Here is a 120,191-nt window from a genome sequence, read left to right as displayed (position 1 = left end):
TGGGGAGACGTTATCTAGGATGGAGGGAAGAAGGCGGCCTGGGGAGATGGTGCAGGAAAACTTTAGGAAGATGGCCTTTCCTGAGGTTTGGGGGTTGTTTCACTGTTGTCTGGTTTGGTTTGGAGGTTTTTGATTAGTTTTGTTTTTGGTTTGTTTGTTTGAGTTTTACGTCTTGTTTTTAATAGTAGAAGAGGATCATTCCTCCAATCAAGGAAACTTTGGTCAGGACATTTGCTTCCCTGACATCTCTGATTCTGGATCAACACATGATGGACTCTCAGGTCAGGAAAGGCCAAGAACATCTCCCCCAGTCTGAAATTAAGACTCAGTTCTAGAACCTGATTCTATGTAAGCTCAGGAGCATCTTTCTTCGATCTAACTCAGCTTCCTTTTTTCCAAGTTGAGTTGCCTTCAATTCTTCTCTTCCCTGAGAAGCAGCTTCCTCCTGCTCCTCTGGCATCCAGGGAGTTCTGTTTCATCACTCTTATAGCTCAGTCTGTCTGAGTCCTAGAACCCTATCCCATTCCTCCATCAGATTGACAGGTCCCTCTGGATTAAGGTCCTTCCCTCCCTGCTCCCTGGGGTTCAGCCAAGGCCTTGGCATCAGGACATTCAGGACAAATGTGAAACAGACTGGAGGTCAGGATGAAGCTCGTGTTGTGTCTTCTATTCTTCAGTGGAGCCTCAGCTTCCCTTGGAACCCTAATGGGCCAGCCAGAGAGTGCCTGGGGGTAGATGACTGACACGGCCTCCACTGAACCAATCACAGAACATAATAACAGCCAAAGTGTTTACCCCACAGGGAACAAGGCTCTGGGGACACTGGTGAGTGCTGGAAGTGGCGCCAGCCACAGATAAGCAGATAGAGGAGTCTGGGGTGTCCTGGGGGGCAAGGGGTGGGCTCTCTGCTACCTAAGAGGAGATGCTATGGTCCATTCTCTCTGGAGAGGGGAGGACATCAGTGTGACTGGGTGATCATCAGGTCATTCAAGAAACTCAGGATTGTGCTTTCCATTATTTCATGAGATTTCTCCTTCTGCCCCATGATTTTAGCCAGTGTTCCCCGCCCCCCCCACCATGAACACAAAAATTAGTTTATAAGTTCTGGTCACTGAGTTTTAAAAAAGGTTTTAAATTGAAGCAGAAGAAACTTACATAGAATTAGCTTTCAAAGGGATCCTTTGAAGTCTCCCTTTTCCTGGAAACCTTCTAAGAAGCTGAGACACTTAGCCATCTGATACCAAGCCATTTCTGCCCAGAGTTAGGTGCTGGCCACCCCTCAGCAGGAACAGGTAAAGTGAAGTCACTCAATCGTGTCTGACTCTTTGTGACCCCATGGACTATAGCCTGCCAGGCTCCTCCATCCATGGGATTTTCCAGGCAAGAATACTGGAGTGGGTTGCCATTTCCTTCTCCAGGGGAATCTTCCCAGCCCAGGGATTGAACCTGGGTCCAGGTAAGGGAACAAGTAAATGACCTTTTCTTATCCTCCAGTGAAGGGTCAACTGGCTGGATGAATCAAGAATTCCTCAACCCTCAGGCTCACCTTAGAGATTATGAAAAGGCAAAAGTGACACATCCAGGTTTCAGAGACATCAGATATGTGAGGATATGGGCAGATCAAAATGTGGCTGAAGCCTGATAAGCAGGGTTCTCATTGCACCTGCCTCTGACAGCTCACTGTGTCACCTCAGGCCCTGTGACCATCTCTGCCATTAGTCCTGAGAAACGGCAACCCCTGGATTGCTAGATGGGGCCAGAAACAGCACCCCTTTGAAACTAGAGCTCAGCAGTCTAAGATGGATGAAACTCATTAAGCAAGGATTTGCCAGTGGGTCTCTTTTGCCCCAGAACACTAGTTCTAAGGAAATTAATAGATATCATGTAGAAAAAAACTGTAGGGGTGGATTCCATGCTGGGTTTAAAAAAAAAAAAAAAGAGTTAAGGAAGCATCTTATTGCAGGATCCATTAATTACACTTAGTGCTACTGCTACCAAAGAGTGAACAACATTCAGGGCTTTCTTGCATGGTGACTGGGAAGTGAAATTCTAATTCTTTTTTTTTACTTTTTAATGTTTTTAAATTTTCTGATATAAGCATTTAATTTTTATAAGTGAGCTTTTTAAAAATTTTATTTAACATTTTCAATTATTACAGAATACTGGCTATCTTTCCCCATTATACAATACATCCTTGAGTCTACCTTACACCTGAAAGTTTGTACCTCCCGCCCCATCCTGATATTTCCCCTCCCCCTTCCCACTGTTAGTATGAGTGTTGTTTGGTTTTTTTTTTTTTTTCATTTTTTTAATTTATTTTTATTAGTTGGAGGCTAATTACTTTACAGTATTGTAGTGGTTTTTTCCATACATTGACATGAATCAGCCATGGATTTACATGTGTTCCCCATCCCGATCCCCCCTCCCGCCTCCCTCCCCATCCCATCCCTCTGGGTCTTCCCAGTGCACCAGCCCTGAGCACTTGTCTCATGCATCCAACCTGGGCTGGTGATCTGTTTCACCGTTGATAGTATACTTGTTTCAATGCTATTCTCTCAGAACATCCCACCCTCGCCTTCTCCCACAGAGTCCAAAAGTCTGTTCTGTACATCTGTGTCTCTTTTTCTGTCTTGCATATAGGGTTATTGTTACCATCTTTTTAAATTCCATATATGTGTGTTAGTATACTGTATTGGTGTTTATCTTTCTGGCTTACTTCACTCTGTATAATGGGCTCCAGTTTCATCCATCTCATTAGAACTGATTCAAATGAATTCTTTTTAATGGCTGAGTAATATTCCATTGTGTATATGTACCATAGCTTCCTTATCCATTCGTCTGCTGATGGGCATCTAGGTTGCTTCCATGTCTTGGCTATTATAAACAGTGCTGTGATGAACATTAGGGTGCATGTGTCTCTTTCAGATCTGGTTTCCTCGGTGTGTGTGCCCAGGAGTGGGATTGCTGGGTCATATGGCAGTTTTATTTCCAGTTTTTTAAGGAATCTCCACACTGTTCTCCATAGCGGCTGTACTAGTTTGCATTCCCACCAACAATGTAAGAGGGTTTCCTTTTCTCCACATCCTCTCCAGCATTTATTGCTTGTAGACTTTTGGATAGCAGCCATCCTGACTGGTGTGTAATGGCACCTCATTGTGGTTTTGATTTGCATTTCTCTGATAATGAGTGATGTTGAGCATCTTTTCATGTGTTTGTTAGCCATCTGTAAAAAAAAAAAAAAATTGGAGAAGAAAGTAGAATACTGATTCCAGTATCAGAAATAAAGTACTGTTATTAAAAAAAAAAAAAAAAACTCAAGGCTTTCCAAACCTTTTTTTAGGTCATAGAGCCCCTCTCCTTGACCACATATAGGAATCAGGGTTTTAAGGAATATACTTTAAGAAATATTGAACAAGTTTTCTCTAGTCCACTATTAAGTAGACAAATTTCCAAATCCAAACAGATTTACAGTATCTCCTTAAAAACCTGAAGGAGATCTAAGTATAATAAATATAATATGCAGACTGATCTAGTTTATAGCAACATGTCTCCAGCTACACTGCCAAAACCAAAGGAAAGTTGCTTACATGGACTGGAGGGCAGATGCCAGCATCACCCCAACACCACTCAATGGAGTTACCATCTGGTGGTAACTGATGTCTGTCCCTACATTGAGGAAGGTGGTACCAGAGACTGCCAGTGCTTACCAAGTGCCCTTGGCTCCTCCCCACTCCCCACCCTCCTTTGGGATTTGGTTGGAGATTGGGGCTGCGGTGGCCAATTAAGTGTGAGTGGCATTGAAGTGTGTCGTTTCTAGAGTGAGGCAGTCAGCAGCCCACATACTTGTTGAATCTCTCTTTTCTCCTATCCTAGTAACTCTGGAAACTGGGTGTTCAAGGTTGACAGGGCTAGAAAACACAAGAGCCTAGGCTCCTGAAACATCCACTGTCATAACCATGTAGATGAGATGCCTTAGACTGGGAATGAGAAATGAACCTTTTTCATGTTAAGTTAAACCACTGAGATTTCAAGGTTTTCCCATGCAGGCAGTCAGTGTTAATTACCTGAATCCAAGCATAGAAGTTAAGTGATAGAAATCTCTCTTAATAGCCAATACTCTTTATCCTTAGTTCCTGTTAGTGAAATGTCTTCTTATCGCTATTAGACCTTCTCTACTTTCCCTCTCACTTCAGCTTCTTGAAAGAAGAGTCTATCCTAGTAATACTAAGAGCTATAATAGTAACAGTGGTTTAATAACTACCATTTATGGAACACATACTATGTGGCAGTCACTAAAGTAAAGAATTCTCCTACATTCTCTCATTAAATGTAATTCTCATGACAGCTTTATGAGGAAACTACTATTATTAACCCCTTTTCACACCTGAGGAAACTGAGACACATGGGACAGAAGTAGCTTGCCTAAGTCACACAGTGAGTGGTGGAGGAGGACCCCAGTTGGGTCTATCTGACACCTAAGATCTAGGCTTCTCCCACAAGCTCTACAACATGAAATCCCAGCTCCTTAGCAGACAAAGGGCCTCTCTGATGTGGCTGCTGCCCATCTCCCCAGCTTCAGGTGCCACTGCCCCCTCCCTCTCCACCTTCGGAACTTCTTCAGCCTTCCTCTTCACACTCAGGCAACCGTGACCTACTTATACCATCTAGTGCCTCTTCGTACAATGCCCACTTCTTCCTCTTGCCTGCCTAGTAAGCTCCATCCTCTCAAAACTCCATAGGTGATGCCTTCTCTGCCAGCCTCCCCTGACCTCCCTGAAGTTCCCACTCTCCTCTGTGCTGCCTCTGATTTCTTATGTTGCCCATATCCCACCTGGGTTATAGTTACATTTTCTTGTGGTTACATCTTCATTAAAATTTCCTGCTAAATCGCTTCAGTCGTGCCCAGCTCTTTGCGATCCTATGGACTGTAGCCCGCCAGGTTCCTCTGTCCATGGGGTCTCTCCAGGCAAGAATACTAGAGTGGTTTGCCATTTCCTCCTCCAGGGGATCTTCCCAACCCAGGGATTGAACCTGCGTGTCTTATGTCTCCTGCATTGGCAGATGGTTTCTTTACCACTAACGCCACTAGGAAGACCTTCATTAAGAGTTTGGACCCTTTTCCTTTTCTTTTCCCCAAATAATTTTTTGTTGACTTTATTCCCATCTTTTATGATAAACTGATTTTCTTTTTCACATTAGAAATGAAAAAAAGTTGTATATATTTCATTTAAATGAAAATCTTTTTTCCTATTTGAGAATATGAAGTGATAATATTTAGATATATACCTAAAGATCAAGTCATAGCCTGGAAATGCCATTGCCTTGCTTCTTTAACAGTACGAGAGGATACATTCATATATGCATTCTAAGCTCTTTGAAAGAAGACATAATCATTTTGTTTGAGACCTAGTTATAATCCTCATTTTGTCAGATTAATCAGCAACTAAAATGATAGATGCAAAGAACTGACTCATTGGAAAATACCCTCATGCTGGGAAAGATTGAAGGCAGGAGGAGAGGATGAGATGGTTGGGTGGCATCACTGACTCAATGGTAATGAGTTTGAGCAAGCTCTAGGAGTTGGTAATGGACAGGGAAGCCTGATGTGCTGCAGTCCATGGTGTCTCAAAGAGTTGGACACAACTGAGCAACTAAACTGAACTGAACTGAGAATAGATAGACAGAAATGAATATATATATTTATATATGTCTGTTTTGCTGACATTATCTGTTCTTCACACAGACCTTTTCGCTGCATATGTATATTCATTTTGTTTCTCTTGACATGAGGATAGGGAAAACCTATTTAACTGCCAAGCACAGCCCCCATTTCTAATAAAGTACTTTATATATAATGGGCAACCAGGACTTATTTGATGGAGCATGGACCTTTGTCTATATTACTATATCCCCAACACTAACTCATGCCAGGCATGTGATAGCTACTTCCTAAATATTCCTTGACTTGACCACCATTTCTTTACTGGCCCCAAGAGTGTCTTCCCTGGGACTAGTTATTCAGCCAGCCAGTTCTCCTTTGGGCAATCAATAAACTGCATATAGTTTATAAGACGGTTTCTTTAAGGTTTAGATTTTGTTAATTGCTTTACCAGCTGCTAAACAGCTCTTTCAGTGAGCTCATTATGTTTTGAACCACAAAGATCAAGAACAAGATTCTGTTTCCACTTAACATTTATTAAGCATGAACTTTGTACCAGGAATTTCACAGAACATCTTCATATTGCCTCATTTTAGCCTACCTACAATCTGGTGGTTAATTCTGCTTATTTTATAGCTACAGAAATGAGGCTCAAAGGGGTTGAAAGCTTTGCCCATGTTCACCACTTAGTTGCAGGGATTGAACCTGAATTCAAGGCTATCAACTTGAACTCTAGGACTCTCTCTGGGTCCATAATGATCCTGTTCAGATGCACCTGTGAGCCCTGGTCTCAATGTGTGCTGGCCTCTCACTTACTTTTTGCTTCCTGTTGCATGCTGCCAGCATGATTTTGGCCTGGGGGCCTATGAGAAAGCTCTGAGCACAGGACTGTTTTGGAAGCTGAGTGACATGTAACAGAGATGGCCCCCATGCTTAAACACAACTCATACATACGTACATGTACATTCACATCCACCTCAAGCCAGTAAAACTTCCCCAAGGATCAAGAGAACATGGGTCATTAATTAAAACGGAATCTGCCTTTGATCTTTGTCCAGAGAACAATGAACAGCCAAAACTTAAGCCCCAGGCTTTCTGGAACTGGCCTTCTGCTGCCTCTTGGCCAATTTTTTTTTTAATTGGAGTATAGGTGTGTTAGTTTCTTCTGTACAACAAAGTGAATCCTCTATGCATATACATATATTCTCTCTTTTTTGGATTGCCTTCCCATCTAGGTCATTTATTCTCTATGACTGTGTCTCTATTTCTGCTTTGCAAATAGGGTCATCTGTACCATTTTTCTAGATTCCATATATATGTGTTAATATATGATATTTTTTTTCTGTTTGGCCAGTTTTAAATTTTGCCACGAGACAAATGTTGGCCTCCTGTCTGTCCCTACAATCTGAATGTTCTCAAAGATGTTTCCATTCACCCATGCATTGACCTGAGAAAAGCGTGACTTCAAAGTTTCATCTGCTGGAGATGGGGTTACAGAGATGAAGCCTCAGTATCACAAAATCCAATGAAGGTGACCATGGGGTCCTGCCATCCATGCAAGGATGTCTTTCACTCAGCTCAAAGGTTACTTTGGGGTTCTTTAAAGACACCGGGCCTCAGGTTCCAGGACATTGACCTCTATTTACAGAAGAGATTTTGCCTAAGAGGTAGATTCCCTTAGGAGAGAGAAGCAGCATTAGTTGTATAAATTTATTGGTAAGATGAGGAAGCAGGGAAGAAAGGCCTGAACGAGGACAAGAACACACATGCTGAGAGCACAAATCCCTTCACCGACGGGCCAGTCAGCAGGGGTTCTCCTGGCTGTAGTCTGCAGGGGCCATGCGAGGTAAACTAATGACCAAGGATTTCCCCAGAGCTGATGCTGATCTAAGAAGAGATAGTCCTTGCAGGTCTGTCAGTGGACCTGTAATTGTCTGTACCCATGGAGCACGTGGCCAAATAACTACCTAAACCAGGGCACAGAAAGGGAAGCAGGAGGACTGGAATTGCCCTTGAAACAAAAGCTTCATCTGTGAGGGGCTTAGAGCCAGGAAAGGGTCTAGTCTTTATCCCTGGCAATTCTGCAGGAAGGGGAGGCTGTATTAAGAAGCCTCTTAGTATGGAGGCAGAAGGATGGGCTAGCATCCTGACTCCTCATTAAGGAAGACTAAGGTAGAGAGTTGCAAGAGAGGAGACAACAGTGGAGCAGAAAAGCAAGGAGATGATGACAGGTGTGATGGAGGAATTTCCTGAAGAAGGGAGTCCAGGAGAAACCAAAGCAAGCTGTCTGGACAGCTGTCTTTCACTTTATCTTGGGGTCTTCTTGGTGGGTGAGCTCAGAGCTAGGGTCTTTCCCGGCAGGTCCTTGATTTCACTTGTACTCCCTAACCTGGTTTTGGCCTCCCCGCGGGGGCTGCAGTTCCCACTGCCAGTGACACAGCCCCCCGGCAGGAAGCAATAGCCCCCGCCGACAAAGCTGGGCCGATAGCCATAGGTGCCGGTGCCGCTGTACCCAAAGCCGGCTCCTGTGCCTGCAGTCCCGGCCATGGAGCTGCTGATGACGGCTGTGGAAGACAGAGGGAGGACTAATAAGTGCGTGTCCCAGGATAGGGCTGACCCGAAGTCCTCTCCAGCCTCCCAGCTCTAACTAGATTAAATGTGTCCGTCCTAAGTAATACTCCACATCAACTGAGGACTTGGCTTTAGTGACATATGCTCAATTCCTGACAGCTCAAGTACCAGGGGAATCAGCCCAGATCCCACAGGACCCCCAAGCCCAGAGCCTTCTCATTCTTTGAACAAACAAGAGTAGCAGGGGCTTCCCCCAAAGAGCAGATGACGCCTAAGCATCATGTAAGCCAGCAAGTCTTGCGTTTAACTTAAGAAGACATTCTTAATTTTTTCCAAAGAATTTCCTGAGTGCTTGATACAGGAGAGTTTTTGCCGGCTTCTCTTAGAAGACCAGGCTGAATCCTTTGGGGCAGCATCGAAACTGCTTGTGCACGATGTTTCTATGCACACCTGGGTCTCACTCCGGGTGAGGAGGTGCCCCTCTTCCTACTCACAGCTTCCGGCAAGCAGCAAAGTCAGGATGGGGGGTGGCAGAAAAGCATGGGGCTGACAGCCTTATGAGTGAGGTTTCTGGGGAAGGGGCCAGAAATGGAGAAATGTGAAATGTCAGAATGTGATGGGAAGCTGACCCCATCAAGGAAGAGGCTGCAGGTCTCAGCACAGGAAGTGATTAGGACAATGTTGCTCTAGCAGGCAGAACCCAGGCTGTTCCATGGAGGTCCTAGTGGTAGGGGACCACTTCCTTTGTGTTCATTAATGGGCTAAACATACTCTTTCAAAGGTGTGAAATACTCACATATGCTCACAGAATTGGTGTATTCTCCAGACATCCTGCAAGGGAACAAAAGCACAGGTGAATCTCCATCACATGGAATTTGAGTTACCCTCACCCCAGCCTGCAACCATCAGCCAGGCCAGCGCAGCCTCCACAAGTCCTCCAGCTGGCCAGGTGGCATTAACAGCCCTGGGTGACTCTAAGCACCTCTCTCTAGTCTTTCCCCTTCTGAGATGTGTGAACCTGCAACCCTGGAGCCCCTGTGGCAACACCACCTCCCAGGGGCCCTCCTGCTGTGCTTCTCATCATCCCACTTCATCCCTGTGGGGCTACTGCCTGAATAAATGCATGTGTAGAAATACTAGCATCAGGAGTTGCCGCTAAGGAACTAACTCTATGATATTAGGACCAATAACTTCTCTTCTCTGGGTCTCATTCATAAAATGATGCTAGGTTAGGATAGGGATTTTCAAGTGTCAACACTTCATGTACTACCCTTTCAATTGTTGCTATGACCACATATAACTCATACTGTTATATGTTTAGTATTTTTCGTTGACTATCTTCTATGGCAAAAAAATATATTTCTCTTAAAAGGAAGTTTTATATCAATAGGGTGCATAGAAAACCAGTGTCTCTGGACCAAAAAAAGACAAAAACAGTAGCAGTGAAAATAAATAAAACAAAAAAATATTTGGCTAGATATTGTCTGCTCAGAGACTTTGAACCTAGAATCTACCATCTCTTTACTAATAGGGATATTTGCAAGTGTCAGGTCAGTGTTAAATATACAAGAACACCACGCTGAAGCTTTCTCCTTATTGTAGTCTGAAGACTGGAAAGAAAACCATAAAGGAAATCACCATCTTATTATCTGACTGGATGCTGTTTAAGGCTATGTTTGTAGGTGACCTAAAAAGTATCTCCAACCCCTCCAACAGTCTGCCACTCATACCTGGGAAATTAAGTCAGAGGATTCCAAAAGTCCTTCCAGCCCTAACATTCTAAGAGCCCTCCCATCACCTACCTACACTCCTCGCCCTCCAGCAGCTTGCGGTAGGTGGCGATCTCGATGTCCAGAGCCAGCTTGGTGCTCATCAGCTCCTGGTACTCACGCATCATCCGGGCCAGCTCCTCCTTGGCCTGGAGCAGGGCGGCCTCCAGCTCATCCAGCTTGGCCTGAGCATCTTTCAGGGCACAATGACCTCGCTGCTCAGCGTCAGTGATGGCCGTCTCCAGGTTGGAGCACTGAGGACCAGGAGGTGACATTGCCCCCTGAGTTCTAAGGTACCTTGAGCCTCCCTTCACTGCCTCCCTCCAAGTGCTCACTGTGGTTGGACCATGCTCTATCCTGCCCCACTTCCTAGAGCAAAGCCACATCCATGGAGTTAGTATCCTGTCAACTTGGAACTGAGAGGCTTGTTATTCTCAGCCCCTTGGCTTTCTGAGAAGGCCTTTCCAATTGTTCCAGGATTCAGGTGAGAGCTAAGTGTGGAAGGATGCAAACAGAGGTTCCATCTGAGAAAAGGAGTTCTGAGATGGAAGACCCTGAGAAGAAGGGACATGAGTGTGTGATTGACAGTTCACCCCTCCCTTGGGAGTGAGCCAGGAAACCCCAAAGCCCCTTCACCTGCTTCTTCACATTCTCAATCTCTGAGCGCAGCCTTTGGATGAGCCGGGTCAGCTCTGAGATCTCATTCTTGGTGTGTTTGAGGTCATCCCCATGCCGACCGGCCGCCAGCTGCAGCTCCTGGAACTAGGGTGAAAGGGGCCAACACAGGAACCTAAGCTCAGCCTAGCAGGTTGTGCTTTTGCCTGGGGAGTGTGGCAGAGGTGGGTAGGGGTCCCCAGATTCACCAGGCCTATCAACAGCCTCCTGCTCAGACATCTGTTCTTTGGCTTGATTTATCTGCCTTCAGCAGAGATGATCTCACTGAAGGTTTTGGCCATAAGGACAGTCAAAAGTCTCACACCCTCTACACTGCAGCTTTGCAACATGCAACCTTTATTATGATACTCCCCTGCCTATAGCTCTTCAAAGTCAAGGTAAAATTCAAACAACTCCTAGCCTGGCATCAAGGTGCCTTGAAATCTGACTCCATTAGGCTCTTCAGGCTCAGTTCTTACTGCCCTCACTCATCATCTACCCAGCTCCCCACCTCTGCCAAACAGTTCCAGGTTCCATAAGGAGCCCATGTGCTCTCAAATCTCTGAGTCTGTGCATGAGGCCCTCCCTCCTGCTAGAAAAGCCTCCCCCATTCATCCTCTCTTTTCCCCTAATCAGGTCCAACTCAGCCAGGGCAGACTCCCTTTCTCCAGGAGGCCTTCACTGAGTCCCTGCTTGGGTGCCCATCTGTGCCCATAGTCCCCGGCATGCCAGTCTGTAGACTTTACCACTCTGTTCTGTGACCACACATTTCAATGTCTTTCCCATCAGAATCAGAATGACTGGGTGGCAGGGACCTCTAGTCTTACTTCTGAATTCCCAGTATCTAGCACAGAGTCTAGCTAGAAAAGAGGTCTGGAGAATGAATGAATGAATGAGTGAACCAAAGAGGGAGCTGATGAGCCACCGATCTATTTTCTCTGGAACTTCCTCCCATCATAGCTCAGCTGAGTTCCAGGCTACTGGCAGTCTTGCTGGACATGGAGGTGCATTTTGTGTGTATGGGAGTGCGGGGGTAGATTTGGTTATATCCTATCACCATGGGTCATGAATTTGGAGTCATCTATTAGTTTCGGATTATTCCTGCATTTGATGTCATCCATTGAATAATCAACAGAGAGTACTCCATTTTTACCCCAGAATATGGTTATCTCCATCACTACCAGCTAAATGACCTTGAAAAGTAACACAAGGGGAACACAAAGAACATGTGACATTCAGAACTCCAGTGACTATGCACTGCCTGTCTGTCTCTGAGGGGTTGGGTTTGCCAGTTGTCTAATATCTGGCTCCAGCATGGTCCAAGAGTCAGGGTTCTTCTTAAGGATGCCAAGTTCCCTGGAAGGCAGGGGGAGCTTCTCACTGTGCTCCTGTGTTTTATCTTTGGTGCCAGGTCAGGTGGCCTTCTGCATCTCTGCATAGCCCTCCTTACCAGGGCACTAAGTCCCTGATCCTGACACCAAGTTGTCTCCTCCTGAGACAGGAGATTAAACTCCTGCCATTCAGCTCCCAAGTCACCCCGAGCCCTTGTCATAAATCCTTCTCAACCAGAGTCACCTCCTGACTTTCTGTCTAAATGCTATGGAACATCAGACATGTAGATTCAGATCCAGTTCCATCATTTATCAGCTAAATGACCTTGGAAAGTTATTTAAACTCCTTAAACCCTGCTTCTTCACCTTCAAAAGGGGAGTAATAATAAGCATTCACAGTACTGTTTCTGGGATGACACTGATGCCATTCTGCTCAGTGAGTGCTTGCCCTGAGCTGGAGAAATCCTGGTGTGAGTAACCTCAAGAAACAAATGAACCCACATCATGTTTATGCCTAATTCTTCTAGAAGGAATCTGGGGTTAAGCACCGTCACTGACAATCCAGAATGATTGGGCCATATAGCCATCCCTGATCCTGGCTGGAGGCTGGAATGTAGAAGGATTTGGGGACTGGGGACTTGAGTTTGAACCTTTATCAAGAAGCCTTGGCCTGAGTTGTCTTCTAGGCCATGAAAGCCTCCCTTCCTCACACCCTTGAAGGTCAAGTCTTTCTGCCCCTGAGGTAGCAAGGGGGCAGGGGGAGGGGAAAGATAAGGCCTCAACAGTTTGGGTTTCCCTTGAGAAGGAACCTGATAAACCTCAAGGACAATTAGGAAGTCGCCATCTTGATCTGAGAAACTAAATTATCTGAAGACTCATTTCCCCACCCACAACCTATTAGAGGAGTTAAGATCTAAGGGACTCAAACCTACCCCTTTCTCCTTGGAGTTGCACTTGAATGAAAAGATAGGAGTGACCTGATCTCAGATGAGATCCCCTAATTTATTGTTATTAACAATGGAGTTGAGATGCTAACTACCCATGTTTTCCTTCTTCCCAGAATTAGTTCAAAACTCTCAGCCTCTAAGGATATGGCTCCTGACTTGCCCCACCCAGTCCTAGTTCCCTAACCTCTGTCTCCCCAAGGTTCATGTTTCTCTGACACACTCATTTGCACTCAGCTGTGTGTTTTCTCTGATGGCTTCGTGGTTCCTAAGGACAGAGCTGCAATCTCTTCCTCCTCTGGGGAAGAGGGGGTTCTTTCCCCTGGCACCCTGGACAATGCTGTGCTCCCAGCGAGCATATGGGCCATGGTGGGTCATGGGATGGGTCAGAGGCCCCGGAACACATGACCTTGGGGATGTGTGCATCTCACCTTGGTCTGGTACAGTGCCTCGGCCTCCGCCTTGCTCTTGAGAGCAATGTCCTCGTACTGGGCCCGGACCTCAGCAATGATGCTGTCCAGGTCCAGGTTCCGGTTGTTGTCCATGGACAGGATGACAGATGTATCACTGATGTGGGACTGCATCTGAGCAATCTCCTGCAGGGGCAACAAGGAAGCTTGAGCTGCCTTTTGTGAACAGAAGAATGTGCCAAGGTGATGGACCTGGCCCAGCAGCGAGCCCCCCAGACCCTCCCAAACAGACTCAAGTTGTGGTCCCCAAAACTTCCAAGAATGGAGTTCACTGGTTCAGAGGTTCCAACACCACATCTAAAATTTCTGGATGGTTTTGAAGTAGCTCAAGAAGAAACCGACCCCCATGACTGTCACCTGAGATAGGTTAGGAGTGCAGAAGGTGGAGGGGAGAGAGCCTGGCCATCACACAAGGGACAGTAAGGACATCTGAGAGCCCATGAATGGGCCAACAGGTTGAGGCTTGAAACCAGATAGTCACAGAGGCAGTGGAAAGAGTGTGAAGATTTTCACCTCCATCCCTGGGGACTCATGCCTAAGACCCGAGAAAATTCCCAAGCCACAGAGAGAAGACAAGCAGAAGTGAGAATATGCTTGGCTGGTGGTCAGTGGGGACCCCTTAGGGCCCCATGGCTTCCTGAAGGATGTGAGAGGGAACAGCTGGTGGCCAGGCTGGAGTGGATGGCACACATCATCAGATGTACCAAGATTGCTGTCACTCTTGCTTTGCTCTACAAAGCTCCCAGCGTCCCAACACTGGAGATTCCCTGGGCCCTTAAAGTTCCTGATGAGTTAGTAACCACTCATTCACATGTCTGTCCTTCCAGACGATTGAGCCAGGATGGGGACAGGAACTGGGGGAGACTTACCCCCTCGTACATGCATGTAAAGAACTTTATTTCTCTCTCCAGGGCATCCACCTTGGCCTGCAGCTCCACCTTGCTCATGTATGCCGCGTCCACGTCCTAGGGGAATCCAGAGAGCCCCTGACATCGCCCTTCAAACCCAGACAGGGGTCTCCCAGGCGCTGGCCCCCCAGACCCAGTTAAGTGACTAGCTGCCCCAAAAAATGGAGTCAAGACACAAGGATCAAGAAGTGACCCCCACCCAGAACTCACTGCAAGACCCTGAGCAGATTCCTTATGCCTCCGGAACTCCTCTTGCCTTATCCAAGAATGGAATCTTTTTACTGCCTACTCTGTCTCAAAGAGAGTATGGGAGAGAGCCCTACCTTACTATGGTCGGTCACACGGTGGTCAGAGCTGAAGGTGGCCAGGGACAGAGTTGGAAGGAGAACCTGCAGCCCTTCTCAAAGCATATGCTGTTTATGTATATGCTTTGGCCCGGGAGTGACTGTCCACATCTGCACTCCTGCTCATTTACACAAGACATGGGCCTGGACAAAGTGAAGTGTGCTAGATAAACTTCAAGGTGTCCCCCAAATCCCTCCACCTTCTTCTGTGGCCCTTCAGCTCCAGGCCCTTCTGCAGTGGGTAGAGACTCCAGTCTTTCCTCTGATTCACCTCCCTCACCCCCTACACTCCTCACCCTGCTGGACCGAGGGACATGTATTCTGTCCTCACCTTCTTAAGCACCACAAATTCATTCTCAGCAGTTGTGCGCTTGTTTATTTCCTCCTCATACCTACAAGAGAAGCATCACGATGAGAAGGGTGTGTGTGGGTGTGGGTGGGTGTGTTCTCAACATGAAGGAAGAGATGCAAAGCCCATGTTATGTACCTTTTAATAGATATTATTTTACATTTTGCAAATCTATCCAATTCATTAGGACTATGTGGCCAGCATCGTGGGCAGGGTTTGAAGCAACCTCCTCCTGGACCTGGGGACCAGATGGCTTGGGTCTAGATTTCCTCTGAAGCCTGGAGAGTGAAAAGGTTCTTCGTCCTCCCACTCTGTCCAAATCACAGGAACACACCGCTGTCCCTCTCTCAGTCATGATTCTTGTGTCACCCCAGCTGCCTGACACCCCTACCAATAACTTCACACCATTGCCAAGTGTGAGTCCCAAGGAAGTCAGACAGTCCCCTAGGACAGGAGGAAGGAGCATGGCCTAAATGTCTAGGATCTGAGGGAAGTGAGAGGAAGCCCAATGGAAAGTACAGCTCCCAACCCAGTTGGGCAGTTCCTGGGAACTTGGGGCCAACTTGAAAGAACTTAGGACCCGAGAGGCTATGGTATGCACACCTGGGCTCTCGTGAATGGGGAGCAAGAGAGCCATCAACTAGCACAGCCTCACCACTGCTCGAAATGCTGGCTGGCCACTCTCTAACCCACCTGGCTGCCCAGAGAAGGCCCTGATACTGTCTGGGCAGAGGATCTCAGGATGGGTCACTCTCACCTGAGGCCAGTGCCCCTGAGGCCAGAGGCATACATCCCAGTGCCTGTGGGGAAAGCCCGGGCCCAGGAGGCAGTCAGCTTGGGTTCCACTCACCTCTTCTTGTAGTCCTCCACCACATCACGCATGCTCCTCAGCTCCGAGTCCAGCCTCACCCGGTCCCCGGACAGCGTCTCCAGCTGCTTCCTCAGGTTGCTGATGTAGCCCTCGAGGATGGGCTCCAGGTTGTTCTTACAGTTGTTCAGGTCCTGTTGCTGCAGCAGCTCCCACTTGGTCCCCAGCACCTGGTTCTGCTGCTCCAGGAACCTCACCTGGAATCCAGCCAACCAATAGTCAATGGCAAGAGGCCAGGGAATTTCTTTCCTGGACAGTAGCTGTGTTCCCTTACGTTACATAGCCTCATCCCTCAGAAAATGATTCTCCTACCCCTTCCCACCCAGGTCCTTTGTCTGACTGCAGTTCTCTTTTGGGGAGCAGCCACTGACGTCAGGAGGGGCCTCACCATCCTCCCTCGCCCCTCATCAAGTTCTGTCTTCTATGCACCTGTCCTTACCTGCCTGGACCAGTGTCGATGGTTAGCCTCATCCACCTTTCTTGGGTAAGTCCTTAGACATGTAATCTGGCCATACTGGCCTTCACGCTCTTGGGGACCCCTTCTCTGGGTTTCTGGTGGTCTGGTGGTCTGGCCTGTGCTCTGCCTACTCTGTCTCCTTCATCACCATCTCTCCCAGCCCAGCCAGAGGCCGGTATCCAATTGATCTGGGGTCTCGGGCCCTCTCATGTTGCCTTCATTTCTGGCTGCCTTTGATCTCAGAGCATTTCCCCAGGGGGAGAACCAGCCTTCTCAATTTGCAATCTACGAACATTCCACCATTCCCTTGCACAAAACCCTCCAGTGGCTCCACACCACCTACAGGGTCAAGCCCAGATTCCCTTCTTGTGCTTTTCCAATGTGCCAGTGCCACTCCCACCATTCTCCCAACACACACAAACTGCATTTCTCCCCACTCTTCAGACAAGTCTCATCAGGCTGCATGTGACTCTTCCATCTCCTTAGGTTGCCTTTCTCCACCTCTGTCTGGCAAACTCCTCCTCATGCATCACTGCCCTACCTCACTATCACCCGTGGTGAGCTTCCCCTGCTCCCCTAAGCTTGGGAAATGTTTACTTCACCAAACATTCCTACCCCTTTGCTCTTTAGTGGTCCTCAAACATGAGAGTGCCTCGACATCACCAGGGGGCTTGTTAAAACACAGATTTCTGGGCCCCATTCCCAGAATTTGTGGTTCAGTAGGTATGATATGGAGCCTGAGAATGTGCATTTCCAACAAATGCCAAGGTGATGCCAGCCCTCTCGGTTCATGGACCCCTTTTAAGAACTGCTGTTCTAGCGTACCACTGATCCCCGTCTGCCTTGCTTTATAGTTTAGGGTGTATTATAGGTTATGAGTCTGTCTTTCAACCAAAGTCTGAGCTGGTCTGGGTCCCATGAGAGGAGGAGCTGGGCCTTAGAATTTCTAGATATCCTAAGTTGCCATGGACCTTGTGTTTCTCCAGGAATTCCCACCTTGTCGATGAAGGAGGCGAACTTGTTGTTCAGTGCCTTGATCTGCTCCCGCTCCTGGGCACGCACTTTCTGGATCTCGGGGTCCAGCTCCACATTGAGGGGAGTCAGGAGGCTCTTGTTGACGATGACCTGGTGGATGCCCCCAGGTGGGCACAGGAATGGGCACATGGGCCCCAGGACCACACTGCCAAACATGCTGCCGGCAAAGCCACTGGCTCGGCCTCGGCTAAACCCATAGCCCCCTGGCCGCCCATTGCCACCGGCCATGTTGAAAGAGACGCTCCGGGCACACCCCAGGCTATACAGGCTCCGGCTTCCAAAGCCCCCACTGAGCCCTTTGCTCCCTGCCCTGTAGGAAGGTGAGCTGCTCCCAGAGAGGACAACTGAGCATCCACTGAAACCCCCCTTGGCAGCAGCTCCCGACTTGTAGGTGAATTGGCGGCTCATGCTGGGGAGGCCAGCGAGCTGGAATGAGATGCCAACCCTTAGCTGAGATGCAGCTTATCAGCCTGCAGTATTAGATGCCTCCTTTATAGGGCTCAGAAGGGAGCCACTGCCCTAATTTGTGGGTTTATTTTGCCTGGAGCAAATCATTTTTTCCCAGCAAAATCAGAGACACACTGGGCAAATAACTTAAACCTCCCACAGTGCTAGGCTTGCAAACCTTGCTCCTGTAATTTGAGTCTTATCTAATTAATGTGGGATAATTAGGCTGACTGAATTATCCCTAGAAAGATCTTGGGAAGTTTGTCACAGCCTCAAGATTGCCCTTTCCCAGGGCGTGGGAGTGAGGGGACCAGATTGCGGGGCTGCAGAGGGGAAACCTTTGATTGACAGCATCATCTGTGAGAGATTTCACGACTGTACCAGAATCAGATGGGCTACATCCAGAACCCTGGCTAAGCTGCTTTTATGTGGTTAGAAAGAGACTCCATGGCCTGGCTTCCCAGGGTTCCTGGAGGCAGTCCTCGTGGCTGGCCTGGGCCATGGCAGATGAGCCCACCAGGAATCCAGGCCCGGTCCTCTGGTTGCAGGGCCTCTGTGCCCTCCCAGGCTAGTCTCCTGCTCCTCTGTGCCAACCAGGCTGCCCTGTACACCTTTCACTACACACACTGACTTTGTTCCTGGACCCTCCCATCACAGCCACTATCAACCTTGAAGTTATGTTATTGTCACCATTTACAGTGGCTAACACTGGTGCAGCGCTTTCCAACATTAAAATAGCTTCTCATACACAGAAGCTCATTTAATTCACTAGACCTGGAGAGGAGCTGTGAGGGTCTACCTTTCACAAATGGAAAAACAGGAACTCACATGTTTGCTGTTATAGCTGAGGATCACATTTCATGAGCCTTTCTTTGTGTGAGTCCCAGAGGAAACAGCAGGCCCTGGTCTTAAGAACTCCTTTGGCTGGTCTTCTGACCCCACAATCGAAGTTCTACAGGCCTTGTTTGTCCAGCCAGCCAGCCAGCCATTCATGTGTTTGTTCATCCATCTGTCTGTTCATTTAACACACTTCTGTTGAGAGTTGACTCTGTCCCAGGTCTTAAACTAGGTTCTGGGGTCATAAATTAATAAGACAGAAGCCCAGTTCACAATTCTAAGGGAGAGGGTGGACATTTGGATTTTAATAGATCCTTGATATTACCCAAGTATATGACCCAAGAGTCTCATAATTCCCAATTCCAAATACATTCACAGTACATACTTTCTCCATAAAAATGCAATTGTTTCACTAGGCAAGTGCTCAGATGAACAGTTTGCCAATCCCTCTTTTCCATTTCTGTGTAGAGATTTTGGCCTTACTCTGTATTATAACGGTATGATGCTTCTACAACTATTGTACCAAGCAATTGCCAAATTCAACCTCCTCTTCTTTTTTATACAAAAGAGCTCTTTTCTAGTTAAGAATAATCATTTTCTTGGGCAGTCTCAATTTCGCTATCAGCAATAGTCCTTAGCAATCTTTTCAGTCTTCTTTCACTAGACACAAAGGTTTTCCCCTCTGCAGTTTCTTCACAGCCATGAAGCAAGGCTGTGCTGTGATGAGGACACAGGGTGTCCTAGCCAGGAGCACACCCTAATTGATTCCTTTCCATATGTGAGTGTCACGATTCAGACCCGTGGTGTCTCAGCAAATCTGTTCAATACAGACTGCTGTCATGGGCCTCGAGCTCTTTCCCTAAGGGCTGAAAGCAAGTGTTCACGCTCAGAAGGCAGTGCAGTGTGTGAGTGCCCTCCCCCTACAGGGGCTTGACTTCCCCTCTCCCACACTGGCCTTCTCTCCTTGGGAACCTGCCACAGAGATACCCTGGAAAACCTTCTCTGATCACATCCCAGTCTAGCCACTCCTCTCTGGCCAGCTTCCCCAAACTGCACCGATTGTCTATGCTAACTCCCTGTCTCTACCTGTGTTCCAGGTGTGTGCCAATCCTACCAAGCAGCCAGAAAGTTTCCTGAGGACAAGATCCAAATCCCATCTTCCCTCTACTCCTCTCTAGTTACTGCGCAGAACTGGGGTGGAGGAAGGGGTCCCAGGAAGTCATGGAGGAGACAAAGAGATGCTTCAGTGACCCCTGAAAGCATTTCTCCTAAGGACAGTATCCTCAGCACCTACCTTTAGATCTCTCCTAAGTGGCTTTTCAAATAGTGGGTCCCTTGCAATTCATATCCTGGCCCTGCCCTCAGTGTCTACTGAGACATTGGGGAATGTCTACTGGGGAATCAACGTCTACTGAACCCTTACCTAATTTTCACGTAGTTACGAAGTCAGCCCCATTTCCCACAGAGGGGCAGGCAGTGCTACCATGAGCCTTTGCCCAAGCCTCTGGGACAGGCATATCTGAGGAATCAGCCCAAAGGAAGCAGAAAGCCAATCCCCATCCCCTTCATGAGCACTAAAATCATGTTGTAAAAGAATATTTAGTATTTCTCGTCCAGAAAAATGGAGCAGACAGACTCTTCTGACACTGCTCTGGCATAAGAAATGGTGTGAACTCACTCCACTTACCACAACTAGAAACCTGGATATCACATATATAATAAATATAGAAAGATCTTAAAGGTGGAGAGAAGAGGTACAGCAACTAGGGGCTTCAGGAGCCAAGGATGGTGAGATTAATGTATAAACACTACTATGTATAAAATAGATAACCAACAAAGACCTATTGTATAGCACAGGGAACTATACCCAATATTTTGTACTAACCTATAGGGTCAAAGAATTTGAAGAGAATATATATATGTATGTATAACTGCATCTCTGGGCTATACACCTGAAACTAACACAACATGCAGATCAACTATACTTTAGTTTTAAAAAGAAAACAAACTGAGAGAACTAAAAGAAGAAATCCAAATCATATGGAGTGTATTCTCTGACCACAAGGAATAAAACTGGAAATAAAACATTTTTTTAATTTTTAAAAAACAAGATTTCAGGAATTCCCTGGCAGTCCAGTGGTTAAAACTGTGTGCTCTCACAACTGAGAGCCCAGGTTCGATACCTGGTTGGGGAACTAGGATCCTACAAGCTGCACACTGTGGCCAAAAAAAAAAAATTGTAAAGAAACAAAATTTTTTCCAAACACTTGGAAACTAAACAATTTACGTCTAAATAACTCATGGGTCAAAAAAGAAGTCTCAAGGGAAATTTTTTAAAAACTTACTTCCAAATGAGATCACATTCAGAAGTACTGAGTGTTAAGACTTCAATATATCTTTTTTGAGGCCACAATTCAACCCATAACAGAGATCAAAAGCACAATCAATCAAACAAAACCCTCAACTTAAGTTTCACACTTTAAACAAAAATTGACTCATAATAGACAATAAACTTAAAAGGTAAACCTAAAAACCTTTTGGAGAAAATTTTCAGTATGCAGGACTATGTATATCTGGAGAAAACTATAATTTTAAAAGATATATGCACCCCAGTGTTCCTTGTAGCACTATTTGCAATAGCCAAGACATGAAAGCAACCTAAATGTCCATCAACAGAGGAATGATTAAAGAAGATGTAGTACATAAATGCAATGGAATATTACTCAGCCACAAAAAAGGAACGAAATAATGCCATTTGCAGCAACATGGATGGACCTAAAGATTGTCGTACTGAATGAAGTAAGTCAGACAAAGAAAGACATATATATATATATGATATCACTATATGTGGAATCTTAAAAAGTGATACAAATGAGCTTATCTACAAAACAGAAATAGTCACAGATGTAGAAATCAAACTTAGAGTTACCTGGGGGAGAAGTGGGGAGGGACAGGTTGGGAGACTTGGACTGACATATACAGACACTATATATAAAATAAATAACTAACAAGGACCTATTGTATAGCACGGGAAACTCTACTCAATACTCTGTGATGACCTATATGAGAAAAGAATCTTGAAAAGAGTGGATATATGTATATGTATAACTGATTCACTTTGTTGTACAACTAAAGTTAACACAAAATTGTAAATCAACAATATTCCAATTAAAAAAAAAACTTTTTAAAGACTTTTAAGAAGAGAATAAGCAATGCAAAAGGAAAAATATGCATATGAAAAGGTTTCTTCAATATTAAGAAATAAATGCTAATTAAAACAAGGGGATATTGCTTCACCCCCGTATTAGAAAATATTGATAACTTGGTACTGGCCAGGATAAAGTGACAAGGACTTTCTTGCAGAATGTCACTACTTTTTGGAGGACATTTGAGCATTATAAACTAGGAACTTTAGAAAGATGTTGTGTCTGAGCAAGTATTCTTTTCCTACTTTGAGAAATTTATTATTCATTTTTGGAAGAAAAGGAAATACGGCGAAAGATGGTTGGTAGTGGTTTAGTTGCTAAGTCGTGTTGGACTCTTTGCAACCCCATGGACTGTAGCCATGGACAGAGGAGCCTGGTGGGCTACAGTCCATGGGGTCACAAAGAGTCGGACACGACTGAGTGACTTCACAGCCACGATTCAACTGTACTCAATAAATCTCACAATACTTCCAGAACTGAAAATTCCTAAAACTTGCCTGTGTCCTGGTTCATTATTTTACTATCAGAAAAGAACTCTCCTAAGTACAAATTCCTTCCACCACTGACTTTTCCTAGTTAAGGAAAAGAGCATCTAATCCTTGCCCTAATTCTCATTCTTTTTCCAGTCGAGGCTCATCCTACTCTGTGTGTGTGTGTGTGTGTGTTCGGTTGCTAAGTTTTGTCTGACCCTTTGCAACCCCATGAACTATAGCCCACTAGGCTCCTCTGTCCATGGGATTCTCCAAGCAAGAATACTGGAGTGGGTTGCCATTTCCTTCTCCAGGGGATCTTCCTGACCAGATAGCAATGAGTAATAGCTCCTGGCTACTCCTGCCAAGGCTTGACATTAAACACACATCACATGCTATGCGTTGCAAATGAAGTTTATTATGCAGACACCAAGACCACAGCACTTTAGATGCAGAGCCAACAAGAGGGTTATATACACAGAAGCATGTTTCCCTGGGGGCACCACCAGGGGAAAGGCACAGGCTTTGAGATGGGGTGCTCAACAGAATACCCTCTGGGAGAAGGACCACCAAAAGGGCAATTGCAAGAAGGGGCAGGGAATGGGGGCAGGGCTGGAAGCACAAACCTAAACAATGCAGACTCTTCCCCTTGGGACAGAGGGTGTTACTGGCTCCAGCTGATTGGTTAGCTGGTTTTTGAAAATATTTCAAAAACCATAGATGGGCATCCCTTTGCCCCACAATGCCGTGAGAGGTGGATAACAAGATCTGACTTGCTGTCAGTTAGATGTACAGAGACAGGCATTCTGGAGGGGGAGGGTCAAGGGCGGGTTCCATCCTTATCTGAATGAGAAGGTCACGCTGGAACTGCCACCTTCACATGAGCCAGAACCACCCCTCTCAGAGCCATAACCGCCTCCTCCAGAGCTGGACCCTCCTCTGGAGCCGCCTCCAGAGCTGCGTTTTCCTCCAGAACTGTATCCTCCTCCAGAGCTATAGCCTCCTCGAGAGCCGCCTCCAGAGCCATAGCTCCCACCACCGCTTCTGGAACCAGATCCTCTGCCTCCAGAGCTGTAACTGCTGCTTCCAGAGCTGAATCCTCCTCCAGAACTGGACCCTCTACCTCCAGAGCCATAACCTCCAAACCCAGCCCTGGAGGCCACGCTTGAAGAAATACTGCTGCTCGTCACAGCTGCAGAGAGAGAGACAGCATTACACCTCAGTTCCAACTGCCTCGGCGCCTCTGCCCCACTCCACCCCCAGGACAGGACCACTCCCCCGCCCCCTGCACTTACACACAGTCACGTTGCTGCTGAGGTCTCCAGACATCCTGCCAGAGAGAGAGAGAGAAAATAACTCTGGGCAGAGCACTTAGGGACTCTGCATACGCGGTTTTACAACTTCCACCTACGACCACCCACTTCAACCTCAAAACTCAGCCACCATGGCCTCACACAGCCTACTTTCTTTGGTGCTGCCAGGTGACAGAGATGGGGACGGGCCCCATGTTTCCAGACACTCTGGCACCCCAAGTCATCTCAATTTCTTGCTCTGATAAAACTGATCGAAAGCAAATTCACTCCTGAACTGGCAACCCATTGTTTTATTTAAATCCATCTTAGGGAGTCTGATATGAAGAATCCAAGCCTCACCAGAAATTCTCAAATGAAAACTCTTCTGTGAACATTCAATTCAGAGAGAACTGCGACTCTGTACAGCCTCCCTGTCCTGCACTCCCACCCCGCCCTCCCCTACTTCATCTGAATTCTTTCCCACTTCATCTTGCAAGCTGGGGAGAGGAGGCCCGGCCTCCAGACAGGTACCCAGCAGCAGCCCGAGCAAAGCCAAAGCCGCTCCCTTTCTGTAATACTGGCTCTCTGGTGGACCGAGGGGCTTTTCCCGTCTAATTGCTTCAGCCAGACTGAATCACCAGGGGTACTGAGGACACTAACAAAGGTCTTAGACCACAGAGGAAGGAAAGGCTCCCTTCGGGAGGTTAACACGTGGTTCTGTATGTCACTCAAGAAACCTGCAAAGAGCTAGATCTGGTGCCTGCTCTGTGGGCATGCCCCAGCCAGGCAGCACCTTCCAACCCACAACATCCCGCCCTGGGTCACAAGGTGGAAGGAGAAGATGCCACACACCCTGCAGACCCAGAGACGATGTTTCAGATTGTCAAGAACTAATCTGTGTTCACACCATCAGTTTTCCCTTTCAGAAAAGAGAAATATTAATTTACTGCTTCATTTAATTTAAAATTTAATCTACCTTGTTAGTCATTCCTCACTGAGAAGCCTACAGCTCTGCAGCGCTGCTCTGTGTCCTGAATCTCTCCAGTGATGTCAGCTGTCAGCTGTCAGAAGGCCCTGCCCCTCCCTCTGCTTTCTCTGCCTCCACCTCCAGCCCTGGCTCCAGGAGAGGAGAAGGTGGACCAGGGTACCCTCTGGCTTCCTGGGGCCCCTCACCTGCACTCCTCGCCCTCCAGCAGCTTGCGGTAGGTGGCGATCTCCACATCCAGGGACAGCTTGGTGTTCATCAGGTCCTGGTAGTCACGCAGCAACCGGGCCAGGTCCTCGCGGGCTTTTTGCAGAGCCTCTTCCAGCTCACTCAGCTTGCTCTGGGCGTCTTTGAGGGCATTCTCTCCCCGCTGCTCAGCATCTGCAATGGAGTCTTGTACACTCTTACACTAGGAGAGAAGTAGAAAAGGTTTCTGTTGGGACAGGAAGTGCAATCTGTCTTGGCAGAGGAGGAGAGGGAGGGAGCAAGGATGTGCAGAAGCCAGGATCACTGGCCCTGGAAGTGTGTCACCAGAGAATTAATGCAAGTTACAAACAACTTGCTAAGACTTGCTGCTGTCTCTGAGCCTCTGTCTTCCTAAGTCCCCTTTGACTGGACCCTTAACCCTTTCCCCATCGTGACCTTTGATGCTCACAACCTAGGACCAGAGTTGTTACCCCATTTTACAGTTGCAGGTGCAAACACTGGTGTGAATGGCTTCATAGAACTTCTGTTGCTTGTGGAGTCAGTTCTCTGCCCCACATTACCTCTTCCAGAGCTAATGTCCAAACCTGGCCAACCCCCTGCAGCACTCCCTGCCCCTGCATCACACAGCCAGCTGTGCAAAGAGGTACAAATGGGAGGTGACACCTGTGATCTTTGATGAGCCATGACCTCTAGCTTCGTAAGACACTGTTCCATTTCACCCGTGAAAGCGAACAAAAAGTTAGCACAATTCTTTCCCTGCACTTAATCCCTACTTGAGAATGAGTCTTGAAAGTGAAAGCCGCTCAGTCCTGTCTGACTCTTCGTGACCCCATGGACTACACAGTCCATAGAATTCTCCAGCGGATCTTCCAAACCCAGGGATTGAACCCAGGTCTCCCACGTTACAGGCAGATTCTTTACCTGCTGAGCCACGAGGGAAGACCAAGAATAATGGAGTGGTTAGCCTATCCCTTCCCCAGCAGATCTTCCCAACCCAGGAATCAAACCAGGGTCTCCTGCATTACAGGTGGATTCTTTACCTACTGAGCTATCAGGGAAGCCCCAAGAATGTCTCTTGATCACTCTAAAATTGTTCTAAGTCTTTAATTATGTCAAGCCCAAGGTTTTTTGTGATCAACATACACTATATTAGAATTTCTCTCTCTCTCACTCACACACACACACACACACACACACACACCCCTGCACACAACCTCCCACGCCACCCTGAGCTGCACTCAGCCAGGAGAACTGTAGCCATCCTAGGGCACAGACCCCACCTGCTTCTTCACTTGAGCGATCTCCCCTTGCAGCCTCTGGATCATGCGGTTCAGCTCGCTGATCTCCATCTTGACCTCCTTCAGGCTGTCTCCATGCTTCCCAGCAGTTATCCTGAGCTCCTCATACTGCATAGGAAGAGGAAGAGTGTTGCAGTTTGGAGAAAGTTCAGGTTGAGCCAAGAAAGTCTGATCTGACCAGGGAGGGTCAATCAAGTTGAGTGGGAGATGGAGGACCAGTGCCGTACTTGACTGAGGGCATTTGGGATACTACAGACACCCTTTCTTGGGAATGATGCCCAATTTCCACTAGACAAATCCAATAACCTTATTGTACACTTATTGGCTGGGCTGGAACGCAGCTCATTAGAAAGAGCTGCGGCTCTCCCTGCCCACCCAGAACGTGCCTTGCTGTGGTACACCGCCTCGGCCTCGGCCTTGCTCCTCTGGGCAATCTCCTCGTACTGGGCCCGGACCTCAGTGATAATGCTGTCCAGATCCAGGCTGCGGTTGTTGTCCATGGACAGGATGACGGTGGTGTCGGAGACACTCTGTTGCATCTGGGACAGCTCCTACAACACAGGGAAGGTCTGGCCGCGACGTCCCTGCCCACAGCCACAGGCAGTGAGGAGGAATTCCCCTCCCCCGGTCCCAGGGAAATGCAGAATCTCAGACTAACTATGTACTGGGTGGGACATAAAGTGATATAGCCATCATTCCCAGTCAGGTAGTACTGAGAATTACGGGGAGGGGTCTGCATTTCTGAGCCTCCTAGTTAACAGCCTTCACCATTTATGCAGCTTAATAAGTGCCCCCAGAAAGAAGCCATTTGATGGCAAATGCCTTAAATTGTACTTCCTGTTGCAGAAGTCATGTGTGTGCACTTGGGCAGGGAAGAGGGGAGTACATTATATTTTGACCTCTGAAATATATTGGATATAAGAAGAAAAACAGGGTGAGTCTCTTCCTAAGGGGAGCTGGGGTGAGGGAATTTGTCCTAACGGAGCTTTACTTCCTGTGACATCAGAGGAGAAAGTTCCTCTCCGCCAAGACCTACACCAAAGAAGCTCCCAGTGGCCTAGATATTGGTCAGTTGAAGTCAGCCACCCATAAACCCCACCCACAGCCCCTTTTCCCCAGTGGGAGAGGACTTCCTTTGGGGTGAAGGGTAGGTAGCAAGGGTCCATTTAAGAGCAGCCTACTTACTGCATCAAAGAGCATTTTTGTGAACTCCACTTCCTGTCTCAGCAAGTCCACCTTGGCCTGCAGCTCCACCTTGTTCATGTAGGCATGGTCCACATCCTACAGGGAAGGTCAGGGTCTCTGATGAGGCTCACGGCCCCCTACCCCCACCTTGCAGTGCTTTGTGTATGGGCCTCTCTACCACTCCTCCTCCCAGTCCCTGTCAGCTGCTCTCCAAAATCCCAGGTACCTCAGATAATCCACAACCCTACAGGACCTCATTCGCCATGACGTCCACAGTGCATCTCTGCAGGGGGCTACATGCCCATGTCACTGCTCACACTCCCCCAAGACCATCAGAGCTCTGATGGGACCGAGCTTTGTCAACCATTCTCTCCTTCCTGCTTGAGATGCTCTGTGTTTCCACCAAAGAGCATAACAGCCTCTGTGGCTTTTAACAGTCCCCAACTCTCCCATCCTATCTATCCATCCCACCTCTCCTGGATTTCACACCAAAGCTTCTGCAGAAACCAGGTTGAGAACCCACACTTCTGCCTTCAGGCTCAAACCTTTGTCAGCCCAACTGACTACATCTTTAAGCAGGCAATCTAAGGAAGTCCCATGCCTTCCTCAGCCCTTTAGAAAAAAAATTAAGTGCTTTCTATGGTCATAGCTTTCAAGATCCAATACAGTCCTTGAGTAGGTAATTGATGGTAAATGTCCTAGCAAAAGTGCAGAAATTGCCTGAAGCTTGAACTACAGAGACACCTTTATTTCCAAGAGAACCAGCCATGGATATGCTTTGCCCTTTCTCTGGCTAGTGCTTTTTTCACTCAGAGGTGTGCTCCAACCTGTCCATCTAGGCATGATGGGCTTTGATGCATCCTCACTCCCTCCCCAACCATGACATCCTCTCATTCACCTTTTTAAGTGTCACAAACTCGTTCTCAGCAGCTGTGCGCTTGTTGACTTCATCCTCATACCTGTTGGTACCCAAGGACACTGCAGTTAGATTAGTACTAGTTTGTTTCCCTTTTTCTTCTTCTTTTCCTACTGGATTCAGCCAAAATACTCCATTTCCTGGGACTATTAAAAAAACACTTTTGTCTAAATTGAAGTGATCCAGATGAGGATGCTTTCCTATATATTAACCATCAAACTTGTCAAAAACACCATCTCTAAAGCCCTAAATGTCTCCCTCCCAAACAATCAGCAAAGATACAGAAGGTTCTCCCCTTTATCCCCACAAATACAACTGGGAGATGAGTGGTTTTCTGGGGCAATGATTGGATGGGCTCAAATCAATGTTTATGTCCACTTAGTTTTTACTCTGCCACTTACTTCTTCTTAAAATCCTCAACAAGATCCTGCATGTTGGTCAGCTCTGACTCTTGTGACATTCTTTCTGAAGAAAGCTTGTCCAAATAACTTTGCAGTTGGCTGATGTACCCCTGGAAGAGGGGTTCCAGGTTGGTGGTACGGGTGCCCACATCGATTTGTTGTAGCAGTTCCCATTTGGTCTGCAGCACCTGGTTCTGCTGCTCCAGGAATCGTACCTGTGGGGACCAGAAGGGGAGCACATGAGCTCTGGGTTGTCCTTCCCACCAGCAGGCCAGGGTCAGCTCTGATTCTCCTTCAGGAGATAGGGAAAACCACGTGGCTTCATCCTCACCGGCTGCATGCCGGATCATGCCAGGCCGAGCTTCTGAGCTCTCTGTCTCCACACTTGGAAAGTTCTGTAGGCTCCTAAATGTTACATCTGGCACTCTCCATGCAGAGAACTCTTTTTTCCTACTTTCCCACCCACTATTTCGTTTGCAGCTGCTTTCAAAACTCCATGCCATCTCCCCCACCCTGATCCTACTTGAATTCCCAGCAAATGTCCCATAAATCCTGGGGAAAATCAAAAGCAAGCTTTCACTGGCACTGCTCCTAAGGGCTATGAGTATAAAGGCAGGGTTCCTCCATCTGGTTTTTAAGAGCCTTGTAAATTTCTTAGACAGGTTCCTCTGCCTTGAAATGGGAGAGAACCCTATCACACTCCAAAGTGACATCAATTAAAAACTTTGTGGTTCATAAAACTAAGAAAGCTTCTCTTGAAGGCAGAAATTTCACTCATTCCTAAATAGATATTTCAGGCTTAGCTTCCCAGAATTTAATAGAGCAATAACTCCTAGAGAAGGAAGAACAGTCTCAGAAGACATTTTACCCATCCCCGCTAAAACGTTTGGCTTGAAATAGTCCATTTCTTGTCTGTGTCAGGTTTTTTTTTTTTTTATGATTTTCAGAATTTTCCATTAGTATTGTTTGTTTAGGCTGAGACAATAAAGCCAAAGTCACAATTAATTCCCAACCGCAGACTATTATGGAAGATGGAGGCCATGAAGCCTGCATCTTTCCCCTATGGATACTGCCGATTACCCAGAACAGTGTGACCACACCTGCTGCTGCTAAGTTGCCTCAGTGGTGTCCGACTTAATGCGACCCCATAGACGGCAGCCCACCAGGCTCCCCAATCCCTGGGATTCTCCAGGCAAGAATATTGGAGTGGGTAGCCATTTCCTTCTCCAATGCATGAAAGTGAAAAGTGAAAGTGAAGTCGCTCAGTCCTTTCCACTCTTAGCGACCCCATGGACTACAGCCCACCAGGCTCCTCCTTCCATGGAATTTTCCAGGCAAGAGTACTGGAGTGGGGTGCCATTGCCTTCTCCATACTGCACCTATGGCTCCTTAAAAAATGAATCTCTATCATTTGCTTTTCAATTAGCACTAAAAGCAGGGCATCCTGAGCCTCAGAGGAAGCCAGCTTCTCATGACTCACCTTGTCGATGAAGGTGGCAAATTTGTTGTTGAGAGCTTTGATCTGCTCACGCTCCTGAGACTTCACGTTCTGTATCTCCGGGTCAATTTTCACATTGAGAGGCTGCAGGAGGCTCTGGTTGATAGACACTTCGTGGATACCTCCACCAGGGAATCCTCCAGGTCCGAAGCCACCAGGACCCCCGAAGCCACCAGGACCCCCAAAACCTCCAAAGCCACCACCACCTCCAAAGCGGCCTCCACCAAAGCCGCCGCCACCAAAACTGCCTCCTCCAAAGCCACTGCCGCCTCCAAAGCCACTGCCTCCTCCAACGCCGAGGCCGCCTCCAAAGCCACCTCCTCTGCCACCAAATCCTCCATAGGAGCCAAAGCTTCCACCTCCTCCAGCCACGCTAATGGAGGTGCTCCTGGACCCTCCAAGGTTAACGAGACTTCGACTGCTAAAGCCACCTCCGCCGAATCCGCCTCCGCCGAAGCCCCCGCCGCCACCGCCATGGCGGCTCAAGCAGGAGAAGCTGGTTCCTGATCGCCGGCTTCCACCGGAGACCACGGCCGAGCCGCTGCTGAAGCCCCGGAATCCTCCTCCACCTCCTCCTCCTCTTCCTCGAGACTTGTAGGAGATCTGACAGCTCATGATGCCTTTGCCCGGAGAGGGAAGTTGCAGGTTCCCGAGAGGAGATCCGATGGGAGACTCGGTGCTGCTGTTGGAAGACTGTCATGGTCCCCTTTTATACAGGCCAACTAGGTGTTGGTGAGCATGGGTGTGGGCCCACGTATGCAAGGGTTTGGTCTGCCTGGAAGCTACTCCTGGTGAGTGATTATCAAGCTAATAGCCATTTAAAAATCTATTAATCAGCTCCATCCAGAAGTTGCTTTGATTGCAAACTTCTGTTTATCTGAGCATCTGTCACGCCATTTGATTTTTGTAAAATCATCAAAAGAGGAGGTCAGGATGGGAGTTTCTCAATCTGGAAAAGAAAAAAAAAAAAGGGCATTCTGCAGAATGCTGCTCCATGCTCTGGACCGATTCAAGGGAGGCCAGCTGCCCCTAGGGCCTCTGGAAGCTCGCCACCCAGTTCTGCTGATGGAAGAGATGACAGGCTTAGAGACTTCGGAGCCTCCTCAATACTAGCCTCAGTGTTCCCCCTTGCTTTTTCTTCTGTGCCAGGGAGAGTCTCAACAGGGGATTTTTCAGAGCATGAATGCGATATGGGGAAACACACAACTTCTCACAGAAAGAAGTTGACCAAGGATGCTTCAAAAGAGTTGTCAGTTTTCGGGCTTCCCTGGTGGTCCAGTGGTTGAGATTTTACCTTTTAATGCAGGGGGTGAGGGTTCGATCCCCTCTCAAGGAGCTAAGATACCACATGCCTCATGGCCAAAAAGCCAGAACATAAACAACAGAAGCAATACCGTAACAAATTCAATAAAGATTTTGAAATTTAAAAAAAAAAAGAAGAGAATAAAGAAAAAAAGTTGCCATTTTGCAAAATATCTTAACTATTCCCTTCCCATGCCACACCAGGACTCCACAGTAGCCAGTCACTGAGAAGAGGAGAATTTTCCTTCCTGTAACCAGGTCTTTATAACTATCGACTCCATGATTTTTCTACATGAAAACCCAGAGAATGAGAGGCTTCAGGGAAGTTCCTCTGTCCCTGGGTTTGTCTAACTCTAGGTACCCAACGAAATATTGCAATAATAGGCTTTATGCAACTCCAAGATCCAAGTGTACATTGATTCAGTCATTTAGTGATCATGTATTACTTGGTGATCATGCTAAGCAGTTTGGAAGCTGGGCTCTTCAATGATACCCAGAGGTGGGTGAACATCAGAAGACCCATCAAGTCACCAAGTACACAGAGTCTCCATGCTTAAACTCAACCAAGGTCCTTCCTTGGTCTACGTGGCCATATACATAGGGGATGCAATATGCAGTACTAGAATTGAACTTAATGTCAAACATTCTGAATTTGAGTCCCCAGTTTTCCCATTTACTGGCTCTGTGACTTTGAATTAAATGCTAAGGTTCTGTATTCTTACCCATAAAGTGGGAAGTTCATTCAAACTGTTTTGAAAACCACGACACACAATACAAGTGTTAGGTCTCATTACTGTTTTGGGTGAAACATAGATATCTTCTTTTCCTTTCACCCTTAGTATCTTATTCTCCCATCTGATGGCTATGACTGTGCACCTCCACAACCATGCCACAAGTTACAGATTTCCCTAGGATTTGTCAGATCCTAGGGCAGAGTTAGCATAAAAGAATGTAAAAACGTACGCTTTGAGACTAAGTCCCAGTTTCATTGTATTTGAGTTAAATGACCTTGGATAATTCATAATACTCTTGAAGTCTTGGTTTCCTCATCTATAAAAGTAAGAAGAACATGGCTATTGTAGAAGCAGAACAAAATAAGCTCATGTGCTATGCATAGTTCTTAGTTAATAGTAGAAACTCAATAAGTATTATTTACCTTCTCACACCCCCTCTCCCAAGTCTCCAATCCTGTCTCAACTAAGTAGCCAAAGTAGGGAAGAGATGGTTGACACTGATCTTTTCAGGATATTTGGTTTGCATTAAGACAACACTGAATTGAGTAAATGAATGTGCTTGACTTTTTTTCCCCAGTCTGGCTTATATAATCATGCATATAAACCATAGGCTAAAAGCTTTAGCGTGAACCTCAATCCAATGTCAAATGTTACCTGCAGGTATCTGAACAATGCCCTAATGGTCCATTACACCACTGAGGCTGTGCCAAGGCCACGCCAGACTTGGTGGGGTTGGGGGAGGGGGGTTCTTAATCCTCTGAGAAGGAAAGGAACAAACATCTGCGGAGCCTCTACCAGGCTCCAGGCTTGTGCCAAGCACACCGCCTCGCCTCCATGCTCTACTGCTCTGTAATTCACCCCGACTGACTCTCCCTCCCATGCTCACTGCAGGGCACCTTCTCTTTCTAGGTCTATTTGCCAGGTTTTGAAAGTCAGGTTTAAGAAGGAAGCACTCTCCTCTTCTCTTGAAACATGAAGGGTAGAATTAATGCAGATTGTATGCTTTAGAACATATTTTATTTCCATTTTAAATTTTACATTTTATATAATCTGAATATGCTTTTCTAGATAACCTGTTTTGCATTCTTTAGGGCAATGAAATCCAAGTTAAGACTCTTGGTTCTGGTTATGATTTTGTGACTGACTTCCATACAGCCCTCAATCTCTTCATCTATAAAATAAAAACATTTATCCTAGATGCCTAATGGGCCAGAACAACACTAACCTCTTGGTATAAAGGGTTTCAAGATTTGCTATCTCTGAGAACAGAACAGGGATCCTGTAGGATAAAGTCCTTCTTCTGGCTCCTCAATTCTTCTTTCAAAGAGTTGCTGGCAAGCCCAAGCCTCTAAGTATTTAGTTTTTCAAAAGCACATTCTTTGGCCAGTGGAGCAGAAAAGCAAACCTCAGTGTTAAGCAAAAACGGAGTGAACTGTTTAACCAGTGGGAAATTGGTATGGATGCTAACCTCAGATTCTCCCACTGAAACTTAATTTCCCCCTCCCTAAACTCCCATACCTGCCTGTGTATCTCTGTTACAGTCACATCACCATCCTCCTTGGGTTACATTGAGCTGCATCCTTGGGCTTCCACAGAGAAGAATATCATCTCCTTTCCTGCTACTGTGGTCTCAGATGTCCCTTGCAGTTCTAGTATTCTAATTGGGAATTTTCTGATTTCCAGCAGATCTGACCAGACAACGCAAGGTTACACATCCCAGCTTTGTTTTCCATAGACTCAACTAATAGTTGAATGAACTCAGCTCCTGTTCATTCATGCTACCTACAAGTCACTGGACGTGTGCCTTGTGGGCTAAAATGCTATCTAGTTAATACTATCACTCCAAAGTGTGCGCCTGTGTGTTCTCATCCATAATATGTCTTCATTCACACAGAAAGAGCCAAAAAATGGTCTTCATGAAAAATTCATGTTGTCCCCACCCGTTGTTCCAGCTAAGCTATTTTCTAAACTAAGTCCTCCCCCTTCTCTGGCATCAATATTCTTGCTTACCCATTATCCATATAACCACCCTGATATGGAAGGATAAGACAGCCATCAAACTCCCCCTCCCATCCTGGTTAAGATTTCAGGAAAATAGAGTCATCATCATTATACTACTCACTGCTTCCCCACAGTTCAGAGATTTTCCCAGATTAAATCTGCCCCCCCCCCATCTTCCTCAACCCCTCACTTTTGGGAAGCCTTCCTACTAATCCTAGATTGCACTGCTGCCATTCACAGCTACAATTCATCTGCTGTGCCTTTACCTGGGAACCTGCCATTTCTTCAGCAGTTACCTATGCCAAATGTCCACTGGAAGATGCTTCCATTCAGATGCTTTCAGCCCACACCTTTCCTCCTAGCCCCAGCTTCCATCTCAATCCTTCCCCATCATTTTAAGCTGCCCCTGTCTTTTGTCTCTTTCAAGGCTTCTGTGTTGGGTTGGCTCAGAATAATACTGGGAGGAAGCAAGTGAAGAAATACTGTCCCCCTTTTAAAAAGTGAGAAAGAGAAAGAGAAAAGCATGGCGGGAAAAAAGTGGAATTGTAGAAGACCAAATTCAAGAGACTCTTGCTCTTCAGTCTAGCAACAAAGTTCTTTGAGGTGCCTTCAGAACTGTAAGCACTGGGATTCCTTGTTTTGGAAGAAATGGCCAAAGGTCTTGATTCTAGTTGGTACCTTTGCTACAGGAATTTTTATCAAGAGGGGGGAAAAAGAGGATAATTGTTCAAAGCTCTCTGGGCAGTTTTTTACTTTCCCCATCAAAAACCATGGGTCTTCCAAACTCTTCTTTTTTCTTTTCCCAAAACTTTATTTGGGAAACCTATCAAGCCTACCTAACATCCATTAGAAGAGCAAATTAACATCCATATTCCATTGTAACATTTGCCATAGCTCTTTATTTATATAAGTATTAATTTTTTTAACTCTTGACACTTTTGAGAGTAACTTACTCTCAGATTATGAAATTTTACCTTCAAATATTTCCTCATGCAACCTGAAGAATAACACAATTTTGCTATATAAGCATGACACAATGATTGAATTCAGGAAATTTAACAGTGGTATGTCATTTTCTGATATATGGTCCATATTCAGAAATTCTCCCCTTATTCCAATTCAGTCCTTTATAGCTTTTTTCCCTTTTAAATCAGGATCCAGTCCAAGATCTCACATTCTATCAGTTTGTCTAGAGACAAACTCTTCTTTAAAAGCATTTTCAGTTCAGTTCAGTAATTCTGAAAATTCAAGTCATTGCTAAAGAAGCAGTGACTGTTTACTGGAGCTAGTACAGTCACTCATTCGAGATGTATTAAATTCATGACACGAATTATATTTTTATGAGCCTTAGACACACTTAAATTCATGAAGCAAATTATATTTTTATGAGCCATAGCTCACATACTGAACCCATCAGGCATTCAAAGCAGCCTATTTGTCCCTATTTAGCAGTACTTTTATAAGGTAAGCAGTTTAATGAACTGGGAAGACCGTGTTTAGTTGTAAAGGTCAGGTCTGTCTGCCAGAAACTAGCCATGTGACTTTGGCATGTCTCCTCTCTTACCAGACTTCCCTCTTCTCACCTGTGGACTGAGGGGTCTAGAAACCAACAGGAATGGGAAGAACATCACATGTGGGGTCAGAGAAGCTGCAGCCAACTGATTCCAGAACTTCGGGGCAACCCTTCACCTTTCTGAGTCTTGATTTTCTTGTCTGTAAAATCAGTGGTCCCCAACATTTTTGGCATCATGGAGCGGTTTTGTGGAAGACAGTTGTTCTGTGGATTTGATTCAAGTGCATTACATTTATTGTGCATTTATTCCTATTGTTATTTATTTATATTTATTTATATTATTATTACATCAGCTCCACCTCAAATCATCAGGCATTAGATCCCAAAGGCTGGGGATCCCTGTGTAAAATGGAGTCACTGGATTACAGACCCCTACGTGCCCCGCCATTCAGAAGTCAGTTTGTGCTTCAAACCAACATTCAGTTCAGTTCAGTTGCTCGGTCATGTCCAACTCTGCGACCCCATGAATCGCAGCACGCCAGGCCCCCCTGTCCTTCACCAACTCCCAGAGTTTACTCAAACTCATGCCCATCAAGTCGGTGATGCCATCCAGCCATCTCATCCTCTGTCATCCCCTTGTCCTCCTGCCCCCAACCCCTCCCAGCATCAGGGTCTTTTCCAATGAGTCAACTCTTCGCATGAGGTGGCCAAGGTATTGGAGTTTCAGCTGCAGCATCAGTCCTTCCAGGACTGATCTCCTTTAGCAGGAGGTAAAGCCCTGACTGCTGAAGCCAACTCTGGGGGAACTTGGAAATCAAAATCCACACTCTGCTTTTAATAATTTTTCTCACAGAGGAGCAGGGAGGCAATAGCAGCAGAAAAGCAGATGAAACGCAGCCAGAGAGGAGGAAGAAGGGCAAGTGTCTATGACTTCAGCTAACAAAGGGAGTTTTAGCATCAGGAACACCTGCCAGGTTGAGCAACTAGGATCTGAATGGCACAATTTTCTTATGTCTTGATTCTCCACTGTGAGTTCCTTCAGAGTTTATATTCTGCTTTTCAAAGGTACCTAGAAACAAAGTTGATTGATAAACTTTGGGCTTCCCCAGCAGCTCAGCAGTAAAGAATCCGCCTGCAATGTAGGAGCCACAGGGGACCTGAGTTTGATTCCTGGGTTGGGAAGATCCCCTGGAGGAGGGCATAGCAACACTCCAGTATTCTTGTTGGGAAAAATCCCATGGACGGAGGAGCCTGGGGGGCTATAGTGCATGAGGTCACCAAGAGACGGACACAACTAAAGCGACAGAACAGCGTATCTCTTTGAAATAACCTTTCACTAAGGCATAATCTATTAGGTACAAAATAAGCTACAGGGATGTGGGGAATATAGCCAATATTTTGTCATAACTATAAATTCAATATAACCTTTAAAAGTTGTGCATCACTGTATTATACACCTATAACATATAATATTGCACAGCAACTATACTTCAATAAGAAATAAAAACACTACTGACGGTTCATTTTAAAGAAGGAAACAAATAGCATTTCATCACCTCCAAATTCTGACTCTAGCAGCTAAAATTCAAGTTTACTGTTTCTCCTTTTATTCTTTCTCTCTCCTTGGTGTCAGAGCTTACCAGCAGACCCAGGAGCAGGTGGAGGACTTGACCTCTTCTTCTAGGACTCCATATTAGCCATAAAACTTCTTCTTAATGATTTTGAGGAAAATGTAATTAATTAATTTTAAAATGTTTTAGATTCTGAGAAGAGTCTGTCTGAGATTTGAAGTCCCCCGGATGTAAAATCTCCAGAATCTTTCTCTTTTGCGGGGGGTAGGAATATCTTTGCCCTTTCTGGCGCTTCCCTGATGCCCTGGTTGTTTAGGTTTTCTACTTTGGAGTGAGGGTGGATTGGGGAGAGTCTGTACAGAGCCCACCTTCCCCACCAGCCCTCCACAGCAGGACCTCAACTGACGCTTAAACACTAAAGTGTAAGATGCTGAGGGTTTCCTGGGCTCCATTTTCCAGGGTGGGCCCCACACTGCCACACCCGCAGTTCAGGGCCCATCCTCTGAGACCTGTTACTATGGCCATGGCATGGGTTCACTGTCCGTACATTGGGTGCCCCCAGAGGGCCAGGACAGTGTCTGTACTTCGCTCTGCAGGTTTAACTGGATGCTATTCACTCTGAAACAGAAATAGCTTCTCTGGTAAGAAAAAGAGATGATGTGTGGATACTAAGTTGCTTTAGTTGTGTCCAACTTGGTGCAACCCCATGGACTGTAGTCCACCAGGCTCCTCTGTCCATGGGATTCTCCAGGCAAAAGTACTGGAGTGAGTTGCCATGCCCGCCTCCAAGGGATCTTCCCGACTCAGAGATAGAACCCACGCCATTGGCTCTGAAACAGAAATAACATTTCTCTGGTAAGAAAAAGATGACAGTGTCAGACTTTTGTGCTGGGATATTGAGGAAGTGTTGTCTTGGCAAGTCCCTGGAGGCACATCATTGCCAACATTTTTCCTTGTCCTATTCTGTGATTCTGAGCAATCACAAGTCCCCTTGTCCGCGGGCAACTGAGAGGAATGTCAAGTGCGGCCAAGCGAGTCTCCCTGGTGACCCCCTCCCTCTTGGGCAGTAGATGCAGCATCCGGAGTTACTGGCCCTTGGAGGGGCCAGGAGTAGTTTGTCACTTCGTTTGGCCTCCTTAGCAGGATCTTAAATATCTCCCATCCCACAGCACTTTGTCCTTCATGGGATGTTGTTTACGTTCCTGGTCTCCAATCTACTAACAGTTCTATGTGATGAGAATTATTACAGATGCGGAAACAGAGGCATGGGGGTCTGCTGTAATGACACAGGGCTTATGCCCAGGACACGTTTTGTTTTGTTCATCACTGGGATCCCAGCATCTCTCCAGATACCAGAGGATCCAGGTCAGTCCACCTCCTCCTGCTCATGTCAGATTTCCCTTTTGCTGAAAAGCTTTTGCTGATCCATCCCAGGGGTGCTACTCCCCCTAACACTGTGCTCCTTCACTTTATCACACCTGTGCCCTATATCCATCTGATTTCTTAGCGCTGATTTCTCAAGTGCTCAAGCCATGTTTATGGGTCTTCAGCCCACAAACTCCCAAGCTGGGATATTAAACTGGAGCCCATGGAGCTGTCCATGGGTGGGCTCTGGGCAGTTCTGGCAAAACTGGCTGCTTGCCTGGGACTGTGCAGTTTCACTGAGGAGACAGATCACAGACAGAGACAGCTCTCCCAGATCCTCCTCAGGGCCCATGACCCAAATATCTCACGCATCACTATCCTGAACTGATCTCGCCTCCTTGTATCATGAACCAGCCCCAGGCCCGACTCCTAGAACCGGCTTCGGCACACTGTTGCCTCAAATGTGCCAGCTGACTCATCTCTCTCAGGCCACTGCTTCCCAGCTGTGCATGGAGGCCACGGCAAGAGGACTTTGCTGCGTCGGGATGCTCAGGGTTTCTGCTCACACCCAAGAGGGTGGAGATGCTGAGCAGGGAGCCCAGAGAAGCAGAGGGCTGCTATGGGTGTAGGCAGTTAGGGGGAGAGGGAGTGTGATAGATTATCAGACAGAGCGTGAGAAAGACGGGTGGTCCCCTGCCCCCTCTCAGGTTCCAGGAAGTCTGTATGTCACCAGCTAAAAAGGACAGAATAGCTTGACATCCTTCCCCTCTATACAAAGTGTGGATTTGGCTCACAGCCCCCTTCACACATCACTGCAGGAGGCAGCAGGGAGCTGCCAAGATCTCTGTAAGAACAAGTGTCAGGGGCCCTCCTCTTTCTCTCTTTGAGCACAGAGGCTCAGGAGGGCTCAGCATTGAGCCCAGATGTGCCTTGACAAAAAGGTTTAGTGGGAGGGGCATTCACTCCTGCCCGGTCCCTGGGAGCCCTACTCCGGGGGCCATGGAAAGTGAGGAGTGAATCAAAGATGCCATTTGGGAAGTTGTCACCAGCACCGTACTGAAGTCACCAGACTCGCTAGGGTTGGTCTTAGCAGTGGTGGGAAAGCTGGGAGCTAGAGAGTGTCCTAGGGGCTGGAGGGTCATCCAGGGGCAGACACTGGGGTGGGCCTGAAGCCCCTGGGAGGAGCAGCACAGAGCAGTAGAGAAGTGGGGGGTAAGTAGCCTGTCCTGCTTTTGATCTCAGTGTTGTTGAAGCAGCGCCAGGCTGTCTGCACAGTATTTTAACAGTTCCCACACCCTTGGGGGCTGTTCTCTTCCTCACCAGTCATCCTCCTCCTGTATTTCTCACCTCCACTTCCCTTCTGCCCAGATCAGCCGCTGGGAGATGGAACTTAGCTGGATCGCAGGATTATTCTGTACCTTCCTGATCCTTGTTCCTGCAGGAGGTTCCTCCAGTCCCTCCCCTCCACAAGACCCTGGTGCATCTCTGGTGTCCTAACCTTTGTGGGGCAATGGCTTCCCCAGCAACAAGTTGAAGACCATCATATTCCAATGCGCTGGCCGCTTAGATGATCCTGGAAAAGCAAACTCTGCCTTTTCCCTAAAGCTCAAATAACCATCAGCCCAGGGACGGAGCAAGTCTCCATCAGTTTCCCTTGAGAGCCAAAGGAAGGAATAACACTGGGCAGTGGAAGGGGGAAGGTCTGGGTTATCCTGATGATGAGGCTGGTGGGAGATGCCAGGTGAGGTTTCCTCACCGGTGTTTTAGCAGCAGCACTCAGCTCTCTATATGACATTGAGAGGAGCACTTCCCCACTGCCGGGCAGACCAGGGCCCTCAAAGGAGAGAGGAGGGCTCCTCATTATCTTTTGCGCTGTGCAGATCCTGGTGGGAAAGTGTGAAAAAGGAGCTCCTGAGGCTGGGCCAAGGCCGGGCCAAGCCTGAGCCGCCTTGTTCTTACCAGGTGGTTGAAACACAGGCTTCCAGACACTGGGTCTGTGGGGTCCCTTCCTGTCTCTCAGGTCTTCTCCTTGACTTCTGTCTCATCATAAAAGTGACCACATTATCCCAAGAGAAAAGAATCCACCTCTGTTGAGGGGGAGGAAAGCTCAAATGCTAAAGCACCCTTGAAGGTGACTCTGTGTACTGGGTGAGGAAACGGATTTGTGTCCCACATCTGGGTTGAATCCCAACCCCAACGCCTATTAGTTTCTTGACCTTAGAAGGATTACCTATCTGTTCATGGCCTCTAGTTCCTCATCTGTACAGTGGGCATAATAGTACTATTTACTTCAGAGAGTTGATATAAAAGTAATAAAATAATTGGGATGAAGTATTAAAATAAATGAAATAACACATGTAGCACTCAGCACAATTTCCAGCAGAAAGCAAATGTTTCTACTTTCTTACTGTCTATAGGTGTGGCCAATAATGACTAGAAATTCCAGCACCATGGTAATAAAATAGAAATGTTACTTTGTAGGCTGCATCTTGTCACCTGACCATGCAGGCCTACCTGAGTCTCACAAGCCCACCTCCCAAGCCCTGCTCCCTGGAGGTCCCAGTCGGGTGGTCAGCTCAGTGCTGCCTGGGTGTTAACCTGACACTCACTGCAGAGCTAGTGGTAATGGTGCTAAGACATAATCCTTCCTTCCAATAGATGAGTGTTTCTCATCCCCCTATTGGGGGATTTTTGTTTTGTTTTGTTTTTGCTTCACCATGTGGTATGAGGAACTTCCCTGACCAGGGGTCAAACCCCTGCCCCCTGCAGTGGAAATGTAGAGTCTTAACCACTAGACCACTAGGGAAGTCTGAATGAGTATTTCTTTAAAAAGGAAGACTCTTGAATGCATCAGGACCCAAAGAATGAGGTTATAGAGAAGGAGAGTCAGGACTCCACTTGTCCCCAAGGAAGCTGCCCCTCCCAGGTCCCCCAGCTGCACCTCTGCTTATGCCCCACCCCCACTCCAGCCCCTTCTCCATAAAGAACAACAGTGGAAGGGATATCAGAGCACCCTCGCAGATGTCACTTCATCTCAACCATCTCCAGTCGCCCATTTCACACAGGAGCAAACTGAGCCTCTGAGATAATGCTGAGATCGGCCTGTGGTCACCAGACAAGTCACATGGCAGACCCAGGGCTTGCACCAGAGTCTTCAGGTTCCACAGCCTTCTGTAAGCCCCACTTCTGCCCACTCCACCCTCTTCTGCCTGATCTCCGCTCTCAACACAGAGCTTTCATGAGGTTGCTCTGCCCCTCTGAAAGGCCCTCCTATATTACTGCCCCTCTGAAAGGCCCTGTCTATATTACTAACAATCAGAACCATATTAGAGACCACCTGATGATAACTTCCTTCCTTTTTAAGATGAAGAGACTGAGTTCAGTGACTTGTCAAGGCCACGTGACTAAGGAGTGCCAGAGCTATCTCTGCCACCCAGCCACCCCACCCCTGACAGCATGGGAGTTCAGAGCCAGAAATGTGCCCAGAAAGACCAACAGCAGGGGCTTAATAAATAGCCCCACCCCAAAAGCTCAAAGGGAAGCCTTTTATGCAGAACAAGGTGCCTGCTTTATCTTTCGTCTCCTAGCGGCTTTCACTTCAGTTGCTCAGATGTAACCAGAAACTCAGTTATGCTGCCCTAAGTGGCCCGCAGACCTGAAACCTGCCCTTGCCCTGTTATCCTTGTTCTGTATACACCAAGTGGTTCCATTGTCTCAAGAAGCTTCCTGCTGGGCGAGCAATGTTCTGAAATGGATTGTGAGTGATATACATGCTCAGGATTTCAGAAATTAATCTAGTTCTGTTTAGCTGGTTAAAAATAACTGCATTAGAACAAAGTTAGTTATTATTTTCTTATTTTCATAATACAATGCGTTTGAGACACAGACTGTCTTTTATGAAGCAAACATTTTAAGAGAATTTTAGTACAACTAAAATATATTTTCATATATTCATATTGTATATATTTTCATATATTCTTATACCACCAGCAGGGCATACTGCCTGTTTGTTGACAGCTTCAAATATTTGTATACCATATAAGTATATTCAAAGAGGTTTGGAAGGCAAAGAGTTATGTATAAAGATGTCCATTTAACGGTTATTGAAATCCCACGGACAAAGGAGTCTGGTGGGCTCCAGTCCATGGGATCGCAAAGTCGGACATGACTGAGCGACTAACACACACACACAAAATCTCTGTTACCCACAATGATGAAAAATAAGAAATAAGTAGGAACAGTGTCCTTCCCAAGCTGCTAAATCTTCCACTGCAAAGATTCCCCCAGGCTGTTAAGGCCTCAAACTGACTGCTCTTTCTATTCACTTGTCTGGGGCTGGCCAGGAAAGGGGCTAATGGTTAGTATCCAGAGTCAAGATAATCCAACCCTTGCTCCATCAGAGCCTCACTAGCCATAGGCTGGTAATTGTCCCACCATGGTGTGGACTGGCTTCTTCCCTTGGTCCTGCCAGGTGCACCCCTCTCCATAGTGGCACGTGGCAAGTCACAAGTGACAATGAGGTAGCAGAGGCTCCTGCCACACCACCTTGTCTCCAAGCCTCACCACCTTGTCTCCAAGCCTCACCATGGCAACGTGTGAGGGATCACTGAAGAGAAGGCAGCCAAAAACAGGGCACTCCCCTGGAGCCCAGAGGGGTTTCTCTAATCCCAAACACACCTGTGCAGTTAGCAGAGTGTGAGTGGAGACACTCAAATGTTAACCTGTTGATCGGAGTGATTTCAACTGCAAGACCATCTCCTGCCTCCTTCAGGGACGTTGGTGCACTATGTGTCCTTCACACTCGCCCAGAACGTTCTCCCAGCTCCACTAGGTGTAGAACAAAAGGCAATGAACTGTGCTGACAACAGGAGAAATTAAAGCTGACACCAAAAGGGACTAATCAACAGCCTCATTGCACACAGAGCAAAGAGGAGGAGAGTAGGAATGTATAGGTTGTTGGATCCAGAAAGCTAAACCAGGGACTGCCCCCGCCCTTGACTCACCCCTCTCACCTTCCAAATAGTTGAGGTTAATTAGGGACTTATAACTTAGAGGATGGGCAAGAACAGCCTCACCTCAATCCTTGTCTCATTCACACCCTGCCATGAACAATCCAAGGTCAAGGACTGAACTTCAGTGTCTTCTTAACTGAAAAAAAAGTGTTCTCCAGATCACCTATCAGATCAGCTCAGACCAAGACCAAACTTTTATACTTTTTAAACAGTTGGGGAAAATACTTTGGAAGTTGACTCTGAAACTTAAGGAGGGAAAAGAAAGGAAAATGAATATGGAGTCTTTGGGAAGGTAATGGGGAAACAAGGAATGAATCTCAAGGTTGGAAGTGGTTCCAACCAGGGTTTGACTCTTCTGAAGCATGCCTGCTTGGGGAAAGGCCAGTCTACTCAAGTATGTCCAGTGGAGATTAACTCATCATCACAGGGCAGCCCCTGCACCATCAGACAACTAGACCTCAGTGAATGTCCTTCAGAGTGACTTATCACTTCCAAGCAAGAACAGCCCTGACCTTCTACTCTGCAACAGTGGTGTGGTCCATCTTCAGTGAGAGTGACCTTCACACACACCTTCAGTCACCTTTGATGGAGTCTCTTCTCTGCCCCTGTTCTTGCCCCTGAGCTCACACTAGCTCTTCAGTGGGTCATTTGGACTTTTCAAATGCTCATGACTGAACTCAACACCCAAGTTCAATCCCTCAGAAGTTTTCAACTCTTTGTGACCCAATGAACTGCAGCACGCCAGGCTTCCCTGTCCATCATCAACACCCAGAGCTTGCTCAAACTCATGCCCATCTAGTTGGTGATGCCATCCAGCCACCTCACCATCTGTCATCCCGTTCTCCTCCTGCCTTCAATCTTTCCCAGCATCAGGGTCTTTTCTGAAGAGAGAGAACTTCCTCCCACCAGAGATCTCTGTACCAAAAAGGATTTAGCTACTTCTTTAAGTCTTTACAACTAACAGAAAAGAGCCAAGAAACAAATCTTTCTATTATGTTTATGCTGTTATTATTCCCAAGAAGCTTTCTGAAACACTCAAATTACATATTCTTCAGTCTCACTGCCCCTGGGAGCTGCTGCTTTGGGGTAACCAGCACAGGTTCCAGCACTGTGTGTAAAGGAGCCTTCGTGCCAGCAGAGGACACTCCAGACTGTCAGGACAGAACTAACAGGGCCTATTGACAAATTGGAAACAGGGCGTGGGCACCAGGGAGCGGTGGGATCACCCTAGGTGAACCTGGGAAGGTCACAAGTTAACTGAGATGGCACCATTTCTCTGATAATGGGCTGGCAGGGAGTGACGCGTTCCCTGCAGCAGATATGGGAGGGGCAGACACAGTGACACATAGCATCCCAGGGCAGCTTCTGCATCCATCCTTCCAAGGAACAACCAAAAATTGGTAGCACCATCCAAATGTCTCTTGGGCATCTTTACTCTCCCTCAAGGAAGCAACATTATAGACCTCTTCTCTAACCTCCAATTGTAGTCAGCCTGTCAGCCATGGCCTCTTCACAAGGAGAGGGGCTTGGAGAGTCCCTTCATCCCTTGGAGGTGGTGGTGTAGTCACTAAGTCATGTCTAACTCTTGCGTCCCCATAGACTGTAGCCTACCAGGTTCCTCTGTCCATGGGATTCTCCAGGCAAGAATACTGGAGTAGGTTGCCATTTCTTTCTCCAGGGGTTCTTCCTGACCCAGGAGTCGAACCCAGGTCTCCTGCATTGCAGGCAGATTCTTTACCAACTGAGCTACAAGGGAAGCCCTGCCCAAATCCCATCCATATTTCTAAGGTCCTCTCAAATTGTAGCTTCCTCAGGAACCTTCCACTCACACTTGACTCTTCTTCCTAAAATGTGCTTGTCTTGGTTTCCATGACAGCGTGCTCTCTTGCTTCCCCCATACACAATGACTGCTCCTTTAGGCTCTTTTCTGATTTCTCCTTCTTACTCTGGTCCTTAAGCAGAGTGGTCTTGGGATTCTGTACTTGAATCTTCTCTCACTCTCGAGAGAATAAATTTCTTTAATGTCAAATGAAATAGAAATTAATAAAAAAAAACAGTTACACAATTCAGGGGTCCATATAAGATATTCTGAGATGGAGATAAGGCCTTTCCACAATCTCTCCTCCTCAACACACAGAGAGAGAAAGAGAGGAAGAGAGAAAGAGAGAGAGAGAGTACAGTTGAAAATATGTGCCTCATATTCTCCCCTGGATGCTCTAAGAATATTCCCATTCCCAAAATGCCCTAAAGCAGCAGTATTAGCATAGGGATCTTTTGGAAATCTGTGGAGATAGTTTTTTGCTTGTCACTGTGATATGGGTGGGTAGGGGTGGGGGGGGCATTTAGTGATTTAGTATGACCTAGCATGATCCTATGCTGGACCTCCTGAATAGCTTTTGAATGCTCCACCTTTTATAATCGTTCAGTTCAGAACCCAACCCATGTCGCATATACAGACACAGTGGCTATGCTCAGTTTGCAGATACACTGAGTTGTTGAGAAATACTGCTGCTGCTGCTGCTGCTAAGTCACTTCAGTCGTGTCCGACTCTGTGCGATCCCATAGACGGCAGCCCACCAGGCTCTGCCGTCTCCGGGATTCTCCAGGCAAGAACACTGGAGTGTGTTGCCATTTTCTTCTCCTGTGTAAATCAAGAGAAGTCTGTATTTTCCCCTCATTAGGAAGTTTATGGGAGTTTTCACCTTTTTTGGAATATTGTGTCATCAAAGGTATTTAGATTGTACATACAGCACACCTGCATTAGTCTGCATTTGTAGCTGGTTGAACACATGGTGATTCTACCTGTCAGTGCAAACATTTTAAACTTTCTTACATTTCCTAATAGAGCCCTGCCTGAGAATACACAAAGTGAAATATATAGGGTATTACTACCAGTTTTTTTTTTCAATTTGTGTCTCCTTTATCTGGCAGTTAAAACGTTGTGTTGATTTAGTTGTGTACAATTGTAAGATATACCATCTAAGTTTTTCTTAGCACAGTAAAAGGGTGCTATTTTATTTTTGTTATAAAAACAGAGGCAATGAGACTGATACCCTTAGAATAGCTAAACAAAGAATATTCTTTTTCAAAATAAACTTTCAGCAATGTCACAGAGTTCCTGTTAAGATTTCCATGCATGTTTTTGATAGAACAGGGCATAGAACTATGAGACTTCCCCTTAGTTCCTCCAAGGGACCAACAGAAGATACCCATTTCAGTTAAGACTGTTCTGGAAAGTTACAGTTTCTAAAATTTAATGCAAAACGGTAGGCTCTGGTTCAAGGCCACCTTTTGGAATTCTCTCTTCCAAGGACGAGTGAACAGCCCCCTTGTGAAAGTTAGTGAAGACACTCCCCCATGGAAGAAGTAAGGGTGGCAGAATTGAGCTAAGCTGAACAAGGATCTGAGAGGCAAAGGCTGTAGGAATTGTTGCTGGATTCTATAGTTAGAATAGAATAGGGGTGTTAGACAGTTGTCTTAGGCCTAGGTGTGTGGGAGAGGAGGGAGTTACTGTGTGAAGAGGAAAGAAGGAGGAAAGTCCTTTCTTCTCCAGAGTAGATGACTCTCAGAACTCTATTGGAGAGGTGGCTGTGTAATAGCCACACATTTATGAAAAGAAACTTGGACCAGTTATGGAAGGAAGTCTCCATCCACTGACTTAAAGCCAGCAACATCATGACCATTCAAGGAAGAATAACAGCCCAAGGGAAGCCCCAAGGCTCCATCAGCCAATGGACAGAGGGAAGGACTCTGTTCTCCCAGCTAAAACACAAGGAGTCAAGATACATGTATCCAGACCCAGGGAGAGGAGGTGTGTGCAGATATCTCTATGAAAAGTGAAAAGTCACTCAATCATGTCCGACTCTTTGCAACCCCATGGACTATAGCCCACCAGGTTCCTCCATCCATGGAATTTTCTAGGCAAGAGTACTGGAGTAGGTTGCCATTTCCTTCTCCTGGGGATCTTCCAGACCCGGGGATCGAACCGGGGTCTCCCGCATTGCGGGCAGACACTTTACCGTCTGAGCCATCAGGAAATCCCACCAGCAGATATCTCTAGGTAAGGGTAAAATGCTAAAACTGGGTCATAGGATGTGGTATGAACAGATTCCACAGGACATATGAGAAAGGAGGATAAGTATATATGTACATTTTTGCTTGTGTGTGCATGGATACCCAAGGAACTGTGGTTGCCACATACAAAAGGATCTTGGTGATGAAAGATCGAAGACTTTTTATCACACAGTTGTGTTAGTGGGTTTCCCTCCTGAATATTATTACTTGAATAAGCTGTGAGCATCAAATCCACACTGGACCTATCCAGGGATGAAATAAGGAGTCTAAGATTTTGAGACGTTATCACTAAGACGAGGGGAACCTCAGTATTTCGGCTGAATAACTCCTGAGGAATTATGACTGGTTTTGTGGTCTTCAAGTTTTCTCCATTTTAGCCCATTTCTCCCATGTATTTTTGGCTTTCCTACTGGAAGTTCTCTGCAGTTCTCCCTCTATTCCTTCTTCTGAGTTCTCTGATGATTTACTCTAACTTTCAAACTTTGATGACTTCAGTTTATACCCCTAGTCCCAATAATTACATGGATAGAGTGGAGACACCTCAAAAGAAGTAACTCAGCATTTCTCCCCACCTGCTGTCTTGCTGTATTCTCTGTTATTATCCAAACCAGGAACATGGAACCACCCTCTACTCCTCCCTTTGCCTCATTCTACCTCCCCAACCCATATCCAATCCATCACCAAGCCCTGATGATTCAATTCCTAACTACCTCTGGAATGCAGATCCTCATCCTCATTTGTGGCCACTCTGCCACCTCTAAGGACTTGAGCTGAGATGCAAGCCTTGTTTGTCTTTTGTCTGCACCTTTGGAATAATCCTCTAACAGGTCTTCCTACCTTCAATATGGGCCTCTCCAATTGGGTCTGTGGAGAAGGAAATGGCAACCCACTCCAGTATTCTTGCCTGGAGAATTCCATGGATAGAGGAGTCTGAAGGTTATAATCAATGGGTTTGCAAAGAATCGGACACAACTGAGCAACTATCACTCACACTCATTCAATCTGGTCTGAGTGATCCCTCTAAAACACCAATCTAACCATGTCACTCAATCATTAAATCCCTTTATTGTCTCTTCCTTATCTGTCACAGCTTCTCAGTCAAAAAATATCTTTAAAAAATGACACTTCCACAAGTAGATCTTCCATTGGCAGACCAAATTTCTTAGGGTATACTCATGAAATCAACCCTGAATATTCACTGGAAGGACTGCTGCTGAACCTGAAGCTCCAATACTTTGGCCACCTGATGTGAAGCAGCAAATCATTGGAAAAGATGCTCGGAAAGATTGAGGACAGAAGGAGAAGGGGACAACAAGAGGACAAGTTGGTTGGCTGGCATCACTGACTCAATGGACGTGTTTGAGCAAACTCCAGGAGATAGTGAAGGTCTCAGGAAGCCTGGCATGCTGCAGCTCATGGGGTCACAAAGAGTCGGACATGATTTAGCAACTGAACAACAAAAATACTCAAGTACATGACAAACTGTGGTTCATGCTCAATTCTTATTCAAGTAGCATAATGTAACCCATTTTCCTTCCTTCAGTTCAGTTCAGTTCAGTTCAGTTGCTCAGTCATGTCCGACTCTTTGCGACCCCATGAATCGCAGCACGCCAGGCCTCCCGGTCCATCACCAACTCCTGGAGCCTACCCAAACTCATGTCCATTGAGTCAGTGATGCCATCCAGCCATCTCATCCTCTGTCGTCCCCTTCTCCTCCCACCCTCAATCTTTCCCAGCATCAGGGTCTTTTCAAACGAGTCAGCTCTTCGCATCAGGTGGCCAAAGTATTGGAGTTACAGCTTCAAAATCAGTCCTTCCAGTGAATACCCAGGACTGATCTCCTTCAGGATGGACTGGTTGGATCTCCTTGCAGTCCCTTAGTAGGTTGTAATAAGCCAGTAGATCCCACAACCCCATTTGAGAACTTCTGACCCCACCATCTAGAGTCTAGACTCTACTGAATGGGTACAAGGTCTTTCTTGATTGAATCTAACTCTTCACCTTCATTTATTGTCAGCAACCTTATGATCCTTCAGATGTCCAATTATTTCATGCAGATTCACTCTTCCTTGTCTTTGTCTTTGCTTGTACTCCTTCTGCCTGGAGTGTCCTCTACCTTAAATGTCATTGTCTGTCTTGACCTTCCTTGTCTGCTTGAAAAACTCCTATTTATCCTCTAAAACCCTGCCAGGCATCACTTGTCATCACTCTCACTTCTGTATGTACCATTTCCATACCTTGTGTGTGTTTCTATCATTGCATGGGTTGTGTGCATCATAATGACACATTGGCATACTTCTTATCACCCAAGCCTTTGAGGGCAAGAACCATGTCTCACTCATCAGAGTATTTCCAACGTTTGATTTCTCCCTGACATACAGTATGTGGGCAGGAACTATTTGTTGAGCTGATCAGGATCTAGATTTTTCCTTTGCTGTCCTTCTAGTACTATTGCATTTGAGTGCTTGATCATGCTCATTTTAGTTCTTTCAGTTCAGTTCAGTTCAGTTCACTTGCTCAGTCATGTTCTACTCTTTGCAACCCCATGGACTGCAGCATGCCTTTCTTCCCTGTCCAGCACTAACTCCTGTAGCTTGCTCAAACTCAGGTCCATTGAGTCGGTGATGCCATCAAACCATCTCATCTAGTTCTTTATATATACTAACACAGAGATTTCATATAGTCCTGTGACCTTACAAGTTTTGATAAGTTTCACTATAAATTGTAGTGGTTTCTGTTTCATGTCTGACCTTACCAAGAAAACCTAGGTTCAAAAGAAATAAGCAAGCGTATTCCCAATACTGACGTATGACTAAAGAAACTTGTAACTTAGAAAGAGATTAGGAAGTGTTTGCCAGAGGGCCAGAATACATCACTATTCATTCAACAGTGTCCCCAGAACTGTAATAAGCCAGTAATGACAAGCCAGTATCTGGTGACTTAGGAGGTCTGTTTTCCCATGGAGGAGAGGAAGCCATCTCCCTCAAGGCCTTCCAACTCCCATTGTTCTAAATTCACGAGTACCAAGACACCCCTTGTGACTAATTTATTTTCCCAGGCATCTTGATAACAGGGTGGGGTGGCTCTGGTATTTCAGCCACTGAAAATACAGGTTTCCCACAAGCTAATACACATATATCCTGGTTCATGTTTCCATCTCTTATATGTTTGGCCTACAAATACTAGGTCTCAGAAGTAGATTCAACTTGGGTTCACTAACAAAATCAATGTTTTGTCCCTATAAGCTATCACTGTGTCACTGTGACCTTATCAAGATACTTCTCCCCTTGGTGGCCCTGACAACCAATGATGTTCTTCTACTCATTTGTGACTCCCTTTTAATTTCATTTAAATACTGTTTGACAAGCTCACAGTTCACAAAGCATTTCTACATTGCATATCTTATCCTCTTGATGTCTAGAGGCAAATGTCCTCACCCCTATTTCATCTACAAGACTCCTGAGACTCAGAATGGTCAAATGACTTGTCCAAGGATCCACCTGTCCCGTAAGCTGTGGATTATCTTCCTTTGTCTGCCCCATAAATACCACAGTGGATTAAACCCAGGTTCTCTGAATCAAAGTTTGTTGTTCTTTCTATCCATCATAAAGCCTCCCTAACTCTCACATCAGTCAGACAGGTAGCAGCTCTGATGGAGAGGTGATCAGGAAGAAGGGATAGAGTTCACTGATAGATACTTAAATGATACTCATATTGATCTATGCCCTCTTTATTCCCTTCAGCCCTGGATAACACTTGAGCTAGAAACATTTTTCCTAATAGGAACCTAGGAAAGTTGATCCTCAGAAAATTGACAGACTTTTTCATGGTTTCTTTTTTTTTCAGCTTTTGCTGGGAAGCTGATGTTCCTTAGAATAAACATCTACTGAGTTATGTGGAGGCCAGTAAGCAAGGTTACAACAACCAGATAATCACCATCATCACCATCACCACCATTATCATTAAAACTCACTGAGGGCTTGTTATATGCTAAGCCATATTCATTCATCATCTCATTCAGTTCTCACAGTAATTTCCATGAAGAAGGCATTATTATCTCCATTTTAGAGATAATAAAACTGAGGTGTAGAGAGGTCTATAAGTTGCACATTATCACAGAGTTCATTAATGGTGGTGGTTCAAACCCAAGAATATCTGATTCCAAACATCCATGCTTCTGGCCACTATGCTATCCCATTGTATTACTTTAGCAGTATGGGCTATATATCCACAAATGAACTTCTTACACTAAGCAGAACTTTGAATGGTGGCCTGAAAGAGAGAGGAGATGAATGTCTAGCTCTCCATTAGCACTCTTGCTTCTTGAACTCCCCATGCCCAAGTCTGTATTCTGACTATAGTAACTGTGGACCCTATGTTACTCACACCCCTCTCATTGTAGCCAAGCGGGACTCTAGCAGAGGGCCTTCCCATGACAGAACCCTCCCCTATGTCCTCAGCCTGCCTCTTGTTTGTGGAAAAGCTTTGGCCTCCTCCTAGGCTAGCCTCCTAGCCCTTCCCCAGGTTCTAAAGGTCAGTTTAATTAGAGAAGTGAGAAAATGCAGAAACAAAGAAAACAGTCCAGCAAGAGAAAATAAGGCTAGTTTATCCATTAAACAAAGTCAAGGACCTTTAGTTCCTCCTCAAGGATTGTAGATAATACTCCAAGTCATATACTTTGAGCTGTTCTACAAATGCTAAAATCCCCGCCAAGTGGAAGAAGTTTGACTGTATGCTGACCACAGCATGGAGATCCCACATCAGCTGGAACCAGAAGGTTAATGATGTTGTCTCCTGATTACCTGACCACCAACCAATCAGAAGAATGTCCACAAGCTGATCACACACCCTGCAACCCTCTCCCTCAACCTGTCTTTAAGAACCTTTCCCTGGGAACTCAAACCAGGGCTCTGTAACAACCTAGGGGGGTGGAAAGAGGTAGGAGGGAGGTTTAAGAGGGAGGGGACATATGTATACCTATGGTTGATACATGTCGATGTATGGCAGAAACCAAAACAACATTGTAAAGCAATTATCCTTCAATTAAAAATAAATTAACTTAAGAAATTCCAAAACTTCCCCAATGTTGCTGTTGTGGGAGACACTGCTTTGGGAAACATCTCTGATATTCTCCTTACTTTCTGCAAGTAATAAATCCTTCCTTTTCCTGAAAAAAAAAAGACCTTTCCCAGAAAGCCATCAGAGAGTCTGGGCCTTTTGAGCGTTAGTTGCCCAGACTCCTTGTTTGTCACCTACGGTAAACACTGTACTTTCCTTCATCATAACCTGGTGTCAGTACACGGGCTTTACTGCACAAGGGCAAGTGGACCTAAGTTTTCTTTAATAACACCATCATTGGCTATTCTACATAAACAATTGCTTTTCCAATAATACTTTACCCCTCTTTTCAATGCCAGATTCCTCTTTCCCAACCTGCTTGGTTCACTGCCCTTTTCAAAAAAGCCCTCTCAGATGAGTACAACCTGCTACCCTAGTCTCTATTTCTCATGACGCCTCCACCCTCTGGGCAAGAGTTCATTCTAGTTAAATGTTGAATGTTTAAAGTTAAATATTATCTGGCCAGTGTTCCCACCTGACTCATGTTCATGTGCCCCAACCCCCCCCCCCACACACACACATGCCATAGGGCTCCAGGGTTTTCTTCTCCCCACAGAACACTCATCCAGGATGGACAGTGCTGTGAACAAAGGAAATGGAGACACAGAGAGAATTTCAAATGCAGTTTATTGCAGCAACACAGGAAACAGGGAGTTTAAGACCTCTCCACAAAAGACAACTGGCTTACACCTTATGTACAAAACCAAAGCAGCACAGAGCTTGCCGTGAGAGTTAGGATACTAGGGAGCTGTCCAGAGCTTGTGCTCTGTCCACGGCAAAGAAGCCGTGGGTCTGACCAGCTCTCTTCTGGCTGACTTAAGGAGGTGCTTTGAAATGTAATGTGTGTAGCAGTGATTGTTGAAGTGTTTCTTGGGCAGAGTACAGAGCAGAGTCCTAGCTGAGGGACTAAGATTGCCACTGATTTAAAATTTTTCTTTGGAAATCAGAGCAGAAAGGACAGAGCTAGGAAATAGGATGAGCCAGTGTAACCATAGCTTTTTTCCTCCAGTAAGGCTGGGGCACTCAGAAGCATATTTGGTAGTGATGGAGAGAGAAAGCCAATGGAGGAGAGAGGACCTCTTTATCTGGGCCCTCTGGAATAGCTGGTGGAAACAAACTTCACACTGGAACTACCACCGGAGGTCTTGGTGCTGGATGCCCGACCTCCAGAGGAGCTGAAGCTGCCTCCAGAGCCGCCACCGCCTCCTCCGGAGCCGCCTCTACGGCTCCCACTGCTGCCTCCTCCAGAGCCATAGCTGCCGCCACCTCTGGAGCTGTAGCCGCCGCCACCTCCAGAGCCGTAGCCGCCGCCGCCTCCAGAGCCATAGCCGCCGCCACCGGAGCTAAAACCGCCGCCTCCTCGGCCGCCACCACCGCTGATGCTGGTGTGACTGGTGCTCACAGCTGCAAGAGAACACTTCGTTATCATCAACCCCAACTCCCTTTCCAACCCAGCAAGACCAGCAAGACCTGCACCCGAGAAGAAGCCCTGAGAAATCAGCTTGTACTTACACACACTCACGTTCGGGACACACTCTCCAGACATCCTGAAGGAGAAAGAAAAGCATAATACTCATGATGCCAGCTTCAAAGACTGCCTCCCTGGGCCCTCTCAGCCATCACTAAAGAGTCTCCCCACCTGGGAGTCCCCCAGTCTGCTTCATCTGAAACCTAATCCCGTTCCCTCTGGCCTCCCGAACTTGGTCATTTTTCTCAGCATCAGTACTAACAGGGCAAAATCTCCATGTAAATTAGACAAAGTAAATATGCCCACCATATCCAAAGGCATTGGTTTTGGGTCAGATGACATTTGAGCCAGCCCAGGTGTGGCTCAGACAGTAAAGAGTCTGCCTGTAATGTGGGAGACCCAGGTTTGATCCCTGGGTCAGGAAGATCCCCTGGAGAAGGAAATGGTAACCCACTTCAATACTCTTGCCTAGAAAATCCTATGGACTGAGGAGCCTGGCGGGCCCCAATCCATGGGGTTGCAAAGAGTTGGACACGACTGAGTGACTAACACACACACACTCAGGCGAAGAATAAATTGCTTTATCTCAAAAAGTTCAGAGAGATGCAACAGCCTGCCAAAAAAAAAAAAAGCTTGGGACTCTGGCTCCCAAAGTGAAACCAAGCCTTTCCTCCTGTGCTGTGAGCTTTTCCTTTCCCCATACCCAGGACAAGTTGCAGTCATGTGGTTGCGTCTTCAACAGCAACCAGTGTCCAAGGGAGGAACCACATAGGAAGTGGCCAATTGCCCAGGGTCCCTTGCTCACCTGCTTTCCTCTCCTTCCAGGAGGGTCCTGTAAGTGGCGATCTCCACATCCAGGGCCAGCTTGGTGTTCATCAGTTCCTGGTAGTCACGCAGCAGGCGGGCCATGTCCTCCTTGGCCTTCTGCAGGGCATCCTCCAGCTCATTCAGCTTGCTCTGGGCATCCTTAATGGCATTCTCACCACGTTGTTCGGCATCACTAATGGCCTGCTGCAGCGAAGAGATCTGGAAAAGGAGAATCCAGCACATTATACACTCTCTGATTACCTAATTCCATCTTGGCCTTTCTGTCTCAGATTGATCTCTCCACCCCTGTGTGGCCAGTACTCTGACTCCCAGAGAGTTACAGGACCTGCATTCACCTGTCTTGAGATAATACATCACTGTGTCAACTTCCTTAAATAAAGGTGATGCAGCCGCCTCTCTGGGCCCTAAGGTGAGACTCTTTCACTGCCTACAGACTTGACATTCTTCCAGATGTCTATTCTCCTGGTTGCCTTTCCTCTCACTCACCACCTTTTAAGTCACTTTGGGCCATGGGCTAGACCTCTCATGACCACTATATCTATTTCTTTACTAGGTCATTTTCATAAATTTCCCCAAGGAGAACCTAGCATCATGGCTGAACTCTAGAAACCATAGTCACCAAAGAACTAGGGATAACAATACAACCTTCATATGGATTGTAAGCTTCAAAATTAGGAACACATCCTCCAATAACCTGGACACCCCATCCCATTCGGTATAACTGAGTAGTTGAAGGAGGAAGCAAGTACCTGCTTCTTGACACTGTCGATCTCAGATCTAAGTCTTTGGATCACCCGATTCAACTCAGAAATCTCCATCTTTGTATTTTTCAAGCTGTCTCCATGTTGCCCAGCAGTGATCTGGAGCTCTTCATACTAAATGTGGTAGATCAAATCATTCAGAGGTGGCAGAATGCACCATGACTCATGCACACAAATGTAAGAGAAAAATCAGGATAGCAAGAAAAGACATTTTAGGAAAACTGGACAGGCATCAGCCCATTCACCTTGGTCTGGTACAGGGCCTCAGCCTCAGCCTTGCTCCTCTGGGCAATCTCTTCATATTGGTTTTTTACTTCATCAATGATGCTGTTCAGGTCCAGATTGCGGTTGTTGTCCATGGAAAGGATAACATTGGTATCGCTGATATGAGTCTGCATCTGAGAGAGCTCCTGCGAGGCATAACAGTTCAGTGACTTACCATGTTAAAACTAAAGAACAACTTGGGACAGGGAGAGGGTTTCAGGAGAAGAAAGATATATCTCTGAATAGGAGTGGGTTTGGGCTTAAAGGTTCTCCATTTTGGTAAACCTGGTTGAAACTAGAGAACTTACTGCTTGGTAGAGTGTTTTGAAGAAATCAATTTCCTGAAGCAAGTTGTCAAGTTTGGCTTGAAGGTCCACCTTGATGATGTAAGCAGCATCCACATCCTAGAAGAACCATGAACATCATGAAGTCAGAGTCTTTTCAGGGCAAGTACCTCTCCCCTGCTAGGAGGGGATTTTCCAAGAGGTCTTCTTCACTTCTTCATCCCTAGACTGCCCCACCCCTTAGTATCACAAGTGATCCTGTCTGACTTGCTGAGAATTGCCTCCTCACTCCAGGAAGTCCTGAGGGATCTGGAGAAGCAGAGTGTCTGGACAAGTCCAGGTCTGTGATAATATCGGGCAAGGGGATCTCTACCTCAGCTGTTCCTCAGGCCCACTACCTGATTCTCCACGTTATGACCTCTTTCTGCTTAGGTATTGGACATCCTCCACTCTTACTTATTTCAAATGTGATAGGCATCCTACAGAATTGTCTCACCTTCTTGATGCCCACAAACTCATTCTCTGCATTTGTCCGCTTGTTGATCTCATCCTCGTACCTGCAAGGAAATCAGAAGTGAGGAGGAGATTCAGGGAGGCGAGGCCCAATGTTTAGCTTTCTAGACTAAAAGTGACATTGCCTGTCATTGTCCTTGCCTGTCATAACCAGCCTGACATTTTACTTTCTAAGCAATAAAACCACTGAACTATTACCAGCGTCTGAGAAAACTAACATTTCTGAAAATGCCGAATTGACTTTCCTCTAACCTATGAAAAGGTATTATTACATGCTGTTCATAGTCTTAGCTTGCTATTTTCTGAAAATATTTTAGAACAAAAACCAAGAGTAGCCCAGCCAGTAAGCCTTACTTGCTCCTGTAATCTTCCACCAGATCTTGCATGTTCTTCAATTCTGAATCCAGCCGAGATTGGTCGCTCTTCAGTTGGTCCACAGTCCTTCTAAGGTTGCTGATGTATGCCTCAAAGAGGGGCTCTAAGTTGTAGCTTCTAGTGGAGGTGTTTATCTGCTGCAGCAGTTCCCATTTTGTTTGCAGCACCTGGTTCTGCTGCTCCAGGAATCTCACCTAAGAACACAAGACCCCGTTACCCACTGGTACAGAAATGAGTCTTATGGCCACTGAGTACCAAGGCCTACCACATAGCCAGGCCCGGCCACTTGGGAAAGAACTTCAATGCCTATTTTCCTGGCCATGGAAGAGGGAAAAAGTAGGAAGAAAACGATCAAGTTAGCATCATTTTCATAATAAAACCCAACTCACTGTGAACTCAGAGAAGCCTCAGCTTCCATAAGATTGGAAATGGTACTTAAAAAGTTTCCATTGGAACTTTGGAAGGGGGTAGCTACCCAAATAGCAAAGCACGTATAAAATTACTGCAATCATACTTTGAAACAGATACTTGGTGCTTAAGAGATTTACCTTCCTTTTTCCTTTTGTTTTAGGTAGAGTACCATAAAAATTGTTTTGCCTTCCCTGAGCAAACATATAGTTCAAAAGTATGTTGGGAAAATACAAAAAGTGAATTCCAAATCTATTGTGTTGACATTATTGATGATCAAGTAAAAAATAGTTTACATTCTTTTCTAGAGCAGATACTTGGAAACACAAGCACAAAACATTCTCCACCCTGGTCCAGTATCAATGGAAAATTCTCAGGGTGCAGTTCTCCTCTTCTGACAGCAAGAGATGCTTGACCCTGACTTACTGCATACTTTTAGCTACAATATCACCATGTGCTCTCCTTATACTCAAGTAAAGTCCCTTTTTATGGTTAGGAAGGCCTTTCCAGAGTTCTGGTTTGCATCCTAGAAGGTTGAATTAACCTCATTTCTGTTGTCTTTATTCAACATCTCTGAGGCCAAAGTCAGCCCAGGAGTTGAATTAAAAAAAAAAAAAAAAAGCACTTCATGGTGAGATCAAATTGACCTTCCTTTATGTGGACCACAGACCTTTTTGCCCAAGAGAGAAGTTAGTCATAAGCATCATTGCAAACATACTTTTAATGTATCTCCTGAAGACAATTCCACAAACTATCTTTTTAACCATCCAAACACAGAAACCTGAGGCTCAAACTCAAGCACGCCTGGGCAGGGCCAATCCCATGTGGAACAGGAGCAGCTCTCCTGGTGCACTGAGAGGATAGACTCACCTTGTCGATGAAGGAAGCAAACTGGTTGTTGAGGGACTTGATCTGCTCCCTTTCTCGGGTCTTTATTTTTTGGATCTCAGGGTCAATTTCCACATTGAGGGGTTGCAGGAGGCTCTGGTTGATGGTGACTTCCTGGATGCCACCAGGGCAAACAGGAAAACCGCCCCCACCAAAACCACCTCCACCAAAACCACCACCCCCAAAGCCACCCCCAATGCCACCACCTCCAAAACCGCCGCCCCCAAAGCCACCACCACCAAATCCGCCACCCCCAAAGCCACCCCCGCCGTAACCGCCGCCATAACCACCGCCAAAACCGCCACGTCCACCTCCTCCGGCCACACTAATGGAGATGCTTTTGCTGCCACCAAGGTTAACGAGACTCCGACTTCCAAAACCACCACCAGCACCACCGCCACACACTCCACCAGAAAACCTCCCACCGCCTCCCCCGCTGCGGCGCACAGAACTGCTGGTGGACCTGCGCTGGTAGCTGACCACCCCCGCAGAGCCAGAGCTGAAGCCCCCTCCTCCACCGCCGCAACGGAACGCGGACCTGGAGCTAAAGCGTCGACTCATGTTGACGTGGAGAGAGAAGGAGCCACGTCGGGAAAGGAAAGAAGCTAACACTCCTCTACATGGAGCACAGAGACTTCCCCTTATATACAGGCAGCCAGCTGGGCTTGGCCCTAGAGTCAGCGAGATGCAGCGCCTTTCCAAGGATTGGCTCGCCTGCAGCCATACAAGATATTTACGAGCCTCAACAGTATCATAAACACTACACACCTAGCTCCCAGGATGCCTCTCAAAGTTGCTGCACACGCAAGATCACTCGTGTGGTAATCTTGTTATCAGGCAAAATCTCTCTTTGAGAGTTTGTGACTTAGGAAAATGGGACCCCGCATCTGCCACCTGCTGCTTCTTGGTAGGATTTCATAACCTCCTGTCACAGAGATAGGGAAGTTCGCATTCCTGCCTTGCCCATGGAAGCTGCTCAGCACATTCTCCTGGAGCCTGGCAGGTGCAGCTCCCCACACTTGAGTCTCAGAAGGAGCTCTTCAGCTCCTTCTCCTTTGGAGATCTGCCCCCCAAACATCAAAGTTCAGCAAGTGCTGTCTTTAATAAGTGAAAAATTAAAAGAAGCTCTTTTATTAAATGTAAACTTTATATGTGGGCTGCGTTAATGTCAGAGAAGTAGGAACTATCATGGTACAGAATGGGTGGGTGGGTTTGTGCTCTGAAAGGCCCAGAAGGGAGATGCTTGTTCTTTTCTAGTTTTCTGGTTTTTCCTTCTCCTCAGAGGTTGACCAGAGCAGGAACAGAACAAGGGCAGAATCAGCAAGAGAAAACAGGTGCAAATGGATGGCATGCAAATACCAGTCGAAAAACTATATGGCTCGAATTCCCTGGTGGTCCAGTGCTGAAAGCACAGGTTTAATCCCTGATCAGAAACTAATATCCCACAAGCCACAAGGTATGGCCAAACACACACACACAAAAGCATATGGAGAATGAGATAAACAAACAGATGCTATTTCATACATTCTGTAAAACAAAGGAGTGGCAGTGAGACTTGATGAGTGGTTCAGGACTCACACTAGACTGTATGAGGAGATAGATGTAGATTTGGAAGAGAGAACAATGATGGAAGTCAGGAAAGTTGGCTTGAGGGGTTAAAATTGCTTCTGGACAAGAGTAATGTCAATAGTAATAACATCAATAAAAATAATGATAGTAATTATAATGGCAAGCTAGAGTAAGAATAACTAATTAGTAATAATGTATCAATAACTGACCAGGTACCAGAACTCGTCTACATGTTGCTATTCTTTAGTTGCAAAGTTGTGTACAACTCTTTTGCACCCCCATGTAGCCCACCAGGCTCCTCTGTCTATGAGATTTCCCAGGCAAGAAGACTGGAGTGAGTTGCTATTTCCTTCTCCAGGGGCTTTTCCTGACCCAGGGATCAAACCCACGTCTCCTGCATTGGCAGGTGGATTCTTTACCACTGAGTCACCAGGAAAGAGCTTTATATATATTAACTTTCAATAAATGCTTTGAGATAGACTCTACTATGCTACCCATTTTTAAAATGAGGAAACTGAGACACAGATTGGACAGCCTGCCAAGTTTACATAGATGGCAGACAGCATGGCTGGTATTTGAACAGGGGATGCCAAGCTGCAGTGCACAAGACCCTAACCCACGTGTTATATGACAGCACAGAAGCTGAATTCAGGGTATGCTGCCCACTGTGTGTAAAATCAGATAGCATGGGAAGCCATTCCCTTGCAGAGAGCTCCAAGGGCAGAAGGCCTGTGTTATCCCTTTGAGTTCATGGCTCCATACATGTGCACGTGCTTGGAAAATGTTTTTCCAGTTTACTCTGAGAAGGGGAGATTCAGAATTCAGTAGGGATTTTGCTGCCAGTTCAGTTCTGCCTCTCAATTGTGTCTGACTCTGTCACCCCATGGACTGCAACAGGCCAGAATTCCCTGTCCATCACCAACTCTCGGAGTTTGCTCAAACTCATGTCCATCGAGTTGGTGATCTGGATTTTGCTACCATTCAGATGCAAAAGGACCCAGCATGCATTACAGTGGGTCAGGAAACAAACCCCAGGGGCCTTCCTGGAGAGCAGCACTTGGGTTAGTCTTAATGGGCAGTAGTGGCACTGGGATCTGGGAAGACCTGGACCCTACACAGACTTTCATTCTGACACTTCTTAGAAGCCAGGCATGCTCCTCACCCTGGCATGTAAATACAGAATTGAAGACTCTGTGAGCAGTGGATTCTGACTTCAGCTGGCTTTAAGCTACCCTGAGTAGTACTGATCAGTCATAGATTTAAGTGTGAGGGCTCCACTGGGGAATACAAACTATGCAGGAGGGAGGTTGTCACTAAAGACCATCTGGTCCCATCACCCTATGGTTACGAAGCAGGACACCCTCTCCAGCGTGCTCCCCACCACTGTGCCTTTTCCATCCTCTTTTTCCACAGTTTTTGCCCTACACTCTCCTCCAGAAAGTGCCCCTCACCTCCCCAGTGCTCCCCCTCCCCTCATCTCCATGGCACTGTTGTCTCAGACTCTGTCCCAAAGCTACCATTCTTGAGCTGCTACACCAACCATCTCTTAAGGGAATGAGTAATCCAGATCTTGTCCCTCACTGGGAACAATGGGACTTGGGATGGTCTTGGCAGGGTGATGCCTGTTGCCTAATCATCTTTTAACAGGCAATCAAAATCCTTTTAGTTCAGCACACTCCCTCATGAGACATATCACTGCACAACCGATTCCTTCTAGCAGTTTGGAGGGGTGTGCATATGTGTACGTGTGTGTGTGTTCATTCTTACCTCTGCCAGCCCACAACTGATCTTTGCAGTGATCCATGCTTCCAACCTCAAACTAAGAAACTGACATAGAGAAGAATCAAAGAGGTGGATAGTCAAACAGTCTGTAGACAATTTACAGAACTGCAAAACTTACTCTAGCTGCTACTAGAAGCAACAAGAAGGCATAAAATAACCATCAGCTTATATCTGCACCCTACACCTCACCAAGAACAGACGCAGACACAATTCCCACAAGAGTCCTGAGAACTAAGCTGTTTTCAAGCCATTTTATGAAACATAACACTGAGACTCAGAGAGATTCAGCATCTTAAATACTCCAGCTAGGAAAAGACACATCTGGGACTAGAAGTTGAGTTTTCTGGTTCTGATTCAAGTGTTATTCCTCTGAAACTGGAGAAGAGCTCAAGGATGGGCTGGGGGAATTGGTTCCTGTAAATGAGTGGGAAGAGAATCCCTCCAAGATGCCACCATATAACCTGCCTATCAAAAAAGTGAGAAAGCAGACCCAGGGATGTCAAAAAATTTTCCCAAGTCATATGGTCAATTCCTGGGATTCCTCCAATTCCTGAATCAAACTTCCATTCTCTTTTCACTGCTTACTTTTGAGGTCACCTCAAACAACTGGAAACTGAAATGCTGCCTGCTCACCAAGTTCGTGTCCTACTGAGTCCCCAGGATGGTGATGAGTGTGTGGTGATATTAAGAAGCAAAGATGGGAGAAAGACGATAACCACAAGCCCTCATTTCTGGCTTATTTGTGTTCCCTGCACTTATAAAAGTAAAGGCAAAATGCAACCAGAAGGAAATACTAACACTGACAGGCACCAGTCATGTGGTAGGAGCTACAATTCGTTTAAAAATCACAAAAAGTCCCTGTGGCAGGAGTTATTAGCCCCATTTTAAAGAAAGGACATCATAGAAACCTGTTGTATAGTCCAGGGAGCTCAGCTTGGTGCTCTGTGATGACCTGGAGGGTTAGGATGGGGTAGGAGGACAGAGGCTCAAGAGGGAGGAGATCCGTGTGTACATACAGCAGACTCACTTTGTTGTACAGTAAAAATTAACATAACATTGTAAAATTGTTATCTTCCAATTTTTAAAAAAAAAGACATTTTATGTTCATAAATATGTGCCCAGGTGGTAACTGACAAGGCCAGCTCATTAGACTCAAGTACATGCCTTCCTTCATCCATCCCATGGGTCTCATCTTGCCATTGGCCTGCCTCCACCACCTGCATCACTTTCAGCTTTATCACCCTCTTACCAGGGCTCACACATTGCCCAGGCCAAATTCTCTTCTTCCCTTTTTCTCTGTGCCACTCCATCTTCCAAGCCTACTTCTACTCTTCTCTAAAAGACCTTCAAGTTGCCTTGGCAACTGTCTTCAAACCCCTGCCCATAGTCAAGATCTCAATTCTTCAGCTTCTGGGCCTGAATATCTGTTTTTGGTCTAGCAGGCCTTGAAGACAGATGCCTATATCTCGTCTGTTCCACTGAGCAGTGAACAAGTCCACTCCTCCAGGGAGTGTTCCTTGATTAACACCACTCAGTTGCTCCACTGGTTTCTTTTCCAAAGCTCAGTTGCTGCCAGATTCAAATGCATGTTGATGTATAGGTTGGCTCATTTTCACTCGGGTGCATATGTGTTTGCTGTCTCTCAGTTGCTTTGTCAGCCTTCTGAAAGCAAGACTAAGTCCTCTGTGTCTTTGGGTGCCTTCTCAGCCCTGTTCTTTCCCCAGCTTCCCACAGGATTTCCTGTCCCTGAGGGGTACCCCTAACAGTGCCAGACAGAGTGCCGGAGCACCTCCAATCCCCAGGATCTTCACACACACTCCCCAGAACTGATCACTGAGATGAGTCTGTCACAGGTAGGCTGAGGGGAGAGGGAGGAACAGTGTGGTGTTATTTTGAGAGCTTTTCGAGGGATGGGACTGAGAAAAGCGTCAAAGAGAAACATGCAATGACAAGCCACCCAGCCCTGCGGGACTCCACCAGGGACGTGGGAGAAGAAAATTTCAGGGCAGTGGGGAAAGCGAAAGCCTGGAAGGCCTAAAGGAGAATCACAGACAATGGGGAGGCGGGGTGAGATGTTGAAAGCCGGCAGTCAGCAGAGCAAGGGCCGAGGCTCCTTACACAGGGGAGACAGGTGAAGAGCTAGGGGCAGCCTGTTCCAAGACTGACAACAAAGGAGGCCCCCAGCAGTCACCCACTGGCAATGCTGGAGCAGAGCAGAGGCCAGAAAAGAGGAAGTTCAAGATGAGTATGTGGAAGAAGAGGGGTAGGGATTGTCTTACTTTGAGGCATAGAGTCTACCTCCTGACTGCAAATTTCTAGCTGTGTGACCCTAGGCAGGTCACTTACCCTCTCTGATCTTGCTTTCCTCATCTATAAAATAGAGACTATATCTAACTTACAGGGAAACTGAAGTGTAGTAGATGATAGATAGAGGGAGCAGGGATTCTCTCTCTCGCCTTCGCATTTGGAAGGACCTAGAAGAAGACATAATAATCAGGAAAAGCTTTGGAACAAGCCCCATGGTTCACTGAAAACAGTGAAAAGACCTGGAAAGGAAGTTCAAGTTCTTGAAATGAGGGCATCTTGTGAGAAGAAACCTAAGGGAATCATGGGGTCCATAAATCTGTAATAGGAAGCTAGGGGCCCACCACTACAGAAAGGAATGCTGAGTGTGCCTGAGCTAAAGGGAATTAGACCAGGATGGTGATAACCCTCCCTGTGGGATGCCTGCTTTGTTGGGCGGGGACGATCCCTGGGGCCGGGCACACTGCAACAGGTGTGGAAGCTGGGCCACATCACTGGAACACCCCTAAAAGCCCTTCAGGCATAGCACTGGGATGTTCAGAACAGATCTTCCAAGCTGGAGAACCTCCCAGCATCCCAAGTTCCCAACTCAGCCTTGCAACAGAGCATTGATCAATCTGAAGACATGCAATTTCCAGGACTGATCAGAAAGCTGATAAAAGCCAGGGCAGTGGTTCTAACAAAGGAATGGGAGTTACACTGAGCTTGAAGAGGAACCATCAGAGCCCCTGGCTTATAATTTGAAGACACCTCCTGGGCCAAAGGGCCAGTCACTGAGGGTGAGGTGACATTCTTTACAGACTTCCTTAAACCAAAGACTTTCCCAACCCAGAAACGTACGCCTTGTCAGACGGAGTGAGAATTTTGTTGAGCCGTGGTTGCTCCTCCTCTTCACTGTGTCTCAAGATCGAAATCTATGTAGATGAGAAGCTGGTGGGATTACATTTAGATTCCCAGAGCTCCCCGCCCTGCCCCAGCCTCTCAGAGGGAGGGTCAGCTGGCACACTCTCCCTGGGAGTCTTGCTGCCCTGGGTGCCGTGCTCCCGCCTGTCTGCCCCTCTGCTGGTGGGTGGATGGGTCTGCTTGGCTCTCCCTCTGAGTATCTGCCTTGCAGGAAAAGCGTGGACCAGAAGCAGGGATGGCGCACCTTATGGCCTGTGGAAGGGACCACGTGTGATCTCCACAGCACTTTCCCAATGCCAGTGAGGGTCATCTGAGAGAATGCATGTGAAAGCATTTTGTACATAGTAAAGGACTGTGGACCCATTCATGTTTTTCACTAGGATGAGCTAAAGATGAGAGGCATTTGCTTCTGATGGGATCTCTCCTTGTCTCTAACAGAAACAATGTTTGTACCAGGAAACCTCCTCTGGTCTCTGAGCCCAGCCCCATTGTTCAGCCCCAGAATATCATGTGAAACTTCTCCTTAGAGTATAAGATCCTTCCTTCTCCTTGACCTTCACATCTCACTGCTTTGTAGAATCTCTGTTCTAAGAATCCTTGAATTCAGGCACATAGTTCCCTCCATCTGCCCCCCAGTCTTCCATGATGGGGATGGTCAGGGCTTCTGAAAAGAAAAGGCAGGGCCATGCTTTCTGAGTCAATCCCAACTCCTGCCCAGAAGGAGCAGTATGGGAAAGATGGCCTCTGGTTGGCCTTGCCCTTGTATTTTTTTCCAGAGCCAATTTGGATTCCCTAAGAACATCATACACATCCTACACATGTGCATGATCCCAGGGATAATCAAATCCATACCCTGAAATAGGTCTGGTGATGCCAGAAAACAGTCCTGGTTAGAGAGCTCTTGGCCTCTCCATGACGTGATCCTTCCTTGGCATCTGACCTCAATTTTCCCAAATATAAAATAGAGAGTAGAATTCCTTTTTTCTCAGGCTTCATTGCACAAACTCTTAGGGCAACAAAGATGTGAAATGCTGCCATACACACAACCCCACCCATCCTTCACTCCCTCCCTCAACCTCCTGCCAAATGGTTAGCCAACCTCTGCTTACAATGTGCTAAGTCCATGTGGCCTCTCTCACATCAGGATCAATTAAAAGATGCTTCTAGTATTGAACCAAATCTGCTGCGTTCCCACCTGTCCATCTTGGTCATCTCTTCTAGGCTGTTTCTACAGATGAGAAAAAGGAGGCTCTGCACATTACACTCTTCCTGGTCCCCATGCCTGTCCTCGAAGCCAGTTCACTACTCTCTCATGTGCTGTCACCGTCAGCTGAATACTTTCAATCATGTTTCTACTCACTGCTGTTTATCCATGTCTTCCCATCCTGGTCTTTGTGCTCTTTGACTTTGATGTGTAGAAATTGTATTTGTCTGCTCCCTTCATCCCTCCCCTTGGGCAGCCCCTCTGCCCACATTTCCCTTTCCCAGTTCTTGCCCCGCAGGCCTGCTTCCAAGACAGGTGAGATGGGGAAAAACTTCTCCAAGAGAATGTGGGGGTACACATGGGAACACGATGTCTCATCAGAATGAGTTGCAGGTCTATTTGAATGACTCCCATATCCAAATGCCATCTGTATTCCTTCAGAGAATGAGAAAGCAGGTCACATCTTTTACGTGACTCCTTTACATGGACTCAGAAATATCACAGAGGATAAGGTGATGGCTTAACCTGCTCCACCCTGAATTTCTGCATCTCTGCCTCCCTCGGGGACATCAGTTAAAGACACCCCTGACCATAAACTCTGCTGAGTTAATGGCCTCAGCTTCTTCTCTCCCCAGTTCAGTCTCTCCTACCTGGCTGTCCCCTGTCACACACACTTTCACACTTTCTGATCTTCAAGACTCTGAGCAGACCATTCCCCCATCTGGAGGCCCCTCCCTGACTCCATGTCCATAGCTACTCTGACTCTGTTCCCCCACTTGTTCTACTTTCCAGCCCTTCAAGTTGGGACCAAACTTCCCCTCCCCAGCGTGTCACCGCCTGTGGTCCCCACTGCTCCTGTGCAGTGGGTCTGCCCCTGTCCTCAATATGGCCTTGCTTCCACCCTCAGGCCAGGGGGTCCATGGGGGCCCACACTCCAATTTCCTCTCCCACTGAACCCTCCCCGTTTGTGTTGTGAGTGCCTTCAGATTCCGAAATGTGTTCATCCAACATCACATTCCCAGTGCATAGGCCACTGCCTGCCACACAATGGGAGCAAAACAAATTCCTCCTGAACAAATGTGTAACTGACTTTTCAAAGATCAGCCACTTTAAGGTTTATATTAGTATGATTGTGTGTGCAAAGTTTTTGAGGATCAAGTATTACTCATGCAATAAAAAACTAATAAAAGCTGTAAACTTTACTTTTCAATTATGAGTAATTCCAGAAGCCTGCAGAAAGTTAAAAAAAAAAAAAAAAAGAGTAAACTCATGTGATCAAATAGCAGTTTGGAGAGCACAGAAAATTTATTGTAGAGACACCAGAATATCAAGCCCTTCAAGGTACAACCTTCAACCAGGAGATGATGAGGTCACAGTACTTCCTAGGGAACCCACACTGAGTCCAGCAGATGCCTCAAGAGTGTCACTGACATGGATATCGTATTAGGACTCAGCGAACAAGCAGAGGTAAATCCAGATCTAAGCAGCAAAGCCAGCCCTCTCTCAAGGTCCACAAGGCCCCCTCAGTTGGTCATATTTTCCCCATCCTGTCCTCTCCAGCATATCTCAAGTATCTTATATGAGACCCAAAATAAACAGTCAGAGTCTCACAAAGAGAGAATCACAGAGAACAGGAGTCAGGAGGGACTTTGCAGTCTGGGAAGAGCATGAAGCTATACCGTGCTAACAACGGGCATCTTGCAGACTAGTTCAGGGTTGAACCGTCCCAAAACCCAAGTGTGATTCTCAAACTCCTCAGGGCTTGAGCACCTGGACAGATCAGTGCTGGGCTGAATGTGCCCAGCCTGCTGGGCAATTCTCCAGAGGGTCATTATGAAGCAGAGTTCAGGAGGGCCACACTTCCAAAGAATGGAGCTTCCAAAGGAAGTCAGGACAGAATAGAACCAGACTGCAGTCCATCAACTCCTTCACTTACTGCTAGTTACAGTCCTCCCTGTGGACAAGCATTTCTGCTCTCTGGATACCCCGTCTTGGGCTGTTAACCCAAGGGATAATGTTTCCTGACACAGAGATTCAGAATCAGGACTAGACAGGACTCACAGGTGTCAGATGGGTAAATCCACACTCTCCAAGCAACAGCAATGGATGGGGCTACAGACCAAGAGGCAGGAATTGACCCCTGGCACAAAAGTTCTCCTTACCAAGCTGGCCTGCCTTGTCCTCAGCTACTCACCCAAAGACCTCATTTTCAAGTCCCCTAAGGCAGCGTTCCCCAACCTTTTTGACACCAGGGATTAGTTTCCTGGAAGACAATTTTTCCCTGGACCAGAGGGTGGGGGGAGATGGTTTCTGGATGATTAAATTGCATTACATTTATTGTGTATCTTATTTCTACTATTATTATATCAGCTCTACTTCAGGTCATCAGGCTAATATTAGATCCTGGAGGTTGGGAACCCCAGCCCTAAGGAATGGATTATTCACAGAGAAGCCCAGGTGCAAGAAGGGGAGCCTGGAGTGAGAAACCTGGTATACTCGACATCAACTCTGCATAATCTGCAAGTGTCCCCAAGGACAGAAACAGGGCCAGCTGAGGCATCTGACTTGAGAATGTGCCCGGCTGTGTTTGGACTACCGGTCAGTGCCCTCCAAATAGAGATCTCTGTTTGGGATTATCCACCTGATTCCCTGTCTAGAGTGGAATGTATTGGCAAAACTGCTGAGACCCATCGGGAAAAGGTAAGGGGATGGGGGTCAGGAAGGGCGTGGCGGGTGGGGGGCAGGAGGTGGTGCTTGTGAGGCCTTGCAGAAGCCTGGCGTCCCGGAAGCCTGGCGCTCTACTCCAGGATTCGCCTGTGGGAGGTGCTGGTAGACGTTTGGATTATCTGCATTCCGGAGGTGCCGCCTTTTCTGCCCCAGTACTTGCTGCTACTTATGCTACTCCCTCCGTGGCTCCCACCGCCGCTCTCATAACCGCCTCCACTGCCCCCTCGAGAGCCCCCTCCGTAGCCGCCCGAGCCCCCGCGGAAGCCGCCGCCGCCGTAGCCTCCACTGCTGCTGCCGCCGGCGTAACCTCCGCCGCCTCCGTAACCTCCGCCTCCGCCGTAACCTCCAGAGCCCCGGGCACCTCCGCCGATGGTGAGCTGGCTGCTCTGCACAGCTGTGGGGGCAAGGACAGCCCACACGGGGGTCAGAGGATTGGGCAGGGCGGACCTGCCTGCACCTACCCTCGGAGCAGCCCCCTACATCCTTCATCACTGGCAGCATCTGACTTGCCAAAAGGATGGATGAAAGTCTCCCCCATTTCAGAAGTATTCCTCCTAATACAAAGGGATGTCAGGGCGCATTTTCGTTATTGCTACACCATGAAGAATTCTAAGCCACTTCTGATTATTAGGCATCATAAAAATCAAAATAAAGGAGAAGTAAGGTCGTATATTATTTCAACCTATTCCTCTGGGCTGTGCAGTTGTCCTTGCTTACTTTGTTTTTCGTTGTGTAGGACTGGACACAAAATGCCTGCTGCCAGATTTCTGCTGGCCAGTCTTCTCAAGGGCCCTCCCTCCCCCAGCCCCAACCAGCCCCAATCTTGGGCTCTGCTACTTACAGATGCTCACTTGGCTCTGCAGCTCCCCTGACATCCTGTAAAAACCAAGGGGCACACAGTCAGCATTATCCGCAAAGCCTGAAGGAAAGCAATCATCAGCCAGGAGACATCAGGAGCAGGGGAGGTGTGTTGGGAGCAGGGAGGTCAGGGAACCAGTGCAGGCAGAGGGGATTTGAAGCATTTTCGTGAAGCCTTTTAGCATTGGGGGTCACCACCTGGCTGCGGTGGCTTAAGTTGTGGTATTAGGGACGTTGCACTGGGGAACAGGACAATGATGACAATGACGCTGCCCACTCACACATCCTCTGCTTCTGACTTGAACGTTTCTGCTCACCCTGAGCTACCCATCTTCCCAGGAAAGCTGCTGCTGCTGCTGCTAAGTCACTTCAGTCGTGTCCAACTCTGTGCACCCCCATAGACGGCAGCCCACCAGGCTCCCCCGTCCCTGGGATTCTCCAGGCAAGAACACTAGAGCTGGTTGCCATTTCCTTCTCCAATGCAGGAAAGTGAAAAGTGAAAGTGAAGTTGCTCAGTCGGGTCTGACTCTTAGCGACCCCATGGACTGCAGCCTACCAGGCTCCTCCATCCATGGGATTTTCCAGGCAAGAGTACTGGAGTGGGGTGCCATTGCCTTCTCCAATTCCCAGGAAAGCTGGGATTGTATAAATAGGGACTCTCTAAAAAATCCCACTGCTCCAGGGCTGCAGCCTGCCTGCGCTCTGGCCCGGAGACACAGCCCACCTGCTCTCCTCGCCCTCCAGCAGCTTGCGGTAGGTGGCAATCTCCACGTCCAGGGACAGCTTAGCTCCCAGCAGCGCCTGGTAGTCACGCAGCAGGCGGGCCAGCTCCTCCTTGGACTGCTGCAGGGCGGCCTCCAGGTCCTGCAGCTTCTGCTGTGCATCCTGGAGGGCCTGGTGTCCCCTCTCCTCTGCATCAGAAATGATGGTGTGCATCTGCTCGATCTACTCGGGAGACAGTCAAGGAGAAGAACCATGTGGGGGCATGAGTTTCCAGAGCTTCATGAGGCAGAGGGTTATGGGAGGTAGAAGCTCTGATTAGCCACCCTGAGCATCCATCTCACCTGCTTCTTGACGTTGCCAATCTCTGCCTGCAGCCTCTGGATGGTGAGGTTGAGTTCGGAGATCTCCGTCCTGCTGGTCTGCAGCTCGTCTCCATGTCTTCCCGCTGTGATCTGGAGCTCCTGGTACTGAGGGTCAAGGGCAGCATCATGGTCAGCCTGCTGCTCATCACACACTTCTCCAGGAAAGAGTGAGTCTGCCTTCCCAGACCCTGCCCAAAGCTTCTCTCCCCTAGGGAAGGTCCCAGAGTAAGCCTCCCTAGAGCTGTGATCCCCCATACACACACTTACACTTGTACCAAACCTCCCTCATTTGAACTGTGACACCACACACACACACACACACACACACACACACACAGGCACCTATATCTTGAGACAGGGTTTCAGAATCAGAACCAAACAAGACAAACCTACTTCTTGATGCACCCTTTTACCTCCTTTTTCCCACATCTAAACTTTGCCCATACTGGGCCCCTCTCACTTTTCCCGTCCCACCATATTCCTTCCTCCCCTTTTCCAGAATGATTTCTCTAACACTCAGGACCTTACTTCTTCAGAGGCCCTCAGCATGTTCCCTCTTTATTCACATGTTCCTCTCTACCTCCATTCCTGTGTCTATGGGCCCCATCATGAGGACCTCCACCTGCAGGCCGTTGACAAAACCGGGGCTCAATGACTGTTACAGAGGAAGCAGAGTGGGGTGCCTCTGAAGAAAACAAGGGAGAGCGTGGGCTCAAGTGCATCTCTGCATTCTGAAGTCTTCACTGTTGACCATCTGTCTCCCCCGTCTGGCACTCAGAACACCTGCCTACAGGACAGTGGGATAGAGGCCAGCCACGATTGGAGTTGGTCACAAGTAATCCACAAAGCAAATCTCCAGCGCCAACTGTTCAGAATTTAGTGACCGGCCTTTGACTCTTAACTGCAGTGTTCGCCCTCCAGAAAGTTCCAAGTCCATTTATGTTAAACAAGTCACTGAGGATGTGCCCCAAAATTTAGCTACGAAGATGTTTATCTGAAAACTGGAGACATATTCTTACCATGAAATACCACACTGCTCTTAAAAATGATGTCAAATAGTTAATGTCAGAGAAAGGTATTTGCAAGTAATAAATGAAAGAGAAAAATATAAAAAGATTTTTAAAGATATCATAATGAAAAAATAAGAAAACATCATGGTGGCTGAGAGCATGGATGTGTAGATGGTACACCTGAATTTAATTAAGTTCTGCCTCTGCTACTTCCAAACCATAAGAGCCAAGGGAAATTGGTAACCTCATACTCTGTTATTGGTAAAACAATAAATGAATCTTTACCTCATAGCGTTGTTGTAAGGAGTAAATGAAATTCTATGTATAACAAGACTTAGTGCAGTGCCTGATATGTGTGAGTTTTCAATAAAGGTTAGCTACAAAGAACGAGTGGAAAATATGCTGACATATTCATATTGGTAGTGGGATATGAGTAATCTTTAGCTGTAATCTTGAAATTTTCTATAGCAAACATGCTTTACTTTAGAAATAAGAAAAAGACAATACAAGTTCTGGGAGGTATGCTCAGTTCGGGGTACCAGGCCTGGGCTGGGGATAGAGATGCTCACCTTGGTCTGGTACAGGGCCTCAGCCTCATCCTTGCTCCTTTGTGCAATCTCCTCGTACTGAATCCTCACGGCATCGATAATGCTGTCCAAATCCAGGGAGCGGTTATTGTCCATGGACAGGATGACGCTGGTGTCGGTGATGTTGGTCTGCATCTGAGACAGCTCCTGCAAGGCATGGAACACAGGCTGATTTCTTCCAGTCCCCTCCCAGGACCTCAGTTTCCCTCTACTGCCCCGCCCCCCCCCACCAAGGCTTTCTGAGGAAGCCTTGAGAGAGAAAAGTTCTCTAGGAAAAGCTCTTAGAATCACTGTTGTGTGCCCAGAGGGACCTTCACTAAAGGCACAGGCATCTGGATCTAGGCTCAGAGGAGAAGGGAGCCTGAACTCAGAGCCGCCCATCATGCCTTTCCTGGACCCTCCATCCCTCCTTACTCTGGCTTGATCACTATCTTGAGCAGGACCTCCAGCCAGGCAGACTTGTTCCTTAAGATCACATGAGCTCCCAGAGGCAGCAGAAAGGATTCCATGTGTGTAGATGCTCAGACTTGCTTTAGTATCTGGGCTCCACCGCTAACCAGCCGGGTGACTGAGCAAGGAACTGTCTCTCAGTGCCCCTGTTCTCTCATCTATAGACTGGAGATACCCAAGACCCAGTAAAGCTCCCAGCACAGCATGCAGTCCAGAGAAGGTGCCTCCAAGTTAGACCAGGGTTGGGAGGAGTGTGTTATCCCCACCTCTCCAGTCTTCATCTGCATTCCCTTTAAGACCCACACTGCCCTCTTCTGCAGAGTTCCCTGATGGGCCTATCTACTCCCCAGTGCTGATGAAGCTGTCTGGTTGGTTTTACCCCATATGTCCTGGGCATTAACCTTCATTTCCAGACAGAAGCAGAGACTGTTTCACCATCTCCCACCTCCCATCTCCAAGGCCCCACACATGGAACCCTGAGCTTTGGGGGTTGAAACGATTCTGACTCCAGGCCCGCAGACTTGAGGTGACTGGGGAGAGGCATCCCCAGGGGGTAATGTTGGGTGTCAGACCTCCCCTTCTTACAGCCCACACCCCCTGACAGATGTAGAGAAGAGAAGGGTTTCTTATGAGAACTGAGCTCATTATCTCATAGAAATATTTGAGATATTGACTCACCGATTGAAATAAATATTTCAGGAAATCGACCTCCTCATTCAGGGTGTCTGCCTTGGACTGTAGGTCCACTTTGCTCAGATAAGCAGAATCCACATCCTGAACAGTAAGCGAAGACGGTCTGACTTGGTTGCCCTGCCACCAGCTGTCTGGCAGCCTTGGGCAAATGGCAAAGCTTCTCTGGGTTTATTTCCTAGCCTGCAAATTTCCTCCCCTCAATCAAATAAAGGGCCAGCAAACCTGGGCTTTCCTGGCCAGAAGGAAGCTTTCATCAGCTCCTTATCCTGGCCAGTCATGCAAAACACCCCAGGTCCTAAGGCCCCCACACAACACACTCACATGCTGCCCATTAATTTAATTCCACTTTCAGGACTCTGGAGAGATTAAAAACTCAAAAACTTTTCAAGATTCACATTAGCAACACACTTTTGAGACTTACTGCTTCAGGGTCAGGGCCCCAGCATTTGGGGAACACCCTCAACAAGCTGGCCCCCAAACTCACCTGTCCACCCCTCCATTCTACTGCATCCCAAAGGAGTCCCTGCCTCTTCTCAGCCTCCTGAACCCACAGTCCCCCTCTGGACACCCCCATCCCTCACCTTCTTCAGGACAACAAATTCATTCTCGCTGCTGGTCCTCCGGTTGATTTCTTCCTCATACCTGTTGCGGGGAGGTCAGAAACACAGACAGGCTGCAAGGGCTGACCTCGGCTCCTTGAGATTTTTCCTTGCAGTGGGAAGCTCGGAATCACCCAAACTTTTATGGTCCTGGACTCTGGCTGTCTCCTGCCAGGGCCTGCCACTCTCATTGACTAGCAGCTGGAGCCATCTCCTGGCTCTCCAGGTCAACAGAAGGCACAACCCCCCAGTGTGAAAAATCTAGAGCCACATAGAACATCCCCAAAATGTCCTTTTTATTTTAATATCTTACCTTTGTACATTTGTCCAGTTCGATCATTTTTTTAAATGAGAACCTAAATAACAGCCACTTTTACTAAATTTTTTAAAAGAGAGAAAAACTTCACCTGCCATTCTGCCCCATCACCTTCAGTGTGCATTCCATTTCCCCCTTGTTGACTCACATACATGTGACTGCTCAATGCAGTAAGCACGTCAAGGTGATGTTAAGAGAAGCACCCTACACCCCCAGCAAGAGGGGCGGGGGCAGGGGGGAGGCTGCTCAGTTGCCTGTATGGGACAGGAGCAGCTGACCTAGAATTAGGCAAGTCATATCACTTCTACCATTATTACTAATAATAGCTAGTGCGTGTTGAGTGCTTCATATGTGCAAAAACAGTCTAAGAACTATTAAGAATATTTTATCTAAACCAGTGATTCCCCATATGTGGCTCCCAGGCCACCAGCATCAGCATCACTTGGAAGCATATTAGAAATAAAAGCCCTCTGGGCCCATCCCAGACCAATCTGATTTCAACAAGCTGATGCATGCTCAAATTTGAGAGCCACAGATCTCCCTCTCACAATAGTTCAGCAAGGAGGGTACTCACTATCCCTACTTTACTAATGTGAAAACCAAAGGCTTAGAAAGATGCCTTTGCAGGCAGTCAGAGAGTGATGAAGCCCACACTGGAACCCAGGCTTGTGTGACTCCAACATCCATGAAGATCCTCTGCTTCCCCTCCCCACCCAATACAACTGAGAGCTGACTGGCAATACCATCATTCCGGGGCTACCGTGTGCAAAATGGTGCCCATGCAGCTGTGCAGTGGTGCAGAGTCTGCCTGGCTGCACCTAATGTCCAGGGCCCCGCCACCCCTCACCCATTCACAGTAAGCCTTGCCCTGTAAACCATTCCCCTGTCTTGTTCCTCCCCACCCCTTTGCTCCTCCTGGAGCCTCACTTGTTCTTGTAGTCATCCACAACATCCTGCATGCTCCTGATCTCCAAGCTCTGGCGCATCTGCTCCGCTCTGAGAAAATCCACCTGCTTCTGCAGCTTGCTGATGTAGCTTTCAAAGATGGGCTCCAGGTTGTTGGTCTGAGTCGACGTGTTTACCTGCTGCAGTAGCTCCCATTTTGTCTGGAGCACCTGATTCTGCTGCTCCAGAAATCGCACCTAAGAACAGAAAACCTCCAAGTTCACCCCCAAGCCCTGGGTCCAAGAAGCACTCCCACAGGTAGAAGCAGGTGCAGCCCCATAGCATATCCAGACCTCAGAGAATCAGGACACCCCTCCGGGGGTCAGAGGGCTCTCTTTTTCTAGGACCAGGATGCATGAATACAGTACAGCTTCTGATAGTTGACCAATGACTGTAAGGTCAACCTGCCAAAAAATTACACCAATTGAACTCTGCTGTTGAAGGCAAGTCCCCTCCATCCAAGTGGTACCCTGTTTCCTTTGGTTCTGTCAGCTTGCATGGTAGAGTTGTCCATCCCCGCCCTCAGCTCCCCATGCCAACCTCAGGAAATGGTGACCCAGAGCATCTGAAACTCTGACACACCCAGGGCTCGTGTCTCTCTATGGCTGAGACACTTTATGTGATTGAGGAGAAGAGAAAGTAAGGGAAGGGGAGGAATAATTTTGGCTTCAAATATTAAACCGATTCCTGAACACACTAGCCCAGGTGCCCCCGTCCTGCAACCCACCACCTCTCCTGCTGCCGAGTGTGTTTCTCAGGAAGGTCACTTCGTTTAAATGTTCTCATAACCCGGACAGAATTTTTTTTAAGTGAAATTTTAGCCATGTTTTTATATTGAAGTGTAGTTGATTAACAATGTTGTGTTAGTTTCAGCTGTACAGCAAAGTGATTCAGTTACACATATACATGTATCTATTCTTTTTCAAATTCTTGAATTAAGAGTTTGGGATTGACGTCTACACGCTACTGTATTTAAAATAGGCACCAACAAGGACTTACTGCATAGTACAGGGCACTCTGCTCAATACTCTGTAATAACCTAAGAGCGAAAAGAATTTTGGACAGAATTTTTAAAGTAAGTATGTTTTTTAAGTTATGTGACTCATTCTAATGCCCCAAAGTAGGACCTTGACGATGCCTGTGTGTGAGTTGTGTGTGCACACTCAGTTGTGTCCAACTCTTTGCGACCCCATGGACTGTAGCTTGCCAGGCTCCTCTCTCCGTGGAATTTTCCAGGCGAGAATCCTAGAGCAGGTTGCCATTTTCTCCTCTGAGGGATCTTCCCAACCCAGGGATCAAACCCAGGTCTCCTGCATTGCAGGCAGATTCTTTACCACCTGAGCCATAACTAATCTCATTACTGTGCAATAAACGCTTTTATAAGTATTTCCAAACCCAGGGATTGAACTAGTATTCGGGAAATCCCCATGTTGCAGTTTCCTACATTAGCACAGAGGATGGAGAGTAGACCTCACCCTGTGTTCTCACTGCTTCTTCCCCCAAAGCTGTGCACGCAAAGGTCAAGTACAGGCTCCAGAAAGCTGGCTGGCTGTGCAGATCCAGTCCTGGACTGTCCTTCCCATGGTGATGATCAATTTTCGTCCTACCTCCACCAGCCGCCTGCAGGGGGAGCCTCCCCTTCCGTGCCTTAAGTGAAGGACAGTGTATTTCTCCATGTTTTGCTCAGGTGTGTGTACACACACATACACACATACACATACCCACCCACACATACCCACCCACATACACACAAACACACACACACATGCCCTCCAGGAGCCGCCCAGGAGATGTGGGGAGTGGTGAGGGAGGAAGCTAACACACTCTTTTGTGTTGTCAGAACAGAACCATGAAGATAGTTCTCCACAATGCTTAAGGAGTTGAGGGGGGACAGAATTCCCAGCCTTGAGACTATCCATCTGAGCAGCCAGCCCTTGTTAACTTCCTTTGGCTCTGACTCTAGGCTGGAATGTGCCCAGAGAACACTCTTTCCCATGGCTCGTTTTTGTTAGCTTTATCAAAGCAAGAGATAAAGCAGCCGCCCTCACAGCTTGTCCACCCGGTCTGTGCCATCCCCTGAGAAATCCCTGCCACCTGGCCAGTTGTCGCTCTGGTGGCGATCCCAGGGAGGGGAGAGACTGGGCGCTCGTTCACAGCCCTTTGCTCTGTGTTGTGGGGACAAGGTAAGGATCTTATGGTCCCACGGGGAAGCTCCATGTCAAACAATGAGGGGGCAGTGGGACAATTCTGAGTGCTAGGGGTTTAGGCCGAGCCCCCACCCCAGGCAAAGAAACTATGGCTTTCATTGGTCACCCAAACTGCAGAGTCAGAAGCTGACTTCAGGGGGTGCCAGGCAATTTTCATGAGATTTAACCGCTATAAAAATCACTGAAAGCCATTATGATCTTTCCCCAGGGGCCCCCAAACACTGCTGGGCTGTGTCCCAGCAGCAGTACTCAGGAGAAGCCCAGATAACCCAGATCAAACTTAGCATCACATGGAGTTAAGCTTCTTCCTGGGTAAAGCACACCCCACTCAACCGCCTGTGGCCCTCTTCCCCTGCAAATGACACTCCAATCACCTCCTAGTGCCTCCAGCAGCCTAGGTCTCCCCAACCCTTTGCCTGGCAAAGTTCTGGTCTCCCTTTAGATCTCAACAGGGTGGCACCCCCTGGGGTCTCCCCTTCATAACCCCCTGTTCTTTTCCCCGTGCCATCTATCATGATTTCAGTCTTTTGTTTTTTAGCACATTCCTCCCTACAATGGGATGTGAGCCCCAAGAAGGCAGGCTTTCTTCTCCAGTGGTGAGAGGTGCTAAGACCCGTAGATACATAGCTCCCAGCTCAGAGAAGACAGTTCATAAACACCATGGGCTAATGAAATGCTAGGACACTAGCATTGCTGCTAGTGTAGACCATCTACCCTGCTCATTGCCCTAAACACAGGATTCAAGCTCAGCTGAACAAAGCCAGGGCACTGTCTCTGTGGGAAGAACTGGGTCCCTCATCCTATTTTCCTGGGATCCCTTTCCTTTGCCATTGATTCTTAAAAAAAAAAAAAAAATTTTTTTTAATAGTCTTTGTCTTCATTCCCACTCTCTGAGAGCCCAAGTTTGACACCTGAAGGGTTGACTCAATTTTTCATTGAATACAAATTTATTGAGCAGCTATCAGATGCCAGGCAGTATTCTGGGTGCTGGAGATACAGCTATAAATAAAACAGACCAAATCCCTGCATTCCAAAAGTTGGCAATCTGTTTGAAGAGATGACTATAAGGAAACAAACGTGAACTATACAGTGTGTTGAATGGCTGTAGGGGCCATGGAGAAAAGTAACACACCAATGGGGAGTAGGGATGCTGATACCGGGTACTCGTTTACATAGGGAGATCAGGGAGGCCTCACTGAGACAGCGGTGTGTGCGCAAAGACCTGAAGGAAATGAGGGGTTCAGCTGGACCACTCCTCGGAGGGAGGGGTTCCAAGCAGAGGGAATGGCAAGTGCAAAGGCCCTGAGGCAGGACCATGGTGGGGTACAGGAGGATGAGGGATGCAATAGTGTGCCAGTGAGCAAAAGGAAAACAGGAGTAGAGTCAGGGAAGGTGTCCAAGGTCACTGTGCTGAGTGGTACCTTGGTGAGCTAAGTTCCTGCCTTCACTCTGCTCACTAAACCTTGCAGCCTGAGAGTGGTTCTGCCCAGTAGCAGCAATGTGGCCTCGTCTCACAAAAGCAAGCCAGGAACTAGCAGCAGCTATGGGTTAGAGGGCCAGATCATATAGGACCTTATAAGATCGTGCCTATTATTTCTGATGAGACAGGAAGCCAACAGAGGGTTCAAACGGAGGAGTGATGTTTTTAAAGGATGGCACTGGTGTGGTGCTGAGAATAGGCTATACAAGATTAAAGACAAAAGCAGGAAGGTCAGGTCAGAAGATAGGGTCAGAAGCCACTGTGATAGAAGCCTTCTCTCTTCCAGCCAGGCCAGAGCCCTCCTGGATAAGTACTCTCCTCATGGTCATCACAGTCCAGGCCCTTAGGGAAGGGCAGGAAGCCATAGTCACTTGAACCTTGCCCTCAGCCCCATGCCACAAACCTGAAGAGATGTCCTGTTAATGGCAGGCTGCTGCTGCTGCTGCTGCTACTAAGTCACTTCAGTCATGTCTGACTCTGTGCGACCCCATAGACAACAGCCCACCAGGCTCCCCTGTCCCTGGGATTCTCCAGGCAAGAACACTGGAGTGGGTTGCCATTTCCTTCTCCAGTGCATGAAAGTGAAAAGTGAAAGGGAAGTCGCTCAGTGGTGTCCAACTCTTAACGACCCCATGGACTGCAGCCAACCAGGCTCATTCGTCCATGGGAATTTCCAGGCAAGAATACTGGAGTGGGGTGCCATTGCCTTCTCCGGTTAATGGCAGGAATCACAATCAAATCAGAGTCTCAGGAGATCATTTGCCCGTGGCCACTTCAACAATCCCCAACGCTGTCTTCTTCCTGCCTTTGATCTGCTTGACCTTTCAGTGGTGTCTCCTTCATCTGTCATCTCCTTGTTCCCGTCAAGACCTCTTAGTCCCTGCCTATACCTGAGGTGTGATGATATTCAGCCAAATGCCTCATCCAAGGTGATCAGAAGCAGTCAGAAGCATTTGCTCTGTTGAATTCCTCTTTGGCTGCCTCTGGACCTCAACATTCTTATCCCTCCACCCCCAGCTCACCCACTGTGTCCTGGCCCCAGCTTTCACCCAGATATCAGAGGCCAGTACACAGACCAACAGTGGACTTTGGCGATGGCTACCCTGCAGTCAGAGATAGGTCAAGCTTTGGCCTCAACACTGAACTTCTATGAGGCCTGAGGGAATGTCACTGAGCCTGCAGGGGTCTCTGGATCCCACTACATCCCCAAAGGTAAAGAAATTTCTGGGGAGCCTCCAGTGGCTTCCATGCCTCCATCACCTTTGGATAAAAGGAAATGCTGGTGGAAGGTCTTTTCCATATCTCTTCTACGAGCCCCTGCTTGGTGGTTTGGACCTGACCCAATCCAACCTAAGGTTTAAACTAGGGAGAAGGGGTTTATTTTGGCTCCATCTGGCCTATTCTTGGCCCTGGATGAGCTAAAATGAGGAACTCAGCAGGGTATTGGCTTTCACCCCCAGCAATCCCCACCAGAGTCATCAGCTTGGTTCTGCTGCAGTGTGCCCACTTTGCTTCTCTCCCCCTACTCTGTGTCTCCATCTCCACTTCCCTCCTCCTTCCTCTCTTGTGCCATGTTCTCCAGAAATTGTAACCATTTGAAACTTCCTAAAAGCGTCAAACCCTCCAGCCTCCTGGTTCTTCTGCCTGGAAACTCCCTCTGCCCTGAGAACCTGTTTGACTCTTTCTCCACCTTCAAGACCTTTATCAACCCAGAGCTCATCACACCCTCCTTTGTGCTATGGCCCAGAGAGCATTGTCTCTATCAACACACCTCCCACACACTGTCACAATCCTCCTCCCTTTAGATCTGGGGCTCCTTGAGGGCAGGACCTGTGTCCTTGTCACCCTGCAACACCTGGAGTGTCTGGCATATAACAGATGCTTAGTAAATGTTTGTGGGCTGGATGATTATGTAGGTGGGTAGGTGGATGGGTGGGTGAATGGGTAGATGGGTGAAGAGGTATATGGATGAATGAGTAAATGGATAGATGGGTAGGTGGATGAATGGATGGATGGATGGATGGATGGAAAGTGAAAATGATGAGTGAGATTACATCAGGTATTTTGTCTGATGGGTATTTTCATTCCTTGGATCTGCTTTCCTGCCAAAATGAAAAGACAAAGATGAACCCCTCAAGAAGTCAAATTGAGGTCGAAATGAAGTCCATGCTTTCTTAAGGTCCCAGGACACACACACTGGAAGTGACTGTCACCACCAGAGACAATGTGGTGAGAGGCGGCAGGGTACAAGGTCATTTGGTCAGAGCCCAGAGACTGCCTGCCCCTGGGGCACTCACCTTGTCAATGAAGGAGGCAAACTTGTTGTTCAGAACCATGATCTGCTCCCGCTCCTGCATCTTAACCCTCTGAATTTCAGGGTCCACCTCCAGGTGAAGTGGTTGTAAGAGGCTCTGGTTAATGGTCACTTCTTGGATACCCCCTGGGGGACAAGAAGGACCAAAGCCCCCAAGCCCCAAATTGCCACCCCTAAACCCACCACCTCCAAAGCCACGACCCCCAAAACCACCACCTCCAAAGCTCCTGCCTCCTCCAAATCCCCCTCCTGCTCCCCCACCATGGCAGAAACCACTGGCACTTCTCCCCACTAGGCTGATGGAGATGCTTTTACTGCCACCCAGATTGTATAGACTCCTGGAGGTAAACCCCCTTGCATGGCTCCCATACCCACCACCACCACTGCCACACCTCCCTCGGGCCTGACACACGGACCTCACAGCCCGGCTCCCACCACCAAAGCCCACAGAGGAACCAGCGTTATAAACCTGCCTGCTCCTGGAGCTGAACGCTGACTGGGAGCTAAACTGGTGGCTCATGGCTCCTGGAGCATCCAGAGACGCAGACGAGAGAAAGGGAATAAAAGGAGGCAGAGAGCAGAGAGGGAAGGAGCTATGACTCCTTTGGCGGGAGGTCTGGCTCAGTCCCTATATATACATGCATTTGCTGGGCTGGGCACCTTCTGAAGCCTGGGAGGGGAGTATCTGTGTTTAGTTTGCCTTGCCAGCAAGATCTGTTTAAAATCTCACACCTATGAGTTGCAGAAACCGTGCTACAAACAAACTTCCCCAACTTGATTATTTATCATTCATCTCTTGCCATTTAGAGATCAGAATGCAACAGTCTCTGCAGGTCAAGTAGCTGGAAACTTCTATACAGTTTTCCCCCCAAATCTTGATATCTTCTTAAGAAACCCCACCCTGAGTTGTTGGTTTGGGGGTGTGTCCAGGAGATCTGGGGCAAATCTAGGGGGTGTCCAGTCTCCTTGCAACCACAGCTAGGACCAGGGTGGAGACTTCACCAGCATTATCCTGGTAGGGCAACAGTAATAATCTTCCTACACCCTGGTTCTGCTCCCCACCGTTATCATCACCCAAATCTTGATCACAGTATTGTGGTCATTGAGTGCGAGTGAAAGCAGGGGACTCTGCCCAAGGCTGCCCACACTTTCTGGCTGCATCATGTGTCACTCCATACACTCGGGCTCCTCAAGTGCAAGACAGATGAGGTCCTATGGCACCAAAGGTCTGTGGTGGTAGATTCATTGAGCATCTCGCAGGACTTAACATGGTCTTCTAGACCAAGAGACAAACTATCCTCAGATCTCTCTTTTTTCTTTTTCTTTTCCCATCCCAGCCTCTTGTAGACCAATGCTTTTGTGAAACAGGATAAAAATGAATTACCCTTAAAGGGAGATTTCTTTTGTGTGCATGCGTGCTCAGTCATGTCTGACTGTTTGCGACCCCATGAACAGTAGCCTACCAGGGTCCTCTGTCCATGGAGCTTTCCAGACAAGAATACTGGAATGGGTTGTCATTTCCTTAGCCAGGGGATCTTCCCAACACATGGATCAAACCCACATTGACCTGCATCTTCTGCATTGACAGGTGGATTCTTTACCACTTAACCACCTGGGAAAACCAAAAGGAGATTTTCTTTAAGGTATATGAAATACAAGCCTCATTTTTTTTAATTTTTAGGTTAAACACACCCAAAACTGTTCCATTGCTAAAAGGAAAAATATTTTCAATTTGTTTCTAAATGATTATTCTCATATTTTGTATGTATCTCCTCTCAAACCAGTAACAAAGCACCTGTGGACCATATTTTGGAAAGCACTACCCCAGACAGCAAGTGTAGGCAAAGCTCATTCAACATGCATCAGTGTCAGCCTATAAAAAAAAATGTGTGTTTGCACTCTAGAACTAAATGGATGGTGACTTTCATGCAAAACTTATAACAATGACAAATATTATTGAGGGGGAAAAGCCCTAAACGTCCAGACTCAGAAAAATGACTAAATGATGGCTTGCCACTTTGATACAATTATCTAAAATTATCATTACAGAATGATACAATGTTAAATGAGGAAATACACAATGGTATCTGTGCTATGAACCCATAAAAATTAAGAATGCCAAGAAGGCAAATTTAAAAAGTAGCATAGGAAGTGAATTGGTTTATTAAGGATTGTAGGTGGATTTTTTTCCTATGTCTTTCTTTGTTTTTGTGCAATAAGTAAATACTTTTGCAAAAGCTGAGACTGAAGTCCCAGCTGCCAACAGCTAGAGCAAGATAAGTGCTGGGGAGCACCAATGAGCGACATCCCAGGGCTGGGAGGGGCTCTGTGGGCAGCCTCCATGCCTTCCTAACTGCTGGGCCATTGTTTAGTGGACAGTCTCCAGTAGACTCTATGTAAAAGAGAAAGTGAGCTTAAAATTTACAGTCACAGAGCTGGTTGCAGCACCCAGCTCTGCTTTCGCAGACCTGTGATCTTAGGCAAGTCACCTCCTGTAGAACCTCAGAAACTTAAAAAAAATCAGAGAATCTATTCCTCACAAAGTCAATCCCATAAGACAAGTAAAAAAGCACAAAGAACTATAACATACTAAACAAACATAGATAGAGCCATTCTCGGATGCTGGCAGGTTGACCAATAGCCCCTCTTTGCCTGGATTTTCAGTGCTTAAACCAGGACAGTCCCAGTCAAGTCAGGATGCTTTCCACATTAGTCTGGCCAACTTAGGTCTGCACAGCCCTAGTCCTGATCCTAACCCCCTCAGGGAACTCTTGGTAAGAAAGATGAGCCAAGCCTCAGCCCCTGGGTCCAAGAGACACAGGAGAAAACCAGTAGGCAGAGGAAGAAAAGGGGACCCAGGGATTGGGATGGGTCAGAGTGAGAGAGTGGCCTGAAGGCAAGGATTCTGAGTCAGGTCGAGGCAGAGAAAGCAGGATAAGTGGAGAAAAGATGATGGGACCCAGGTAGGAAGCAGCAATGGTGTGGGGAAAATCCTTGAGTTGGGCATCTCAAAACCTGGACTTCTGCCCGCTCCTGGTCCCATGACTTGGACACTTAGCTCCTTGAGCCTCAGTTTCCTAGTCTGCAAAAAAAGGATAATCACCCTAGCTTCACAGGATGACTCTAGTGAATAACTGAGATCAAATATGGAAACTCCAGAGAGTCATACAAGTGGGTTCAGGCACTCCTGCCCCCTCACCTTCACATAGCCTTTCCTGAAGACTCTAGACCACGTGAGCCAACTTGTCACCTGCTACAACGCTTTTTGCATCACTCGCTTTCAACCCTTACTATGAAGAATGCCCATAATTAAACCTTTCATGTGTGTCTCTACTGCCAACTAAACAGGAAGCTCAGGTTTACATTTACTCCCATACTGAACATGGGTACTTGGTCAATTGTGATGAAATAGAAGAGGAACCCCCAGAAAGCAGAATTTAGAAAACCCCTTTGGTCTCTAGCTGTGACTAGCTGCCAGCATCCAGTGTCAACACCCCCGTCTAACTCCTGAAAGCTGGCTGACCCCTGGTGAGCTGCTATCACTCCCTTGAAGGGCTGGAGCAAGGGGAACTCAGCAAATATTACTATCTGAGCCTTTGGTGTAGGCTGAAAACTATTCTACTCCCTCAGCACAAAAGAAAACTGGCTTAAAGTGAAACAAGAGAGATTTTACTTGTCCAGAAGATTGACCTGGGGAAAATGGTAGACAGTGGATGAGGTTTCCATGACAAATTGCTGTCCCCACAGAAAAACCCTTCAATTGGTTGGACAGCACAGAGTAATGGTTTCTAAACATGCTACACACTGGAATCACCTGAGGAACTTCAAAAACCACTGATGCCTCTATCCACCCATAGGGACTGGTTCATTCATTTGAGGAGTAGTATAGGCTTTGGAATTTTTAAATTCCAGGTGGTTTAAATGGGCAGACAAATTTGGGAACCACTGACCTGGAGGAAGCAGAAGGATGATTGAGAATATTGAGATTCCATTCAGTCTGAAGACAAAAGAATAATAATCATAGCACTAATAGTCAACCTCTCACCAAGGGCTTTCAATGGACCAAGCACTGCACTGGTTCTGTAATGTGGATAATCTCATTAAATCTGTAAGTCAACATTATAAGGGAGGTATTCTTATTCTTACCCTCACTTTACAGATGGGGAAGAGGAGATTTGGAGAGATCAAGTATCTTATCTGAGAACTTACAGATGAAAGTGGTGGAATGGAGATTTGAACCCTTGGCACCCCTATTCCAGAACCCACAGGTACTGCAGAAGAGGTGGCGTCTTTGGAGAGACAGGTTCCCCGCCTCCTCTCCATATCTCTTCTCATCTGCCATCAGTGCTGTCCTTAAAAGGAAAGTAGGAAGTCAGCTGAGGGCTCCAGCTGGCCCTGCCTGTCTCCCAGGTACTGAAACCCAGGGCTGCCAAGAGGGTGAGGCCCAGGGCAGTTATCAACTACCAGATCACAGCCTCTGGAAGCAGTGGAAGGCAGAGTTTAAGAGAAGTTGCTGGTATGACTGGCTGAGGCAGCCCCTGCAAAACCCTCCCCATCTCACACTGCATCTCCTAGGCCCAGAGGTGGATATTACAGGACAGCAAGGAAGAGGGGCAGGACATGAGGACAGAGGCAGGACCCCTTGGTCAGAGAAAGGAATAGAATTTCACTACCAGCCCCAACTTGGGGAGGAGGGGAGAGATAAAGTCCTAGTGTAGGTATGTGGGCCATTAATCTTGAAATCAGAGCCTTGGGGACCCTGAGCACCAGAGGGAGGCAGTAATGTGACAGGGATCAGGAAGAGCAGCCCCTAGGATGGATTTGAAATTCCTAGCCTGGGCGTCCCACACCCTTAGACCAATATTCTTCCTGTGGAGTATCAGACCTAGACAGACGACAAAGACCATCAGCCCAGCATCTTAATTTTATGAGAAGGAAATAGGCACAAAAAAGAAAAGGATTTGGTCAAGGCTACAGGGGAAAGTTGTTGGGGCAGCCAGAATTAGAGCTTGAATAGCCTCCCTCCCAATCCAAAAAAGAACCAGAGGCCTAGGAGAAATTCTGGCAGCCTCTTGGCTTCTGAAGCCTGGGAGAGATGGGACCCATGGGGAACTCGACCTCCAGTTTCCAACAGGCCCTAATGCAGGGATGGGAAGATGGAGCTAGTCATGCAAGAACACCCATGTATTCTCCCGATTCTGGGTTAGAGTGAGTGTTAGGGGCAACAGCTAAGGCCTCAATCTCCTTCTGAAGCCCCAAATCAGCCAGGACCCCACTTATGACATCCTTTTGACTAGAATGCCACCCTGCCCTGGAAACTAAGGATGAGTCTTTCATTCTCATAAAATCTGAGAAGTGTCCTTGGGCCAGACGCCCTCACAAGGTCTCAGAGCAGCCCTGTATATTCTCTTGGCCAAGGTCCAGAGATAATTTTGTTCCAGGCAAATTAACTCCTCCATCCAACATGTTGGAAGTCTCGACTATGTGTACACCCGTTTGTAAAGCTGGCAAATCTCTCTTGTCTCTGAGGCAGAGGAAGCACCTGTGCAGACGTGGGCCTGAAGGGAAATAATGCTGCTGGTTAGACGTGGATTAAATTCCAACAGAAACAGAAAGGCTCCTGCCATAAACAGGGGTTGTCTAGGCAGAGGATGCCATTATATGTTGGATCCGATTGAGAGACAAGAAAGACTCAAGGTCTCAGTGCTAGGTAGTGGTGGGGTGAGGACCAGAATCCCAAGTTCTTGGGGGAAATATAATGCTTGTGGGAAACTGCAAGTAGTTAGGATGGATCATACCCAGGCAGCCTGATTCCAAAGTCTGGGTCTTACCACTGTACTTGCAGTTTCATGAGGCAGTTTAGGGCAGCTTTGGCATTTGGCTGCTAGAGTTTGAATTATCTCCCTCTGGATAAGTTCATTTCTCTTTCTTGCCTCTGTTTCCTCATTTGTAAAGTGGAAAGAAGAACACTGCCTACCTCTCTGAAAATTAAATGAGTTAATTCTTTAAGAACGGTTACCAGAGTGCTAGCAAATAAGAAAGCATCTGTTTTCACAACTATTATGGTGCTACACAACATACACACATACCTGTTAACCAAATTGTATTTTCCATCCATCTTACCTTAACAAATGGGAAAGTCATTGTGAGCAGGAACATATGTATCTGTGATATATTGTGGTTTTTTGTTTTGTCTTGTTTTTAAAAGACATTCAACTTTTTTTTTTTTTTTTTTAGGCTACAGTGCACGACGTGTGGGATCTTAGTTCCCCAACCAGAAATCAAACCTGCACCCCTTGCACTGGAAGCGCTGAGCCTTAACCCCTGGATCACCTGGATCACGGGAGAAGTCCCTGTGATATACTGCTAAACCTACAGAAGATACAGAAAAGCTTTTCTTTAATCATATACATAAAGGAAAATGGCAAGTTTTTAATCTGTTTGAAACAAGTCAAAAGTATCTCTTCTGTCCTTGGGCTAAAGGTGTGTTACACTGCATCACTGCCTGGGGGGGTGTGTATCCAACAGTGGGTTTGCTTTTGAAAGGTGAGGCTACACCCCCTTGAAGCACAGGCTGCGATGGGCAGTTGCCAGGCTTCTGTCTGTCGGCATCAGACTAGTGCAGGTAAGCTTTTCACTTCAGAGCTAGAACATTCACTGTCAAAGCTGCAGTTGTATGCTTTGTTTTTTTAGGCAGTGAGCATTTGGCAGCTGTGTGTTTACTTAGCAAAGAGTTTCTGGGATCACCAGAAGGTGTGTCCTCTCTTTCTGTTTATCCGACATTCTTTGTCAGTCTCCTATGCTGATGAGGACCACACTTTAAAGAGAAGGTACTCAGGCACACACTCACGTTTGTCTACCTGCATGTCCCTGGTTTGAGTCGAACCTCCCAGACCCTGCACTGAACCTGTGTTCTACACAAATCCTCCTGGGTCTGCCTTGATTCTGTGCTGTACCTGGGGTAGGGGTCAGGGGTGACCTGTCACAGGGCCATCCAGGGTCTTTGACAGTTCTCCTAACTTTATATTTGAAGGCCCCATGCTCAGATGGTAAAGAATTCGCCTTCAATGCAGGAGACCTGGGTTCGATCCCTGGTTCAGGAAGATCACCTGGAGAATGGATTGGCAAACCACTCCAGTATTCTTGCCTGGAGAATTCCATGGACAGAGGAGCCTGGCAGGCTGCAATCCGTGGGGTCCCAAAGAGTTGAGCACAACTCTTGAACACAACTGAGAGATTGACGCTTTCACTTTCACCACATCATAGCAAATGTGTTAAAATACATATACAATTTTGTGTTATAAAACACTCAAACTTTTACAATTGCTTTTGAAAATATACGACTATCAGCAACTAAGTGAATTATAATGAGCTGTAATGACTGGACAATTTCAGACATTTCTGGAATGATTCAAAGCAAGGAAATCAAACCTACAACTTTTTTTCAAGTGTAATGAAACTTATGAATTGAAAATCTGATCAATGAAGAAAGTTGGTATATGTCATGCATAGTCTTCAGTGGATAAAAGGCCCAGCCTCCCCCCCAAAAAAAAAACACCCAGCCCCTCCCGCCTGGGAACTCTCAGAACTCCCTGGTAGTGTCTGACTTCAAGCTCAGGCAAAGCTCTGTGTGGGAAAGAGACTGCGGTGAGCCACTGGCGGTGGATATCAGACCCAATGACCTTGGAATCCAGAAGGAAAAGTCTACCACTGTGTCTGAATCAATGCGGTTTATTGAAGATACAGAACAGAAAATTCATACATATCTTGGGGCCAAGAAAGGAAAAGTACTGCTTGAGGGAAACCAAAACATCAGCAGGAGATTGGGGGGAGAGGGGGCGCCGGGGTAGGGGTGAGGGTAGCCGGGTGTGCACAGGGCTGGCTGGGGCTTTCCCATAGGACAGTGGAACATGCGCTGGGGTGCAGACCCCTGCGGGACGGGGGCGGTGACAAAGCCCAGCCCCTGGGCACTGCCCCGCGGCTCGGCCTTATGGGAGTGGATGGTTTTTCCGCCAGATCACCCTTCCCAGGAAATTTTGGGCTGCGATGCCAGCCGCAGAAGCTACGTAGGGAAAAGGTCCCACCGGTATGTGAAAGGGCGTACAGAGCTAGAGTGTGCCGGCAGGTGAAGGGGGCTGGTGGGTCCGAGACAACATTCAGAGTTTGTGCTGGGACCGCTGGCTCTGGGAGGAGCTTTGTGTGACCCGGACCGAGCTGCGACCGCCACCCCCGCTGACGGCGCACGAGCCCCCGGAATTGGAGACGCCCCCGCGCACCGCTGAGCTCCCGCCGGAACTGCCGTCCAAGCCCAGGCCCCCGCGGCTGGCTCTGCTGCCCCGGCCTCCGCTGACCAGAGCCCCGCTGCCCAGACCGCCGCTCCCCAGACCCCCGCTGCCCAGGCCTCCTCGACCCCCAGCTCCTCCTCCCAGGACGCCGCTGCCGCCACTGCTGCTGCTGGTCGTGCTGTGAACCATCTCTGCAAAGAGCATTTGGGGTCAGCCAGCTTCTGGGAGGCCGGTCCAGCCCGCCCACCAGTCCAGCCAACAGTCCGGGAGCCAATCCCCTCCGCCCACCGGCTCTTCCCCTGGGTACCGCCCACTAAGGTTTTGCGGAGTCGTATGAGGGCCGGCCTCAAGACAGCGGGGCAGGGGAGGTTGGCTTGCCCCGCCGCCACCCTACAGGCTCTTCCCAGCCTGCAAATGGTGCATACAGCCCACCAGCGCTGGCCCACAGTCTCCCCCCCTCTCCCCGCCGCCCCACCCTCGGTTTGAGAAACATTATCCCAAGGCATCCAGCCCCTTTCCGGAGAAGGAACCCGGTACTCACCGATGCTCACAGAACTCTGGCACTCCCCAGACATCCTGTTGGGGAAGACCAGACCTCAGTGTTAGCATCTGTGGAGCCTCCTTTCCTTAAATACACCTTACTTAGGTCAACAGCAGTGAAAGCCTTGGTCCCCCCAGCTCGTTCCTGACTGATGCTGACTGTAAGAAATAGGTGCTCAAAATACCATGACATGCATTCCTCCTCCTGTTGTGTAAAGTTGGGTTTAAATTGTTACCCTTTCCCATTTCAAGAGGATCAGAGCAGAGGGTCATTCGTGTGTCTACCCATACTCTTCCTGCTCCTCAGGAGCCTATAGAGTAACTAATGTTTATATCTGTACCTTTAAAGACCAGAGCCCTATAACCAAGTGCCAGCCTACAGAAACCCACTCTTCAGAAACCTACTATTAAGGCCTTAAATAATAAAGAAATAACCTAGAAATAGTGTTTATGCCTGTGACAGTGAAAGTCGCTCAGTCATGTCTGACTCTTTGTGATCCCATGGACTATACAGTCCATGGAATTCTCCAGGCCAGAATACTGGAGTGGGTAGCCTTTCCCTTCTCCAGGGGATCTTCCCAGCCCAGGGATGGAACCCAGGTCTCCCGCATTGCAGGCAGATTCTTTACCAGCTGAGCCACCAGGGAAGCCCAAGAATACTGGAGTGGGTAGTCTATCCATTCACCAGGGGACCTTCCTGACCCAGGAATAGAACTGGGGCCTCCTGCATTGCAGGCGCATTCTTTACCAGCTGAGCTACCAGGTAAGCCCTTATGCCTATGAGTCCTCCTCTTTTCAGACATGTATTTTACAGCTAAAATATGAGACATGAAAGATGGGGAAATCTGTCCAAGATAAGTTTCTGTTGATGTCACTAGTGCATAGAAAGCACAGCTCTCCTGGAGGATTGGCAGCATCTCAAAGCCCTTAAAGGGGTGGAAGTGGGGGGTGGGGGCAGAATGGGCCTGCTGAGGGCTACCACCATCTCCAGCAGTGCACATGCGCATCTCAGGCAGGAAAGCCATCAGACCTCTCAGCCTCCTGGAAACCAAAGGGATTCCAACTAACCGGCACTCCTCGCCCTCCAGGAGGGTCCGGTAGGTGGCAATCTCAATGTCAAGGGCTAGCTTGACATTCATCAGCTCCTGGTACTCCTTCAGTAGCCGGGCCAGGTCCTCCTTGGCCTGCTGCAGGGCCGCCTTGAGATCCTGAAGCTTGGCATTGGCATCCTTGAGGGCCACTTCCCCGCGCTGCTCTGCATCAGCGATGGATGTCTGCAGGTTGGCATTCTGGGTTGGGGAGGGACCGGAAGTCCAATTTAGGTTCAAGTGGATTCACTGAGAGCCTGCCTATGTGTTTGGCGCTTACACATGGATTACCTCATGTTGAACAAATGAGGAAACTAAAACCCAAGAAGATGAAGCCTGGGCTTCAGTTGAAATCCTAGTGCCTCAAGGATTGGGATTAACACTATCTGGCCTTAAGGACCTAGGCCAGCTCAGGAGTCAGACTCCTCCTATACCTCTCTTCTCTTTAATGGTAAGAGTCTAAGTCTCCTGAAAGCCCTCCTCCTCCAGGAAGTCTTCCTGAATTATCCAAAGAATTGTGTCTCTGCCCTAATCCAAGTCGATGTGAGCTACCTTGGCTATTCTCCCAATTTGGTCTTCACACAGGTTCTTTCCCCAACCTCCCTAATTATGTCTGAACTCAACATTTCTGGTCCACATCAGCCTCCAGTCTCTAGGCAGGCAGGATCTGGGTCCATAAGACATAGCCCAGAAGCACGCCCTGTCAATTTTAGCATTCAAGTGGTTGGGACATGAGTGCTGAGTCCTGAGTTTATGGTGCAGGCATCAGCCTGCAGTCTCAGGTGAGTGCTCCTTCTTCCTTCCCACCTGCTTCTTGACACTCTCAATCTCAGCCCGCAGCCTCTGGATCATCCGGTTGAGCTCCATAATCTCACTCTTGGTACTCTTCAGGTCTTCTCCATGCATGCCGGCTGTGGTCTGCAACTCACCCAACTGTACCCGAAAAGAGTCACACATTCAAAAGGCCAGCAGGGCCTACTACAGTCCCCTACTCCAACCCTTCTGTGTCACAAACAGGAAAACCAAAACAGAGTTCGGGCCTGTGCGAGGTCAGCCACTGGGGGAATCACATGCTCTGTCCTCTGTGTCAGGGACACATCTTCCGGCACAGTTGCTGCTGGGATTTTTTTGAGCATTTACTTTGCCCCAAGCCATGTGCTTTGCCTCATAAAACCTCACAGCTCCCTGGTGAGGAAGGCGTTATTATCCCTACCTTATGAATGGGAAAACTGAGACGCAGATTGCTTGAGTACCATTTCTAAACTCTCCAAGGTATCAAGTAAGAGGGCTGAAGCGTGAATGCAAACATTTCAGAGGCTGGAGCCATCTCTTATCCAGCAGGCTATACTCCTGGGACAGAAAACTCAGAAGAGCCTGATGCTTAAAGGGCTAGCTTGGGCCCCTTTCAGATTTGGGGATGGGAGAAAGGTGTACAGAGTTCCCCTGTCCTCTAACTTTCCTCAATCTCCCTTGCTCTCTCCCCACTTCCTTTCAGACTCTGGCTTCACACCCTCAGTGTGATCAGATCAGAAGCAAGCATGTCAGGGCCCAATTGGGTGCAAGCAAAATGGAAGTATCTCCAACAATAAAAGATATGCAGCCAGAAGGCTTTAGGTTAAGGATTTCTCAAGCTTAGCACTAGTGACATTTCAGACAGAGTAATTTTTTGTTTGGTGGGAGAATGGTGTCTCATGCATTGTAGAATGTTTAGCAGCATCTCTGGCCTCTACCTACCAGACTCCAGTAGCACCCCACCCCCACCCCTAGGTGTGACGTTCAAACCTGTCTTCACACATTGCCACGTGTCTCTGGGGGGGGAAAGCCTACCTCCCCCCCGGTTGAGAAGCACCAGGTTCGAGCAATGTCAGAGCTCTCTAATTAGGAAGGGAGACACCTGGTAGCAAACCAGCCTAGTAGGAGGGAGATGAGCCACCATGCTGGAAATGCAGAGGAGAATGACTCTGGAACAGACTCGGCCCTCCTGGGGAGACGCGATGGTGTCACCCACCTTGGACTGGTACAGAGCTTCAGCCTCAGCCTTGCTCCTCTGAGTGATGGCCTCATACTGGGCGCGGACCTCGGCGATGATGCTGTCCAGGTCTAGGAAGCGGTTGTTGTCCATGGACAGGACCACGGACGTGTCGCCCATGTCTGACTGCAGCTGGGACAGCTCCTGCAGGGCCAAGCAGACATGACCCCTCCTGAGCTTGCCAGGGGACACAAGCCACCAGCTCAGGAGGGAGAGTTCTGGGCCAACTGAGGGACAGGTGAGAAGGTATCACTTTCATCAGAAGGATAGAGAGGTGAACCTTTTTCTCTAGGAGACAGGAGGCAGGTGGGTCATGAGGCTTGGGGTGAGGGGCAGACTTACAGCATCATAGAGGGCCTTCAAGAAGTTGATCTCATCTGTCACACTGTCCACCTTGGCCTCCAGTTCCACTTTGGTCATGTAGGCAGCATCAATGTCCTGGGAGAGAATTCAGTCACATTCCCCTCTGACCTGTGGGCTTAGCCCAGTCCTGGGCACTGAGGGAAGGAGCCGGGCAAAGGGGTCACAGGGGCCTGCCGCCCCGCCCCCCCGGAGCTCTCAGTCAGGGGAAATGAGATGCCCATCCGGGCACAGGCAGACCTAGCCTAACATTACCAAATAGGCTGCCTTTCAGGCTGTGCTGGAGGACCCTTCTCAGAAAACAGCCAAAGAGGCTGTGAGGGTGAAATGAAGAGCAAGGGCTGGGCTGGGGCCAGTACACTGAGACGGGATGAGGAGAATTTGTGAGGAGGGTCTGGGGGAGAATCTACATCAGCAACATGCAAAGGTTCTCTCTTTTTTTTTTTTTCCAAAGGCTCTCTCTAAACTGCTCCTGGGAATACACTCCTGGGGAAGGGGGGAGGGATATATGTATTAATACATATTCCTTCTCTTCGTCCACTTTCTGATCACAACTCAAGATCTGATGGGATTCATAGACCCACAGGCCCATCAAGAGGGAGTCACATGGCAAAGTCTGATGGACCTTTTGGACCCTCCTCCCAGGAGGGGAGCCGCCGGGCCCTGAGGTACCAGGCCCAGCCCGTCCCAGCTTGCTGGGGTGGAGGGGCTCCCTGGCTCCCTCCATGGCCCTCCCTCACCTACATGGCCTGAAGGAGACCCTCAAAATAAGAGGACTGAACTTTTTCTCTCCTCAACCTCATAGCACCCTATTCAGCGGGGCTCTGGGGTGGCAGGTGGGGGAAAGACCCTTCACCTTCTTCAAGACGACAAAGTCATTCTCTGCCGCAGTGCGCTTGTTGATCTCCTCTTCATATCTGTGAGGAAAGAAGCACTTTCTGGCCCATCTTCCCCAGGAGGTCACCGTGGCCTCAGAGCACTTCCCACAAGTAGCGCAGACTCAGGGCTTCTTGTCCTGTCCTTTAGCTCAAGGCCAATGCCCTTGCAGTGCACCACCTTCCAGGTTCAGGTGAGACCTGGTTTTTCTACAGGCTTCACTGAGGGTAGGGCCTGGAACCAGCTCAATGTGCAGCACGTATGGTAGCCCCCCGGGCTCTTGGTAGGTACTTCCTGAATTCATGAAAACCAAGAATGGCACTACGAATGTGCCAGGTCTTATTCTGTGAATGACACATATTAACTCATTCAGGCCTCACTACAGTGAATAAATACTATCACTGTCTCCATTTTACAGATGAGAAGACTGAGGCACAGAGAAGCTAAGGAGTTAGTCCAAGATCACAGGGCTGAAAGTGGTGGAATAGATCTTGCCCAAGGCACTCGGATTCCAGAGACCGTACTCTTGACTTTAAGCTGCCTCTCACTCAGAAGCCTATTGACAAGGGAAATACAGCCCATATTTGGAGGCAAATTTGGAGATGACCTAGTCCAGGGAGGATGGAGGGTGTTGTCTGAGTCTACATGGTTTGCAAATGAACTTCAGAGTGTCTTGGAACATCCCCACCAAACTTACATGGATACACCCCTTCATTAAATTCTTAAAAGGGTTTCTGCCCCAAACAAACCATGAGCCATTATTTTAAAGACTGGGATCTTGAAAGTCAGAGAAGATGAGGGTAAATTCCACCCAATGTGATGCCAGCTGGAACAGAGCTGGCCCCTCCCACCCTCCAACCCACCCTGCCCACCCCCTGCCCCAGAAACTGAGCAGCACACACCTCTTCTTGAAGTCCTCCACCATCCCCTCCATGCTCCTCAGCTCCTCATGCAGCTTGTCCTTCTCAACAAGCAGACCATCCAGAAAGGCCCTGAGGCTGCTGATGTAGTTCTCGAAAAAAGGCTCCAGGTTGCGGTTGTTAGTGTTAGTGCCAGAGCCCTGCTCCTGCAAGAGGCTCCACTTGGTCTCCAGGACCTTGTTCTGCTGTTCCAGGAACCGCACCTGCCATCCAATAGGAAAAGGACATCAGGGAGCGGTCTGCAGCCAACTCCAGTCTTGGATGACTTTCCTAGAAACAAAGTTCCCAGGGATCTCCCAGTCCTTCCCATTGGCTTGCATTTTGCCTGCTACCAGAGTTCAGTACTAACCCCATGTGGATAGCAGCATCAGTGTCACACAACGGAGGTGGAGCCCTGCTGTGCAGATAAGGAAACTGAGGCCCAGAGTAACCAAGGTCACACTGCAAGCTAGTAACAAACCAAAACTGAGGTTTCTTGATACCCAGGCTGGATGATCTTCCCACTGTATCATTCATTCATTCATCCATTCATTCTTCAATCATTTAGTACTCAATAAATAGCAGGAGATCTGAGAGCCCACAGCAGATGTAGTTTCCAGAAAGAGGTTTACAGTACATCTGGGTGCCCTGCACTAAGGTGAGAAATAGAGAAAACCATAGGGAAATGGCTCTTGGGCTGCCCTAGTCCTGGGAACAAGGGCCCAAATGCACCAAGGATGGGCCCTTGCTGCCGAGTCTGGTTAAATGTAGGGCTCAGTTGCATTTAAATTGAACCACTAACTAAAGATGTCTCAAACTTTCCTTTGCTACAAAACATTTCTGTAGACAAGCTCAAAGTCAACTGTATAAACAGATGGACTAAATATCAATAAATTGACCATTCAACAAACATTTGCAGAGCACCAGGCATGTGCCACGCCTTATGCTGGCCACTCAGGACCCCAGGACCTGGGAATCCCCCTTCAAAGATGATGAGAGATCCTGCTGAGAAGGTCTTGGACAGTTCTCCACCTTCTGTGGAGAGCAGTATTTTCACATAACTTTCTACCTCTCTGTGAATAATTTACCTGGACACCCAGGTGTCTGCCAGGAACTAGTGGGTCGCTAGGCTTTGAAGAGCTTTCCCTCTGCAAAGTCTGATATTCCAGTGTTAAGATCAACTTCATCTTCAGCTTTGCCCGAACCTCTTATGTATGGTGAGGGGACCCCCAATGAGTCCCTACAAACCCTTTCTTTAAGACCTGATACTATCCCATGGTCACAAAGAGATCTCAACACCTCCTACTCAGCAGTACTGCTGAAACCCTCAGTTAGCAGCTGATCAAGCCTGAATATTCTCTAGTCACCACAACTATTGTCATAGTGTCCCCTGCATGGAGTAGTCAGAGCGCAGAAAGCCCGATAAAACCTCGCTTCAACCTCACCTACACACAGACACGTGTGTACAAAGGTCAGTGGCCTAACACTCACAGCTCTTCATGCTGAAGTCTTCCTATGAGCACCACCCAGGAGGAGGTACCCCTTACCCTTACTCCCTCCCACCCCCAAAAAACACTCTGCATCCCTCTCCTTAGACGGACGGTAGATTAATTCATCACTCAGGTAAATATCCAGCTTTGGCAGAGCTGGTCTCTCTTTCAGAGAGGAGTAATTCACAGTTTTCCTGAGATGGAGAAGGAGTTCTGTGTTTGGGTACAGAAGACAACAGTGAGGGGACATTCATGATGGCAACATTCTCAGCAGGGCCAGAGGCACTCCAGAGTTGCAGTGATGGGCCATCCAGTAAGGGACCCGAGATCTTTTCATTATCTGCCACTCCCTTAAGCAGGCCCACCCCGGAGGGCTGGAGGTAGAGGATGAACCTGCAAGTCCTTCCTTGGTTGCAAAAGGCAAAGAGGAAGAAGAGGCCAACCTCATTAGGACAACCTTTCTCACTGTCCGGCTGTCCCGAGGTGGGCTCACCTTGTCGATGAAGGAGGCGAACTTGTTGTTGAGGGTCTTGATCTGCTCCCGCTCCTGAGTCTTTACTTGCCCAATCTGGGGGTCAATCTCCACATTGAGGGGCTGCAGAAGGCTCTGGTTGACAGTCACTTCCTGGATTCCCCCAGGGAATCCACCAGGGCCAAAGCCACCAGGGCCAAAGCCACCAGGTCCTCCAAAACCACCGGCTCCACCAAAGCCACCAGCTCCTCCAAAACCACCGGCTCCACCAAAGCCACCAGCTCCTCCAAAGCCACCAGGTCCACCAAAGCCACCAGCCCCTCCTCCAAAGCCACCAGCTCTTCCTCCAAAGCCACCAGCTCCCCCTCCAAAGCCCCCAGCTCTTCCACCAAAGCCCCCGCCCATCCCTCTTCCACCACCTCCAAAACCACTGCCTCCTAAATATCCCCCACTGGTGCTCCCAAACCCTCCAGCCCGGATGCTGCCTCCAGCCACACTGATGGAGATCTTCTTGTTCCCCCCCAGGCTGTAGAGACTCCTGCTGCCGAAGCCTCCTCCCATCATGGCACAGGCAGCAGACCCACCGCCACCCCCGCCTGAGCGGGAGGCCAAGGAGGACTTGGAGGAGGTGACCCGGCTCTGGCCCGACACCACAGCTGAGTGCCCACTGAAGCCCTGACGGCGGCTCCCACTGGAAGACCTGCAGGACTGCTGGCTGTAGCTGGCCTGACGACTCATGGTGGACAGCAAGGTATTCCAAAAGGAGAGCGGACCAGAAGGTTGGCGGGAACTCGGAGACCTTCTGAAGCTCTGAGCCAGAGGTGGCGCTTATATAGGGCTGGGAGCTTGGCTGGCTGACGGTGCCAGCCAACTAATTGAGGTATTATCAGCTTTGGTTTGCCTGGCAGAAAGAGGTCAAGTCCAAAACTTGAAACACACCTTGGTAATCACCCCAAATTTCCAAATTGCTTTGTCTCCCCAGGGTTACTCATCTGAAGTAAGCTTCAGTTGGAAGAGGGGCCATCCTGCAGGGCTGGACACAGCCCTAATCCCTGAGAGACTTACCCTCCCATCCCAGGAGTGACAAGTCAGCGTTTCCATACCTCCTCTGTGTCCCCACGGCCACTCTGCCAGCCCATCAAGCCTCAGAAGTTTACAGGATGGGTGCAGAGCCTCAGTGAGGACCTGGGGGAAGAAGGGAGAAGAAGGGGGAGGGCTGGGAAGGAGAAGGAGGATGAGGAGGTGGAAAATGCAAGGGTGAGAGAAGCTATAGCATCCCTCTGGGGCTCTTGCCATCCAGACAGGAAAAGGTACACATCTGAATCAATAGGATGTGTTCTTGACTGTGTGGGCCTTGGATGGACAGCTGGTTGGGGAGTTGGGAAAATAGGGTGCAGGGGCCTCAGGCTGAGAAACAGAGGGATATACAGTGGACTGATAGGAAATACAGACCATAGCCAGGGCTTCCCCAGTGGCTCAGAGGTAAAGAATCTGCCTGCAGTGCAGGAAACGCAGGAGACAGGGGTTTGATCCCTGGGTCTGGAAGATCCCCTAGAGGAGGCATGGCAATGCACTTCAGTATTCATACCTGGAGAATCCCATGGACAAAGGAGCCTGGTAGGCTACGGTCCACAGGATCGCAAAGAGTTGGACACGACTGAAGCACCTCAGAACACACGCACACACGCACACACAGACCATAGCCAAGGGCTTTGAGGAAAGCAACAAACAGGGAGGGGGGCCTGTGGGGAAAAGAAAGCTGGAGGAAGACTAATCCAGGAAGGAAGAGTGTGCAGACTACCTGGTCCAGGTCACAGAGACCACCAACCTTTCCTATTCCAAGCTCACATTAGAGAAATGAATCCAGGATTTCTCATTTCTCCTCTCAGATCCCCGAAGATACACCATCTACACCACCTAGGACGCTTGAGTGGCTCCCTGGGATAGCTATAAACAACATCCACCTGCAGCTAGGCAGGGTCCATTTAACTTGACTCAGACCATAGTCAAGTGAAGGCTCTTTCCATCATCAGTTTTCTAAAATATATTTTTATTTATCATCATGATGTATATGATAGAGCTAATTACTTCAAACCACATCACAATCTCATAGATTTTTTTCCCCAATATTCTTTGCATTGCTCTTTATTCCATATTAGAAACAATCAGGTATCTTTTGACTCAGTGTTCCAAGTTCTTGGGACATATCATCAGTATTTCCCACTATCCTGTTGGGTTCTTGCCTCTTAATCTCTGACTCTTTTCCCAGGGCACATTGTTGACTAAAATCCATGAATTCTACAGAAAAATCACTTAATCTGCTAATTTCCCTTTTCTTATCACCATCAAGTTTCTAAAAAAAAAGGAGAATGATTGCTATTTATAAGGTTGTTGAGAGGATGGTTATGAGAAAAGCAAACTGTCATATCACTTATCATGTGTGGTATGAATGTTTAATCACTGTTACAACATGTACCTCCCATTGACCTTCAGCAGCAAAGACCAGTCTTAGTTACTCCAAGGCTGAAAGCGGACCTCCAGGTGCTCCGGAAAATGTCTTTACATAAAGAGAAAGGGAAAGGAGACTTCTCTTTCCTCTTCAAATTTGGCCTCCTGTGTCCCCAGATACCTGTTCCTCCAGGAATCCCCCCTCATTTATCTCACCAAGCCCCTTTGTTCACCCCTCACCTTCTGGCTGCTCAGCATATGTGCTTTCAACCAAGAGTGTGGAGTAATTGCTCCCCTACAAGCTCACTGGGAATCGAGTCAGTTTATACCAGTGACCCATGAAACCTTAGTTCCAGGAACTCTGCTCCTATTTCCTTCAAGCACAAAAAGACCCTCAAGTCAAGTGGCCTCAGACAGGGTGGCAAGTGGAGGTTCTGTATGATCCAGGTCTCCTTGGATCACAGAATTCAGTGTCCTCAGACTACCAGATTTTCTACATACACGCATAAACACACAGGAGCAAAACACAACATGTACTGTGTGTCCTCAGACTACCAGATTTTCTACATACACGCGTACACACACAGGAGCAAAACACAACATGTACTGTGCATTTACAGTAACCACACATACATGTGTGCATACTCACAAAACCACTCACATACACACAGACACACACTCTCAACACGGTTCCCTGCCCAGCTCTCTCTTCCGCATGAAGCCCTTGATTTCACAAATGGACATTCTAAACCTCATTGCCTGCTTCATTCCCTCATGGCCCTGATTCTTGCCCAAAGCATCTCACTAATCTGAGAAACCAAGAGACAGCAACTGGGTCCAAACAAAGGCGCAGGCTGAGAGTTAGGCAGCCCGGTCCTACCCTGGCTCAGCTGCCACCCGAGTCTTCTCTCTGCTGCTCAGCCGCCTCTTCCAAACAAGGAGGGGGGCACACCTGAGCAAGGGGTTCATGCAGACCTACTGAAGCCCAGGGCTCAGAGGAGGACGGGGGCAGGAGGAAGGGGCAGCAGCGGGCAGTGCCCCAGCATCGTGGCCACCGCCATCTCAGCCCGCTGACATCCATGAAGGCTGGTCCACCTGGTGAGAGTGGGGAGGGTGGCCTGGTGACTGGGTTGGGAGACGGGGACTTTACAACACAGCACATACAGCCACTCTCATTGCCGACCAGTGAGGCTGATCCTGACTCCAAAATCCAAACAGTGTTTTGGATTCAAGTGTGGCTAATGCCCTCATCCAAAGAGACCCTGAGAATGAATGAGGAAATGTCCCACACTGTCTTCCTGTCCCACCTGCCGTGGTGTTCAGTGCCATCACAAGGAAATTCTTCAGAACAATTAGCTGATTTCCACCCCTTGGCAGCTGCCACTGCCAGGGCCCAGTTTGAATATGCTGAGAAGTCAGTTTGCATTTTAAACATCGAGAACAAAGTCCAAAGAGCTTGAGGTGGAAGTCTGAAACTCTAATGAGGGCCCAGCCCAAATCTCTTATTCCTGACAAATCCCACTCTAATCCCCCACACCCACAGACTATAAAAGCCCAGCCACTCTCCTCTGACACCTCTTGGAGAGAGAAATGGTGTGGTACTGGCCGGGAGGTGCCACCATTGAAAGCAGCAGGTGGGGCTTTCTAGGAGGTGAGGGCACAGGGGTCCCGGGAGAGACACGGGGCCCTGCACCCCCTCCTCTCCGTGGTCATGGCTGTGCCTCCCAGGACAGCGCCATGACCAAGGCTGCCTCTCCTCTGGGGAAGCTGGGCCCTCACCGGGAGAACTAAGGAGGAGGAGGAGGAATTGCTCCTGCTCACAGGCAGTCCTGGCTTCTCCGGGGACCAGTGCACTCAGATGTGGGTGCTCGGGGCTAAGGACAGGCTTGGCAACACAGCGCACAGCAGCTGGGCCAAGGACAGCAGGTGAGAAAGAGCAGCAGAGGGAGGAGATGGGGCTGCACCAAGATGGGGGACCCTGGGCCAGGAAGCCTGGCAGGAAGGGCGGGGTGGATGTTGTCCTGGGCAGAGCCGACCCTAAGGTCTGCAGTCAGAGGGCACGCAGCTCCACAAGGAACCATTCCTTGACACTGAGCTCTGAGCTGAGTCTCCCCAGGGAGGGGCCAGCCCTGTGGCATCCGGAGCTCAGGAAAAAATGTCTAGGGCCCAGCAGCTGCAGTCTTAAACTTAGCTCAGTCCTAAAGGAGAGGGCCCTGAGGGACAGGATAGTTTCCTCACAGTGCCCAGACTCTCCCACCCAGGAGTCTGTCAGAGCAATACCACGGGAGGTCCCCCTGGCCAGAAGCAGAAGGCCTGAGCCCCAGGCTCCAGATCCTTCTGGGCCTCCAGTTAGCCAGTCATAAGTAGAGCTGATACACCTCTGCTCTCCCGATTGAGCAGAGAGGATGGGAGGTGAGTTAAGAACAGTAAAGGGCTTTATAAACTGAAGAGCAGGAGTCCTGTGTTGATTCGGGGAGTTCTAATAGCAGAAAAGCAAGTCATGGGTGCTGGCCTCCATAATTAACACTCTACAGACTTCTCCCCACTTGACTCTCATTGCAATCCTATAGGGAAGATTTGTAGCTCCATTTTACAGATGAGGAAAACTGGGGCCTGGAAATTAAGTAACTTGTTCAAGACCACAAGTGCAAAGCCAGGCCTCCGACTCAGTTCTGTCCCAATCTGGAGGCCATGCCTGTGGCCCCACAGGGCATTCTGCATCTGTTCCTGCCCGGAGCTCAGTGCATGGAGCAAGCCCTGACTCTGAGCAGTTGATGGGATTTGATCACATTTTGGAAATGGCAGGTAAAACCAGAGCATGGAATGGGGAGAAGGGTCACAAAGACCACCACACACTTGTCCAGGGATGGTCCCCAGGAGGGCGCTTTGCATTATTTCCCCCGCAGAGGTGACAGTTTGTGCTGAATTATCCCCCTCCTTCCTGGTCAGGCCCATGGACTGGATTTTTCAAACTGGTGGACCCCAGTCTGGAGCCATGGACCACTGAGACACTAAGCAGTTCCCAGCTGATGACCGTTGCCTCTCTCAGCCCCTGAATGAGGCCCTAGTGTGAACCCGCCCCCCTCACCCATGCCCAGCCACCACTTCCCACCCACTCTCCCTCTGTCCTAGGGATCATGAAGAGTCCTCAGACTCAAAGCCCCCTCCCCCTTCCCTTTACACCCCAAACTGATGCATCATTTTGGAGCAGCCTGGCCCCATCACAATGCCTCATATGACCAGCCTGGCCCCTTGGCTTCTTCAGTCCTGTAGCACCTGGGACGCCTGTTGCACCTACCACATCCATAAGTCAAATGAGAGCATCTTCCCTCCCCTCAACCAGTGTGAAAGCCCTTGGAGGGCAGGCCTCATACCTGGGACAGTCCTCTGTCCCCCAGCACCCAGCCAGTTTTGTACAACTCAGGAAGTTCTTGGTTCCCTGTAAAAGCCAAGCCACAGCCTCACAGGCATACGTGCCAAAGCTTAACAGTATCTGACATTTGTGGAGTGTCTTCAACTTTTTAAAACCCTTTCACTTATCTGACTCGACAGACAAATGGGCAAAAACACCACCTAGAGATACACACCCTCCTGTGACTCACAGACAAAACACTTTCAAAGAACTTGTGACCCCAAATGGAAATGACAAAAGCATTAAGCATGAACTGACTTTGAAGACTGATGCAGTCAGTCGGTAGATTCTGTCCCAACCTACTCACTGATTCTGCTTTCTGCTAAAAGGCATGAAGATTAGAACAGGAAGTGAAAGTCAGGCACAGTGTTCAGAGGACCAAGAAAGTGTCCAGACTCTGTTTCCTTAAGACTTCATTCTCTCCAAGGGATCCAACATGGACCACTATCCATTCAGTCATCTCTCCAAACATCCATTCATTCTCTCAGCAATCATTGTTAAATGTCTACATATGGCTGGTCCCAGGCTACCCAATAAGAACACCATGATACACAAGACAGGGTCCAAGATCTGGAAAAGCTTCCAGTTGTATTGAAGGAAGGGATCAGTCATGTAAACAATTCCTTATAGTACTTTGAGGGTCAGCATTTTTGATAGCAGATCAAAAAAGTGCTATGGGTAGATGAATAAAGGCTATAGAAGGCATCAGAGAGAAGATCACTTTGAGTGAGGTTTTGAGGGATGAGTAGGAGTGGGCCCAGTGGGTGGACAATAGGAGAAACATACCCCACGTAGAGAGGAAAACATTTCAAATGTTGGTGAGGGGAGAGAGCTGGTGAGAGATCCCACATGCTAGTAGAACAGGAGACATGGAGGAGGGGGACAGGTGATAACAAAGAGCTGGATGCGTAGGTTGAAACTGATGGTAATGATCTCTCTGTTCTGTGCTATAGAATTGGGACTTCAGTCTGTGGACAGTGGCCCTCAGTGCTGAGTGCACATCAGACAACTAGATAGCTTTTTTTTTTAATTGAAGGATAATTGCTTTACAGTATTATGTTGGTTTCTGCCAAACATTAACATGAATCAGCCGTAAGTATACCTATGTACCCTCCTTCTTGAGCCTCCCTCCCCACCCCACCCTTCTAGGTTGTTACAGAGCCCTGGTTTGAGTTCCCTGAGTCATATAGCAAATTCCTATTGGCTATCTATTCTTATTGGCTATCTATTTTATGTATAGTAATGTATGTTTCCATCTTACTCTCTCCAAACCTCCCACCCTCTCCTTCCTCCCCCCACCACCGTGTCCATAAGTCTCTCTATGTCTGTGTCTCCACTGTTGCCCTGCAACTGAGCAACCTGAAAGAAATGGATAGCTTTCTAAAATCCAAATCCTCAAACTCTAGTCCTGACTTTCGGAGTCAGAATCTTAGGAAATGTGGCCCAGAAACTTGTATTTTTGTAAAGCTCCAGTTTGCTTTGATTTTGATGGACTAATTTTTATAACAAAAGGAACTTTATCAAAGGAGGAAAATTCCATGTTTTTACAAAAGGCTGGGTAACAATAACAGGATCACCTGTTCTATCCTCAAACCAGACACAGAGTGTCATCTAGTCCAAGAACCTGGACCAGACACTCAGCCTTTAGATACAGCTGCAAATGCTGATGACTGCAAGGCACTGAGAGCCGTTAAAAGGAGGCAGGGAGCTTCAAAACACATCGCTGAGAACAAGAAAATGCAAACCAGAGCCCAGGGCAAAATATACATGATACATACATCTGATGGATCTCAAAAACATCCTGATGCAATGAGGAAGTCAGACACGAAAAGAATATGTGCTATGTAATTCCGTTAGTATGAAATTTTAAAAGAGACAAAACTAACCTATTGTGACAGAAAGCAAGCCCAGCCTGGGCCTGAGGGCTGGTGGGTGAATGACTACAAAGGGGTAGGAGAGCATTTTAGAAGATGACCTAGATTTTTATTGTGGCAGTAGTTACCCTGGTATATACATTTATCAAAAATGATTGAAATGGGTGCATTGTTACTGTATGCAAATTGTACGTCAAAGAAGTTGATTTTAAAAGGGAAACAGGAGATAGGAAGGACAGAATACTCATATTAAAGATAACATGAGCTCTGGGCTATTCTTTGGAATAGGTATTCCAGGGAACTTCACTGTATTGATTTGTCCCTATATATACCAGGCCATAGTTCCTTAAGGCAACACCCATGTTATGCTTCTCCATAGCAGGACAACCTCATGGTACATTGGTACTTGATGAAATTTAACTAAATGGATAAATAACTCACCCAGGAAGAATATGTAACATGAAAAGAACAGTAGATCAAAGAAGGCACCCAAGAAAACATTAGTACTTAAATACTTTTCATTTTATTTTTAATTATAAAATATTTCAATCATACAGAAAACAACATAGCAAACACCTATGTGTTCACCATCAAGGTTAACCAGATGGACATCTCTCTTTTAAAGTGTTGTAGAAAAATAAATAAATAAATAAAGTGTTGTAGAATCCTCAATTTGATGACCATGTACAGGAAAAAGCATACCCAAGAGTCAACTGCAGATATGAATGTAAATGAGATTTACAACAGTAAACCTTTTAGAAAACACCAGAGAATATCATCATGACCTTAGAGTAAAGAGCAGAGTATAGGACTTGAAAAGCACCACACTAAAGAAATATGAAATAAAGCAACTATTTTATCAAAAAGCTCCACTAAAGAGTGAAAAGTAACCTGCAGAGTAGGAAACAGTATTCATACATGAACAAAGGGCTAATATCCAGAACATATAAAGAACCCCTATAAATCAACAAGAGAGACAGACAGCCCACTCAGTAGAAAAATGGGCAGAAGACAGGTATGGAAGATGGTATCCAAATGGCAATAAATATATAAAAGGAGCCCAGTATCACTAACAAGTATGGGACATACAAATTAAAACCACCAAGATATACAATAATGCCTCCTTCCAAATAGCTAAAATACAAAAGAAAAGTGAAAGTCGCTCAGCCATGTCTGACTCTTTGCCACCCTGGGGACTATACAGTCCATGGTTCTCCAGGCCAGAATACTGGAGTGGGTAGCCTTTCCCTTCTCCAGGCGATCTTCCCAACCCAGGAATAGAACCCAGGTTTCCCACATTGCAGGCAGGTTCTTTACCAGCTGAGCCACAAAGGAAGTCCAAAATACAAAAGAAACTACCAAATGTTAGCAAAAATATGGAGCAACTGGAACTCTCCTGTACTACTAGAATGGCTACCTAGGGAAATTATTTGGAGTATCTATCATAATTTAGCACATCAGTACCCTATGAACTTGGCAGTCTCACCAGTAGATATTCACAAAGCCATCAAGCACACACATGTATTCACCAAAAGACTTGGATTGGAATATTCATTGACACATTGTTCAAAACAGCTGAAAATATGAATCCAATGTCCCATCACAACAGAGAACACAAATAAACTGGGGATAGCATACTGATGAGAATGAACACTTTTCAACTGCACAACTGGTTTGAGATGATTCTTCATATATTGTGTTAAGTAGAAGAGGCCAGCCACAAACCATATGCTTCTGCTTTTATAAAGTACAAACACATTAAAACCTAGCTTATGGGAATTCCTTGGTGGTCCAGTGGTTAAGAATCTGCCTGCCAATGCAGCAGAGATGGGTTCAATCACTGGTCTGGGAAGATTCCACATTACACAGGGCAACTAAGCCCATGAGCCACAACTGCTGAAGCCCATGACCCTAGAACGTGTGCTCTGCAACAAGAGAAGCCACTGCAGTGAGAAGCCTGTGCACCAGACCTAGAGAGTAGTCCCTGCTCACCGCAACTAGAAAAAGCCCACACACAGCAACAAAGATCCAGCACAGCCAAAAACAAATAATACATTTTTTTAAAAACTAACCTTTGCTGTTAGAAATCAGTTTTTCTTGGGGTGGGGTGGGATGGGAAGTGGTTGGAAGGGAGCTGGGCATGCAGGCTTCTAGGGTCATGGGAATGGATGTTCTGTGCTGGTTACATGAGTGGGTTCGATTTGTGAAAACTCATTAGGCTGAACACTTGAGGTCTGTCCTCTTTTCTGTATGTATATTACAGTCCAGTAAGAAGTTTTTTTTAAATGTTGCAGAACTCCAGCATTTAATGAGTAGACTGAGGAAGAGAAAGCTGCAGAAGAGATTGAGAAGGCAGGGCAGAAGAAGTCACAAGAAAATAAGGGTAAAAAGGGTGAAGAGAGTCAGAGCTTCAGAGGGTTTAGGGAAATGACTAAAAATAGGCCACCATGTGGACTGTGAGCTTGTCCCTGGGGACTTTAGTGGGTGCACCGTCAGTTTGGTGGGCAGAGGGAGATCCTGATGGTAGAGGGCAAGGTGAATGAGATGTGCTGGGCAGATTCTCATCTTGCACACCCCCAGGTCTCCCTCCAACTCTGAAAGAAGGTCCTCCAAAGCCACCTCTCATGTCCCCGACTCCAGCTCCCTCCAACAGCACCTGAACACCTCTGTGCCAAGCCCCCAGCCTGGACAGCACATCCAGCCACACTGACTAAGAACTTCTAGCACCCTCTCCTACCAAGGCTATACTGGCTTCTGCTGCCAGAGGCACCCTTTTCATGACACAGGCTGTAAAGACTGACTGGGATGGTAGAGACGTCAGCTCTGGCCAGACACTGCGATGGCAGAGAGACAATGGGAGCCCTTGGTGGCCTGGGACGGCCTGCTGGATGGCTGGCTTGTTGTTTTCAGAAAGTCTTGGAGGAAAGGGCCATCTAACACAGGGAGAAGGGTGGCATTTTTATAAGTTCCAGTAAACTGGTTCATTAATTGGATAATTTCTTGTGCATGATTTTTCTAGCCAAAATGGGTCAGTTCCTCAGATCTTGAATGTATCTTAGCTGAAATCCTGGAGTAACAAGATGCTTTGATTTTTCTGACACTAATGCTTCCCTGGTGGCTCAGACATTAAAGAATCTGCCTGCAGTGAAGGAGACCCAGATTCAATCCCTGGGTCAGGAAGATCCCCTGGACAAGGGAATGGCTACCCATTCCAGTATTCTTGCCTGGAGAATTCCAAGAACAGAGGAGCCTGGAGAGCTACTATTATGGGGTCACGAAGAGTTGGACACAACTGAGAAACAAACACTTTCACTCTGACATTAGTCTTATTTTGCCTTCACCAGATCCAAAGCAGAAAAGCACTTAGGCTGTCCTATGGATGGGCTACTCCCTAAGGAGGTCCAACCCTAAACTTCAAGGCATCTGCTTAATGACTTTCCATGCTCCTCTCATCTTCAGTGACCTGGGTCATTGGCTCTTGTCACTCAGATCCCAGCTTTTAAGGAGAACTGTAAGTCTGTAGGAGAACTTTGTCTCTAGAAATTGTGTTCAAAGTATGGTCCTCCTTAGAGAAAGTTTATAACTACTGGGTCCATGCACTCTGGAGCCCACTCATCACAGTTAGAAAGAAACCCACATGCCCCAACAAAGAGCCTGCATGCCGCAATGAATCCTACATGCTGCAACTAAGACTCAACATGGCCAAAAATTTAGATAAATAAATTACAAGGAATGAAAAAGGAGGGATGGAAATCTGTACCTGTGAACCAATGACAATGCATAAACATTACTTAGGGCTGATTCAAACAAGCACTTTGAATGAAAACATTGATGAAGCATTATGGGAAATGTGAACTGAGACTGAATAGTTGATCATATTATTAAAGAGTTAATGTTCACCCCACAGAGGATCATAATGTTATTCAGTCAGTTCAGTCACTCAGTCGTGTCTGACTCTTTGCAATCCCATGGACTGCAGCACGCCAGGCTTCCCTGTCCATCACCAACTCCCAGAGCTTACTCAAACTCATGTCCACTGAGTCAGTGATGCCATCCGACCATCTCATAATGTTACTATGGTTACATTATTTAAAGAGTCTTTATCTTTGAGAGAAACTTACAAAAAAATTTATGAATAAAATGATATGATGTCAGGATTTGCTTCACCATAATCAGGAGAGGTAAGAGGAGTGGGTAGAATAAAGATAAAATAATATAATGAGTTGACTGTTGACCTGAGTGAAGGGTCCAGAAGCACTGATTATACTACTCTCATTTTCATAAGAGGAATTTTGAAATTTGCCTGAAATTTTCCATAAGAAAAAGATTTTTAAATAGCTACTTCACATAAGACTAAATATAACACTTTTCTTCTCTATAATACACAAGCAATTTTTGCTTTAAATAGCAGTTTCCCTTCCAAGTACACCCAAATGAGGACATTATTGCATATAACTCAAATTTGTGATTTGTCTGAACCTAGCCGCTATAATAAGAAGTTGGGTGGTGAGACCAAAATCCAAAAATAATTTGACAGTTTGGGGCCTGAGCCAAATCTAACAAGAAAGATTTAACAGAGATTAATGTAAATCAAAACCTTAGATGTATTAAAACAAAGCAAGCTGTACGGTTCAGCCTGGGGAGATTCACAATAGCTTTTATAAAGTGGCGCCAGCTCAGGATGACTCAGCAGCAGGAAAAGACTGCCAGACTCACCTTCCAGGTTGGAGGATGCACAAAAAGTAGTCCCATGTTCATGCTTTTCATGAGCTAGTTAATCCTCATCTAGCTGGTTGGGCTGTATTCCCGATATCCAGAGTGTGACATGCAGCCTGGGAGGGAGCATGCCAAAGCATAGGAGGAAATGGAAGTGTTCAGCTTGGAGAAGCAATCTGATAAAGAGACAACCATCCTCAAACATGTGGAGATTCTCATGCACAGGGAGACCGCTCCCTATGGTCACAGAGGGGAAACCTTGGACCAATGGGTAGAATTTAGGTAGGACAATGCCTTCTACCAATGGGTAGAAGGTAGGACAAAGCTTAGCATCTTCTGTGAGAGAGAGGAGGACCCCACCCAGGAGGGTGGATCGCCAGTTAGAGAACTGGTTTTGGAGAGGACTCCAGTATCTAAATGGGGCTCCTCTTAATGGCCACTGAAATCATTTCTAGCCTTAAGAGTCTGAGTCTTCAGAAATCAATAAACAGCAGTAACTCTAAAAATAATGATGATAATATCATAGATTTATTGAGCACTTACCTTGTTCTGGGAGCTGTGCCAACTCTAGCATGCATTCAATTATTTAGTCAGTTCATCAATCAACAAGTGCTATGAAGTGCATATTTTCTATCCAGTATTAAGCAACATACGAACAGGATATGACATAGTCCCTCTTTTTAAAGAATTTGTAATCTAGTTGCTAATCAAAATTTTCATATCTGTAGTACAATAGCTGTATGAATATCTTTCATTCTATAAAGAGCTTTTCATGTATTCCTTGAAACATCCCTGAGAGACAGATTTTATTTTTATTACCACATGTTGCTGTTGTTCAGTTGCTCAGTTGTGTCCAACTCTTCACAACTCCATGGACTGCAGCATGCCAGGCTTCCCTGTCCACCATCATCTCCCAGAGCCTGTGCATGTCCATGGAGTCAGTGATGCCATCCAACCGTCTCATCCTTTGTTGTCCCCTTCTCCTCCTGCCTTCTATCTTTCCCAGCATCAGAATCTTTTCTAATGAGTTATCCCTTCACATCAGGTAGCCAAAGTGTTGGAGCTTCAGCTTCAGCACCAGTCCTTCTAATGAATATTCAGGACTGATTTCCTTCAGGATGGACTGGTTGGCTCTCCTTGAAGTCCAAGGGACTCTCAAGAGTCTTCTCCAGCACCACAGTTCAAAAGCATCAATTCTTCAGCGCTCAGCCTTCTTTCTGGCCCAACTCTCATATCCATACATGACTACTGGAAAAACCATAGCTTTGACTATATGGACCTTTGTCAGCAAGTTGGTGTCTCTGCTTTTTAATATGCACTCGACATAAAAACTAATAGCTAATATTTTTAATTGCTCTCTTCTTCTGCGAGTGCCTGTTTCTGGTGTTGCTCAGTATGATCCTAGCCTCAAATAAGAGAAGATTAGCTTTTTATTTTTAAACCCCTCTCATCCCAATAATAAAGGAATTAAATTAAAAATTATAATCTAAGTTTTCAAAAAAGCTTCTAACCACCCAGTGATAAATATTCCCTAGCAGATGAAACAAAAATAAAGTGTGCTAAATTATCTAAGTTTTATTATCCATAAGAACTGTGAGAGAGAGTCTTTTGGGTATTTTGGGGTTTGTTTTTTGCCTTAGTTTTAAAGTAAACATAACAAAATGGACAAAGTCTGAGACTATTTTAAAGTTGAGCTTTGGAACAGACTTTATTTGATTTTAAGCAGAAAATCTGTCAGCAGATCTGAGCTAAAGGAGGGGATGGAAGAAGTCAAGTTTAGAGGGAGCAACGGTGAGCATCAGCCTCCCAAAACAGAATAGTCCCCTAGGCATCTGGACCAGATTTCAGCACCAAGGACAGAGCAGGGCTCTGAATAAAAGTAGGTGTCTGCAGAGCCTGGCAGGCTACAGTCCACGGGGTCACAAAAGAGTTGGTCATGACTTAGAGACTAAACAACAACTGCCATCAAAAGGTTCCCCAAGTGGCTCAGTGGTAAAAAATCTGCCTGCAAATGCAGGAGACACTAGAGTTGTGGGTTTGCCTGGCAGATATAGTCCATGGGATGGAGTTGGACATGACTCAACATGCATGCACGCATGCTGCCATCAAAAATCAGAGACACCCCACTGCCCAAACTTATTGTGAAGAAACAAAACTACATATGTGTTATTAGTAAAGCATGGAGGTTACAAGTAGGGATTCTGGGGTCCAACAACACTTGTTCAAATCTGGGCTCTACCACTTGCTAACTGTGACCTTTACCACAGTGTGAACTTTACCTCTCTGGCCCCTTTTTCCTCTGTGTAAAATGAGGATAAACACACCTACTTCATGGGATCATTATGAAGACTAAATGAGTTACTCCCCAACTCCCCTCCCATCCAGGCTACCACATAACATTGAGCAGAGTTCCACGTGCTATACAGTAGGTCCTTGTTGGCTATCAATTTTAGATATAGCTGTGTGTGTGTGTCCATTCCAAACTCCTGAATGGATACATGAGTATACATACACACACATATACATACTTATATACATGCATATCTGAGTCCCTTCACGGTTCACCTGAAACTGTCACAGCATTGTTTGTTAATTGCCTATATCCCGATACAAAATTTAAAAGTTTAAAAAAAAGACAATGAGTTACACATGGAATTCTCAAAACAATGTCTGGGCAGGTAGAAATTACTAAATAAAATTTTACTTCATTTACTGTTTTTCCAGAAACTTGAAAACTCCAGATATGAGGGGAAAAGGAGGTCCAAGTGTTGTAGACAAAGTTGCCAGGAAGAGGGATCGCTGCTATTGAATCATAGGGAATGAGGATATAGCAGCTGCTTTTGACCACATTCTCCCACAACCTTGGCCCAAAGACCCAAAAGGGAAGTAAGGAAAGGCTACCCCAGAGGTGAGCCAGGCTGGGCACTGAAGTTAGCCAGTTGGCTATTACTGAGCCATTTGGAATTCTTGGCAAGGACTGAACACTGAAGCCAGTATTTAAAATGTGCCAGTCCAAGGGTGTGGCCTGCCATGAGATGGATCCAGAAACAGTGACGCTCATCATGGCAGTTGGACATATTACAAAGTCTGACACAGTTGACTTAACCCCAAAGACTCCCTCAGCACCCCATTCTCTCTTCATCTGTCACTCACTCCACACACAACTGCTAATATAACTTCCCGCAGGCCACATTTCCTATGTGCTGCCCTCTAATTCAGCAAACATTGTGGGTCCCTTTTTATTCTATCAAGCTCATAGAGCTAAATGCATCATTATGTATTGCATTTTAATGGAGAGAAGAAATCAGAGAGGTGAGGGGAGTCAAGACAGAGTTCATGTGCAAGGGAACTAAAAGAACTAATTGGGGAGGGGGGTGGCTCAGGGACAAACTCCTAACTTGACAATGACTATCTGGGCTTTAGCTTCCAGGCAGCTGAGATTATAGTGTCATCAATCCTGGGAGAAAAAAAAAGCTATTGCAGAGAGGTGTGGCTAAGGGTAGGGAGAGTTTCTGTATCATATATCAGGTCCCAGTCTCAATATTTGATGCATGAGTGCTGTTCACTGCTGGTGACGGTCTCCATAGTCCTGGGTTCTGGTCATCAGCTACAGGACAACAGTTGGAAATCCTCCTGAGAAAGTGTCGTCCAGTCTCACATCCTTGAGAAAGGACTGCCATTTTTCCTTTGCTTGTCCCATCTCCTCCTTATATAACCCCACCACCCTGCTCACCTTCTTCAGAACCATGAAGTCATTCTTAGCCTCAGCACTTGTTAAACTCGTCTTCATATCTACAAGGAAGGAAAAAGGTCATGCCCAGAGGGCAGCTGAGCCAAGGTATGTGCACATGTGCCCAGGGAAAGGTATTTATCCCTGGAGATGGGTAATAATTATGGAAAGCTGAAACAAACTATTAGAAATACCTCAAGTCCTAGATTTTCTTTGTACTTCCATCACAAAGGATTACTATTGGCTGGCTAAGACTCTGCATCTTAATTATCAGTTTCTCAAGCAAAAAGTGAATGAAATAAATTAAAGGGCATTTAAATATGAACTGTGTTGGCCTTGACTGTGAGAAACCACATCTTTAATAAGGCAGAATGCTTGACTTGAAATAACTAAATGACTCGTGTTAATGGTGGGAGTGGTTATGGAGCTCTAGTGCACACATTTGCTAATTGCTCTCCCCTCATGCTAGTGATGGTGAATTGGTGGAGGTGAACCCTAGAAACCTGGAAACAGAGAAAACAGCTAGGTATTTATCTCTGTCAGCTAGCCAGACATTATTTCAGTGACCTTGGGCTTCAGAGTGGGGTCCTCAGAAACTCAGCCAGTGGAAGAAAGAATGTCCAGAATGTACAAGAAAGGTAGGAGGAAGGATAAAGAGACTGATTCAATTAGCACATCAATCTCTGCTGTCAACTGTGTAGCAGCAAGCCAAGGAAACCCACTCCCCTCTGAATCCCTACAGAACTTTCTAATGAATTCTTTGGTCTATGCCCCTGGTCCTTCACCCCTTCAAGGATCTGTGTCTTCTCTGCCCTTCCTGGAGGACCAGTTCTTACTAGAAGAGAAGCATCCTCCCCATCCATATCCCAAGCAAACCCAATGCCCCATCCCATGTCAGATTCCTGGGAAGCAAACTCTGAGATGCATTTGTGGGCAGAAAACATATGCAGAGTGCCCTTAGGATTAATGTTGTGAGGGAGGGAATGAAGCAGGATTGGGGTAGGGAGCTATCTATTACCGACCCCTAATCCCTTCAAAGCGGATTCCTGCTTATCTTTCTCTTAGCCTCACCCCACTTCGTTCATCTCATCTACCACTGCAGGCATTCCTGCAATCCTGTTAGCCTCCTCTGACTTCCCTTTCCCAGAACCAGATTCTATCTTCCTGACCTTACCCCAGCTATTCTCAGCATCCCCACAGATAACTAATTATAGCTCAATGATGAATGTTTCTGGGATTCTGGACTCCTGAGTGGCTCAAGTGCCATTGGAGTCCTTGCCTCAGACAAGCAGATTAATAAGAAAAACAAAATATCTACCCAAAGAGAAAACGGATTAAAGAAGAAAAAATTTACAGAAAGTTAAAGTTAAAGAACTAATACGCAGATTTATAATGTTCAACCTCGTTACTAATCGAAGAAATGAAAATAAAACCTGGAGAAACAGTGAAAACTTCAAAAAGAATATCACGAAGTGTTCATAAGACTGGAGAAACAAGAAATCATACATTACTTATAAAAGTATCAATTGGTATAACATTTTAGACAGAAACTTGACAATATAAATCAAGAGTATCACAAAGTGTTCATAAGACTGGAGAAACAAGAAATCAAACATTACTTATAAAAGTATCAATTGGTACAATATTTTAGACAGAAGCTTGACAATATAAATCAAAATTTTAAAGTGGCCTAGCAATTCCACATCTAGGAAGGTATCTTAAAGAATGAACAGGATAAGTGCTCAGAGATATGTGTTCCTTGTAGCAATGTTTATTATACTGGAAAATAATAGAAATAACATATGCATCAAAATGCTATGCTACAAGCATACAGTGGAATATTGCTCAGTCATTAAGAATAATGACGTCAGCCATGGTGACAGGAAGCAGGGCGTGGCTCCCAGAGGTCAGTAATGGGAGCCAGGTCCGGAGTGGTGGGTGGGGCATAGAGCTCCTGGGTGCGCTGTGCAGACCCAGACTCGGCTGGGCCCCAGACTGGTGAAAGGCCATGGAATGGATGTAGCGGAAGTGACGGAAGTCTTGGAGGAAGAGAGTTTCGCAGTGTCCACTTCCTCCGCCGCTGAAGCTGAATTTGATGCTGTTGTTGGGTCTGTGGAGGACATTATCATGGATGCCGAATTCCAAGTCCTGCAGAGAAATTTCATGGACAAATACTAACAGGAGTTTAAAGACATGGAAAAGAATAAACTCACCTACACGGCAATTTTTAACGAAAACCTTTCTTTCGTAGAAGAGTATATTGAAAATCAGCTCCTGGAGCAGATACCCGGATTCAACATGGCAATTTTCACCACAACGTTAAAGCACCATAATGATGAAGTGGTTCATGACATATTCAACATGCTCACATTCACAGACTTTCTGGCATTTAAAGAAATGTTTCTAGAGTATAGAGCAGAAAAAGGTGGCCGAGGACTTGACTTATGCAGTGGTTTAGTGGTGACTTCCTTGTGCAAATCAGCTTCCCCGAACAACACGCAGCACTAGCTCCTCTGTCCAGGCAGTGGAAACCTTCTGATATCATGAGCCAAATCGTCTGGAAGAGGCTTCTGCTGGTGATGCCAGGAGAGTATATCTTGAAGAGACTAGCTCTGTTCTGCAGCATTTTATTAATTTTAGTTATTAACGGGTCAAAAAGATAATTACCAGAATCTCCCAGGACTTCTGCTTTTTCTGAAACACTTTCTATTCAATAATCCCTGCTAAAGTGAATAACTTCTTCATGTGCTTTTGAGAGTCTGGCTGCTTCAGAGCAAGACTGTGTCAAGCATTCCACCTGGAAGGCCCCTACCCCAGCATATATGTTCCTGGGTCAACAAAGTGGAATAATACCATGTCCCAAACACCAAAAACCACAGGTGGGCTTTGCCTGAACCTTTCAGGTATTCACAGCTCCTTCACTTGGGTAAGCCTTTCAGTCCTTCAAACGCAGTGACCCCCTGTGTGGGATCTTCTATGATTGGCAGTACTTACATTATGGTGTTAAAATAGCTGCCCCTATCTTCAGAGTTCTGAAACTCTATTTTCTGCCCGCCATCATGGAGAAATTAGAACTAGCTTTGGCTGTGGAAATAGACTGGAAAAGATTTCCTTTACCCAAAAGCTGCATGTGAGAATCAACTTCCTAGTCTTGGGCTTGCAGTTCGTCTATCACTGTCTTCTAGTTCTGATATAGACTCCGTGTTTTGAGAGAAACCTCTTTTTTTCTAGAATCATTTTTGGATAAAAATTGTAGATAAATACTCTAATTCATCTATTAGATTTGATCTTAGAATTTCTGTGATTAACCACTTTAAATCTAAGTATTAAGTGGTTGTCATTTTTAGGTGTTAGCGCTATGATGGTGTTACTGGTGTTACCAGTATGATGTTGTTCCCTGGTGTTACTACTTTCCCTGATGCCAATGAATATATGCTATACTCTGTAAATAGACTAAAAGACATCTTTTTCCTATAGTATATTAAGTGTATTTGTGCAAGTTTACTTAAAATCCTTCTGTATAAATCAGTTGGTTAGTTTCAGGTTGGGTCAGGAATGGTGGCGGTTGTGGTGGTAAGTCACTTCAGTCATGTCTGACTCTGCAACTCTGTGGACTTTAGCCTGCCAGGTTCCTCTGTCCATGGGGTACTTCAGGCAGGAATACTGGAATGGGTTGCCCTGCCCTCCTCCAGGGAATCTTCCCAATGCAGGGATTGAACCTGCATCTCTTATGTCTCCTGCATTGGCAGACAAGTTCTTTACCACTAGCACCACCTGGGAAGTCCTGGGTTGGAGATAGGTTTGATAAAAATGTGGATTCTTCAAGCTCTGCACTTCCAAGTCTATTCTTCTTCCTATCAAAATCATGTTCCACTGGTCTAACCCAGCCAGAGAAAGAAGGGGGCTTTGATTTTTGATCTTCCATCTGGGTTTGGTTTAGGAAAATGTTTGGTAGAATATTACAGACCAGAAAACATGTATATCACACCTCTAAATAGAAAAAAAAATAGTAGTTTAATTCCCAATGTGTGCCTTCTATTTTTTTAATGTAAAAATTAAAATCTGCATTAAAGATAATGATTTCTATCCATATTTATTATATTGTTATTGTTCAGTCGCTTGGTCATGTCTGTCTCTTTGCAACCCCATGGATTGCAGCACACCAGGCTTCCCTGTCCTTCACCATCTCCCAGAGCTTGCTCAAGCTCACGTCCATTGAGTCAGTGATGCCATTCAACCATCTCATCCTCTGGTGTCCCCTTCTCCTCCTGCCTTCAATCTTTCCCAGCATCAGGGTTTTTTCCAGTGATTCGGCTCTTCCCATCAGATGATGAAAGTATTGGAGCTTCAGCTTCAAATCAGTCCTTGCAAGGAATATTTAGGGTTGATTTGCTTTAGGATGGACTGGTTTGATCTCCTTGCAGTCCAAGGGACTCTCAAGAGTCTTCTCCAACACCACAGTTCGAAAGCATCAATTCTTTGGCATTCAGCCTTCTATATTTATTGCATAGAAAGATGTTATTCAGTAAATTTCTTCCCAGTTAGACTATAAATTCTGTGAGAGCAGAGGCGTTTTGTGTTCTCCGCTCTATTTCTGGGCCTAGCACAGCGACTAGAAAGTGGTAGACACTCAATTCAGCTGTTGAGTGACTAAATGGGTAAATTTCACAGTAGATTAAATGGAAACCAGGTTATAAAGCAGTATGTATTGTAAGACTCTCCATATTAAAGTGTATTTACATATCCTTTTTGTATATGTATGTGTGCATACACATGATCACACAAAGGTAAATATTATAGGGTGGTAGAATTACAGATGATCTTTCTTTTCTTTTTTTTTACTTTGTTAAATGTTTTGCATTTTTGCTATATGTTCCTTTTTTAATCTGGGAGATCTTTAGAAGGAGAGGGTGAAGAGTGAAGGATAAAAAGAATTAACAATAAAGAATGGAGAAAAAGGAAGCATTGACACTAGGAGATAAATTTACTGCTAAAGGTATAACTTATAGGATTTCAAGTAATCTGTCACCCTCTGACCATTCCACATGGGTAAATACCTACTCTACCCACCCTGGCTTCTTTCAAAGACAAGGAGCTTTAACTTCAAATAGGAGGTAAACTTGAGGGACTCCTGAAGGTTCAGAAAGCCCAGGATTGCCAGCCTCCAATAGGCTTAGAAATAGTCCATCCTCTCCCACCCCTACTCTGGCCTGAAACATCATGCCCTCACCCTGAAAGCTTCCATGCTCCACTAGCACATGGTTTAGTCCCAGTCTATGTCAAGAACATGGGACATGATGCCAGTCCTGGAATTCTCCCAGGAAGTGGTCTGGATATCTGCCCTGTATCTTTGTCCTTCCTTTATGCGGCCCAAACTCTCTCTCCTTCCCAGGCCGGCTCCAGGCTTCCTCTCCCAGTCTTTCACTACCTCCCTTAAGAGCCCCCTCTGCCAACTCTTCTCAAAAGAGTTCACAAGAGGGTCCTAGGTGCTCACTGTAACTTTCATCTCCATCCTGCTTTGCAGTGTGATTTATCCCATCTTCTTGTCAGCCTGGGAGGAGGGAGGTTCTGTTCTCCTTATTCATTTCAGTTCATTCTTTCAACTGATGACCAAACTTTTACTCAGTGCCCTACACCCTATGCAGGGCCCTGAGACAGCACACCACACCAAGATTTTCACACATGGACCAGATGGATAAAGAGACTACAGAGACTCATGGAACTCTGTTCAGTGTTACGCGGCAGCTCGGATGGGATGGGAGTCTGGGGGAGAATGGATACACATATGTCTATGGCTGAGTCCCTTCACTGTTCTCTTGAAACTGCCACAGTGTTTTATTAATTGGCTATAACCCAATACAAAATTAAAAGTTTAAAAAGAGAGAGAGACTGCAGCGGCTGCCCTCAACCCTGCTGCTCCAGTGTAGTGAAAAGCTGGGTTAATCCATGACTCTTCCCACTAAACTAAGCAATACATGAAACAGAGCATCTGAGGTGTTTTCCTAAGATTAGTGAAGTTTCTTGGAATGTCTCTAAAGGGCCAGTAAGAGCAGTAATCCAGAATGGCCTGCCCTGCTCCCAAAATCCCCAGAGCTGTGCCAGGGATAAATAGGAAAGAGGGCTACCTCCTGCCTGTAGACCTTAAAAAGATGGGAATAGATTTACTGAACTCTCAAGTGTAGGAGCTTTGAAATATCTCCTTCTCCAGAGCTGCTATACTTGGGGTGAACACAGGAGATGAGATCAGGCTTTAGAACATGAATCTTGAGCAATCTCCTGGTAGTCTCCTTGGACCATCAGAGAAATGTACCGTTGCCTTCTCATTAGTCCAGTTCTGATCTCACTTCTGGGTGGTAATG

At 47.0% G+C, this 120,191-nt stretch overlaps 5 protein-coding genes and 1 pseudogene across 5 annotated transcripts; 1 reads left to right on the top strand and 5 right to left on the bottom strand.

Annotated features, from left to right (window-relative positions):
• Positions 1 to 7,357: 7,357 nt before the first annotated feature.
• LOC122681354 (keratin, type II cytoskeletal 73) lies at positions 7,358 to 18,447 on the bottom strand. Its single transcript, XM_043883357.1, has 9 exons — positions 17,321 to 18,447; positions 15,850 to 16,064; positions 14,982 to 15,042; positions 14,268 to 14,363; positions 13,360 to 13,524; positions 10,636 to 10,761; positions 10,033 to 10,253; positions 9,027 to 9,061; positions 7,358 to 8,223 (listed from the first exon to the last, which is right to left on the bottom strand). The coding sequence occupies exons 1-9, from the start codon at positions 17,765 to 17,767 to the stop codon at positions 7,967 to 7,969; spliced, it is 1,623 nt and encodes a 540-aa protein (XP_043739292.1). The 5' UTR covers positions 17,768 to 18,447; the 3' UTR covers positions 7,358 to 7,966.
• A 4,270-nt stretch (positions 18,448 to 22,717) lies between these two features.
• Positions 22,718 to 30,776, bottom strand: KRT2 (keratin 2). The gene is made up of 9 exons (XM_043883318.1): positions 30,084 to 30,776; positions 28,604 to 28,818; positions 28,185 to 28,245; positions 27,287 to 27,382; positions 26,488 to 26,652; positions 26,084 to 26,209; positions 24,785 to 25,005; positions 23,615 to 23,649; positions 22,718 to 23,511 (listed from the first exon to the last, which is right to left on the bottom strand). Exons 1-9 carry the CDS (start codon positions 30,714 to 30,716, stop codon positions 23,159 to 23,161), a joined length of 1,905 nt encoding a protein of 634 aa, XP_043739253.1. The 5' UTR covers positions 30,717 to 30,776; the 3' UTR covers positions 22,718 to 23,158.
• A 22,623-nt stretch (positions 30,777 to 53,399) lies between these two features.
• On the bottom strand, positions 53,400 to 59,206 carry KRT1 (keratin 1). Its single transcript, XM_043883333.1, has 9 exons — positions 58,563 to 59,206; positions 57,264 to 57,478; positions 56,893 to 56,953; positions 56,421 to 56,516; positions 56,094 to 56,258; positions 55,837 to 55,962; positions 55,065 to 55,285; positions 54,304 to 54,338; positions 53,400 to 54,195 (listed from the first exon to the last, which is right to left on the bottom strand). Exons 1-9 carry the CDS (start codon positions 59,139 to 59,141, stop codon positions 53,873 to 53,875), a joined length of 1,821 nt encoding a protein of 606 aa, XP_043739268.1. The 5' UTR covers positions 59,142 to 59,206; the 3' UTR covers positions 53,400 to 53,872.
• Positions 59,207 to 67,628: 8,422 nt separating this feature from the next.
• Positions 67,629 to 82,203, bottom strand: LOC122681347 (keratin, type II cytoskeletal 1b-like). Its single transcript, XM_043883345.1, has 9 exons — positions 81,597 to 82,203; positions 75,595 to 75,809; positions 74,334 to 74,394; positions 73,738 to 73,833; positions 72,592 to 72,756; positions 70,992 to 71,117; positions 70,652 to 70,872; positions 69,911 to 69,945; positions 67,629 to 69,463 (listed from the first exon to the last, which is right to left on the bottom strand). The coding sequence occupies exons 1-9, from the start codon at positions 82,131 to 82,133 to the stop codon at positions 69,141 to 69,143; spliced, it is 1,779 nt and encodes a 592-aa protein (XP_043739280.1). The 5' UTR covers positions 82,134 to 82,203; the 3' UTR covers positions 67,629 to 69,140.
• A 7,145-nt stretch (positions 82,204 to 89,348) lies between these two features.
• Positions 89,349 to 98,756, bottom strand: LOC122681362 (keratin, type II cytoskeletal 3-like). The gene is made up of 9 exons (XM_043883367.1): positions 98,718 to 98,756; positions 95,694 to 95,914; positions 94,772 to 94,832; positions 93,898 to 93,993; positions 93,535 to 93,699; positions 92,334 to 92,459; positions 91,507 to 91,727; positions 90,440 to 90,474; positions 89,349 to 90,089 (listed from the first exon to the last, which is right to left on the bottom strand). The coding sequence occupies exons 1-9, from the start codon at positions 98,751 to 98,753 to the stop codon at positions 89,770 to 89,772; spliced, it is 1,281 nt and encodes a 426-aa protein (XP_043739302.1). The 5' UTR covers positions 98,754 to 98,756; the 3' UTR covers positions 89,349 to 89,769.
• Positions 98,757 to 115,845: 17,089 nt separating this feature from the next.
• On the top strand, positions 115,846 to 116,340 carry LOC122686073 (annotated as a pseudogene).
• The last annotated feature ends 3,851 nt before the right edge of the window (positions 116,341 to 120,191 follow it).

The sequence above is a fragment of the Cervus elaphus genome, chromosome 3, assembly GCF_910594005.1.
Source record: "Cervus elaphus chromosome 3, mCerEla1.1, whole genome shotgun sequence".
NCBI lineage: Eukaryota > Metazoa > Chordata > Mammalia > Artiodactyla > Cervidae > Cervus > Cervus elaphus.
The sequence above is the reverse complement of the archived record's forward strand: the minus strand, read 5'-3'. Positions and strand labels throughout refer to the sequence as shown.

Coding starts and splice junctions, on each gene's coding strand:
- KRT1 (XM_043883333.1), bottom strand. CDS start 59,141: ATGAGTCGACGCTTTAGCTCCAGGTCCGCGTTCCGTTGCGGCGGTGGA. Junction 57,479..58,562: donor TTGCTTCCTTCATCGACAAG/GTGAGTCTATCC, acceptor TTGTGTTCTTAG/GTGAGATTCCTGGAGCAGCA. Junction 56,517..56,892: donor AGTTTGTGGGCATCAAGAAG/GTGAGACAATTC, acceptor TGGTTCTTCTAG/GATGTGGATGCTGCTTACAT.
- LOC122681347 (XM_043883345.1), bottom strand. CDS start 82,133: ATGAGCCACCAGTTTAGCTCCCAGTCAGCGTTCAGCTCCAGGAGCAGG. Junction 70,873..70,991: donor TTGGCAACGTCAAGAAGCAG/GTGAGATGGATG, acceptor TCTCCCGAGTAG/ATCGAGCAGATGCACACCAT. Junction 69,946..70,651: donor CTGGAGGGCGAGGAGAGCAG/GTGGGCTGTGTC, acceptor TGGTTTTTACAG/GATGTCAGGGGAGCTGCAGA.
- LOC122681362 (XM_043883367.1), bottom strand. CDS start 98,753: ATGGAAACGCTGACTTGTCACTCCTGGGATGGGAGG. Junction 95,915..98,717: donor GTCACTCCTGGGATGGGAGG/GTAAGTCTCTCA, acceptor ATTGGATGGCAG/GTGCGGTTCCTGGAACAGCA. Junction 93,994..94,771: donor ACTTTGTCGTCTTGAAGAAG/GTGAAGGGTCTT, acceptor ATTCTCTCCCAG/GACATTGATGCTGCCTACAT.
- LOC122681354 (XM_043883357.1), bottom strand. CDS start 17,767: ATGAGCCGCCAATTCACCTACAAGTCGGGAGCTGCTGCCAAGGGGGGT. Junction 16,065..17,320: donor TCGCCTCCTTCATCGACAAG/GTGGGAATTCCT, acceptor GCTGGATTCCAG/GTGAGGTTCCTGGAGCAGCA. Junction 15,043..15,849: donor GTGGAGGACTACAAGAAGAG/GTGAGTGGAACC, acceptor CTTCTCTTGTAG/GTATGAGGAGGAAATAAACA.
- KRT2 (XM_043883318.1), bottom strand. CDS start 30,716: ATGAGCTGTCAGATCTCCTACAAGTCTCGAGGAAGAGGAGGAGGAGGT. Junction 25,006..26,083: donor TCGCTCAAGTGAAGAAGCAG/GTGGGGTCTGTG, acceptor CTTCTCTCCTAG/TGTAAGAGTGTACAAGACTC. Junction 23,512..23,614: donor CAGCAGCAACGTGACTGTGT/GTAAGTGCAGGG, acceptor CTCTCTCTGCAG/CTGTGACGAGCAGCAGTATT.